At 33.2% G+C, this 104203-nt stretch overlaps 3 protein-coding genes across 30 annotated transcripts; all 3 read left to right on the top strand.

The window, feature by feature from the left end:
* Positions 1–5922: 5922 nt before the first annotated feature.
* LOC113510752 (tropomyosin-2) lies at positions 5923–48898 on the top strand. Of its 26 annotated transcripts, none has more exons than XM_052902538.1 (10): positions 5923–6072; positions 12051–12201; positions 13548–13673; positions 26659–26792; positions 27956–28073; positions 31300–31370; positions 33008–33083; positions 33953–34015; positions 36212–36281; positions 45282–48898. In XM_052902538.1, exons 2-10 carry the CDS (start codon positions 12088–12090, stop codon positions 45362–45364), a joined length of 855 nt encoding a protein of 284 aa, XP_052758498.1. In that variant the 5' UTR covers positions 5923–6072; positions 12051–12087; the 3' UTR covers positions 45365–48898. The 26 variants fall into 26 exon arrangements, with proteins under 26 accessions (XP_052758498.1, XP_026750077.2, XP_026750076.2 ...); XM_026894276.3 differs by lacking the exons at positions 33953–34015; positions 45282–48898 and adding exons at positions 33457–33519; positions 42093–42393; XM_026894275.3 differs by lacking the exons at positions 31300–31370; positions 33953–34015; positions 45282–48898 and adding exons at positions 29848–29918; positions 33457–33519; positions 42093–42393.
* A 4963-nt stretch (positions 48899–53861) lies between these two features.
* On the top strand, positions 53862–65599 carry LOC113510605 (tropomyosin-1). 2 transcript variants are annotated; one of them, XM_031907169.2, is made up of 8 exons: positions 53862–53984; positions 62502–62669; positions 62815–63074; positions 63367–63484; positions 63741–63842; positions 63958–64135; positions 64449–64944; positions 65312–65599. In XM_031907169.2, the coding sequence occupies exons 2-7, from the start codon at positions 62556–62558 to the stop codon at positions 64529–64531; spliced, it is 855 nt and encodes a 284-aa protein (XP_031763029.1). In that variant the 5' UTR covers positions 53862–53984; positions 62502–62555; the 3' UTR covers positions 64532–64944; positions 65312–65599. The 2 variants fall into 2 exon arrangements, with proteins under 2 accessions (XP_031763029.1, XP_026749863.1); XM_026894062.3 differs by lacking the exon at positions 64449–64944.
* Positions 65600–66034: 435 nt separating this feature from the next.
* On the top strand, positions 66035–102113 carry LOC113515736 (synaptotagmin-4). Of its 2 annotated transcripts, none has more exons than XM_052902521.1 (10): positions 66035–66260; positions 84618–84743; positions 85433–85602; positions 85746–85900; positions 97375–97509; positions 98330–98443; positions 98788–98899; positions 99979–100106; positions 100877–101069; positions 101824–102113. In XM_052902521.1, the coding sequence occupies exons 1-10, from the start codon at positions 66209–66211 to the stop codon at positions 101938–101940; spliced, it is 1302 nt and encodes a 433-aa protein (XP_052758481.1). In that variant the 5' UTR covers positions 66035–66208; the 3' UTR covers positions 101941–102113. The 2 variants fall into 2 exon arrangements, with proteins under 2 accessions (XP_052758481.1, XP_052758480.1); XM_052902520.1 differs by having other exon boundaries at positions 66036–66260; positions 85430–85602.
* The last annotated feature ends 2090 nt before the right edge of the window (positions 102114–104203 follow it).

Genomic DNA, 104203 nt, shown 5'->3' with positions numbered 1-104203 from the left:
CGGGTTTAACCTAGTTGTAATTAAACAAATGTGTTCACAATGTAATATTCTTAAGTTATTTATGGTGATAAAATAATGAATTACAGATGTCACAATTATAACTAGGTAACATTATGCACAATGTTCAAGAGGGGAGATCTAGATATGTTTTTCTACTGTTATAAATAGATAGATACAGTGGCTATATAGGCACATACCAACAATAATTGGCGAGATAAGACCTAGTATCTAATGACGATTTTCTTTATAAGGATACAGGTGATTCAGAATGCAATTTGTGATAAGATTTTTTGCATGGTCAAACTTTTCTACTAGGTATAAATATCGCTAATAGATGTACTTTATCTACTGGGTTTTTTTTATGGGTGAAAATGGTATGGTAACCCCAGCCTGCGCTAACGGGATACGCCGGCGGAGCACCAGTGAAGGGTGATAGTTGAGAATGAAAACAGGCCAGTTAGCCCATCATGATGAATTCATCAGGAATTAACCATGATAGTTTCCAGGGGGAACCGCGAGGAGGTCGACCTGGTTGGGTATATTGTTAGCAATGGGATTCTGTCTTTATCACTAACAATCCCTTTCCTCCCTATCTACTGGGTAGGTCCCATACTAAATGATACAAAATTGGAAATATATAATCTAGTATTTTGTGAGGTCCCCTGTTCTTATAACAGTAGTCATATCGTGATGTTGAATATTTTATTTAAATAATGAGCTATCAAATGCTAAAAGAAATTTTTAAATTCGACTAGTAGTGGCAGAGACTAGCGCATTGTAATAAACAAACTCTTCCGCTTTGTAGATCATTAGTATAAATATACTTTTAAATTCGACTCTTTTCTAGATTTTTAAGCGTCCTCAATAAGTGGTACTTAATTCTTTTGCATTTATTTTTTGTATATTTTACGTATCTTGATAATTATTTTTGGAATCCATAGGATCTCCTTCATATAGATTGAGTAGATGACCAGATAGAGAGAGTCTGCATCGTCATATACTATTTATATACTCGTAGGGAAAGAGTTGCCGCACATACCAAGAAGTGAAGTTCTTGCCTATGTTTTTCAAATAATTTACAGCAATTGATGGCAAACGTGGATAGGCTATTCGTGGGTTCGCGAGCTTGATTTAAATCCACATCATGACTTTCCATCAGGTGAGACTTATGAATCGCGGGAATCTTGTGTAAAAAAAGTGTCTATTTTTGTTAGGTCTAGTCATAATTATGTACAGAATCTTTATAATTACTCTGTTAATAAATAGTGCACACTATAAAATATCTATATATATGTAACAATATACGAATATACGTATATTGTTAGTGTGATGAAACATTAAAAGAAAGTTATTTTGGACACGCGAGAATGCCGTTGCGTCGTACTGAAATAGTTCGTAAGTCCGCCACGTGCGGTTAACGAAGTTTATTCGTACAGTGTGGTATGGATAATGTTTAAAGTAACCATCTCTATACATAAATAATATAATTGGAGAAAGGATGAGTTTAGCAATAATTAAAGATTGTGTCCCATAAAAAAAATTACTTCAATTGTGACAAAATTAGTTATTCTGATCTAAGAACTAATGGGACCAATCTGTAAGTTCCAGATAAAAAAGGAATTTTCCAAATCGGTTTAGTAAACATTAAAAAAAAAACAAAACAAACAAACAAAAAAAAAAACAACACAAACACAACCGAATTGAGAACCATCTTTATTTTGAAATAAGTTGGAAAAAGGTGAGTTATGATACAGATAATATAATACTACACTAGTTATGGTTACAAAAACAGCAGGTGGTAAACTGACGGATTTGGTTTTTAAGGCAAGCAGTTAGATTTTGTTCCACAAATAAAATCATCAATTTTAATCGTGGCAAAACCAGTTATTTTTATTTAAAAACTAAACCACTGATCCGATTTTGATAAAATTTCTATGGAACCAATCTGAATGTAAATTAAAAGATATTCTGATCTGAAGATATCCTTTCAGATAAAAAAGAATTTTCCAAGTTGATATAGAAATGATGGAGTTTTTATGCTTATCATAGGCGTATTTAAAAGTTCAAGTAAAACTTCTCGAAGGCATGTCTGAGAGGTACAGATGCGTCTTTTTTAAGAGGCCAGTCAACCCTTGGGAAATAATCTTAAATACGTCAATAGATTAGAAGTAACAAACAAACAAATTACAGCTGAATTGACCTCTTCCTTTTTTTAAATTGCTTGAAAAAAAAAAACAATAATTATTTGAAATTTTTAATTTTTATTTATTTTTGTACTCGCACACATGTTTTTTTATGTGAAAATGAATGTGTACATTGATTATTCGTTTTCATAATTATTGCCTAACTGAATGACATAGAAATCATATTTTTTGTTGTAATATTTTTCTTTTATATAATATAAGCATATTTTGAATCATAATTAATATAATACTTTTCTTTTATATAAACATATTTTAAAAAAGACATTTTTTGTTGTATAAAATCACTGAACCGATTATGTTGACACTTTACACATATATTTAGCTATAGCTCGGAATGGATAATAAACATCACTTCAAAAATATCTATACGCCTCGTATTTTAAGACTTCTCGTAGATAGATAGATAGATAAACACTTTATTGGAGCCATTTATGACACACGTAAATAAACAAATGAGTTCATTAATAAGGTATTCAATAAATTAAATACTTTTTTATATCTACAATTAAAAAAAAAGCATTCTTTATGTATTATTTAGTATTCTTATTATGTGTTAATTATTACCATTCATTAGTTAATAAGTAAAACTTTATAAAGTAATATCACGTACGCAATTTGATTGAGTTCAAGTCACGTTACTCATGTATTTTTATACTTAAACATGTTACGTTCCAGTCATGGTCATGCAATGTTCAGCTGTTCAAATAATGAATATTAATCATCACCAAAACAGTTTTGTTGTAGAATTAATAGAGAAATGGTAATGGAAACATTAACATTTCGTTTAGTCCTTTAAATGCACGAAAGTAATATATTCAACATAGAGAATGTTAATTTATAACAGGACTAGCTGTAACATGTGATTTTTTCGCATGATTTAGGATATAATAATTTTGTGCTACAAAAATTATACCAAATTTAATCATCAAAACCGGTTATTTTGATTTAAAAACAAAACTACTGAATCGATTTTAATAAAATTTCTGTGGGACCAGTTCATAAGTATATATATTCTTTCAGATAAAAAATTACAAATCGGTTTAAAATTGACGGAGTTATAAGACTTAAAAATATGCAGCCGAATTGAGAACTTCCTCTTTTTTTTAAAGTCGGTTGAAAAAGTGTATGTAATACCCTAGTAATTAATAATTCTTAATTCGTCTATCTGTTTACTAAATATCGTTCAAATCCGTTTAGCCAAGCGAGATTGTGCAACAAACATCTATTCATCCAATGATTTAAACTTACTAAAAAGCTATATGAGTAACTTAGAACAATATGTATATTTTATTCTGTCATTAAACCATGATACTGGATAAAGGTCCCCCGTTTCTTTCTAAAACATCCTGTTCAACACCACCTCAAACCGTTATACAGAGATGTAGATAAATTTTATACACAAAAAAATTTCAATTAATAACTTGAGAATCTTTGTTCTCAATTGGTTTTCCTTTATTAGAGTTATAATGGCCGGCTCTTTACCACTTCAAGTATTTACATACTTCTCAAGAAAGTTCCGTAAACACTTACATATGTACCCACAAAATATTTTTTTTATTAAATATTTCGAACGAGGTTCGAAATTCAACTGCCTTTGTGTGTGTACATTACGCAATATCTTCGCCAATTCTAATCTGATTTCGACATTTCTTTTTTCAATCTATTTTTTTTTTTATTTTTTTACAACACAGGGGGCAAAAATCATATTGTTCCTATTCAGTTTGTGGTAATTCCGCAAAAACTATGTAAACTCCGCAAGGAACAATGACTACCATTGTTCCTTGCGGAGTTAGATAAATTACTTTTTAGTCGTTTAAAAAAGGATTTGTACCGGGTATTTTATGTTGGGCAAGGTATGACTGAGACCTTAAGAGCAAAATCTGGGTTAATGTGTCACTTGACTCATCTCTGTACAAGTGAAACGTTTAATTTCGATATTGACAGTGGATATTTATTATATAGTCATTCTCCTTAAAAAACCGTAAAAATTGTCTTCAATCGTGAACATCTATACCTACACCGATAAACGATAATATGTCTCTATTCGTTCTTTAATAAAAAAAAAAATTGCCTAACATTGTTTTATTTTTTTTTATAATTAAAGAAATAGGTATAACCTATTTTAATGTAAATTTTGCTTCGATTTTTAACAAACATTTTTCCGCTCCACAAAGTAAAACAACTATTTGAATAGTTATAAAATTAATATAGGACTTACACGAGAGCAAATCCTATACATTGCGAAGACAATTATGATAATCAGTTTAAAAATAGTGACGTAATCAAATTACATATTTATAAATGTATAATATCGAATTTTATAATCTTAGATATAGATGGCGCTTATAAAAAAGAAAAAATAATAAATATTGCATACCACTAGTTTCGAATCACAATGCCGACGTTTCGTTTCACTTTTCACTTCTCCCGAATAAAATATTAATAAAAAAATATATTTAAAATAAGACGAATTGAGAAAAAAATTTATTTATTTTAGAAAATGGATCTTTCATAGCTACATGAAGAAGTGCTTTTAATTAAGTTTCGGTGCTTACGATTGTTTCCTACTAAGAAAAAAAAATACTTCTAAAATAAACTAAAATACTTCGGTTTGATTTTTAACAAAATTCGTGGCATAATTCAGTCTTTTTTTATTATTTAATTATATTTGTAATATAAAAATGTTACCATTCCCAAGGACTAAGGTATTATGCCTGTGTATCCTGTAATTTTACAGTCATATCCTACCCTCTATTTTTCAAATAAAAACACATCTTTATCCTTGTCTCAATGCAAGAATATTTTTTCTTAATTTGCACATCTAAATATAGGTACGAATTTCACTACAACGCAGGGACAGTTAGTAATAAAAAAAGCTATTATGTGTTGTTCCAATTATAAAATTGTTAATAAGCAGTTTACCAAAGCCAAGACCACTTTACATTCACCAATTGTTTTCTGGCGCCGCGAGGGTCATGGTTATTTTTAGGGTGCACGCAGATATTATTCTAGCAGTTCAGAACAGACTTCTGCATAAAATATTATATGTTTTTGTAATTTTTTTTACTGTTGAAAGGTTTAAAAGTGTGGCTCACGAATAGCCTATTCTTATAAGCTTAAATTGGTCTAGATTATATGTGGTAGAAAAAACATAAGCAGGGAAAGAGTTCCCGTTCCTTGGCCGTACACATGATGGAGATAGTCCTAAAGCGCTTCGTGCGCATAAATGGAATGTCTACAATATAATACACATATTAAATAATAGGTACTATAATATTGTTTCGGAGATAAAAATACAGGTGAAATATTCACCGTTAACATGCTTTTGAGGGAGTATTCTACTTGTAAAACTTAACATTTGTCACTAAAGAAATATAGGTGGTAAATTAAAATATTTTAAGCCTCCAATACTAACATGGTGCGTCTAGCCATTCAGATAGTTAATTGTTCATAAAAAATTTATCGTAACATATGGCAACGGCTACCGCTTTTCATTGGTGGGCCATCAGCTTGTTTGCCATTTTAAGGTACATAAAAAAGTTCTATAGCATGAGTATGTTCTAGTTTTACGGTTAACAACTTCAATTTACCCTGTATTAAGAAAATAGAACCAACTGCATGCCTCTGTACTTGTGCTTCTTTTATATATATCCTACATAAAACAAGTAACAGTCATGCAGATGTTATGAGGTCTGTCTCATCCTAAAGTTTGCACTCCGAAGGCTTTCCCCATGAACTGGTGAGCTATAATATTCTCGGAGCGGGGTGCGATGACGACGGCCTCATCTCCTTTCGCGGCGGTAAGGCGACACCGTAGTAACTTGCGCGCCGACTGCCAGTCGCACCACAGCACGCGTCGACTCGACATGTAAGTACGACTTGCTCTGTCAGTGCCTCAGTGTGTAACAGTGAAAAATAGTGTTTTTTTTTTTTTTAAATAAGGCAAGGTGCATTGATCATAAGTCCCAAATCCTTTATTGATAGATCGACCCGGTAAGTAGGTTACAGTGCAGTGATCGCTTCCGTCACGGTGGATTATGCTGGAAGAAAATGTATTTTCTAGGACTTAGTAAAACCTCGACATTAATTGACGGTTTCTGTTAAATACTGAAAATTAATTAGCTGTCCATTATTGCTTAACGTCATCATTTTTGACAGTAATTAATGTATTTATTCTCGTATGTTATTTTATCAAAAGATGTATTTTATAGATATGCCCAAGTAAATGGAGACAATTTTTCTTAAAATTATGTAAAATTCGTTCATTCCTTATTATTTTCTAGATATTATATTTAAGTCTTTCATTACTGTTTCTGTACCAATTAGTTCGGGAGAGATGCCAGCAATTTGTAATAGACAAGTATGCCCTATTTCTATTTTTGAATAACGCGGTGCTCGGTTACGTTTCCCCCCGACCAATAGAGACAGCTGATGTCAAAGTTTTCCCGCGCTTTTGGCAACTTGCCAGCCCATAACCAATGGCGTTAGAGTTCGAAAGCGGGGGCGGGACGCACGCATGCGCAACACGAAAGCTACTGTCAAACAACTTTTTCAGGCCTTTTTATATTTAGACGAGAATGTGGCATGAATTTCAGGCCATCTGGTGTTTCACGTTACATTTTAGATTTTAATAGTTAATATTAAGTTATAGTTAAAAGTAATAAATTATTAGTATATTATAATATCTTTTTTTTAAGATATTACTATCTTGTCATGTAGAAAACAGAAATATGATTTTCTTTCTTAAAATATCATTTACTAGCTTTCACCCGCCATTTTGTCTGCGTAACTACGATATATTTACTGACTAATATAAAAAAATAGTCTATATTCATCTTTATCCCATATAGTACGTATATTCTGAATTTTATGATTGGTTAAACCTTAAATGTGCTGTAAAGTAACAAACAGACATAAAAAATAACTAACATTCACATTTATAATATTAGTATGGATTTCTATTAAGGATAAGCTCTAAACTAGACTTTTGTATTGCTACTTATCTTTAAGTATTTATCTTTTCTTACAAATCCATGTATCGATGGTAGTATAAAGTCATATAAATAAATAAAAATATAATGGCATTTTTGCAACGAGTTGTTTTGATTTAACAACTAAGCTATTGAATCGATTTTGATAAAATTTCTCCTATAAAAAAGTTTGTGTCATAATACCAATTTATAAGTATATCTTTGCAGATAAAAAAGAATTTTCCAAATCGATTTACAACTGATAAAGTTATGGGGTAATAAACATAAAATTAATGTACAACCGAATTGAAAAAAATCTTCTTTTAAAGTCGGTTGAAAATACTATATTTTTTCTTCTTTATTCATTGGGGAAAGTTGTTCAGTTTTATAATATATTTACTATAGTTTCATTTCATATTGTTACACCTTTTCAATCTAAATTTAAGTACAAAGTACAAATTATAGCTATTTAGCACATATTGGTATAGTGCCAAGAAGTAAACAAGCGTTCTACGTCACACATGCCTGTACCTGAAAACAATAACATATTACAATGATGTGCATCTACTGTTTAAATAAAATAACGTATAAAGAAAGCAAGCAATGCACTCTATAATGATAATATAAATAAACAAATAATTGGCAGTATGCTAATGTCCAAATATCGGCGTATTTAAGGTTAGTTTCCGGGGGCTGGTTGGCAAGAAAATGCGTATCTCTTAGAGATGTCTTTGTCTATAGCCAAAAGCTCAGCTCCTTATTTACCAGATAATTATGTGGTGAGCACGGCCAACCCGGCCCCCCCTTTAATATGTGTATGATTACAAAACAAAAATCAGTTGCTTAAACGTTTCGATTTGGTACTATTTAATTTAAATACTGTTTTTGTAATAATTTCAACAACATTCGATTACCATTTCTTTATTATACCATATCAATCGTTAATTGTCGACTGCTGAAGATAGGCCTCCCTTTATTGGGGGGTTTTGCCAGTACTTGCCACGTTTGACAGGCGAGTTGGCAATCGCAGTTAAGCCTTGGAGATGTTTTAAGAGGGACGCTGCTGCACATCCCTCGACCAAGTTTCTTTAATCGCCTCTTTTGACACCTACGGGAAAAGAAGAGATGGCCGGACAAACGCCAGGACTATACGTCAAAATACTATTTCTTTAAATTAAATTAAAATTGACTATTGTATAGGTAACCTACCTAGTTTTACCTTTATAAAGCTGTGGTAGATAACAATGCGTGGTATGCAGTTAGCTCAGTTTTAATTCCGCGAACACCTAATATTATTCATCAACACGTATAGTGTACGTGCTTGCTTTTAATTTTACAATACGGAAAAATCTCTAAAGAAATTATAGAATAGTAACTTTATTTATTTATTTACTACTCTTAATGTGGTCATTATAAAAACATATTTAATACAAAAGGCGTACTATATAACAGGGATTCCTAAACTTTTAAGATAACGGAACGCCCACTAAACACTTTTTATTTGAGGGAACCCAATATCAAATGATTACAAATCAAAAACACTGTAATTTAAACAAGAACAAAAGTTTTTATAAAAAATATTTTAAAAGTATAACACTTTATAATTTCCTTTAATTTTTAATGTGTGAATAATGAAATTGTTTCACGGTATAAATAATTTCGCGGAACCCTGGTGACTTTTTTACGAAACCTCTAGGTTTAGCGGAACCCACTTTAGGAATCGCTGGTATATAGCATAGCTTTATATATAGCTTTTACCCGCGACTTCGTCGTATCTTTCTGTATCCTTCATCTTACATGGTACGTGTAAATCAAATTTCATAATGGTTAAACTGTTAAAGTGCATGAAAGGTACCAAATAATCAAAAACTCACTTTCACATTTATAATATTAAAAAGGATTAGTTTTACCCACGACTTCGTCTAGAATTCAATCGGTATAGTTATTAATGTTTGCATTGTACGATGACGTTACTTATTTACTTCGAAATAATGAACCCTAATTCCATAACATTACACAGAGGATGTAGTCGCGAACATGCACTTCACTGGAATCCTGTCCGATGACCATAACCCTTCAGGTTATCGCGCTTGCTGACTCACACAAAGGAATGCCTTTATTTTGAATCATTCGCGACTTGGTATTATATTTACCTAAAGACGAGAAAGGCAATTAAATGAACAATAAGTCGCTGTGCGCGAAAGCGTTTAAAAATGAAAATCCTATCAATATTATTTGTAAATGCGAAAGATTGTAATGATGGATGGATTAATGAATGTTTGTTATTCTTTCATGCAAAACTATAAGATGGGTTTCAATGAAATTTGGTATACGGGTAGGTTACATCTTATGATATTTTACGTACTGATTCACGCCATTCATGGGTTAAGTCGCGGGATATGGCTAGTATTGTAATATTTTATTTGCACAAATAGATTTGTATCATAATTTGGGACCCATATGTCAATAAATCCTAAGATTTTACAATACAATTACAGTTGTGTTACTTATATGTATAATAGTTATTATATTTATTATTTATCATATTATTTTTGCACCATATATATTATGTTTTATATACAAACCTATAGATATTTTCTTCTTTCGGATTCTCAAGGTTGACTGGAAGAAATCCCTTTAAGGGATTAGTTCGCCTGTGTGCATTATTGTCATAACTTAATGTAATATTATAAGTGAAAGTAAATAAATAAATAAATAAAACCTATAATTGTAAAAAGTTAATAATATTGTTTTATAATTTATCGTGTATTTTACATACTTTATATAATTTTATATTTAAAAACAAATGAATTGAGAACTAAATAGGAGGCAGGAAGGTACTAAGTCGTTTAAAAAAATAGTAATTATTATTGTATTTGACACAGAATTACATTGTTGTATTATAATTAGTATTCCTAAACAGGATCTTGTTTATTTCTAATTTTATGTAAAATAATAACATTAATTCACAATGAATTGGCACGTTAATAAAATGATAATTACAATACATCATTGAGGTTGACTGGTTCTTTATGGCTTATAAAACACAATATGCATTTAAATTACTGCAGTAATAATAGCGGATAAATACAAATATCGTATGCATTTTTTGTGATTCAGAAGAGTCTGCAATAGACGGATATAGGTAATAATTAAAACTGCGTTATTTCTAAATGAATGCACAGAAATAAACGTCAAGTAATTAAATGTTGGCACCCATGAATTACGAATGTAAAACACAATTGATTACGGTATTTTGCCAGTCAGTAGACCACACGAAGTTAGGTTTATAGCATTTAAATTGTCCCTTTTATGTAGGTATATGGTGAATGCTTAGTGTATGGTAAACAGTAATACCAGTTACAAATCTGTATGCAGAGACGATATTATGGGACTAAAATTAACTGTTCATGGAGGTGAACAGAAATTGTTTACCTTTGCATGCGATTTGAATATTGAATAGATTTGTAAAAGACTTGTCGAGATTTTCTTTTCGTGTTTACTTGTCTTTTTTATGTTTATCGATATTTTTGATAATTTTCTCTCAATAAAATATTTTGTATTAATTGTATTAATTATTGATTAATGTCGCTTTTTTGTGGAGATAATCGTTATTAAATTGCACATGACTTTTTTGGGTTCGCAATACATATGTGTACGGATAGAGCGTAATCCTTGTCCTCAGGGTAATGTTGTTTTAAGTACAATGTTGCTTCTTATCCATGTTCTATTCTCGTTGCAATTTCCGGGTTTCTTTTCTTATTGGATGCCCATGTATTATAAAATCGATTGCAAATTTGAAATTTAATCAATAAAATTATAAGTACGTTGATGTTTTATAAATTTAGAATAATAAATACTCAACTGAACTCAATGCTACGACTGTGACTTAATATCTACCCATTCATCCTTTAAAATTGGCGTGAAGCATTATACCGTTTCGATTACTTTATAAAAATTGTTAGTTACGGCTGTCGAGGTCTTTAACCTTGTATATGGTGAAGCGATTACTTTATAAGTTGACATTGTTAGCTTTTCTTTTTGGATTACAATAGGGGGGATTAGTTTTGCCCCTTTTTTAATACTTATGGCGCAACATCCTTATTTATCCTATCAATTAGTATTATAATAGTGAAAATAAGTCCTGTTATTCAAACATATAAGTAGTTTATTCTATTTATTTAGTTCTTTATTATCCTTATGCACTTTAACAATCTGTTATAAAATTTGGTATACACTTAGTACTTATTTCATAGATTAATAAATTATATTCTGCTTAGGTAAACAAAGTTATTGTCTTTTTAAAGATTTACTTGTTTCTTTAAATGCAAATTTTTTTAAAGTTTTAACGTAAAAGAATAAAATACGCAGTATGTAACAATGAAGTTCCGTTTGTTTAAGATATTTAGCTTGCGCCCGTGACTGGAACCCAGAAATTCTTCTGCATGCAAGATCAATGCACCTTTAGTTCTATAAATAGCACGACGTTGCACGATGTTTTGAACTTTTTGGAGTGAGGGTTCTACTAGACAAATTAAAAATCAATGTTCTACAATAAAATTAAATTTATAATATTATGTTTGCTATGCTAACAATTTATATAAATAGGTAGGCTATTTTAAAAATGGAATTTAAAAATGCATCAGTTTTAGGCAAGAAATATATAGTCATCTTTTCTCGTTTTGTTATAAAATTTTTATTATTATTTTTATTGTTTCATAAGTGAAAAAAAAATAAGTTTTAGCGTAAAGCATTAATTTATTATAAACTGTATTATGAATAAGTTCGTTGAGATTCGCTTTTAGAAAAAAAAAAAAATCATAAAAAATATATTTTAAGAAATGAACACTTTTTTAAACTTTGAATGTTGTTCCAGCTTTTTACTAGGGGAGTAGCAACAAAAACCTGCCAAAATGGACGCCATCAAGAAGAAAATGCAGGCGATGAAGCTGGAGAAGGATAACGCCATGGATCGCGCCGATATGTGCGAGCAACAGGCCAAGGACGCCAACCTTCGTGCCGAGAAGGTATGTTATTATAAATTAATTGATAATGAATGTATCTAATGTAATTTGTATTAAAAAAAATACGACTTCAATTTTGATATAATTAGGTAATATATGTAACCAACATAGTAAACAATATCGATGAATCTAATCATCGAAATAGATTAATATAAAAAATAAACAGTCCAATTGAGAGACATCTCAGACGACGTCAAAATAAGAAGGATTTTAATTTGACTGCATTTTTATGTTTTATTTTGCAAGTAGATACATTGTAGTATTTAAATAATAACGGGTTCACATTTAATATAAAATATTTTCACAATCGTGTAATAACAGCTGTGGTAAGGTTACCATATTTCATTGTAACTTTATTGATTTATCTTTACTTTACTGGTTAGTAAATTAAATACATATAGATGAAATTCATCGATATCATAGTAATGCATCAACCAAAAAGAGCATATTTTTTTTAAAGGCGCGTAATTACTTTTATTATTTACGAGTTGACATTTCTCTTATTTTGATGATACTGTAAAATGGTTTATGCAACCATTTAGAAGTATCAACACTTTAAAATAAATTAATATTATAGTACTATACAATTATTTATGATATTCCTCTTTCGAAGATATCGATATGTATCATAAAATAATTAGCTACTTTATAGTGTAAAATTTTAAAATGGGTTTATATGTTAAAAACTTTAAAAAATATATGTGTAAAAATGTTTTTATTTTCGAAGTTACAAGACCATGCTAAACTTGTAATTAAATATCATAATTAACTTTATTTATTTATATTCTCAATATAATAATTTAAACTATGTTATTGCATGAAAAAATTATGCCAACAGTTTTTGAAGCGTTTTTGACATTTGACTCTCTATCCATCCGGATAGGTATATTATCTAACCTAAACAGATATCTTGAGGTCAAAATCAATGTATGTAGGTGCATTATTATTGCATTTTATCTATAGATGTGTAAATATATATATTGCATACATAAATATAGGGTTACCAAGTTCACGGATATACTCATATAATACTTTATACTTTGCACCCGATACAAAATAACACGAATGAAATGTTTTTTTCTATTTTATTAGAATTTCGGAATTGTCTACATAATAATAACGTTATATGTACGTGATGACTGTGTGAGGCAGAAGACGGGTGTATACTGAAGATGAGTAAATATGTATGAAATAAAAATAAAATGTTTTACAGTGTCAGTCTCGTTATTTAGGAGCCACACGTATTACGATTTGAAGGGTGGGCTGTGACACTACAATATACAGAATACTAAGGGAAAACACCATATGGCCCTTTTTTGTAATGCTTATACATTTTTGTGTTCTCCAAGGCGGAAGAGGAGGCCAGACAGCTCCAGAAGAAAATCCAGACCATTGAGAATGATCTGGACCAGACACAAGAGTCTCTAATGCAGGTCAACGGTAAACTTGAGGAGAAGGAGAAGGCTCTTCAGAACGTAAGTACTTATGTTACTTCGCTTTATTTCTTTGAGATCATTTATTTAGTAAATATTTACACGTTGTCTAGTCTAATTCTAAACACTAATTTCAAATGAAAAGTTCGAAAAAATTGATTTACTGTTAGGAATCTTATAAAAACTATGAATCAATGGAAAATTTAAAGTATTTATAGCTGCTTTATGTCTTTTTAGATTTAATTCAGGAGAGGTGTTGAAAGGTTTGAGTTAAAAGTATGTCGAGGTGTGTCTTGTTCATTTTCATAGATATAATTTTATAAAATTCAAGTCGGTAGATCTTATCGTAGTGCATGGTCGGTTTCAGTAGAACTTAAAGACTAGATAATTGATATGTTAATAATCCCGATTGTCGGCACTTGGTGAAACTTTGTAAAACTTTGTATGGCGAAACTAGTTAGATATTATTATATTACTATTTTTGTGAAAGAGTACAAGAGTTTTCTAATAATATCAATAGGTAATCAACTTTTGTTAAAATCGAAGCATTTAATAGATTTATTTATTTTTCAATTGTACTATTATTAAATACCGCAGACTATAGACTAAACTGTACTGTAGACTAGACTGTATCGAAAGTATAGGAATATTTTTATTAAGTATAAGGATATTTTTTAAAAATCGAATGATGTAGTATTTTTCGTTATTCCTTACAGTTAATAAAAAAATTCGCTCTATAGGTATCGCAGTATAAACGAACGAACTTTCTAGAGAGGTAACCAGTTTGCCAGTGCTCAGTATCACCTTTGCCTCCCCTCGACTACATCCATTTATGTACAAAGTTTTAACACCCTACAGTGACGACGACGCGTTGATGACGACCATTTTTTCCAATAGTTCGTTTTCCATTACAAGTGATAAAAAAATCATTAAAATTATACATAACTGAAAACTACCATAAAAGTGTTATTTTACAATATTTTTCTGATGAATAGAACAAAACATGAGTTGTATGAAGGTTAACATGTCATGTCTCAGCTAACAGAGGCCGTTTTATTATTTTATACCTACAGATGACTATCTGTATAATGTATTTCGTAGTTGCCAACAGAATAAGTAATGCGAATTAAAAATCGCGGTTTCTCATGACAAAATTGCAAATTATTAACTAAGCTATGTAACATAAAATCACATGGAAAAAAATCTCGCTTGCTTGATATCACACAGGATTATACTTTTCCTTTGGTAGATGAAAGAATCCTGTTTTCTACTAATATTATAAATGTGAAAATTTGTAAAGATATTTGTTACACAGTCACGCTCAAACAGCTAAACGGATTTGAATACAATTTGGTACACAGATGGACCGTACCCTGAATTAAAATATAGTGTCGTTTTAATCCTAATTTATGTGGGCAAATCCACGAGATGCAGTTAGAAAATTATGTATGGAGACTTTGTTATACGGACCAAATTTTTAGAAATGATATATGTAAACAAAAAATAAAAAATAATAAACAAATTTAAATAGTTTTTATAGGAGACTATAACGTTTTTTGATCGCTTTGTGATAAAGTTAAAGTTTTACTAGTTGAAAATTAGTAAAAATATCTCTATTTTGAAATTATATTTTTTGTTGTTTTTGTTCATCGCGATTTGCTATTTTCTTATAGTCTTTTGTCGTAATTAATTATTAAGATAATTTGACTGTCATTAAAATTGTCAGGAAAATTTTATTTTAGTTATTATCGTAAGTAAAATTATGACAAAAAAGAAGCAGTAAATTCCACATTTTTTTTTATTTATTAATTAAATTATTTAGGTCTCCATTTTGGCCGACGATATAATACTTGTCTACGTTTTTTACTTCTTTATTAAAAATAAGTACTTGTTGAAATAAAGTACAATATGGATATTTCAAGTACATGAAATATATACTTAAAAAAAAATTACGTGAACACGTACAAGCAGTCGCATTATTGTGATATTTGTTTTACGTCATGATCACATGACGACATAATGTTTTAAAGAGTAGTTAGGTAGGTATGTGAGTAAACCTCTATGTGAAATGCATCAGTTCTACAGGTTAGTTAGTTCGGAATCTTGCGTTCAGGGGGCTGCGGTGTTTAGCTTGCGCCACTGTTGGGTTATTTTCGGCGCTCGGCACCTAATATGGGCGCGATGCCTGGTGTTTCGGTAAAAATAGACAGAGCACGCGTCCGCCTCACAATGTACCGACGCTTTACATACGTTTACACGATAATTATACAAAAGTGAAACATTTATTTATTATTTATAAAAGTAACTTTAATTATTAATTAAAAGTAACATTAACTTTAATTATTTGATAATATAATCCTTTTTTAATTATTCCCAAATTTATATTATTACGTACGAAATGTATTGCACTTTTGAAAGTTTTGAATTTTCCCGCGTTACTTATATTCAAGTGATTGGTTGGCTCACTGTCGGTAAAGTAGTTCGATGAAAACAAAAGATGGCAGACGTAAGGTGCGATCACAGCGCCCTCCTTTTGTTTTTCCAAATCGACAGTCAGTCAACATGGCGGCCGCCGCTGCGCGGCCGGACGGACCGCGCCGCGTGTAGTAATGTCCGCGTCCGCGCCCCACGCCCACGGGCGCACCCCCGTGCGGCGCAGGGGGCACCAACACCACCCGCGACTGCGGGGCGACCGCGTGCCTGCCCCCGGCACCACATCAAACACTGATCCGTCCAAACAAGTGACCTTAGTCAATCAAACAGACGATGTTGTGCCTTGTGTCAATAGTGTTAGTGAATCTCGAGAAGTGACAAGGACGAATAGTGACGATGCACTTTCGAATCGAAATACAGTGGAGGACTATACGAATATCGATGATGAAATCGATTTTGATGATAATATTAGAATCACGGGAACGGAATCTCGAGGTAGCTCAGATGATGATTTCTCGTTTAGAGAAGAACGCTCCGCTGGAGACGGAGCGGAGGCTGCTCCAGTAGCTTCTGATATTTCTGATGACGATCCCGAGACTGTAGAACTTGCAAAATTAAGATGTACTAGCGAATGTACAGAGGTTTTAGCTGAAAGAGAAAGCAGAAGGAGAAGAAGATGTGCGGATTATCCTGGTTTAGCATTTGGCAGTTCTATTTTCTCTTCAGATACTATGATGAAATTTTCTATAATCAAGAATGAGTTGCAGAATATCAAGAACACTGCATTGAAAAGGGTAATGTCCGATGTTATTTGAATGATCTTTCAAACGCGCGAGTCTGACGCTCAACTAGTGTAGGCCAAATGCGCACAGAACTATTTTTAACGCGTTTAGGTTGAGAAAATGTATGTTGTAGGTTCATAGAAAGAGGCAAAGGCGCACTGCTCGCGTGGTGATCAGCTGAGCCATTGACATTTAGTTTGGCATGTTTACTTGCACGATTGCATCCCTTGTCGCTAGATGTCGTTATGATCACTAACCTCACATGGATGGCCTTGCTAATTATTTCTTTAAATAAAATAAAATAAATTATTTCACTTTAGTATATATTCTTGTTATTTTTCTAGATAAGTAGTTTGCAGACATGAATTATCATTAAATCTTAAATTTGCTAGATTATCTGTATTTCTCGTACGAATCGACAGTATACAAATAGCTAATTCTAGGTCACATGCATAGAGTAATAATAATAAAGTTACATTTTATACTGCATTAGTGTTCACTGTATACAATACATGCATAGATAGGTATAATTTAGATGAAAATGTATAACTTTCTAAAATATTCATGAACTAAGTAAATAGTACCGTACAATCGAAAGCTAACGTGAAGATATTTAAATAATTTTGGTTGCAGATGCTTAATTTTCATTACAAAAATTACTATAGGATTAGCTGTCCCTTATTATTTATTTACGCTTTAATAATAAAAAATAGGAAAGTTTACTGAATAAAACAAAAGGCGGCTTTATCGCTAAACAATCTCTTCCAGACATCTTTTGGGTAGGGCACATTGCGAATAAGGACTAGCTGTCCCTTTTGCTTTGTAGTAACTATAGCCTTATGTTTTCAGTAAGTAAATAGGTAATATTTACGTTATAATTTTTTTTAAATGTAACCAAAGTTTTCATGTCAGAGCTGTAACGTATTATTATCGGGTACCTTATCGGTTGACTTACGTAAGCTATGACATTAAGTAGACACAAAAAGTTATTTTCAGAATGGAGATGAGATTATTGTTACAAAAAAAAGTTTGCATTGCATTCTCATACTCGTGCACAATAGAGTGCGTTACCTTGTTAATATTTCCACGGCCTAGAATTTTGACACTGAATATATTTAGCAAGCATCTTGCTTGCTTCAGCAATTAATGAAATCTAATTTTACTTTTAATAACAAAGCTAAATTAGTATTCTGACCAGACGTCTGACTCGATAAATAAAATTTTGAAATATCTAAGACATAGAATTTTGAACAACGATTTAAAATACGTGATGTAGAGAAATACAGAAATGAAACGTGCACCGAATTCAAGAAAGTAAACGATTACGCAATAGAAACATAGCTATTAACAATTATAACGCTGCACTTATGAATTCTGTGCATAGCTACATTACTTGCATGCCCCAGTTCAATAATAGACATGTTGCATAAAGAACTTACTTGAAAAATAAAATAACAAAAATGTAGTACATATGTAAAGATTAACACAAAATATTCTCGTACGCATGTAGAACTTTAAGTTTTTTAATAAATTATAAACACACTAAAGCTTGTAGAATTTATTGTAGCATAATAATGATACTTAAACGTAAAAAATTAAAAGCGTAACTAGGACTAAATATGTTCTTGACAGGAAATTTATGAGAATTTGAATAATAAAATATAATAAATGAAAGTGTAAATTACATTTGACTTCTGATTCTTTGTACATAATAAACTGTAAAAAAAAAAAAAAAAAAACATGATGCTGAATATTACCAGTAATTTTTTAATCATTTATTTGATAGATATGTCGTCTTTATTTAATCTTGTTTATATGCTGAATTTTATTTTTTGTGATGTTTCATTTGATAACAAGATTTGAACTAATGGCATAGATAGCTATTATTGTTTTTTTGTCTATTCACCATGTGTTTACCTACTTTTTCCTTCTCATTTATTCCTTTATTTTTTCAGTCGAACATCGATGTTTTAAAATTGCTGGAATAATATCATTGTATTTACTGCTCTTATTAAATTTTCATAAAAAATAGTTTTGAAGCATTTAATAATTGGCTAATATGTGTTGGTAGGAAAATATCTTCATAAATCTATTGCGCGAGCATATTTTTTTCATACTTTAACTTTTGTTTTTTTTTTTTTTGGTAGATTATTATTCCATTGTATAAGAATTATTTTTACATTCCGTGTTTATGTTGTGTACCTACATCCATTAAAACTATGCTGAAGTTAGTATGTAGTAGGTATCTACAATCGTAATTTAACAAACAAGTATTTTTTTTATTCTGAAATTTCTTCGTATTCATGCATATTTAGGATTATAAAGCATAATTTTACAAAGTTTAAGTTAAATTTAAAAAAAAAAAAAACTATAGCTGATTCTGTTTTGTATTTTGATTTGTTGTAAAAGTTATTATAATATATTATTTTTCGTGAACAACAGTATTGTTGGTATATTTACAAACATCACTTATATGCTAATATTTGTATTAAGATAATATTGTATTGTTGTTTGTCGTTCTAATAAATAAATAATAAAACAAATGGAAAAGTTCAATCTATCTATCTAGTATCTACATTTTTAAGAATATTACCAAAGTTTGTTTGTTAGTACTTTTTGCTACTTATAAAACAATTCCTCAATGTAATCTTTTAGGCACTTATATTTTTTACGTTTTACATTTATTGTTGTTGACTGACATGACCTAATGTCCCTTTAGAAAAGATACGATTTCTGTCTCATTTATTGAATTCTTTATCGCATTGAAATGCATTTAATGAATATTCTTTTCATACATCTCAGGTTATTCTTGGTTTTGATTAATGATCGTTGACCATATGGCTTCTAAATAATATATAACTGTCAAAGTGATCCGAAGTTATGATGTTATACTTATTTGGATGTAATACAAATTTTGTACTCGTAAAGCACAAATCATGTATGAGTAAGTGAGAATGCCATTATGTACACTAGTTGGATAATAAGTGTTGTTCTGTCATTTGGTCATTGAAGGTCAACAAAATTAGAGCCGTGCAGTCATTACATGTTTGTATATAGATATTTTTAAATGCAGTAAATGATTTAGATAAGTATATCAGTTAATACCAAATACTGAAATAAATTGAGATAAGGTCATAAAGATGTTATTTCAATTGTTACATTTCTTAGATCTATTTGTTTTTTGAATCTTTATATATCAATGATATTTATGTAACATATTGTAAAGAAGATAACGTGCTGGAAATACTGGTATAGCCGGTTGTGTGTAGTCAGATGGCTAGCATTTGTTTCTGCTGTTTGCAAATCTGTTTGAATACTGACATAATATCAGTCACAGTTTAAATACTTATTATCGTCGTAACTATTATATATATGTGTTATCTATTTAAGTATTTAAAAACTTTATAAAAGTATGCAACAATATTCTTGTGAAGTTTGAACATTACAATCTTAATATTTATTTAAATAAGATCTTACCCATAAACAACTAGAGTTACTTCTGTCCTGATTCTACAGGTCATATTCTGTTTTACCGCCTTCATTTCTTTTACTTGTGTATGTGCTTCGTCATTTAACGGAATTTTAAACAGACAAATACTTTCCAAATGACGTCACACGAATTTCGGTTCACCGCACCGCCCGCACATCGTTTCCTTTCGTAGCTGACACAAAACTTATGAGACATATATTTCATGTTTTTCTTAGAATCCACACTAGATGGTGCTGTTAGTAATAATGATCTGGTGTAAGTTCCAAATAATTTAAGGTTATTAGGTTTCATTGCTAAAATAAAAAAAGCTATTTTTGTATTAAATTATAAACGAATATATGATTTTTATTATAAAAAGTTTATTTTAAAAGATTAGATGTTGTTATTGTAGTCATTTTCGTAGTTTTGAAGTTATTAATAATAATTTTCCATGAATTAAATACATTTCATTTTTTCTATAGCCCTTCATTGTAATGTAGTTATGTATACTTCCGTAATTATTGTTAACTAAAGTTGGTCAGGCGTTGCGCCTATCCCTTATTTTGGTTTTTTGTGCCTCGGTTTCGCTTGGTTTCGTAGGGCTTTATTCTTTTGTCAAACGCTAACAGGTGGAGCTACTTGTCGTACCAGTCTCGGTCGATCAAGGTGTGCTACAGTAAAGTGACGTCCAGTCATCGTACTGTCAAACTCATTTCAAGAATGTGTAGTTGCATTAGTCATTGCTCTTATTTCAATTAGTTCATCGGAACAGAATTGTGATTATTACAAATTCTACATAATTATTAATTCCTATCAAAGCACGCTATTAGTAAAGTGACAATAACGTTGCAGTGTATAGGTTGGTGGCGGCCATTTTATTCGCCGGCTGTGTTCATTCGTGCCGAGCCCATCTCAGCGATACGGGGCCTAACGAACGAGGCAGTTGGTTGGCATTTTCGCGAGTAGAGCGGAGGTGTTTTTAGTTTTTTTAGCATTTAAGCATTTAATTAAAACATAAAAGTGCATAAAAATGACGACGAACATGCAGCAAGGAACGATTCTGGACGTTTTGAAGAAGAAAATGCGCCAGACAAAAGAGGAAATGGAAAAATTTAAGGACGAATGTGAAGAGTACCACAAAAGATTTCAAGTGGAAATAATGCGGAGAGAAGAAGTAAGCAAATGTGATATTATATTGTGCGGTGTGTTATGTGTAAATTTCAGTGTGATTCGTGTCAAGAGAAATGCTAAAAGAAAATATGGGAGTTATCAGTAGTCTTGTACTATCTACCTCTAGTGAGTAATGTCCGGCCATACTTAGGTGTACAGGCGACGTACGCATATTCGCTTCTCTTTCAGATTCATCTCAATTTTATCATTTAGAAAGAGATAGCATACAAGAATTCTTTTTCATCGAATATTTCTTTCGATAGGTGAACTGGTGAATTTAGGGCTATACTGTAGTGTCGAATCATTTTGAATTCCAGGAATTTTTATAATTACAAAAATTGTACCACGTAATTTCATCGGTACGTGGTTGGGTGCCGCCGGTTTCTGTTACACGTAACAGGTTTGGTTGCGTTGGAGGTCGTATACCGGTCTATTGTAACACATGTAGAGTGAGCCGGCTGGATTAGTGATGGCTTAGCACCCTGTGAAGCATTCCTGTTGTTCGGACGTCCTCGAAGGACCGCTGGCACCGTAAAGGCGTGTCCGAGCTCCTCGCTGTTATCGCTGTTATGACGTAACTCGTTATGATTACGATGTTCATAGTCATACACACGCTTATTAGATCTGTATGTAGGCACAAAGTGTATTAAGAAACAATTGTCACGATCTTTCGACTTCATTGCAATTCTATAATTTTTAAAATAAAATTTTCTGTTTTCACGCTATGTGCCTAATCTGTACTTATGGCAATAAGACGAGAAGAAATATACGAAATTAAGTTACTTTGTATTTTTGCTGTCGGAAAAGAGAATAAATTAACTGGGGAAATTAAATTTTTTGATAAATTCAGTTATTGTTGATTAGTTTTACAAGTAATTGTAGAAATTTTTAAAGATTTTTCTTATTTTTTGGTACTGTAGGCGTGCATTTAAAAGATCGTTTAAATACTAAGGATTGAGGCCTCAACACTTATTTAAGATGAACGGTTAGAAGAATGCACCAATAATTTTATAATTAATAACAAAGGTACAATATAATTCTCTTTGTATTTTACCAAATTGAAGTTATAAATGCAATAATAATAAAAGTAGAGCTCGTAGTCACCTAGTAATTAGAGAGAAAGAGATAAAATTCCGAGATAAAACAAAACGAGTTCTAGGTATACCTAATTGTAACAACATTTATCTATTTAACGACTTAATGACATATTAAACACTTGTCGTTTAAATATATGAGATATTTATTGCAGTATGTAAAGAGTCTATTAAAAAACCTAATAAATTTATTGTAATCGCATTTGATACGGATAATTTTTATTTGCATCTAATTCATCTTTTTAATCCAATTCTTATAAATAAACTAAAAATTTGTGCTTAGAAATTGTATTCCTATGCTAACATCAACTATTTTCAAATTTTAGAAGAAATATTTACTGCCTAACAAGTTATCGGGTCTATGCGGTCGGAATCCCATTGGATTGGTTTTTTTTTTTACTGTCCGTTTACGTGACCGTGTTGCATTACAATTTATTGGTGTGGCTATTGTAGGTGGTCATTACAATGGACGCACCGTTGGCTATCCTAACCGATCCCACATTTTAAACAATGTGATTTTACTACTTTTGAGTATTCATGAAATGTTTACAAAATTACGCAACTGAGTGTGACCTATAGGGTCTTTCATTGATTGTTCACAAGCAGTGCACATAAATTGTGGAATATTTTCGGTTTTTGTTTGAATTTCAATTATATTTCATCAACTATTCTATTAGTCATCAACTAAAGGTCTTTGGCCTTTGATATGGGATGAGAGGCTACTAGTTAGGTAGGTAGGTATTACGCAAATAGCTTTAGACGTTGAAATGAATTAAGTATGATTTTCAAGCTCAAGGTAACCAAACCGAATCACTAATAGGTAAAATGCTTAATCTACCATAGCATAAACTAACAGTTGAATTTGATATACCCACAATATCCTACACAAATAATAAAAATATAATTTTGAATAAATTAATAGGTGTTCCTATGAATAAGTAAATAATTAGGTAATAACAAGTAACTCGATAATTACACGTAGAACCTATAACACGAGTAACTATTTATAATGTGCAAAAACTTACACGCACCGGTAATGTTAAATAAGGAATGCATCAATGCGATACAATTGCAATTGTAAATCGAGTCCCGTCACTACTATTAATAGCACCGGTGACGACACAGGATAATAGGAGGAGAAACTGGGACTCGTTCTAGCTTCCTCGCGACAAGGACACTTGCCGTGATGTCATGAACATGTGGAACTCGTTGAATATAAATAAAGTAATGCGAAATGTCGAGTCGCTTTAATGCTCGGCACGTACTTTTTGTTGTTTTATACGTTGAACAATGTCACTTACCTATAATAAGTGCTCTTACATCAATTATAATTGGAATGCGTAGGTAATTATAAACATTAAATATGTTGAAACCAATTTTAAGGCTTCATTGATCTGATCAATAAATATCTTGGACATATGTCACTGTTGTGTGTAATTTATTTATCCTCGTTAAGTATAACATTCTATTAAAACAGATTTTTTTATTTCAGTAGCTAACATTTGAAGCAAATCCTCTGATAGTAATTAATTTTCAGTATTCAGTCGGGATGACTTTGTATATGATGGTAAAACTGTTATAGCTTTATATTGTGCAGTTACTTGCCGTGTATTGTCATGTATTCATCTATCATACAAATACGAATACATTCATTCATAGAAACCACTAATATCGCTTAGATCGTGGTCGTTGGCGGCTCTGCTCTTGTTATTTATTTACGGTATGCTACTATTTTTGGAAGAGCATTTAGATCACAGTCACAGTTTTCGTTTATGTCGAAATAGATCCAAGCAACTACCTACTATAGTACGATTATTCTAGTTTCTAAACAAATTTGCTGATCCGAAGTTATTTGGGACAACAAAATCGTATACGTAAATAATATTTCCTCTCTTTTTTATAGTTGATTATGCTAGAAAATATTTGTTCGCTTTATCTGATAACGGTAATTGCTTTAGCCGTAGTTATCGTCTTCTAAGGTTATAATTTCCAAGTGAAATGCTCTTTGGTCCGATAAACAACAGAATGCATATTAATCATCATTTTTGTGAACATTTATAAAAAAAATGTTTTATTAATAAGGTAAAACAGTATGAATATGCTTGCTGATAAATGCTTAATTCAATATATAGTATATATTGAATTAAGCAAATACATAGTAACAACTTTAGGTACATTTTAATAACATTAATTATTCAAGCAGAAAAGTAGTTTTCATATGTCATGCCTTTGGTTAATCTCATTTACTTCTTAAATGGTTCTTCCATTATCGTCGATAGATTCACCCATTGTTAAAATAGAGATTGTATTTTTGGTAAATCATTTTGAAAAGTTTTTTTTTTTTTTTTTTTTTTTTTTTTAATATTTTAAGGGCTTTTACCTTCTTCAGGTATATCAGTCCTATTGTACCCTGAACTGATTTCTCCAACAAAACTTTATCTACCTTCCCTAGACGCGGAAAGAGAAGAATGGTAGTTTATCCTGACTGTGTTTGTATACGGTACCTAGATTGCTGAATAATGTAATGAAAAGTCGACTTTTATATAATTTTTCGGGCCTATCCGGTTTTGTTTAGATTTATTGCTTATAACAGGAGTGCTCAAATTTGAACTGCTAGCGTCTACCTCAATATTGTTAGACTACGATCGAACGACTCTGAAAGGCTACAAGAATGTATGATGTAGGTTCTCCTCTAGGTTGAGTGACCATAGATATTAGTTTTTTGCACAATATTCAAGGTCAAGTGGTCGATCGTAGTCGACAAGTCAAGCACCTTTGAGTTTTATAAGATTATCTAAAATGGGCAGGTCATTCCTGGTTTAGACCAGGAATGTAGTTGGTATCTTTAGACTTCAGATTTGGAGCATGTAATAGCTGTTTTTTTACGTTTTAGGAATAAATTGTCATATTATTTAACATGTCATTAAGTAACAGTCACGAAAAGCAAGTTAACAGTGTGTAGTACTGTTGGATGTGGATGTTTGATTTGCTCAGGTGTTATGTTTCTGTTTCTTCTTTCCGAGTGTAGTACTTAATCAAATGATTTCTGGGAATTTATATGGCTTCAATTATTTTAAGTCTTAAAAGTCCAAGGAACTTTGAATTGTATAGAGCATATGGTACTTATTGGTTTAAATAATTTATATTCTGATTTAAACACGACTTGCTGAGCTCACGCTTAGATTGATTTGTCATAATTGGAACTGAATTAGGTAGTACTTATGAGTGAAGTAACCATGAATTAGTCGATCGTTTGCTATAGATATTTGGATCTGCTATTTGCGTTGATTTTATGGATTATATTCATTAATAGTTTTTGCAAAACCAACATTTAAACACAAAAAAGATTGTAGTAATAGTGATATTTGTTAATATTTCTCGATGGTAACTCTTATGAACAAAAGGACACTAATGGGTTAATAAATAATATAAAATAGATCGACATTATACTTAGTAAGTTTTGCAGTAATAGTAGTTGTGCCTTTTTTATGCGACGACGAGACAGTTGTAAAGTTAGCACCTGTGTGTCTCACCTTTCTTTGCCTTTATTGCCGCTAGAGTTCAAATCTCTGTAATTTTATGTTATGCCAAGGTCTTTAATCACCTTCCTATAACAATTTTGGTCGACGCCTCGTTAAAATTTATGTTTATAGAATTGAAAAAGATCATATAATTGCTTGTAGACCGATGATTTGTTATAATATTTATGGAGATATTTACAAATGGGTGAACGGTATTTATGTAAAGAATTGCAAAATTAGTGAGCAATATACTACTTTAATATAATAAGGTTTAAGTTACGTCCAAATTTGGTCGACAAAGCTCGACTAGTTTCGAGGCCAGTCGGGACCATTCGGGACCCTTAATCATTAGGTACATTAAAATACATTGTGTACTTACGAAAATGAACAATAAAACAATATATACTATTAGTTTAATGTTAGAATTAAAAATAAAATATCTTTGTTTGATTATATTTCTTCACTAACTATAAATTTTACCTTGAAACAAAATATTAGAAACTAAAAGTTGTATTCAAAATAGTACATAGGCATTAATTGGATACATCTTTAATACAGGCGGAGTCCGAAGTGGCTGCACTCAACCGACGTATTCAACTGTTGGAGGAAGATCTGGAGAGATCCGAGGAGCGTCTTGCTACTGCCACAGCCAAACTGTCTGAGGCCAGCCAGGCAGCTGATGAGTCTGAACGGTGAGTTCTAACCAGTGCTGCACAGTACTCTGTCTAGTTTAAGTCTAGATAATGTACTTTTATAATTGTAAATAAAGTCAAAATAGTAACTGTATTATACTTTGTTAAAATATAGCAAAGTAATATAAGAAAAAAAAAATAATGTCGAATACTTAACTTTTCTAAATATATCAACATTTTATACATTTTATAGTAAGGTATACATGATTAGGATTCATTGATTTAATAATGTATGGCATTTTTAGTTATTGAGGATGTCTTGTCTTGAATCGTCCACAAGATATTACAGTAGTTTTCAGTAAATATGCCATTATCATCAGATTTCAAGATACTGTGTTGAGTGATGACGTGTGAGCCTGATTGTTTGACTAGAACTGTGATTTTTATCTTTGAATAGACTCAGAAATTATCTAATGATGTCTAAATTAGATTTAGAATACCTTTTTAGGTATCTTGAAAATAAAGTAGTTGAAAATAATATATGTATATGTACTTACTCAGTGATTTAATTCGGACATGATTACGTTATCATTGAGGCAGAATTAAAAAGTAAGGCTTCACAATCTCGTTTATGGGATTATGAAAAGTAATATTATGAAGTTCGAATTATTACTATAATTATATACTTTAGATATATAAGTTGTTTTTTCTCGTGTGCATGAGTGTTCTTTTTATTTTTGCCCTTAACCACACCATTCTTATTTCCATGAGCGTATCTCAAACTGTACTGCTACCTAAATATTATGTTTTTGAATTGTAATTTTTTGTCGACTCTTTAAACACTGTAACTACTTATCAAAAGATGTGAACACTTATAAACCGTTATTAATGGCATACAATAATTATAAGTATTTTAGAATTATTGTAGTATTTAATTAGTACATTGTACTGATTATTTTATTAAATTTTAAGTGATCACATTTTTACTGATATCTGTTCCTTTTTACGGGAGATCGCTGAACAAGATTTGGATTTTTTTTCACATTATTATTATAATTGTAATTGAACAAAATCTGTTAAGAGCTATCCCGTTTTCAATTTAGACTTTAGTAACAACAATAATTTCTCGTCTCATCCCTATCACTGAATTCAAAACAAATACCATAATCTATTTAACAATGATCCATGTTGTAACATGCATGTGTTTGGCCCGCACTAACTAGAATACGCAAGGCGCTAGAGAACCGAACCAACATGGAGGACGACCGCGTCGCAATCCTGGAGGCGCAGCTCTCACAAGCCAAGCTCATCGCCGAGGAGTCCGACAAGAAATACGAAGAGGTGAACGCTTCACTGTGATTTTTGTCATTATCATTATCACGTGTATCTAAAACTGTTCAACGGCTAATGTGACAACCTGTTACACCTCTAATGTTTTTTTATAAATTATTCAAATTTAATATTGGCAGTAGGAAAAAAACTTTATCGACCGTTGAAAGTTTTAGTGCACAACGTCTGAACCGTTCGGCTTGTAACATTCGGAACTTGATAATCCAGTTTGTTTGTTTTTGCAGATTTAACATCGTCAATAATGTAATTTTATACATCATCGTTAATTCATTCTTAACTGGATTATCACATATCCGATGTAACATTTAATTCGAAGTGTTGCACATAAATTACATTATAAACGAATAAGCACTTGATTTTTATATATCAATGATTATAATTAGAATCAAATGTGTATTTCTATGCTGAATATTGAACTATTCCCAGTTATTATTTGTTTTATCACAATAGAATGTAATAGTGTGTAACATTCATTTGTTATAATTATGGTCATTAGCTAAGAATAATATTTGACTGCAAATTGGAATGCTATTGTAGTAGCATTTTATTTTGCAATCATAATATCTAATTTACATTCAAAACGAGACTAAGTATAAGTTATACATCATTTTTTCATTGTATATATAAAATACTTTTGAATAATATACAATGCGTTATGACAATATTTGTTTGTATTGTCCAAATTTCTCGTTTTGAATACATTCTCTCCACAGTGTTCCAGAGTAGCAGATTGTCTTGCTTTGTATGTTCCTCTTCAAATGCTATTGTGATCGTTCTTGCATGATTTCTAACTTTTGGGTTACCCTTGATAATCTAGTCATACGCAGTAGGTAGTTAACCTGTGCTATATTCATGTTGACGGTTTTGTTATGGGATCCAGTGCCCGTAAGGTGCTCGAGAACAGGTCGTTGGCCGATGAAGAGCGCATGGACGCCCTGGAGAACCAGCTGAAGGAAGCCAGGTTCCTCGCTGAGGAAGCCGACAAGAAATACGATGAGGTCTTTACATAGGAGTTTCGATGTCGTTTGGTTTGGCTTGTCTTGTTTGCTGCAGTGCAATTGTATAACATAATTTGATGAGACTATCAAAGATTTTATTCCTGTCCCATCTAATTGAATGCATTCAATATGCACATTCCATCCAGTATGTATAATTTTAATTCTAAATAAGCTAGTGTGTTTCTTATATCGATAAAAATATTTCCAGTCTAAAGTTTTTTGTTGTGTTACCCTTACTGATGAAATAAAAATAGTCACATTCTTAAAATATCATTATTACGTTATGATGTGGCACTAATTCTATTGAGTGAAGATGTTTTTCAACTAACATTTCGTCTTTGCATTAACCCATCTGAGCTTCAATAGCGACATTTATAAATGTCAAATTAGATATATTATTTTGCTGCAAAGTTTTTTTAAAATTTATCAGTAAAACATTTCAACTTGTAAAAATCTAAACATCTGCTGCCGCCAGATGGCGGGGTATATTAATGTCCTAATTCCCCTGACATATGACCCTGCACGGTGAAGGCAGCCGTAAAAGTCAGCGCCCAACATGGAGCCGTGCCTGATCTTGGTTTGTTTACCTTATAAGGGCAGGACAAGTCTCCAACGTTGTACCTATATGTCGTTACATAAGCATTACTTCCATATACGAAGGGTGAGCTTACTCAATACACGCGCCACCTTAATAATACGTTGATTTTATCCTCTGACATTTATATGACAGTGAAATGGTATTTGTTAATGTGGTATGGTGTGTTCAGGTGGCTCGTAAGCTGGCCATGGTCGAGGCTGACTTGGAGCGCGCGGAGGAACGTGCCGAATCCGGTGAATCGTAGGTTTCATTCACTATCGTTGGATGGCCACTGCTCCTCTCAAAATTGCCTCTAACTTGTTTTAAATCAGAATATAAATAATAATAATATTTGATACACAAAACAGCGCGCGAAAAGCTGAATTATCTCCACTCTGTCGTGTCAGGCAATTTTGAGCGATAACGCAGTGGTCCTACGGCCTTGTTTTGTAACTTTCGCCACCGTTTTGCATGGTTGTTCATTTGCATTCGTAACATAGCTGCACCGTAACCCGATTTACCTACATTGGTATTTTTAACATTGGTTCGCGCTGTTATTTTTTATTGCATGTCCGATTCTAGGTCGTCCGCTCGACGCAAGCTGAGAAGGAGATAACATATTTTAATTACTTATAATTTTGCATCAGCCATAACATTAATATAGTCAGTGTTATCGGTTCTCGAAACTCTTGAAACGGTAACACTACCTAATTTTAAGGACATATCGGTTGGCGGCGCTTATACACCGCTGCACGGATAGTAAGCGCCGCTCCATCCATTTAGTATCAGACTAAAACAAGGGTTGCCCCATTTCATGGAAATTTCTTATGCAAATGTGTAACTATCACGTCCATGTGTCGACTAAACTTCTGTCTTCAGTGTGTGTATCACTTAAACGTGGCTATAGGTTAGGCTCTCAGGAAATGTGTGTGGTATAGGGCAATTTTCGTTTTCAGATATGCACCGCATTACACCAGAATTACTGGCCGTATGCGTGCCGCACATATGCAAGCGCACACATCACATAACGATTACAATAATGCACTAGATAGCACTTAGATAATTAAATGTTTTCAAAAGTAAATATAAGAACTAAAATGTTTTGGGACAACCCTCGTTTATTATTTTAATTAATGTGAGTACTGACGCCGCTCTCGACTCCCCGCTTTGATCTCCTTATTTCTTCTAATTTGTGTTTGTGGATTTTAAATTCTTCGCTTTCGCTTTTATGAATTTTATTTTTCTACAGAAAAACGCCTGGTAAGGATTAAACAATTGTATTTTTTGAATTTAATTTTTTGCTTCTAATTTATTTTAATTTAAACCAGGCAGAGGATTATTTTTATATTTAACACAATTTCCTCTTCGAATATTGTAATGATGTACATATTTTTTAGCTTTAAAAAGATATATCCTAAACCTTTTCGCCTTCCTTACTCGAGCACTGCATATCACTTTCCACAACTTAACCGGGTGAATGAAGTCACCCGGTATATCCGGATGACAATGGCAAATATTAGAGCAAGTTGCACCGCAGCAGCGAAGCGGCAGTCGAGAGCGGCGCCCGACTCGGTAGCGTAGTGTGTGTTGTGTGTGTGTGCGTGTGGCGTGTGGGCGTGTACTAACGCTCGGCCGGCGGTAGGTGGCGCGCAAGCTCGTGCTGATGGAGCACGACCTGGAGCGCGCCGAGGAGCGCGCCGAGCAGAGCGACTGGTGAGTGCCGCCCTCCCTACCGTAGCCTGCTCTCGTTGTACACTTGCACTAGTTGCACAGCTGCTATATGCCATAAATGTACATACAAAAAAAGGTAGACAGCCAAATCGAAGTAACAGTTAGACTTTCTACTGATTCAGCGCGAAGCGAGATATAAACGAATATTGATCTACATAGATCGCAGATATCGATATATATTAAATAATGAATCTAATATGTACTACGACTTACGACACGAAGATAAATTTACTGAATCCTATTAATATAATAAATGCGAAAGTGTGTAACGGTGGATGGACGGATGTTTGTTACTGTTTCACGCAAAAACCGGATCTGTATGAAATTTGGTACCTACACGGGGTAGATTACGTTCAAATTTAGCTATAGGCTTCTTTATGTATACAGATGAATCCGCGGAATATTTGATCTATATGTTTGATTGCCACCTCAGTGGTATAAAAAAAAATACAGCTAGTTTTATATAATGTTGCATTGATATAATCCGTTTTAGAGGATGAAATTGAAGTAGTTAGTGTGTTTTTAAAAGCCTAATATCCTCTTTTTGCCCTGTAAGGAGGTTGATAGATCTTGATGATTATTTTGCATTTTGCAAATAGTAATATATTTGAAATTTACCAACGTATAAGTTTTTTACCGTTGTCCATTTTGTACTCTGAACTACGTTTCAAACGTGCAAAAGTTGTTTCTTATAGAAAGGAATCATAGGTTTCAATATAGGTTAGCGCATTAGGAACAACTGAACAACAAACGACACTGTTCACCACAGCCACTCGTGTTGAATACAAATTAATCCCAGATTCACAGACAGTCTTTGTTCACAGTTGGAATATTTTAGCAACAAATTTACAATAGCAACTCTCCGACCGGCGCCAGTAGGACTATTAAAATCGGTGTTGGAAATCCGCATTTTACAATAATTAACGAGTAAATTCATGAAATCAAATTAGTCGGTTTCACTGAAGCACAACGTGTGTTTAGTTTCTGCAAGTGAAAACGAGGACCGATATGCAATGAATAACTCTTATCAGCTCGACTCACGCTCACTTGCAGATATTAAGCACATTATTCGTCATTGTGTCGAAAATATTCTATCAGTATAATAGCTCTATTGAATTTAAATTGTGTGAATCATATCACCATACGATTATTTTCGTCACTATCATTATTTACCCTAAGATTAAAAAGTTAATTATTTGCATGACTGTTGATAGTTGCTCAATATATATCTTTTAAATTTAATACCTCATTATTTAAATTTACGATATTATTCACTTTCTATAATGAATTGATGCAACCATCGACTCAATGATTTAACATTTACTCGCTGTGAAGGCACGCGCTTCTTTTTTATTAATACCGCTTGATGAATAGTTCAAATGTATATGATTGGTTAAATTAACAAATATGCAGGTCACAAATCAAAATTTATTACTTGAAAGATGAAACTTTAATTGTAGAACAGTGTTCATGTCACCAAATTAAAATTAGTTTGACCTATAAATTCATTAAATATATCCTGCAATATCATGTACCTTCAGTACTTTCGATTAGTGAACGAACATATTTATTAAAAATAATTTACAGTGGGAATTGATTGTCGTAATATTATTTTTCAGTAAAATCGTCGAGCTTGAGGAAGAACTCCGCGTAGTTGGTAACAACTTGAAGTCCCTCGAGGTCTCCGAGGAGAAGGTATGTTACCCTATAAATTACTAATCTGATAACAATTCTTTGAGCTAGATTAACTTAAGCTAAGAATTCTGTAGAATTCTCAGGATTCAGTTCAGAAAGAACATTACAAATTATAATTATTTTTTTAAATAAGACAACAATCGTCCCTGAGTATGATGCACCAACCAAATATATAAATTGTTAGACTAGACTACATTTCCTTCTATTTGTGAAAAAAAGCCTTGAAAAATTGATATCGCAATTCAATAAGGCTAGCGAGTCATTGTTCCCAGTATATATGCTAATTAGGAATTCACTTATGGTATACGTTTGTAGTTTATAAAGACCAACGATGTAAACTGAAGAGTAATGAAGTGTGTACCGTTTTATACAGGCCAACCAACGTGAGGAGGAGTACAAAAATCAGATCAAAACACTCACCACCCGTCTAAAGGAGGTGTGAATGCGAGAGAGATCGGTTTAATATGCGGGTGTTTTAGTACGCTTGCCTAACTGTATACTTACTGATGCACACACCCTCTAGTGTACTGTTCTATGTATGACTTACCATTATTAATTTTTTTCATATTTATCTACAAAGTAAAAATAAAAAAAAAAAACAATTAATTATTGGTGATGATTACATAGAAGTAGTGCGTCTATTTGCGTGTTGCGTTTTTCTCTACTTTTAATACTCGCTCTCTCTTTATTTTGGCTGCTGTATGAATATATTCCTTTAACAGTTACTACCAGTGTACTCTAGTAAATTAGCCGTTTGGTGTATCATAGCGTTGCTGATGTATGTATATTGATAAAGTAACGCTATGAGATACTGCATGGATGTTCGTTTTCGTTGTTTTGTGGTTTTATTTAACATACAATAATCGCAGGCGACGCAAAGGGAAGAATCATACGAGGGCCAAGTCAAACTGCTGGATGCACAACTGAAAGAGGTAACATGAGCAGTTGGAGCGGAGGGATAGACAGTGTTCGTTACGGCAGTAGATCGGTTCATGCTCATCGCCTTATATGTACCTTTATAAACTGTATCGTTGGCTATATAAACGGTTGCTACATATATTGTCCATAATACTCCATTATATGTTTATCTTCACTTCTTATAAGCAGTTACGGCTATTTCGGTGTAGGTATATGTAGTCGACTGGCAGAGGTTGGTGCTTCATCTATGTATCTACTTATAAGGTTTGTCTTCTCTCTCAATACCTGTCCTACCTATTATTGTTTCCATATCTATGTATGTACTTTGCGCCTCTATTGTGATTGTATTTTGCTGTTTAAAGATCATAAATATTTTAATCGGTTCAACAACAAAGTTAGTTCTAAATAGTTCATGCTACTGCTTTACAACCTATTTCATGTACGAATGTATTTGGGAAAATAGTAAACCAAGTTCCAAGACACGATAAATAATGACTCTTTAAGTTAAACAGTTATAGTTTTTGTTTATATACTCACTCAAACAACACTAAGTACATCTTTTGTTGCTTTTTCCTGCTTCTAAATATAAAATGTTTTACTAAATATGATCCATGCAATGATCTAATTTGAAACAGGATCTAATTTTATTCAATATTAGATTTGATAAAACCAGTTCCTTTACCAGATATTTTTTACGTGAATCTTGCTCCCGGTATAAAACGATTACCATTAATAGGAAATCCAAGTAGGATGGCTCAATTTCTTATCCAATTCACTCCTTGTGTAGTTCCATATCTTTTATTAGTCATGTAGTATTAGCATTTTTACAATTTATCTCTAGTTTATTAGAACTTCCTGTCTGCCGTGATTAAGGTGTACAGTTTAAAAAACAAAAAGCAGTAGTTCATGTTCAGTTCGATAAATTATAAAGATCCGAGGTGATCAAGTCGTACAATCACAACGGAGGTGGCGGCATGTCGGTGGTTTGCCGTCAGTAATAAGTCCTGTGTGGCTAGGCGATGGCGTCCCGCGAACACGTCGAGGATAAGATCCACAGCCTCTCGCAGAAACTGACGCAAGTAAGTTGTGCTCACATCGTGCTACTCTGGTTGCTTTGGGAAGTTTTCTTTTAGTAAAGGGAATCATAGCTCTGCCTGCACTATTTGTATATGCTGGCAGCGTATTAATGAGAGATGATAGGTGAGGATGAAGTCCAATCAGTAGACCTATCGTGACGATTTTGCAAAGAATTAACTATCATGAGGTGACTTATATTATGCGCAATGAGTATTAACGTCCCCTGTAAAAACGTTACAATAATAAAGGGCGTTTAAGTCTATCAGCAATAAAAGCAACATGAATAATTTCAACCTGACCTCTTCCGCGTTAGACAAAATTTTAGAGTTTGTAATGAGATCATATCTTGTTACTGTAAATTTAAATAGATATGTAGATAATGTACAATATCGACGCTAATTACAATTTAATGAAGTTTTTGTAATACATTTAAACAGCATTTTATCAAATGATCGATTGACATATTCCCTGCTCAATTCGATTAAAATTATCCATTGTGTCTATAGCAAAACAATGAATTATAAATGCAATTATTTGTCCAAACAAAGCAACCAGAGTGACCAATGCTTACTGTCCTATATATTCATATTCATGATGTAGATATAAAATGGGTAATGGTATAAATTATGTTAGTGTTGTAGCGGCTGCATTCGCTACATATCAGCTTTTGGTGAAGGTAATTTGCATGATTTTGGAGAGAGCTTTTGTTGTCTAACAGAATGGTTTCATTTCCTACATTAAGAATTTGAAAATTCTAATCAAAAGTTTTTTTTCCTTTTATACAAAATGATAACAGAATTTTAATAGATTTGTATTTCTAAAAAATTTGCTCAATCTTGTTTTTTAATAAAAATCGAAAAAAAAATTGTTACATTCAATGCATGTTTCTGTTTTACAGACTATATTCTGACATAGTAATAAAAAAATTAATGGCAGGTAAGCAGAAAATAGACTGTTTGATAAAGCATCTCGAAGTAAATCTATTTTAACTATTGGGTATTTTAGTATATTATTGTAATACAGAATTTAGCTCAATAAAAAAGATATAAAATTAAATAGCTAAAATAGATTTAGATGTTGACGTTTTTATGAATGATGGAGTATATATTAAAACAATGGTGTTAAAATTGCAGGCTGAGGCGCGCGCCGAGTTCGCCGAGCGTTCGGTGCAGAAACTGCAGAAGGAGGTCGACAGGCTTGAAGGTAATATACCAAAAATAATTCAATATTATATTAGGGTATTACTTTATTTTTTTTTTTGGAATTTAGATGAAAATATCTTAACGATAGAAATATTCATAAATAGTTTTATTTATTAAGAGATATTGGACAATCGTTTGTCATGAGAGCGATAATTGTAACCAATATTATATAATTAAATTTTTGATACTAGTTTTCAAGGTTCTTCAGATATATTACCACCATATTCTACGTACAGCAGAGTTCGGTTAAGTCGTAAATTTGATATATCTCTGAAGTCAAGTTAATAATAACATTGTTTGAGTAATAACCAAAGCTTTCAACATTAAAATTGCACTTAATACAATCACAGCCGTCATTAGAGCTGGCTTCTTCAGTTTTGATGCTGTACAATAGATTTGAAAGCTTATTTTTACTATCATACTCGCTCTAGTTACTAGCTTATTATTTTATTTTTTTCATCATAACTGTAACAGATTTATAATTTTTACTTGATCAAGTGCACAGAATTGTTACGTGTGTTGTATTGACTGTTGCATGTGTTGCAATCATCAATTCTAAATGATATCAAGTGTCTACACGCATGACAAATCTGTGCATTCCTTCTTTTTTTTTGAGCATGTACGTGTCCTACTAGATGCTCGTAATTCCCAATTGTTTTTTTTATTTTCTGTGATTTTCGCATGGTTTTTATTTGATGTTGTCTTTGCCTGTATTCCTTGGTTCAAATTATCATCAGACAAATTAAACATGACTATTTTAATTGTTGATTAAAAACTTGTTTATCAATTACATTGTAATCATATTTTTGTATAAATTTCACAATAAATATCAAATTATACATTAGTTATCGATTAGTGAGACAATAGTTCTCTTACGAAAAAATCTTACAACGTAGTACTCAATGTGTCATTTGATATTTAATGTCGAATTCTTGAAACAGAAATGATTACATATTAATTACAAACTAAATTTGACTTTTTCTTGTATTTACGAGTAATTGAAAATAATGGTAATTTGAGCCAAGTGTGAACATGTGATGTTGTGCGCGCGACTGACCGTGGCCACGTGTCCGCCCTTGCAGACGACCTGGTAGCCGAGCGCGAAAAGAGCAAAATCCTTCAGGAGGAGATGGAGGCCACGCTCCACGACATCCAGAACATGTGAACACCTCCTCTCCCCGCCCCCCCCCCCCCGCCCACTCCACGCGCCCGCGCCCCTCGCTACACTACGTCACTTGTCATTTTTAATATTGATATTGACGCAGCAGCGTCATCTGGTTTCAAATGTATTGACATGAATATTAGAATAGAGAATTATTTTAAAATATATTTATATCTCTGACAACCGTCTAGCGAGGAGAGCGGGCGACTAGATGTTACTAGATATAGTGTAATTGCCAGCCGCTTTTTTTATAATGTAACGACAACTTCGGTTCGCCACAACACTGCCATGTGCAATTTTTTTTTTTATTCGATACACAAATTACTAATATTATCCCGTTTAAATGTTGAAGGTGTATTATGTTTTTTAGTCATTACTTTACGAGAGTGTCTGTTATTGTACGGTTTTTGCAATGTATGGCCGCTGAAGTAACGCTTCCTTTGGGGCTTTCTATAATTTATTTCTAAGACAAAACGACGACATTCCAAAATGGGGACCAAAATTACCATTTTTATAAAATTGCACATTATTTGTACATTTGCCTGTTTAGAAAAAATGACACCCGAATTTGTCATTATCTCTATTCACAATATTTTTATGACAATAATACATTATTCACAAAACGATTTGCAATTTGCACTATTTACACAATCTACCTTATGAACTCTTTATTTACTTAATATTAAAAAGAGATTAGATATTTTTATTTAATGAGTGATGGTAACACGTAAATATGATATTTAATTTTATAAGTATATAATAAGTATACTTTGCTTGAAGTATTCGATATTCTATTTGTTTCGAGTATGATTTTTCTTGTGTCATAAAGAGTTTGTTGTTATTTATTTAAATTAATTGATGAATAAGTGTCAATATTATTTCTTTATGGAATTTAATTTCATTGATAGCAGTTTATTTGAGAAAGCTGGCAATTTGTATGTCGAGTATACAGCGGCTCGAGATATCGAGTCCGTCCAACAAACGTAACTGCGAAACGCGTTGGATTATCGAGAACAATCCGTCTTTTTAATGTTATCGATTAATGAATGAATTGATAGATAAATAAGGTCGTGAAAAATAAATTAATGATTTTTAAGATTATTCTAACACAAGTGTTTATAAATATATATTATTATTTTTAGCTTGTGTTTTTTTTTACTAATGTGTGTGTCCTATCATCTTCTTCCCGATTAACCTCACATCGATTCTATCAGCTATATAAATACAAACTCATGAAATGCGACTTATCAACACCATCGTCATTGAATCCGCTCGCGCATCACTGTCATCTTCATTGTGCATTTTTGAGAGACTGCGAGAGAAACCATAATAATAGAAACGGGAAATGATATCGAGCCACAGCGATCGCCCAACATTGTACATTAAATCATCGTTCGAAGCACGGGGCATGAAGAAACCCCGAACCACTTCCTGTAGTGTAGCGAAGCATGGAGCGGCCCCGGTGTTAACGCATGCGTCCTGAGCGGCGGCGAGCCAGCCCGGCCCCGCCGCGCCGCACCGCTCACCGCCGCCGCCTGCCGCAGATGACCTGATCAACGAGACGGAGAAGTTCAACGACATCGGGGACGACATCGACGACTCCTTCGTGGAGCTCATCCCCGGCGTGGATCCCACCGCTCGCCAGATCGAGGAGGCTCGTCGCGAGTACGAACGACTCCACCCACCCAAGGCGCCCACACCACCACCGAAGGAGCCCACACCGCCACCCAAGGAGCCCACGCCTCCTCCGGCGCCCGTGGCTGCAGATGGCGCTGTACCTCCGGCTGACGGAGCCGCACCTCCGGCTGACGGAGCTGCGCCTCCGGCTGAGGGAGCCGCTCCCCCCGCAGAAGGAGCTGCTCCTCCTCCAGCAGACGCTGCAGCTCCGCCAGTAGAAGGTGCAGCTCCTCCAGCTGACGGTGCAGCTCCTCCGACCGATGGTGCTGCTCCTCCAGCTGCAGGTGTTACACCACCGGCTGAAGGAGCCGCTGTTCCGGCTGATGGAGCTGCTCCGCCGGCTGCAGGCACAGCTCCACCGGCTGAAGGGGCTGCTCCCCCAGCGGAAGGGGCTGCACCTCCGGCTGTAGCTGCCGCGCCTGCACCCGAAGGTGTTGCACCCCCGGCGGAAGGGGCTGTTCCTCCGGCTGACGGTGCCGCTCCACCGGCAGTAGCAGCAGTCCCCGCGGCTGAGACCGCTGTACCTCCAGTTGAAGGAGCGGCTCCTCCGGCTGCAGCGCCTGCGGCCGAAACTCCCGCGCCACCAGCGGAAGGAGCTGCGCCCCCGGCTCAAGCGCCGCCAGCGCAGCCCGCGCCTGCTGCACCTGCCGCCGCTGCCCCGGCCCCGGCTGCAGCCCCGGCCCCGGCCGCGGCCCCATCCCCGGCTGAAGCACCCGTTGAAACGGCGCCCGCCCCTTAATGTTTTTTCTAATAAGAATCTATTTGTTATAAGAAACCGGGTCCTCTGTCCATAAGGCCCATCCGACCACGTTTAAATGAGATTATATTTTTTATCGTCAAATTAAAACACATAAATATAGCTGATGGAATAGTTTTGATTTAATACGTCGCTGAAAGGAAAATATTACGGCACACTGTTAACTAAATACGCCCTGGATACCTACGACACGATGCATGCGTGTGTTATAAATAACAAAAGGCGTATCGTTTCGTTACCACTGACTGTGGACTGTGGTGATGTCTGCAGACGATCTGATCGCCGGCAAAGAGCTGTTCCACGAGATCGGTGGCGAGTTGGACTGCGCGTTCAAGGACCTCGGACTGCAGTCGTCACAGTCCGCGCCCTCTATGCGCACCTGCGACAGATGCACATGCTGTCATTGAACAATCATCATCTCGACGATTTAACATCTTTGCTTTTCATGTGCATTTAACTGATAATAAAGTTTTAACCCTAATTAGATATATTATAGTAATTTCTTATAAAAAATACTGCTTAAAAAGAATTTTGTACTGAGACAAAAACCTAACCAAATTTGCATGACGAAGTTTCTTCGATGTAATAAAAGAAAAGCTTCAGGTAACCACGAAACAAGCATGGCTTCGGAATAACAGGACTACGCACATGTAAGCATTTTCATTTATATTAATTTTATAATATTGAGTAAGTAGCGTGTAGACGAGGTATTTTCTCGATTCAGCATTACGTCATTAAGTTTAGGGCTCTAATAGTCATATTTTTCTAAAAAAAATAACAGTTTTTTTATAACGAAAATAAAGAGATTTAGATAACCTGGGAGGCCTAGATAGACTCTATTATAACCAGATATGTCCAAAGAATCAAGAGCTTCCAAAACCACGCATAAGACGAGTATAAGACTAGAAATTTTTTAGTTTCAGCCTCATTTTCCTGCGTATCTTGTAAAAAAATGGCGTTAAAATATATTGAAACAGAATTGTAAATTTTTCTGAAATGTCATTCTCAAAAATTAATTTGCTCATTCTTCGTCCAGTAGAACAATGCATGAGTTTTGAGATGCTATCATTATATTCATCTATACTCAGTTTCCGCAATAATTTTAGCGTCTAAACTTGAAGAGTGATATAAAATGTTACAATTTAAGATATCAAAAGTAAAGGATTTTAAAAAGGAAGGGGTTCTTAAATTGGCCTTTATTTTTAACTTGTTTATGTTCTAAATCTTTGACAATTTTGATTTTGATATTTTTTTTTGTATTCAACAGAGTATGTAGGTAACACCATTATGCACCATTATTTTTGAGCCGATCTTTACTCGTTATCTCGTCTACAAGCATGCACTCTTTAAATAAAATTTTACAAGCTTCGTACTAAGTATTTACTCACTTGTACCTATTCGAGTTTTAAATCTCGCTAAGCAACGCAAATGTTACCTTTATTTAAGTATAAACCTTGTTGAGTTAGCAGTTAGTACGAAGTGAATTAGCGCTGACACTAATTTGACGCAAAACTTGACTTGTCGGAGTTTAATATCATCAATATTAGAGATAATGTAAGACCACATGTTCATGTGAAATTAAATTGTAGATTAATGGAGAAATTTAGATGATAGAATAAATACAATTTTATATTGATTGCAGAGCACATATTGAAACATATAAATAGGAGGAGTTTTTAATAAAAATTTTTAATCACGTATTTTTTTTTGTATTTGATTCCAATGACATGAAAACAAGATTCATTTCTTATCGTATTAATGGAAAATTTTAGAAGGACCACGAGAAAACATTCAAATATTATTAAGTGGTACCTTTCTATCAGTAACGTCTTCTCTTATAATGACTTTGCACGGGTACACTATTTTCTTTGTTTTATGATAGTCGAATGTATCTTTATCAATTTTTGAAATCAGTTCTCCAGTAAATCTATGAAAATATAACAAATACCCTATAATCTATATTTTATGATATTCCAATGTATTTTTATTAATTTTTGAAATCGGCTCTTCAATAAACTTTTGAATATGTAACAAACACTTGTTTTGTTAAAGATGTAAGAATTCGGAATGATTGGCTGTAAATAATTTATATTATTAGTGTCCAGATAGATATTGCACATCAAAGTTGTCAATACATTTTTGCCTCCTCTTTGTATTTTTCATCCCATTTATAAAATGAACATATAATAATATTGTGATATTTGACTAATGCGCAGACGAACTTGTGGCCGAGAAGGAGAAATACAAAGATATCGGCGACGACCTCGACACCGCCTTCGTGGAGCTCATCCTTAAGGAATAAACGCTCTCCCGGTGACTGGCTTACCAGCTGGTGTCACCACGTGACTCATTCCAACGTCACCCCGCAGCATGTGACCAGCCCACCAGCTGCGATTCTATAATATTTATATGTATAGACGTATTCTATATTTTATACTCTTGATTTAAAGTATTACAATCCATAGTTGTATGGCGGTATTTATTTTTGAGTAATATAATAAATAATTTATTACTTTCCATCTATGTTTATTTTTACCTTCATAGAACCTTGTCCCTGTAGAATCACATGTAAGGAAGCCATGACTTTGGTTGCATGATTTGGAACTAAAATACATATATACCAAATGTAATTCGAATCCGTTTAATAAATAATAACTGAATATCTTTACTAAGCTTTCATATTTAAATTATTACAAAGGATAGAATAGTAGTAGTAGACAGTATAATCTATAGTGCTATAGATATTTGACAATATTGCATAGTTACCAATGTTTAGAAGTTTTGCAGGTGTAACTGTGTTTGCTTTTAATGGTATAATTTTTGAGCTTTGCTTTACTTATTTTAGCACTGCTTAATTACATGCTTGACGCTTTTAGTATTATTTTATATCCTTTAAGAAATTATCTAATTATAATTTACTACGATTTGAATATTTAAGTCTATAAAATACTACTATAAAAACTGGAACTATACCGATCTTAAAATACGTTATACTACGTCTACAATTCCAATGAAAAGATTGATGACGAAAACTAGCACTTAAGTGTAATTTGCGAAAATGACGTAAATGCAACAAGAGTGCCGCATAAGCCGCATTGCTGTTCTAAATAACTTGTTGCAATTATGCATGTAGGTTTATTTTTTATGTAAGGAATATAAAATAGATTTTGCTACGTTAAAAAGAAAGCTAAGACCGAATTTCATTAATTCATTGACCTCATTTGTAATCTACCACCCATATCTTAAGATATTTTATACTACAGTTTACTCAGGTCCAATCTGTTATAATTTATTTCTAAATAAATAAGATGATAACACTGATCTGGAACTAAGTATTATGAACATTCCATCATCATCATCATCAATACATTGTCCCATGGTGAACAATACTGAAACATTATATTTCTTCCCCTGTAAGCTACGATCCTAAGTGCTAAGTGACCTGCATACGTTGCCTCTCTACAGCACATGAGGTCATTGCTCTATCTAATAGGGGGGCGTCATCCTTCATTGATTTTTGCTGTTCATGTTCATCAATTTATTTACTTATTCTTTATTCATCATATTACAAAAAAAAAAAAATGTTTGGTAAAGGCCGATTTAATGTTGTATAGTATTTTCTCCTAGTCCATCTTTGGAAAAACAATGTATTTATGCGGTGAAAAATATAGAAAATTGATTTGGCCAAATAGTTACAGACGTATGTATGTTGACTCACAAATTATATATTATATACAATGGAGGACTTTGAACACATTATGATCAAATAAATATACTTACATGAATACGTTAAACAAATATTATCCTACAAATATATATCGAAAAAATATATACGCGTATAAATATACATAAATACGCGATAATACGTTGTAATACCAATATATTAACGATAGAGATCAAAGAACTATTCTCACAGCTTCTTCATAAGAGATTCATGGACTTTTTAATAGCAAATTCGTCAGACATTTGTCTTATGACAATGGGTAACGCATCCCAGAGTTCATTCATTATACCATGATATTCCATATTCATAACACCAGTCACATAAATTATTTAATAATATGATTTTTTCCTAATTTTTATAATTGCAATAAGAAGAGTAATTATTTAATATATTATTTTATTTAAGGAATGGAATGGTTAATAATGTAGGCGCTGCATGAATTTTGTATTGCAATGTAGGTAGATACTATAAGGTAAATATATACATATCATCAAGGTGCATATTAGTTAAATAGTGATCAGATATTAAATTTTGCATGCGCTGTATATACTAGTTAAGTTATATAGGTATATTATCAGTTCGTTTCTTTCATTTGTCTAGAAAAAAGAGACTTAAACACCGCCGGAATAAGAATACATATACTATATATAAAATAAGCACATATTTGCTTTAATATTTATTTATTCTTTATTTCACAATAAAATTTGTACAAATGACGATGGCATTCTTTACCAGATAATCACTAGAAAAACAGAAAGCTTATAAGGACACGGACATAATATGATTTTTTATTTTACAATACGTTGTTAATTTTCTTATAACTTTAAATCTGCTGAAAGTTGTCTAATTTGGTACTCTATTTATGTAAAATTTATGGATTTATAAGATTTATGGGAATATAAAACTGTTGTAAATAACGTCCCTCACAGACACGGCAAAATCTTTAATTGATGTATTTTTGTATCAATGATTCCTTTTATTTTTGTATGTGAAATAACTAATTAAAATTAAGGTATGATAGGGATCACATATTCTTATAGGATAAAAGGCTTAAGATAAAAAAATCTCCCTCCCCTCTCCTTTTCAAAACAACATGTGCTGGGCTCAAACACCATCCACACGCAGTAAAAGCGTTGCTTGCGAGCAACAAAAGATTCGCGGGTTCATAACTTGAGACATTAAAGTTTAGAATTATCTTCCTGGTCCTCCTTTCTTCTACTTTTAATCCTGCGGTATTTAAAAGGGGCGTGAAGATATGCGTTTATAGGCTCTCAAGATGACGACCGCCATTGTGACCCTCACGTTTGAACCTCATTATTTGTAGGCGTTGCTATCTATAAAAAAAACGAGTTAATAAGCTGTGCTGACACGCATCAAACTGAAATTTGATATTTAATTTGTTAGGGGGAAAAATACATCTTCTGAGTATATGGAATTTGCATTTAGCTTGTATAAGAGAGAGAGAGAGAGAATAAAGAGAGAGATAAGAGATCTGTATAAAATAAGAAAAAATCCAACCAATCATCCAAATAATAAACAACGTAATGGAACTCTGATATTTAATATATGAGTACTATATTGTTACTATATTAATTTGTGTGTAATATTAACTCTAACTGTAATATTTCTAACTCCTAAATAAAAGTCTAACACACTAACAATAATCTAACATTCCTAATAGACGAGGTGATAGAAGAGCGCAGTAAGTACAAGGCGATTGCGGAAGAAGTGGACCAAACGTTCGCTGACCTCTCCGGGTATTAAGAGGCAGGAGACCACTGCCACGCTGGTCGAAGAGGCTGGCGGCTGCTGGTGGTATTGGCAGCGTTGATTTGAGGACTGTACGCCGCTTCCTGAGTATACTTTGCACCGTGCACCGTGAGAACGAGCGCTTTGTAACGTCTTGATTGATGAGACTATCAGGTTGTAACTCACAATCTTAGATTATTTAGATAGAGTGTCTCCATATAAAAGCTTCGAGAAAAACGGTTCAACTTTTTTATACAACTTTGCGTGATAAATAGTTATGAGTGTTTCCTTTATAACTTCTATATTTATTTTGTTTTATAATTATTACATCTTTTTAATGCGTAAAAACTCATTTTATTTATTTAATATTTAAATATATATACTTCAAGATATATTTTGTGCGTAAGTATATAGAACACTGGAAAAAAAACGAGACAGCTAATTTGACAAGTTGCTGACAAAAAGTTGACTCGTTTTTAAGACTCGATGTTCTATGTGTATAATCTAAGCTTACAGTCTATTTCAATAGAATTTAATGAAAAGGTAAATGTTTTATCGAAATTATCAGCGATACACAATAAATGAAATGATTAACAAATAGAAACATTGAATTAATTAATTGATTTTCCTATTGGACATTAACAGACTCTAGTCGAGTTAGTTATATGTTACTTTACATTTTAATTATGTTTTATTCAAAGAAACTATATGCACATACATTTTATTCCGTCAAAGTCCAAGATGACGTAAAGGATAAAAATATCAAATTGCTATTCAAAAATTTAATTAACAATTAAATTATTAGAGTCACAGACAGCTGCGTCGGTTCTTTGGGGAAATCCCATGGTTTTCGAGGACTAATATGTTTATTAAAAATAAAGATGTAAATGAAAAAGCAGTAAGTATAACATTTATTTTCATTATAACATAACGTAAAGCGTGCAAATAAAAACTGTTTGAGTTTGGATTAATTAAAGTTTGCCACGTAAATTTTCACATGCGCATAAAATATAATTTTGCAATAAAATTTTTGTAGTTTATTACAGAACAGTAATATTACATTTATAGCTTTTTTATTATACAATTTGCTCGCAAGAACTGAGATTAAAAATATGCCAAAATTTTTATTACAGAGTAAGATAGGTAATCTAGTTATCTCAAGTTTTAAGGACATTACAGATACATCTTTTACAATTATAAAGTTTAAAATTACATCCTTTTATTGATATGGCAACATTATTTGTCTGATAGTCTTGTCTAGGTATTGAACTGATTTTGAGAAAGTACGCTGCCATCTGGATGATCTTATGAAGTGCCTACTTTAATCGCTGTTCTAAAATCACATTCCAACCTTTTAGTTCCATGCTTTATATATTTTTTATTTGCATCAATATTGCAATATTTATAAGATTTTTTTGTCACAATGTAATCTAATTAGCTATATTATGAGTTACTGCATCTTCAAACAATTCCTACAAGGAACTAATTAACTCCTATATATTACGTGTAAAAAAATTAATGGGAACATGTATTGTTTTGGATTGTTGAGTGATATGAAAAGCAAGTTATGTCCAAACTTGTTGTCTGTACGTTCATAAAATTATCCTTGTTAGAGTTCAAAAAAATCATAGATCGTAAATGTAATTTTTGAAATTTGTACAAACTATTTAGCTATATATCATAATGTGACATTAATAACTAAATGATATAGTATGTCGGTTACAGATTATTAGGCTTGTTAAATTGAAATATATTTAAAATTTTATTTTTATTAAAACAAAAAATAAAAACTTTTGATCATGTGAGCGAAATTCGATGACAGTGTTCTATAAGTAGTTATAAGCATAAAAAAATTCAGACTTTTTCTTCTTGATCCTTCTTCTTAATTTTTTTTAAATATCTAATGTAAAGCATTATCTGTGATAGACGGACAGAAAGGTCTTTCCATAGGTGTGCCCATTTTCAATTACACTACAATATACAACAATAAGGTGTGAGAAATTTTTCAACCACGTAAAATATATGAAAATTATTTCGTACCAAGTTTTTCAATCTGTGACCGACCTAACGTTATTTCAAAGTGAATCCTGCATATTATTGGCTCAAAATATCTAATGTATGTAAATACAATTGAACAATTAGATATCGTTGGTAAATAGCTAATTACTGTAATTTAATTTTACACAGCTTACATTTGTCCGTCAGTTAGGTAAATATACCTACTGATAGCTATGCCAATATGCTGTGTCATTTAAATATAAAATTCATACATACACCGTACGCAAACAAGGAGACAAAAGTATTTCCGCTAGTTTACAAAAATGTGGTACATTGTATATACATATAATTTTATATAACAATGAGATCCATGCCTCCATACTACATACGTGTTAATCAAACAGCTTTGAGCTTTATATTTATATAAATATACCCAATAAAAGTAGTAATATGTTTTCTTACATATGATTTCAATATAATAAATAAAAGTTTTTTTTTAATACAACAATATTTATTATGGTCTAATAAAATAAAACTTGTATAATTAACAATAATAATAACAATACTCACTGCCGATTGTTTGTCGCATTATTCATAAAAACGTATAATAACTTCCATTAACTTTTTGCTTTAATTCAGAAATACTGAAAATGAAAATATTTTTTTTTCTGGAGTCTTAAGAATTGAGTTCCAAAGAGACGATTTTTTTTAATAACTTATGGGTAGGTAATACAGGATTTTATTCCGACCAACGTGAAGCCCAATGATACTATTACAAAAAATGCATAGTTTTTCCTTGTGAAAATATTTAAAATATAATTTAATGGAAAAGGTTTCTTAGAAGTATACTCAGATATGGGTTTAATTTAGATATCACAACTGTATGAAATTTCTTTGTTACTTTTTAATACATAATGATCAAAGCTGACTGAGTGTAGCTAAAATTTGATTCAGAATTTCTACGTAAAATTTATCTTAAAAAATGTTGTAATAATAACACTGGAGATGTTATTTTTTAAAAGAAGCGGTCAATCAGTAATTTGCGATCATATTGTAACACAATTTTCTATAGATATCTGGAATAAGTCACTGGCCTTTGGTAATCTTTTTAGGTACGAGTATATGACGTTTTTATGAATAAAGTGACACCTTATTTCACCATTTTAATATATTAAATTTAGATAAACTATTAATTGCATTACTTGTAAACAATCTTATGAAGTTATGTAACGATTTGTGTTTCTATAAGGCACTACAAGTATTATAATAGGTTTTATACTTGTTTAGCAATAGATTTTGTATGTGATTTTCATTGTACGTACTTAAGCTAATTCATTCTCCATGTCCCGAATTAGGTACCTATACCTTATTAACTAATGAGCGCTTACTACTTACATAGTTACTGTTTAGCTTAGATATCCCAATGAAGTACGGTCAGTGAAACTGATTTCTGAATCTATAAAACCTTGAGCTGTCAGGAATCAATTTCCATTCTCCAATTTTCAATGCTTTAATGACTGTCATTCTATAATAAAACACATTTTGTATTAACATTGTTTTATTTTGTAAAAAGAGTTTCCTTTCTTTTACAAAAAATAAATTAATTTAATTTAAATTAAAAAAATAAATTTAGTCGGCAACGCGCGCGTAATGCCTCTGGTATTGCAGGCGTTCATAGGCTACGGTAACCACTTACCATCAGGTGGGCCGTATGCTTGCTTGCCACCTCAGTGGTATAAAAAAAATTACATGGACAGACACTAAGTATATATATTATGAATATAATTTTGAAGTAGGTAGATACTAATATGATCCGCAAATTGTGGGCATATCTGTGAATAATATTCACAGATATGCCCACAATTTGCGGATCATATTAGTATCCAACATGACAGGGGACGACAGCCTACCATTATCATTTGGATAAATTCGGTTTTTTATTGGTGTTTTCCGTCACCAGAAAGTTAAACAAAAATTTTCTTAGACAATATAATAATATAGTAAATTCGAATCTGACTCTTTCCTTGAAGGTTTCAATGTCGTATCTGTTCGAGAATACTGCTGCTGGAAGTTGGTTACATACTCTGAGTGTGCATAGACGAAAATGTTTATAGAAACCTACGGTACAGAATAACCACTCATTCATATTGTCAGGATAAAATTAGGTATGTAGTTTGGCGGGTTGTATGGTAATGAAATTCGGCAGTTGGTATTAATCTGAATAACTCCTCTGAACACTCTTCTTGATATATGCGATAAAAGACACAAAAAGGACTAATTTTAGACATACATTTAAATTTAACAGATTTAGATGTATGTCTAAAATTAGAATTTAAAAGAAATGATGGAATAAAGAAACTTGTATGTATGTAGTAATATCTACATATGTTAGTGCGTGCAGTGCAGTGCAGAAAATAGTTTGTTTATTAAGAGGTTTATTAATTGCCAAATTTTGAATTTACTTAATTTGTGAAGGCGTGAATTTACTGGGTACAGAGGAATAATACCTGAGTTCTCAGGAATGGCAACGCATGGGGGGTATCATGGGCGAAACAGTATACTCTGTTATGTCCATGGTACTGCTCATGTCTATAGGCGACGGTTACCACTTTCCATCAGGTGGGCCGTCAGCTTGTTTGCCATTCTAAGTTGTATAGAAAAAAAGAACCTTGAAAACATTTCACTTTTTTTATGCAAAATACAAGTTGATTTTACATAAATATTATCGTCCTTGTAATATACATAGACACACAATTTTTAAAGGCGTAATTTATATAGGGTACCAAGTTTTTTTAGACTACTATGTTTTTTTTAATGATTAAAATAGAATAGGAAGTCCTGTGCTATCGGTATACGTTGACAGGGCACCAGTGAGCGGTGATAGCTGAGAATGAAAGCAGGTCAGTTAGCCAATCGTGAAGAATTCCACGAGAATTAACCACGATGGTTTCCAGTGGGAACCGCTATTTGTTTTATAGGGCGCTCTGGCCATTTCAAAAATGTACATTGTATTCTTAGACTGGCACACATTTAAAAATTCCGTTTTCATTCTAGTTTGGGGACCTAATAATTCTAGCGTGAGCACAGAACCCCTTTATACCAATGTTGTCAGAACCCTATATTGTGTATTAAATTCTATTTATATAGCTACCTATATATTAGAACTGTTATTGGTTCAAGGGTTTATGAGTTCGTTTATTAAGTTGAGCAATATATATTATTGGATATTGTCCAATGCAACTCAGGTTTATGACTTACTCGTCTGATATTCTATCAAATATGAGACGCGTAAGTATTATTTGCATTTTATTATGATTTGAGATTCATTAAGTGTTTATTTTTATTTCATTGAGCCATTATAAATAAAAAGAGGTGTTCTATTCGCATTATTTTGTTTATAATATATATTAATTGATATCTTCATTAATTCTGAATCAATTTTAATAATTATTCTCACAAAAGATATAGCTTATTCTCGTGTTTGTCACGATTGAATAGATTGAATAGATAGCAATTTATGAGCATCAGCAATTCTCAAATTATTTAATTTTCACAATCTACTACTAAACAACAATATAAGGAACATTTTAAAAAGTTGTAGTTTAAAGTTGTAGTGTAAATACTAGCTAACATTATAATATGTGAACCTCATGGGAAGTGGTCAGTGTTGCCTATAGATATAAATAGTATCATGAACATTACAGGCATTATCATTCCATGACAAAAATGTTTTTAATGGGATAAAAATGGAGGTAAACCATGAGGAAGGTTTACCTCATGGTAAGAATCACGTGGAAGTTGATCTAGTAGGCTATTTCGCTAGCAATAGAGCTGTTACTTCGCGTAGGAGATCCTATTACTAAAAATGCTTTTCCCCTCTATAATACGCCTCGGTACGTTGACAGCCATATCAAACTTCAAGCTGAAACATAGCCATGTGAACACAACTGAGTTTTGTGTAAAGTTTCCTTCTGAAAGTAATAATATATACCTATTATCATTTGTATTTAATTTGTTTTTATGTATTTATTTACAAGAAACAAGCGGTCTTGCCGATACAACTTTAATACATTTAGACGTTTAGTTCCCTATACAACAAGCATAAAGATGCATAATCACCCACCCGTTTTTTAATAATACCCTTACGATAAATTAAGTTTTATAATAATACTCTTTGGATATTTATTGTAGACATAATAGATTTCTCTATTTATGTTTATATTATATCACTGCTACCTTCCTCCCACATATGAAAGCGTTTCTATGCGCAACTTCGGACCACGCATCGCTCAGCATGAAAATATTTACTGTATTTCTACGTCAGAACTAATATTTTAGAAGCTTACATAATACTACGTCATTTATATTTACCAGAGGGAGACTTTGTACAAAAGTCGTTTGCTTGGGCACCTCTGTCTCATTCGTGTTTCTACCGTGAAGCAATTATGTTTGCATGGCTGTGTTTCGGTTTGAAGGGTGAGATATGGTAGTGAATTTACAAGGTACAAGGTACAGAGGAATAACACCTGAATCTTTAAGAATGGCAATATATTAGCGGTATCATGGGCGAAATAGTATACTCTGTTTATCCTTGGTACGGCTCATGTCTATTGGCACCGGTTACCACTTTCCATCAGGTGGGCCATCAGCTTGTTTGCCATTTTAAGTTACGTAAAAAAAATATTCGGGGACCGTCGTGGTAGATAAGTCTAGTTCAACTAAGTTCCTTTTTACTACCTTCTATAATTATATCTTATTTTTTTATTATTCCACACATAGTAAATACACATTTTGTGCTCCAACGGTGCCTGTGGTAGTAATGTTATCTGTGCCTGAGAAATACACCGAGTCAATTTATGTTTATAGTATTAGTTTTTTTTTCCGCTACTTTCATCATCCTAATCTGATGATTCTCAGCCATTATCTGTCCACTATACGCGTGATTTTCAGACGTAGGAAAACCAACGAAGTACACCACTTACAAATGGACTAACAAATTAAAACATACATCAAATTTTAAGTTCAACTTTCAAGAATACGTCTGTGAAAACTATATTCAATTTGGTGCAGTCATTTATGCGTGCTACCCGAATTTACAGTAAGACAAAATTTCATAAAATGATTGTTTTGACATCTTTTAGTCTCATTTATTATTTTTATTGAGATTATTTCTCATGTGTAGTTTTATATTATATTAAAGAGAGTAAGATTTAATTATATTAGTAAGAGACAGATAATTTTAACTACAATGACAGGATTCAAACGATAAAACATAGAGGCAAATAATACCTTTACTTATATGTTCACTTCGTAATGAAAACGAGTGGCTAAATGACTACCACGTTTCCGCCTAAATTTTCACATATAGATTGGTATTATTTATTTTAACCATAAATATATTTATTTTTATTAAAATTAAACCAATATCATTGCAAAATATTTTAATATCATGTAGAGTAGTTTCACTTATACCTGCGATATTTTTTTACAATGGAAATTTTCAAGAAGGCTTTTTTTTTATAATTTACATCAAATATGAACTGCAATTAGGATATTGTTCTATAAATAACAGCGCTTCAAACATGACAAAATTACTGTACGTAATATGTTACTAACACAAGAGTAAACTTTGTCGATTGTAAACGGAGTTATCAAAATAAATAAAGTATCTAATTTCAGAATTGGTGTAGATATTACATAACATACGCACAAAAAATATAAGCGAATTGTAAAACCCTGTTTTTAAAGTCGCTTTGTTTTAAAAGGAATATGTCTATCAAATATCATGTTTCCCTGCACAATGGCGGTCTTGATCAGTCGGTGTGAGTCAGTCAGGATATGTTTTTTTTTGTAATTTTATTTAATTGCCATTTAATATTATAATTACAGTCAATATTATGATTTCAATAATTTCATTATGAAATATACTTAGAAATATAATTATTTTAATGTATCAAAATAAACAATTACGGTACATATTATTGGGTAATTAGATTATATGTTAGTTTTAAACAAAAAAAAAATTATAAGTGACATATCTAAGGTATACAAACTAAAGTTATTTAAAAATTACAAGTTTATACATTTTTATACATATATACATATATGTATGTATGACATCTATTACGCTTGTCTCCCATTAGGCTAGGCAGAAACAATGGACATTGCATTACATTTTTATAATGTTGAGTTAATCTAAACAAAGTATCTATCTAGATTGAAAGAGTTTCAATATCTATGATGTTAATTATAGACGGTATCGGGTTGTATCTAACCGGGATTTTAGAAGAATCCCTGAAATTTGCAACGCTTGTGAATCAAGGTGATGCGCGAGAGCAAGACAGTGGCACGCGTTTGATATATCCGGCATTGACAGCGAGAGAGCATCGATCCATCCATCAGGAGATATCTCCTGTCGTTATCGTCCGAGGATCACTCGTAGCGGTCTTGTATAAACAGTGGGCAAGCAATGTGTGAGAGCGTGACGGGTGGCGGTCCCGATATCCGTCGCGATTACGATGGCCGATCGGAATCCTGGATTTTTGGCACCGAAAATAGTCGGGCGGGCGCGCGGTGGAACCGCTAGGGCGGCAGCGCAGTGCGTGTCGCTCCGCCGTGTGAACAGCCCGCTCGTGAGGTGAGTGCAGCACCCGCGCACCCCCGCGCACCCTCGCACCAGCAGTTTGGATACTCGACCGGACCTCGCCACCATTGGACCCCAAACTTTCCGACGTTAATTAGCCGGACGCTGTTTGTGACGGTGACAGTTTGTGATAGTGGCGTGATGTGTGGAGTATCCAAGCTTCTGGATGTTCACCTTCGGTTACATATTTGGTGATATCGTTCTGTGGTTTTACTTTGATTAATTTTGTTAAAACCCCTTTATTGAAAGTCAGCTACATATTTCACTTGATTCTCAGCGCAATTCTTAAAGTGAATCGTATTACTGAGGTCCGTCAAGGGCGGTAGAAAATGAAAATTGCAGTCTGTTCTCGGCCGCGTTTTTCACAGTTGTGACTCGAATTTCAACGCGAGCGCGGCCTCGCTGAAAATAGTGATCCCCGCGCGTAGCCGTCTGCGCCCACGCACGCCCGCCTGCGCCCGCGCCGGCTTGCGTGTAACCTATTTGCGGCATGCGCGCTCCAACATCAGTATTTATTTAGCAAGATGAGGAAACTGGTTTCAATTTTTATTTAGACACAGACATGTCCCATATATCAAGTAATTAGGACGCCGATAGTAATACCACACCGGATACTTATACCTTGTATTGTATTATTATAGATAGGTAGATTGGTAGATTTTTGACATGAATAACCTTCTGAATATTTTGTTAAATTATATCAATTAATTAAAAATAATTACTGTAATATGAAGAATCTAAAATTGTCGTATATTATTAGCTAATATACTATAGATATATTTTGAATTTACTGTAAAATATTTTTCAAATTCATATATACAATTTTTGTAATATTATTATTTAAAAAAATGCACACACTTATTTATCTGATAGAAAAAAATATCTATAAATATTGTAGGTATCTACAGAATATTAATTTAATTCAACTACTAAGAATATTTAAAGGTGATAATTATTAAAATTCACATTTTGTTAAATCATTAATTATATATATAGGTATCGACTAAAATTAATATATTGACGTCTAATTGAAAATAATAATTTCTAAATAGAAATATTACTTGGAAAATTATAGTGCTTTGACCAGTACGATAAAATTCTTCTGCGAATAAAGCTAATTGCAGTACATTGATCCCTCAAAAGTAGGTTGAACCTTCTAAATATTATCCGATTCTCGAACTCTCTAGAAATTAAATTTAATTATTGATAATATAAAAGATAAGCATCAATACAAGTGTTTAAGTTATGAAAAGTAACCGAATGCTTGGGTGACACGTTCGGTTCGAGTTTGGAATGTTGGCAACGGTTCAAAGGCGTAGTTTGCGCGGTAAAATGTCTATCTAAGAAATATATGGGTTAACCAGGTTTCTCAGTGTAGTATAAGCTAAATTCAATTTAAGATCTTAGTGTTTATGTTTATAATACGTAGATTGTTAAAATTATAAAAAATGCCACTTTGCTAATTTTTATTCAGTGATTGAAAAATAAATCTGATGGATTTCAATTTCTAATTTTTTTACTTTTTTTTCAATAATGTGGGATGCTAGTAACATCGGGATGTACTAACCTGATGGGAAGTGGCATCCATTTTTCATCAGGTAGCAGTGTTCATAATCTCGTCTCTAGACATGGATATCACAGTATATACTGCGATACTGATGATACTGCCTATGCGTTGCCATTTTTAAGGATTAATATGTTATGCTTTTATGTCCATTATGTAATTTAATAATCGAGAGTAGAGTAGGCATATGTGTATCCGTACAAAGTAATTTAATAGAAAATCTCTGTCTGGAAAAATAAAGTTATAGGTTAAATATCTTGAATTTCTCAGGTTTGTATATATTTACTTGAAACTTCAGTAACATACTAGCCTTTAAGCTATTTTTGGTAACAGACTTTCAAGCATACTCGAATACCGAACACATAGGTATAATACTTACTCCCTTAAAGAGTGCTTTTGAATAACAAATAGCATATTAAAAATAGCACTTATACGAAAGTAGCTAAATAACATTTCTTCGTACTGGTATAATAAATAGAAATTCCACAAAACCCGACTGTCAAATTTCAAGTTTTTGATAATTATAAAAGTTATAATTATATCATTGTTTTTGCTTGTCAAGTTGCATTAAGCATTTCGGCAGAAGAATTAAGACATTATATTTATGAAAATATGCAATATTTTTATAAATGGAATGTCTTAGTTTGATAAAATAGGATAATGACCCTTTATAGTATATGTTTACGTACTTAGATTACATATATTGGTTCTTTTTAGGGTTCCGTATTTATAAGTTGTTGACAAAATTGAAGCGTAGGCTATAATTGTAAAATGGAATTTTTATGTGTAGTATTTCAAGTCTACCACACCCAGTATAGTTTTATAATACGTTGACAGTTTAGGCAGGAACTCGTATTTTTTGTATATTAGATATTAAAAAGGAAATTGTAGGGTACAAGTGGGAATTCCTAATTTTAAAAAATTCCTTATAGCTCTTCAAAATTTTAGAATCTTTTCTATTTTAATTAGGCGATAGTTTAGGTTTTTTTTTATACTAAATAGAAAAATAATAGCAACAAAAAATATTAGGAGCGTTTCAAACTTGAACAAAGGATTTAAAGTTGCCATATGTAAAAAATTTTGGTGAGTTTAATGTATGCCCCTCTAGATGTCCACACGACACATCTTTTGTTACAGAGGCTGATGTAAGTGTTTAACAGATTTAAATGAAAGTTGATACAAAGGAAGGTTATATTACTTTAGCACGGATACTTGTGTATTGTTTATGTACTGATTCACACGGGCAGAGCCGCGAATTACAGCTACTAAATAAAATATTATGAAAACGAGTTGGATTGTTACTTCTTGGCACCAATGGCTCGATCAATTATCATACACGTAAAATATCAGATGCAAAAGGGTATAAGATATTTATTATTCTGATCAGTCATTAAAACTTTAAGATCCATCTTCTACTTAAACTTTTACTTAACGAGTACTGATTATTAAGATAAACTATACTTACAAAGCTATTATAAGTTAAGAACTTAGATAACAAGGCATCAATTTCTTCTGTAAGGAATATTAACTTAGTAGTAGTCAGTAGGAATATAATGTCGTGTTGCTTTAGTTACAAAGCATTCTCTCCCAGTCAACCCTAGGTAGTAGTCGATTGCTTGGATACCTCTGTCCCATTTGTGTTTCAACCGTAAATTAGTTGTGTTTGCACGGCTGTGTTTCGGTTTGAAGGGTGGGATATGGCGTGAATTTACTGGGTACAGAGGAATAACACCTGAGTCCTCAGGAATGGCAACGTATGGGGGGTACCATGGGCGAAACAGTATACTCTGTTATGTCCATGGTACTGCTCATGTCTATAGGCGACGGTTACCACTTTCCATCAGGTGGGCCGTCAGCTTGTTTGCCATTCTAAGTTGTAATAAAAAAAAGTAATAGAGAGGTAAACGAGTACGGTAGATGAATAAAAAAGGTATATACTATTATATACACATATATATATAAAATTTATATTTGTATAGACATACTATGTTCAGTTGATATTATAAAGACACCTATATATATGTATAGTAATTATACACAATATATAAAGTATATGAAGGTAAGAAAAATAGAGATAGGCATCGATCGAACGTATTTTGATGAAATTTGGTACTCAAGATATATTTACGATACGTTTTATAGCGGGGATATACCAACGGGGACTGATTCGAGCAAAAATTGCGCAGAAAATATATGTATATTTACACACAGTTATATATTTTAGAGATTGTAATAAAACTTAGAAGTAAGTAGCAACGTTGTCGGATTGGGTATTTGTTTTTTTTTTTCGTAATTTTAAGTAAAAATTTCAATAAGTGAAATTCTTAAAGAAATTTGGCTGTCACGCCTGTAGATGGATGGCATAGACAGACAATCTGTGTACATACGAACTTGATTTTTAAAATCGAAGTATTGTTATTTCTATACCTATCTAATTATATTATTTTTATTTATTAGAATTGAAATTAATTAAGTCTAAAGAATTAGACTTATTTACTAACGATCCGAATAGGTTTAGCACGGTTCTTTTTTAAATAAAATATAGCCCATCTTACTCGTTGGTAACAAAGCTGTCTATGGGTGAAAGAATTTTTAAAATCGAATAATTCTTTGAGTTTAGTTATCACAGTGGCGTATAGTCTCGGCATAAAATGGGCCACCCCTTCCTTTCTCATGGGTGTCGTAAGAGGCGGATAAGAAAACTTAATGGTCGAGGGATCGGCAGCAGTGCCCTCTTAAATTATCACCAAAGCCTAAATGCCATTGCCAACCCCCCTGCCAAGCGTGGCAACTACTGACAAAACCCCTTTTAGGCCTATGTTCAGCAGTGGATAATTAACAACTAATATTGGAATATGGTTTGGTATTCATTACAAACAAAAATCTCATTTTTCTCTTCTTTTCTTCTATTATGTCGCTATTGCTGCAATTCGATTTGCAAAACTCAATTTCAATATCGATTTATTGGGATTTATTTCAAGAGTAACCCACCTGCGCTGATGATGGATAGTCCTTGGTATTAGTATTTGTCAAATTAGAACATACATATCCTATTAATATAATAAACCTGAAAGTTTGATCGGAGTTTGTTACGCTTTCACGCAAAAACTATTGGACGCATTTGAATGAAATTTGATACGCGGAAATTTGGTGGCGGAGCTGCTACATAAGATACTGTATATACTTTATGTAGTCAGCAATTTTCGCGGGTAAAGGCGCAGGATAAAACTAACACATAATATATTATATATAGTTAGTAATAAAATTGCATTTTATAATGTACATCAATTTGTGGTTAACCATTGTGAACATTGTAGGAAATTCCGCGTGATTAACTTTTTTCAATCCTTTATTTTTCCAGAATGACATGACATGAATAAAAAAAATTAAGTATTTTTTCTAACGTCTTTGATACAGTTAAAGTAATCTCTTCAACTTATTTCAGTACAACATAGAACAGCTGTTCGCAGTTTTTTAAACTGTGCATGTGTGAAACCCTGTTTATTTCTGCTTACAATATCTGTCTTGACAGCACTCCAAGAATAGTCCACCGACGTCATACACGTTCGTTATTTTTGCAATAGTTTGAAGCACCAGCTAGTTTTAAACGTTCCTATATCGCCACTATATCCGTTTATTTTAACGTGTAAACGTTTACCTAACCGTGGAAGAAAAGTTTTTAAATTATTTCTTTTAGGTAATGTTAAATAATGTTTACTTTTAAAATTTATAGGTATCAAGGAAATACTTGTTGGTGTTCATACATACATACTTCCATTTCAATACGTTTGGTCAATGCCATATTGTATGCAATGCAGGAACGAGTAAACATTGAAAGTATGTAATCAACGGGACCGCGTGGAGAAGACCTGATCTGATTATAGGGTACATTTCGTGTGGTCAACGGTGTGGGTAACAGCGTCCCTCTTAATACATTATTAAAGGCTGACTACGGTTGACAACTCGCCTGTCAAGCATGGTAACTATTGGCGAATCTCCCCTTATAGAGGAGGCCTATGTCCAGCAGTGGGCAATTAACGGCTAATATAATAATAGTATTTCTATTTAAAATTTTTGTTAAGAAAATAAATATTAGAATAAACGAAGTATGAATTGTGAATTAATTATTTATAGGTAAAACAACGATCTACTCATAGTAATTGTAGTTTAATGCCTATGTTCAGATAAATACCCTTCAAACGCCATCGGCGAACAATAACATTGTATACTTTCCTTATAAATGCGTATACAAAATGAATATATTGTGTTACTTTTGTGTGGGTACATCGCTGACAGGCCCTTCGTTACAGACGTGTAATTTGGAGATGTAAACAAATATCATATAGGTATATTGAACGTAAACAAAATTATATTAAATACAAAAGAAAAGAGAGTACGTACGTATAATGCTGTAGAATAAATATTGTTTGTTCGTGACATAATATTAAATGTTCCAAATTTCAGTAATTGAACCAGAAGCTTTTTTTAAATAATGTGATCTTCAATTTGTTTTTTTTTTATATGATCAACCTGATTGAAATTCAGGAATAAAAATATTGTTAAATAATATAATATATATATGTTAAATAATTATTATATATATATATATCTAATAATCTAAATAATAATAAATGATATAAATCTTCAAGTAATGAATTTACTAAGAAACAGTACATACATAAATATTTATAATATTTCATAAATCAATCTTATTTTTCATCGTCGTTAGTTTTATAGGTACTGTAAAATGAAAATACCTACTTAAAATAATATTTAATTAAACAAATCAATTGATCAAACGTAACTATCAAAGTCCGTTAAAATTCGAAGATAGAAGAAATATTTTTGTTTCTGTATGTTACGCGACGTGCCTAATAACATTTACAAACAAAAATACATATGAATTGAGAATCTCTTTTATGTAACAACAATAAAAACAAATGATTGTTAGAAAATAATTTACAATTTTGTACCAAAAAAAAAATACACACAACAAAAATCGTGCATAATTAGTGAAATTACTTATATATGTACTCATACACACACAAAAAAAAGTTGAATTGGGAACTTCTTCCTTTTTAGAGTAATTTAAGAAAGTAGAAATTTAACATGGTTACAAACATTATAATTGTAAAAATTTTTTTCATTGTTATCTCTTGCTTAATTTCATCACCAAGCACCCTGAAATTAGGTATATGGTACGCGTATTATATGGGATGGTAATAGACAGCAATGTTTTTTTTTTTTTTGGTTAAGGAAGAAATCCTGTTTATGCATATAAACTGTAAGTAATAGACAAAGTGTAAACAGGGACAATAGATGTAAGCATATGCCATACTTGTTTAGTCCCTTACGGACGCAACTTAATAAATTATCCTAAATTATTAAATAACAAGGCCCATAACTTATTGACATAATAAACAAAACGCACTCCCCGAAACTGGTGTGTTTGGTACAGCACATTTAAGACCAAATATAATTTAGCACCGATAATTATTATGCTGGGCCGCATCTGCCACGATTGGCTGCTTGCCAACGCATATTGCTATATGATATTTTGTACCTAATAAATGATCTAAATTAGAAATGTAAATGAATCTGTATGGTAACTAACGTGAATTTGTTTCTGTAACCCTTGTAACTCTTAATTAATTCTATCTAACACTTAGCGCTTTGTTCATTTGAGTTCAGATGTCTTTTGGAGAAAGAATATCGACATACTTTGCATGTATTTAAAAAAAAATCATATTTTCAATTTCCATATTTAATACTAAGAAAAATATATAATATTTTTTAAAACTGTTATATATAGGAGAAGTAAAAGTTACATTTCTTTGGTATACAACGTGCTTTCGGCGAACAGTCCCAGTTTCTGAGAGACGTCCATAGTGATACCATAACTTCGACGCATAGTTTAAAAAAAGAATTATTAATATGTTGAAAGAATGTGTTGTTCTTCATCACATTCTTTCAACACATTCAGTGATGTTTTTTCCACGATCAATTTAAATTAATTGAAAAAACTCAAGAGGCATAAAACTTAAAACACTTTTTTAACTCTTATATATGTATATAAGACAATTATGTATTAAATATGAAATAGATTTTAAATAAAACTAAGTACAATAGCAAAAGTTTATTTAAACACTGAGAGAAGCAATAAAAATATCTTTTTTTTTATCTCAACATGTTACCTAATTAAATACTAATTACCGTAACAGGAACGTAGATGTATTTATAAAAGTGTTGAGAGATTTGTTTTGAATTGTATGGGAGCGTAATACACGAATATTTGTATGGGTGCCAATACTTACAGCAATAAATAGTAAAACACTAGGGCGACGTTGATATTTCGGCGACAAAGATTTCTGTAGAAAAATAGACCTTTTTCTCCTTCAGGAAGCCTAGAAACTTCAATCAGATCACGGTACATTATTGAAATATTACTAAATAATACAAAACATGAATTTATTGTCTTTGGAGCATAAATATAGTTTTATACATGCAATCACAACTTTATGTTTTATGTACTCTATAAACAGTGTTGATGATGAAAGAGATTAGTTTTCAACGCAGACAAACAATCTATATATGTATAAAGGAAATAAAGACAGAAATAACATTATGGTAGATAGAATTACGAGACAAGTATGTGCCGCGCCATTTCCAATAATGGGATAGGGCTGAAGCTTACACTTAAATCTTTAAAAATCATGTTCTATTCACAGATGAAAAGAATCGATCAAGTTATTAGGGAAGCAAAACCCTGTTTGAGTTTTGTCGTTAACTCGAATCCACATCTGTACAAAAAAAATTGTACAAATATTTTTATTACCCCAATACCTATTGTGATCTATAACATCAACATCAGACCATATAGATTTAAAGTAATTTGCATTGTATATACAAGTATAACCCATAATTGTTTATTTTCTTCACATTTACAGGCCAGTAACTGGCGTATTTTTTCGACCGGACCGTAAAGTCACAAAGCCGCCACCATGGACGCCATCAAGAAGAAAATGCAGGCGATGAAGCTGGAGAAGGATAACGCCATGGACAAGGCAGACACCTGCGAACAGCAGGCCAGGGATGCCAACCTCCGTGCTGAGAAGGTAAGCTTGTAAATATAATTGTACATAATGCAACGCCATTATCTTGATTGTCATGTTTTGTTTCTATTTATTTTTTAAGTATAATTATTATTAAAAAAATTGTAAGCCAGTTATGTGTATTAATAAAGCACATACTTTCTTCTAGGTCAATGAGGAAGTCCGTGAACTCCAGAAAAAACTCGCACAAGTGGAAGAGGATCTCACTCTTAACAAAAACAAACTGGACCAGGCCAACAAAGACTTGGAGGAGAGGGAAAAGCAGCTCGCCGCCACCGAGGCTGAAGTCGCCTCCCTCAACAGGAAAGTCCAACAGATTGAGGAGGATTTGGAGAAATCTGAGGAAAGGTCTGGCACAGCCCAGCAAAAACTTCTTGAAGCCCAGCAGTCGGCTGATGAGAACAACCGGTAAGCCTAATTTAAAAATTATATTCCAGATCTTAAGTTATTTTCTATTAAACTAACAAAAATTTCGTTAGGGTCCCTCTTTTGTGCAGAATGATGATAAGAAATGATTCTATTTATATTTATTATATGTATATATATGTTCGTCCATTTGTTTCATCTTTCTCAATTAACATAATATATATTAACAATTTCTCAATTGGTGTTTACACCATATAAATATAAGATGGAGTTCTTGCAAAATAAATAATTTAATTTGCTTAAAGAATTAAATTTTATGTTTTGTATTTTCTAGTATGTGCAAAGTATTGGAGAACAGAGCCCAGCAGGACGAGGAGCGCATGGACCAGCTCACAAACCAGCTGAAGGAGGCCCGTCTCCTGGCTGAGGACGCTGACGGCAAATCTGATGAGGTTATTAAAATAGTACTACTATAAGGAACCATTAATTGGCGACTGCTTGATAAGACTCACTATTAAATAGTAGAGTCCAGTAGAATTCTAGAGTTTTTTAGTTTCTTTGTTGGCGATGTTAGCCATTTCCCGTCAGGTGGACCATTAACTCGTTTGCTTACTTAACGATAAAAAAATCCATTTTTAAACTTAAATTTATTTACACCTTTAGATGTTAACAATGTTATGGCTTCAAGTAAACTGTTGTTATGTACAGGTTTCACGTAAGCTGGCCTTCGTTGAAGACGAGCTCGAAGTCGCTGAGGATCGTGTCAAGTCTGGTGACGCTAAGATCTCAGAACTTGAGGAGGAATTAAAGGTGAAGATTTGTTAGGATTTTGAATATGCTTAGCATGTGAATGCGGACTACAGTCCAATAACTATTGTAAAAATAGTACAAGAAGACAAATTTTATATATTTCTATATTTAACAGGTAGTAGGTAACTCCTTAAAATCTCTGGAAGTCTCAGAAGAGAAGGCCAATCAACGTGTTGAAGAATTCAAGAAACAGCTGAAGACTCTGACTAGCAAATTGAAGGAAGCTGAAGCTCGTGCTGAGTACGCTGAGAAGACAGTCAAGAAACTGCAGAAGGAAGTCGACAGGCTCGAAGGTATGACTTGAATAACTAATCATTTGACATAACAATTTATTAAAAACAAATTCTAAAATATTAAATCTAGAAGAACGAAAGGGAAAATAATTCTTCAAATCGGTTTTCAATTTCTGAAAAAAAAACTTATTGATATTACAAAAATGTTTTTAATGATTAATAACCAGCTAACCGTCAAAGAGAATGTTATGACTTCTCATTAATATGGCAAAGCTTTTTAATAAACTATCTAATTAAACACTCCTCGTTCATTTAGCGTGGAAAGATATCGAAGGTCTTTCGTAAGTTATTATCAAATGACAAAATTTTGCAGACGCATTGTTCAACGAGAAGGAGAAATACAAGGCGATATGCGATGACTTGGACGGCACATTCGCCGAGCTCACAGGATACTAACTAACCCAATATAATGCACTTAGTTTAAGACATTACCGTCCAATTCACATGATCCATACAGTCCAATTAAATCAAAACCTAGCGACCCGATACGTTTCTCGAAAAGTCCTCAATGGAAAATGCGTACATCCATGCATTAGATAATTGCTATGCACAGGCACAGGGGCATTAGCGATTTCGTTATCGGTTACATCGAGACCTTTATAAATTTCTATATCTTGCTAACTTACCCTAACCATTTCAAGGATATTTAGGGGATTGTCGCTACCCGAACTAGAGTTGTAGACACTCTAACTCCTAGAGCATTTGCTGACAATCCTTTAGAAATCCCTATAGTTATAAGCCCTGCTTTACGTGTTGTAATTAACCTGTCTTATGCTTTGCTGCTACCGTCGAGGACCAATGCTTCAAAGGTATTCTATGTTTTTAATATTTAAATTACATTTTCAATTAAAGCAATCCTGCTTATGCAATAAAGTGAATAATTAATTTTGTAAATCATTATTAACGCAACAGTTTAGAGAATAAGTAGTTTTTATCCGCGACATCGACCATGTGATCCGAAAGTGTTTATTGACCGGGATAAAAATAGCCTATTTCCTTCTTCATTCCATTTAGTACGTGTATACTAAATTTCATAGTGATTGGTTAAGCTTTTAAGACGCTATAAGGTAACGAACAAACAAACAAACTCACTTTCGTATTTATAATCTTAGTAAGGATAGTAAAAATAATACGAGAACGATGCGATGAAGCTAATATTAATATTGATGTATTCAGATGAGCTGGGAATTAACAAGGACCGATACAAGAGCTTGGCCGACGAGATGGACTCCACATTCGCTGAGCTGGCTGGATACTAAACATCCGCACTCCGTAGCAAACATACAACATTCACAAACATTCTCTACAACACATACAAGAGTCATACAACGGCGCGGCGTCGTGGCTGCCCGCTACAGTTACACTACACATACAACACGAACGTTCATATACGTGATGTAATGATATTTATTAATATTTTATGTAAATTTATTTACGATTTTCAATAAAATAATTTATAACATCCATCGTTTTATTATTTCAAATTGTTATTTCCAATTTATTACGAATACAGATTTCGGTGAATTTATTACATAAATAACTTCACCGAAATCTCTATCTGTATTCTTTATTAGTATATATTGTAACAGATTTAAGTAACTAATTCCATGGAAAGCAGTTAGTTAAAAAGAAAATGCTTCTAGCTTATACATCCAATAAATATTTATTAAGTATTTATTTTTTACAATATTAGACAATTTTTATTTGGAAAAGCTATCTATATAATGGGGTTTACCCTAGCTTTCATTTCATTTCGGTAATTATCAATTTAAATATTGCTATCGACAATAAAACTGTAAATCGTTAACCTGTCAACTGTCAAATGACGTCTTTCCTGTTGCAAATGGCGGCGATTGTAAACGCATGCGAGAGGCGAAGATACACCGCGCACGCGTGGTGGTCCGACTCCAATCGATAGTGCAATCGTCAGTTCAGACAACAGCCTGTTGGGCCCTCCTGGGTTCCCGATTATAATCGCCAAATAGAATTTAGAAGAAGGTTTTTTGCGTGTCGTTGTGAAGTAAAACATTCAAGGTGTCGGTGTCCAGCAGCGTACTGCCTGGTGCGATCACGATGAAGATGCTGGCTCCACAGGACGGGCCTGACATCACTCCCGTTGACTCCTGTGAGTATAACAACATCGCATTTATATTAATACTGAACGACAATGCCGTTATTAGCAAACATATTATTATATAAATTAAGGTCTTAATAGCTAGATAAGCATATAATAAGTATAGAAAGTAATATGTACTTCATTTAGTTAGTTACACGATTAATTTCTTATTTGATAAAACTATTTAATTGATGCGCAATATCAACGCTGTCTTTTATTTAATTAAACAGAGATTTATAATATAAATATCGACCTTAAATTAGTTTTAATGAAATGATTAAACTCGTATAAAAAATTGGTTATTAATCAATATTTTTTTAGTAGTGCAAGTATACTTACTAACTGTACTCATGGGTTGGTAATCCAACACCATAAAGCATCAATTAAATTTAGAAAGACTACAAATAGTGAATGTAGCAAATTACATTACACAGTTTGTCACAAATAATTGACTAGGTATACAAAAAGAATACACTTGACGGGTAAGTTGTATGATCCGAATATATAAGATGATAGAATAGACATAGATGGCCTTCTCAATCCGTTGATTGAAATATAAGGCATTTTATAATAGAAAAGAAGACTTATCCGTCAATTGCAAATTCTGGTCATCAAAGTAAAAAATGACTCACCGTGTCGTATCAGGAAAAATAAATATTTCATCGCATCCTGATTTATGAGCGATATTTATATAAATTTTCTATACATATATTGGTATATAACTAAGACAAACCATGTTCTTATTAAAATAAAAATATTTTTAAAAAAGAAGACAAAATAAATACGAAGTAACATGAAAGGTTTAACGGTGTTCCAAGAAATTCAATGCTGATTGATAAGTAGGTGCTCTACTCGGTACTTCTAAAACAGCGTAATTGGAAAAGTAAACAATTTGGAATCTGAGGGTTTACTTTCCTATGAAATTATAAATATGAAAATTCGGCAAAAAGGTTGAGCGTTTTCTGCTATAAACTTCAATGGATCCGGTCGTTTTGGTACAGAATTTACATTTTATCGGAATTAATTATATTTGAAATTTAATGCGTAAGCAAGCTCTATTTCAAACAAATTTAATTGAATGGATAATTTGAGATTATTGAAAAAAAAAGATAATGAAATGGAATATCCCGTTTACAATATTGGTGTACATCGGCGGGGTAACAGTGAGGGATTATCGGTGTACATAGAATCATGTCAAACCCATCTTTTGTCCCAGATAATTCAAATTATAGCTAGTTCGATCTTGCATTTTAAAACTCGAATCTAACATACTCCGAAATTCAAGTCCAAAATTCGGAATTGTAATATCAGAGTAGATAAAAGACAAAGATTTCTCATCGGAAGGCTAAATTTCTCGAAGGAATGTTTAAAAATCTTAAATGCATGATTAAAAATCTCAAATAAATGATATTTTGGAAGAAGGAACAGAAGGTTTACATACCCAGTTATTTAAATGAATTGTAAATTTATCTACTGATAGACAGATATTTTGAAAAAATAAATTGAAAAGACTGAAGTCTATCCTTTTGTTTTAAGATAGTTGTTATAAGTGAAGAGCTTCGTAGGTTGATTTATTATTTTCTCAGTGCTCGTAGGTTGTCGTGGGCGGCTGGCTGAGAGGTCGAAGTCAAATAATCTAGTATACAAAATATATACAGTTGACTGTACGTCAGACAGATGGGATGGAAGTATAATGGAAGTGTTCGTGTTTGGAGAGGTTTGTGGTTTGACATGACAAAGGATAGAAGAGGGTTTGCTATGCGGACATTTAGCAATACATTATTTAGTTTCATTGTATTCTTGCCAAGCAATTTCTAGTCTAAAATTAGTTTTACTATCAAGAATGATACGAATTAATAGAAAGGGAACGTTAGTCGTATATTTTGTAATTACAGACGTTGCTGCGCTTATGCATTACCACATGAAATGTAGGACTTGACCGTAAAATTCCTGGGAACACTAGCCCTATAGAATATTCCATGAAACCTATTCAATGATTCTATGTAGCGAGAAATGTAACTTCCGTCTACTAAGTTAAAGATGACATTCCATTAAATGGATCATTTTACTTATGCCAAGTTATATAAAAATCTTGCTAAGATGATAGTAAATGAGGTATATTTTTTGTTGGTTTAAATCACGAATCACTGCTTTATCCATTTAGTAGAATAATCTAGTTATCAATATATTTTTCATCCGTACCTACCGAATCAGTACAGATGACAATTATTATAGTTAGTTCGGACATAAAATTTGTCCCGAATCGGTGACTTTGTGTGAATCTTTTTTGCAGTAAGCAAGTAATGCGTGTATGTTGTATTTCGGTTACCCAAAGCAATATTTGTTACAAAAGACAAGTATTCATCGCTTGAGATGATGTGTATCTGTGGGCCACAGTTCTAATATAAACTTTTAATAGGTGGGCTGAAAGTTATTTGACAAATCCCTGCCTTAGTCGATAGAACCTATAAAAAAAGTCCTCACGTCTGAACTCCCTAAACACAAAAGAAAGAATATTAATAATTCGCCAAAAGTTCAGAGTATTCTAATACAAGGATTTTGTGTTTAGAAGGAAATTTCAAGTTATGCCTTGAATAATAATATGCATTAAAGATATTGAATAAAGTATCTTTAAAACATTTTGTACACGTCGGTCTTAATCTCTGAAAAATGTAATGTTTATTAAACTTCCAATATGTATACATCGTAAATAATTAAACTACATAACTACTTTATATCTTTTTTGTGTAATCCGAGAAGTACATAGCTGTTTATTCTAATACATAATGGTTGTCATTTTCAATCTGTTGGACAGGTACAAGGTACAGGTAAATATTTCATCCAAAATAATGTAATATTTTTTCGAGTAAAGTATTCTAGCTTATATCATGCTATGGACATTGTTTCTTGCAATTGCATCATATGTAAAATTTTTTGATTCTATGTAAGTGTTTACAATACTCAGGGAAAAAGGGCACTTTTTCGGTAGGAATGAACTTTGTTATGTACTTACATAATTATTTTAATAAATTTTATTTTAATTAATAAAAATTCCTCTTAGTATATAGTTGTGAAATATATGAAATATAAAATAAATATATGAAAAATAAAATACTGTGATTAGAGAAAAAAGTGAACTATAAGACGGTATACTGTCATTGGAGAGGATTGATGAAAGAAGAAATTACGAAAATGATTTATCGAGCACGAATGAATAGAGATGTTGGTAGGAACTGCCCTAGACGAGCGTATGTCGCCCAAATAAGTGACGTGCTGAAGAAGGGCCAAATTAAAAGTATTCGTAACCGGCGAGCATGTATGAAAAAATTTAAAAATGTGAAGAAAGCGAAAGAGGTCTGTTTGAATCTAAGCATTCAGTGTTCCATTGTTTCTGCCTACAATAGTAGGAAACAAGCGTGACGGATTTGTATATACGTATATATGAAAAATAGACATTTATAGTGGTACTCCTTACCCCTCCTTAAAGGCACCTATATATCTAGTGAGATATAATACATAGGTGGGCTTAAGGTGTGACCGCGTGGACTGTGCCTATCCCAAAATTATCTGCTACGCTCTCTAAGATGCGAACAGAGGTTGCAAATAAGCGCTAAAACATGTCATATGCAGCTTTGTTAAGGGGCCAGACCATTGATTGGAAAATACTTTTAAATACCCTAATAGCTAGATGTAGCTTAGAGTAAAAATCAGCGTAATTTTCATATAACAATTCTATAGATATAGGTACATATTACGGCTTATCTTTAAATAGCGGATAAACGAATGCTCGAGATAACGTGCAAACAGCCCAGTTACATTGTCATTTATTGGCCGTTCGCTCTCCATTTGGAGTACTTTCCGATACCTACTTTGAATGAAACCGTTTCATTACTGCCTTGAGAGCAGCCGATGCCGCCCACATTCACAATTGCTTCATTAATTGGAAAGATTTAAGAATATTGCAGAGGGTTATCCTCCCGGATTCCAATGCTTTTAATATTTTCCAATGAAAATTTTAATAATAGGTACCTTGTCATTTGCAAAGAATTTAATTTTAGATAATTTCATAGAACTTGGAAGTTCTTTTTAAAGGATCCAGATATTTAAAAAACTTCATGATTAAAAGACAAATTAAGTCGCATTTGGAAGATAAATTGTTATTTATTGATTTTGCACTTTACAATTATAATATTTTTTTTAAACAAAGATATTGAAAAAAGTATTGTAATATATTATAATAAGTCTCATTTTGTTATGCTCTGCTGTTATATTTGAACTGATCATCAAAAACAGAAAATTATTATTAGTTGAAAGCGAGTCAGCTAGAGGAATTATAGATCGAACAGTAAAAAGGCGTTATGGAGAGATGAACTTTTAAAATAGATTGGTTCTAATATCACCGCAGTGCAGTGATGGGCTAAAACCATAAATAAATTTTTAATATTTTTCCCATAAGTGAACATTACTGGATATGTTATTTTGTTAGATCGTTGCGAGGAAGTGTAAAAAATAAGACGGCTCTAATACATTTTTAATGCCTTCCATACTATATCAGGCATTAATTCTCCACTGCTGAACATAGACTTTCTATTAGGGGTTTAATGCCTACACTTGTTTGACTAATTTAAAAATTGCTTAAATCTGTAATCAACATTATTGTTGTTGCATTCACGTAGCCATTCTTATTAGTTTGTTTATTCGTAAACATATTTCATATATTCATAAGCATATGCACAAAATGTTCAAGAGATCGTATCAATATATGAAATAATATATTTATATCAAAAATATAACTTTACCATCGGTTTTGAGACAACAACACGAAAGTTAGCGAACAACTAATCAAAGTAAAGCTAAGATGTCTCGTTGATTCATAAATAAATGTCACATTTCTAATAAAAAAAAAAGATAAGTTGTTAACCTTTAACGAGCGGACAGGCTACGTCTTTTGCGAGATGTTATGCTGATATGCCGTCTTTTGAGAGTGAAGAAGTTAATAAAAAAACCAAGGTACTAATGAAAGGATAACGTTTTATTTATGTATTATATACTGGCTTATTTTTAAGATAAAAGTTACAAATACTATATTCGTACGCTTACTTATTTCATAATATTAATAAGGGTTTCTAAAAACTTTTTTTATAATGCTTACCCAAAATATATCTTATTCTTAATAAAAAAGATACTTTTTGCTTTAAAGGTAAATGTTTAAGCAAGTTTTAGAAATAAAACTTTAGTTATCCACACGGGAGCTGAAGAGAATGTGTTTTCCAGATAAACATAATTTTTTTTTAAGTTTTCTTCTTACAGTAAGGAATAAAAAGCGACACTGCATCAAATTCCTACAGTCAGTTATATACAATTAAGTAAAGATAATAAATTACAAATTTATTGAAATATATTATATAAAATATTAACGATTTGCGAACATATTGGTATGATTGTATTATTGTTTAATGAGGTGAACCTTTAGGCAAAATAAAACAAGAAAATGAACTATTTATGTTGCATGAAAGAAAGTAATTTATGCAGTGCTGCACTTCCTGCATAAACAAGTAAATAATATTTTTCTTATTAAGTAATTATAAAAGTTCTATATTGAGGTACTAATTTTTACCCGCCGCTTCGTCCGTGACCAAAACTGACTAGGATAAAAAGCAGCCTATATCCTTCGCGATTTCAAACATACGTGCATACTTAATTTCAAAGATGTCGGTTAAGCCACTAAGGCACTAAGTGGTAACAAACAAACTTACTATTAATTAAAGTAAGAATTAATTATACTTCTTATTAATGGAATATTAATTGGAACAGGAATCCTAATCATATTTTAAATGCGAAAGTTTATAACGATGGATACTTGTTACCCTTTCACGCAAAAGCTATTGAACGAATTTGAATCAAATATCAAATTTCAAAACTCATTGTAAAGGTTGCTGGTAGAGAATGCCTATAACATTAAGTCCGCTTTTTGTACCATATTTTATTGATCAAATAAAGTTTAAATAAATAAATAAATTTCATATATGAGTAGGTTATGTCCTAACTTAGTACGTAAAATACCTTGTATACTCATTCACACGGGTGGTGCCACGGGACACAGTTAGTATGTTATAATTTTAATCTTGTGTAATATTATATCGGTAATCTTCCTAGAAATAAATAAATAGTAAACAGAGTGTAACAGAAATGTCATTTGTATCCTTATCAAGCCGAAACCCAGCGAAGCGTTAAACTGAACTTTCGTTAAGGAATAAGGAAAAATGCAACGATTTTGTTGAGATGACGCGTTCGGGGTACGTGTTATGAAAGCCTATAACTCTGGTAACTATACATATATCGCCTCTGCCATAAATTCGATAAGTAAAACTTTTATATAAGGAAAATAACAAAACATAATTATTATTATACCAGAGGGAGACTGTACAAAAGTCGCTTGCTTGGACACCTCTGTTCCACTCGTATTTCTACCGTAAAGCAGGTGTGTATGCATGGCTGTGTTTCGGTTTGAAGGGTGGGTATTTGGCAGTGAATTTACAGGGTACAGAGGAACACCTGAGTCCTCAGGAATGGCAACGCATGTGGGATATCATGGGCGAAACAGTATATTCAGTACTGCTCATGTCTATAGGCGACGGTTACCACTTTCCATCAGGTGGGCAGTCAGTTTGTTTGCCATTCTATATGGCGTAAAAAAATATTATTCATATTAAAGCTAGTTAATTTGAGCTATGTCTTACTAATATTATAAATGTGAAAGTCTGTGTGTATGTTTGTTACCTCTTAGCGCTTTAACGCTTCTACCAATCGTCATGATATTCTTTAATGGATAAGAATGGAATGGTAAACCGGCCTGTGCTGTCAGTATATCCTGGCGGAGTACCAGTGAGGGATGATAGGTGAGAATGAAAGCAGGCCAGGAAGTCCATTTAACGAATTTAAGAAATAACCACGATGGTTTCCAGGAGAAACCGTATGGAGGTCGACCAAAAGTTGTTAGATCCTATTTCTAATAATCCCATTCACCACTTTAGAGAAACGTTTAGGGAATTGTACTTCATAATCGACTGTATGGATTTCAAATCTATATGTAGATATTTTTTTCATATGCTAGAACATTTTCATATATAGCAATTCTCTAAAATATAACCGGGGTCAAAGTAACTGCTAATTAATTTAGTCGAAACAGGACCAGCTCAGGAGATCATGTCCTCCAAATTATATAATGTGATTACCGAAGGTCCTCTACTGGTAATTGAATTAGTGGGTACATACAACTATATACGAGTTTGGAGCCGCAAGGCTGACTGTACAATAATCAAATTTGCTGTAGGTATATTTTTGGGACTGTCTCCGTTTCATTTTTATATCAAATTTATTTATAGATTTCCCCTGACATTAGCATCAAAATAATATTATAATATGCCATTGAATTGAATAATACGGTATGATATTTCTGTTATTCAAATTCAACGCGTATGCTAATCGGATTTTTTACGTATATTAGCTGCCTCAAATCATTCAAAAACATGTTAATACAACATGATCAAGTATATTATACGAATATGCATATATATATATATATATATATATATATATATATATATATATATATATATATATATATATATATATATATATATATATATATATATATATATATATATATATATATGTATCTGCTGTATCCGCTGACATTGATGCTCCTTTCCACTTTGGGTTTGCTGGAAGAAAACTCTATCAGAGTTAAGCTCGCCTTTGTACTTTTGTTTACCTCTGTCATATTTTTATAACTAATGTGTACAATAAAGTATTAAATAAATAAATAAATTAACACTACCATTAACCTGTAACTTTGTCTCATCAATTAGGATAAAGTTACCTTACGTATTGATTTAAAATATGGCTTCTATCGAAGTTCTATCGAATTTCAACATCTTTACAGGATTTAAATAATCATGTTTATTACTTTTTAATATTACTCTATTAATTTCATAATTAAATTGATATTTTTGTTTTGCTGTTGTGTATACACATCGACGCTGTAACAGCAAAGTCTATTTAATAATAAAAATGTATATAACAAAAATGTAAAGTGTGAAACAAAGCATCGTTTGGAAATTTTATGACTTTACTAAATGGCCACTAACTTGTTATGATTAATACATTAAACATACTATTCGATGCAGAAAAAAATATGAATTTAATGATATATATAACTTATATTGGCTAAAGTGGCCCTAAACACATTTCGCTTTTCCAGCGTCAAATGTTAAGTTCACATATATTATTACATGTTATTTCTTTTGCCTACTTTAAAATTTAATACATTTGGTGACCTTTTCCACCTTAGGAAACGGAGACTGCTCACAATTTGCCGGCAGAATTTTCTACATTCAAGCTGTGAATTACACAAATCTTTAAATATTCCATTGTACTTACCTTGGTAACCTTTACTTCAAATTTTTCGGTTATCTAATTTGACGTTGACATATTAGTGTGGGTAGAAAATAAATTACAGTAAATACATGGATTAAAAATAGTATCTATTTACGATCTCGATATGTACACTTATACCTAAGATATAGCTTGATATCACTTCGTATGTATATATTTCATGTATAAGGACATTTTCTTGATATTTTTAAAACCTATTACAATCATGTAATCCATTACTCCCTCGCTTTCGATCCATTCATCACATAAATTGCTTTCTATATTGAAGATACCATAACAAAAGTATATAAGTTTTATTTTATTATATATTATACTAAATCACAATATACATATATAAATATTACATCCACTTATAATAAAGATTATATATTATTAAAAAATATTTGAATATATATTTAAATAAAAAATCTATTATATACACACCTTACATCTACTTGCTACAAATAACGCTTTACTTCAGAACAGCGACTGTTTAGCTAATTCTTTTACGTTATATTCATAACTAGCTTTCGACCGCGACTTCGTCCGCATGGCTGGGACGTATTTACTGATCGCGGTAAAAAGTAGTCTCCATCCCATGTAGTACGGATTGTGGTCACCCATCCTAGTTGGAACTATGGCCGGGGTTGCTTAACTTGCATTAGCGCTACGACCTCTAAGCAATCACTCACTCCTCATTGTATTATAGACTTAAATAATAATTACGTACCTAATACCCTCATAAAGTTTCAGCCAATTCAACTAATTGGTTATTTTATAGCATTTTATATGTGATTCTTTAGACTGATATAACTTTTTTATTTATCAATCGATTGAAATAAAACAAACACTAAATGTTAAGTGGAGTAAACTGCAACGCATTAGGGAAAACTGCATTCAAATCGATTAAGCCATTTCTAAGATTAGCGTACATAAACGTACAGATAAACTGACAAACAGACTAAAAATAAAAAAAATCGTTGTTTTGGGTTCTATTGTGTTCATAAGACCCCCTATAATAGTTTTTCTTATATATCTTCCATGTAGAGACAGCGATCAGTTACGATTTTATTATATGTATTGATATATCTTTATAAAGATATGTTTAAGACATAACAAATACTATTCTAAATATGTGTAACAATGATTCTACCCGCGTTGCAGTGATATTTCTGACAACACAACAGCCCGTGTTACCATTAGCTGTCTATCGAGTTCCATGATTGCGTGAGTGAGGTGGAGTATGGTTTACAATATATACAGGTTGCTGTTTTTAATTTTATAATGTATTATGAAAGATGTGATTTTAGACACTGTGGTAGATTAAAACTAAATATAAAATCTTACTATTAAGGGGTGGGGGAAGGGGGAGATTGCACCATAGACTTAATAACAGAATAATTCGTTAGCATCCACGAGTATGTTTTTCGAAAAATCATTTTAAATAAGCTTGTAAAGGTTGCGTCTCCTGATATCAAATCTGATATCGTTGTATATTTGCTTTTGACGTGGTTTACCGAATGACGACTATATGCTCTCCGAAATGCTAAGCAAGTGACAATCAAGATTATCAGTAATATATACAACATAATATTGTAAATTATACCGGGTTGAATAAGATATAAAATTTACAATTAGTAAATTTGTAAATGTCTTCAGATATTTTCTACAACCTATTATCCTATTAATATAATAAATGCGAAAGTTTATGAAGATGAATGAACGAATATTTGTTACTCTTTCACGCAAATTGTACTGTACGGATTTAAATGAAATTTGGTATACGGGTTGGTTATACTTTAACTTATATAGTTATACTAACTAGCACATAGGACACTTTATGTATTAACGCAAGAGAAGCCGCAGGATACGACTATTAAAATTTAATTGTCGAAGTTTGTCATTACGAATAATTTGTTTGTAACGATAAACCTATGCATAAATTTATTTATTTATGCAAACGTTTTTGCGTAGAGGTCGTAGCTTGGGCTACGGTCGTGTTGTTACGATGTAGCTGCCGATATTCTACGCCGAGTCGAAGCTACGATTTGGTGATCCCAAGTCGCAGATTTATATTTATATTACGAGTATAAATGTAAAACTGAGTTTATTTTTCTTATTTGTTTGTTACCAAATAATTATCATAAATTTTGATGTACACGTAATATTTTGAATGGGCAAAGATATAGGCATTTAATTTCGATCAATTTATTAATTGATCGAAAAAATCAAGTAACCAGGATAAATACATCCTGGACGAAGACATGAATAAAAACTTATATATTATATATTTCTTTTTACTTTTCTCCCCACCTTCATTCTTTATCTGCTTTACAGTTCGTGTAATGAGTTCCGCAGAATTGTTTGATAAGCATATTGTAATACTCAAGATTACTCCGTAGTCATCACTTATAGTCATAACTTAGATTTAATTTATCATCATCATCATCTAAGCCATTAATTGTCCAATGCTGAACATAGGATTAACTTTATGTAAATTATAAAATTCGACGAAAAAACTTTACAACTATAATCTCGTAACATTAATATAATGTTACGACTATTATAAATTAGATTGAATAATTTAGTAGGTACATAAATGAAATGGTTTATTAAGGTAGATGGATCAAAATAATTACTTCAACATATAGTCTAGTATGTGATGTACAGCAAGGATCGTTTATCTTCGTTTCACTCTGCGTACATCCCAAGAGACATAGGTATAAAAATAGACTATTATTTATACAATAATTTTATTATATGGAGTATATATCTTGTAAAATACCCAGTGGTGGTGGTTGTGTGAATAGCAATATCTACATGTATATATTGTAATTACAATACGCACCAGAGGGAGACTTTGTTTCAAAAGTCGTTTGCTTAGGCACCTCTGTCCCATTCGTGTTTCAACCGTGAAGCAGTTGTGTTTGCATGGCTGTTTCAGTTTGAAGGGTGGAATATGGCAGTGAATTTACAGAGTATAGAGGAATAACACCTAAGTTTTCAGGAATGGTAACTCATGGGAGGTATCATGAGCGACATTAACAGTATACTCTGTTATATCCATGGTACTGCTCGTGTCTATGGCGACGATTACTATTTTCCATCAGTTGGGCCGTTAGCTTGTTTGCTATTCTAAGTAGCATAAAAAAAACAGTATCTATTATTCAATATATATAATATTGAAATGAAGAAACCGATCAAAATAAACATAGATATCCGATTCATATGAGCAATATTAAAATAAGTAACTATCTTTATATTATAGGAACTCAATAAATAGATAAATCTATTTATTGAGATCTCTTTTAGAGATAAGTTCGCCCTTGCTGACATTGTTGTTACTGTATGTTTTAGTGCAATAAAGAATATATATATATATATATATATATATATATATATATATATATATATATATATATATATATATAATATATATATATATATAAAGATTTTACAATACAATATAATAGATATCAGAGTAATGTGTTGCTGTTATTCATCCCCAGTTGTTATTGTTTCTTACCAATAAGTACAAAATATATTAATGCGTTAGCCCTAACTTAAAACGAGTCTCAAGACACGAATAAATGTAAATATAAGTCAGAAAAGAACCTAAAGAAGATATATAGTTAATAAAGTTTGCCTACTCAAGAAACAAATTTGATGAATTTTATAAAGGAGGTCCTCGTAAATAGAAGTCGGCCCTCGTAATTTATCCCTTCATCTTTGTTTATGGTTTCTAAATGTAGGGCAATTTATTTTGGCCAGTGAACTGAACATTTTTTGCAATATTAAATGATTTCAACTGGGAAGTTTTAAGTATACGGCTGGAGTTAGAATAGTATGATAGAGATATTTTAGTATTATTTTTCCATATTAAAAAGGCAACCATTCAATATGAATACGTCTGTCTGTCTGTAACTGTGACACTATTACACAGACACAGTATTTAAAACTATGTACATTTATATATGGCCATAATTATATTGCGCCATAGGTATTCTTTATTGCATATTAAAATTTGTACAAATGGCGAGCTTAATGTATTGTATGGTATTTTCTACTCGCTGATCATTAGGTAAAATCAGAAAGCGTTTGAGGGCAGTGGTGGCGAACATACATTACACAAAATAAAAATACTAAAAATAGTAATAATTAAAGTACTTAATATCAAACTCATATTTTTTTATATGTTGCACAAGTTTTTAATTATAACCGATAAAAAAAAATGTTACTGTTAATAAAGATGTAAATATTATAGGAAATATAAATGGTTCTGATTTTTTTGGATACAGGTTTATATGTGTGTGTCGTCAGAGACGACTAAGAGAACTTAATGGTCAAAGGATGGGGAGCAATACTCTCTTAAAACACCACCAAAGCTTAACTGCGGCAACCGCAGCGTGCCAAGCGTGGCAACTACTGGCCAAAACTCCTCATATGAGGAAGGTCGATGTCTAGCACAGTTAATGGCTGACATAATATTATTATATCATATATTTAAGTACTAAATCTGTACTGTTCTAGATATTTTATTTGACAGTACTTGTTATGTTTGCATTATATAATATATATTTACTTTGTATTATACAACGGTCTCCTAATAAGGGTTGCTTAGTGGTGGTCGTGTAGGCGGATTATGGAGCTACCGTCTGGTTGTTTATGCCCGGGACAAATTATCGTAGTCAACGTGCGTGACCCCGGTATGCATAATCCAGTTTTGTTTACTCCAAGTACAAATTTTTTAGTTATACTTTAGTTTTTCCTGTGGTTTTTGCCGCATGGCTGGGATTGAATTGTCTAATCGCTTTCTCTATCTCAAGTTTTTTTTTTATACAACTCATAATGGCAAACAAACTGACGGCCCACCTGATGGAAAGTGGTAACCGTCACCTATAGACATGGCCAGTACCATGGACATAACAGAGTATACTGTTTCGCCCATGATACCCCCCTTGCCATTCTTGTATATATATGCCAAATGTCATGACGATTGATTAATAGTTATACGCCAAAAGGTAATAAACAAACTCACTCTCACATCTATAGTTCAGTAAAGACTATATTTGGCTTACTTTACCGTCAGTCAATAATATAATTTTAAGCGATTTTAATATATACATATATATAGGCATTCTCAGTTCGCCTGTATTCGTATGCTTACGCAATATCTTCGCCAATTTTGTGCCGATTTTGATAATTCATTTTCCAATCGATAGCGTCGATCATTCTCAAGTGATGCTTTTACCTAAAAATAATATTTAAAATTCGTTTTTACTTGATTGTATACAAAAATTATATTATTGTCTTTTTTGTTTATGCAATTTAAAATGCCATAAAGCTTAAGGCCCACCTGATGGAAAACGTATATCTATACTAATAATATTATTTATCCTGACTGACTTATCAACGCACAGCTAAAACTACTAAATCCAAAAAGCTGAGACTTGGAACATGGGTTTATTTTATAAAGTAATCATCCACTAAGAAAGGATTTTTTAAAAATTTCAACTTAAAAGGTAAACGTCACCACGCGTGCAAAGCCGTGGGCGACAGCTAGTAAATTAATATAAATAAAGATATATTAGGCGATTCTGCAAGATTTCCAGCAAATCCAATTCATTATTCCTCCAATCTAATGTCATTTATGTTTATGGTGGAAAATGGACAACAGTGTTCCTTTTAAAATATCAAAAGCCAAACTGCGATTGCCAAACCGCCTGCCAAGGGAGGAAGGGATTGTTAGTAATGCGGATTGTCAGTCCCATTGCTAACAATATACCCTAACAGGTCGACCTCCCCGTGGTCCCCCCTGGAAACCATCGTGCTGAATTCCAAATGTAATCATCACGATGGGCTAACTGACCTGCTTTTTCATTCTCATCTATCATCCCTCACTGGTGCCCCGTCAGCGTATACCGTCAGCGCAGGCGGGGTTACCACTCCATTGTCATTCATTAAAAAAAAACCGCCTGCCAAGCGTGGCAACTTCTAGCAAAACCCCCCTTATGGGGGAGGCTATATTTAGTAGTGGATAGTTAGTTAATGACTGATATAACAATGTCATTTATATTAATAGATGACTTGAATAATATTTTTAAGATATTAAATTGATAAAGAAACTTAATATATATTGTCATAGTGAACTCGCATTAACCAACTCCGTTGTGTAGGCGGGAAGCCCATCCCTCCGTATGCGTATACCACAAACTACAATGTGATAAAGGAATGACGCAAAATGCTTCTCGTTTATATTAATTTTAACAGCCCCCGAATGAATACGTATCCGCTTTCTATGACATAACTCCCGCTTCGAACGTTACCTTGAATATAATATAATATATCAAGATATGTGATTTCCATGTGACTATAATGGACTGTAACGATTTGTTATTGTTTACTCGTGACTTTTTTAGCAGTTCATTTTTTAATACAGACCTATCCCTTAAGGGGAGTTTTGCCAATAGTTGCCACGCTTAGCAGGCAGGTTAGCAACTGCAGTTAGTCTTTGGTGATATTTTAAGTGGGACGTTGTTGCTCTTGTGGCTTTATTTACCAGTTTTCAACCAAAGAAGTAAGTTCTCAATTTGGTTGTTTGTTTATGTTTTTTGCCTTATAAACTCTTTCCGAAATATAATTTGTAAACCAAATTATTTTTCAATTATTTAAGCCTACGAGTATAAGGTGCCAAAAGGTAACAAACACACAAACTCACTCTCACGTTATAATACTAGTTGCACCTCGTGGCTTCGCTCGCGTGAATTAGTATATAAAGTATCATACTCGTATAAGTTAGGTTAGGTATCTTACCCATGTACTAAATTTCATTCAAATACGCTCAATATGTTTTACAGTTTTATTAATCCATCCATTATTATAAATGTTACTAAACGCATTTGAATTAAATTAGATACAAAGGTAGGTTATAATTCAGAACATATGATACTTTATTACTGTTTTTATCCCACTTATGTTTCTGCTATAAAGCAGTGGCGATTACAAGGCTGTGTTTCGGTTTAAAGGTAATGGAATGGCAGTGAAATAGTCCTCAGGAATGGTATCGTATTGCATCCTATATGTTTATAGTGTCGTTCGTGTCTTAAGAGGAAGGTCACCATTTTCCATTAGGTAGACCGTCTACTTGTTTTCTAAATAACATAAAAGAAATACCTAATTACATTGAAAATTGAATTTACCGTATTGTTTGGAATCGATATCTATCCTCAATATTCTTCTCTTTGAAGTTTGAACCTATCATATTAAAGTACATATACCTATTTATATTTGCATCCAGCAGTTATCAAGTTTCATCAGTCAACTATTTTAATTTTGGTAATTTAATAAAAAAAATCCGTTGATTGGGAGCTTTTCTCTTATACAGCTTCTTTAACAAAAAATATTTTATTTCTTTGATGTGTTTTAGGAGTAGGTAATAGCGTAATTATAATTATTTTCCTTTGCTGGCCCCTTAAAAAGGCGCACATTATGTATTCTCAGAAAAGTCTTTGTGCTTAGTTGAAAACTCCGCCTCTGTTCCTGGAGCGGTAATGTATGTTTCCATCATACTGTGAACTATTAAATATATATGGGATATTAAATTATCTAAGGTATGAGTAATTTGCATCACGTATAGGTCTTTTGATGTGTTCAAAGTTCCATATGCTGATGGAACTTCGAACCCGTCAAAAGATCTAGCTTGCAAGAGCTAGCAAGAGCAGCAGCTCTTGAAGTTGTATAAGCCATTTTTAGCACACAGTTTTAGAATTATGAGTGCTGTCATTGAAGTGTTCGTGTAGCGAGTCTGCGAGTGGTTTCTAAGGGCAAGGGCGCACTTAAATGTACCCGCGAGATTTATTGGTCGCCTCACCAACTCTGTCCCGTGATACAAACGTTTGTTTATCGCCTCGACTTTGCAAAAAGCTGCAGAGATTTATATACGTCTATATTTTCTTTATATATTTTATTTTTTCCTTAGATCCTTAATGTCTTTCAGGGTATATACCGTAAGAAATTGGTATCCAAACTTTAAGGGAAAGGTATTAGCCATTATTCTCGTCCTATGCTAGCGGATTGGGTTCATTTCGAGTTTTACTTTTCTTGTAAAAGTAAAACTTTTGTTATTGTATAATTTTCCTTATTGCGTCTTACAATATCCCCGGGGATAGAAAGCAGTAGTGAAACATCGCATTCTTAGTCCGTTACGACGCGGACTTCATTATTTTTTTGGAATTTTTTCCATAAAAATCTCTTTTTTTGTCTTTATATTTAGTGTTTTTTTTTAATACACCACTATTGCAAGATATGTTGCACCGCTACCACTAACATTTTGGTTGTAATTTTGGACAAAATACTTCTATCACTTCAGAAACTAATATTCCTGATTTTTCTTCTTTATAATAAAAGTGAGTCCAGAGTACGTCATTCATCATAATCACGTGCTTAGCTTGGCAGTGTGGGTGGACATCATTTCAAATGGATGTTCTATTAATATAGACTGCCATTGATTTATTCCTGAAGGAGGACTCTGTAATGGTCGACGGGGATTCTATAATTTACAAACAACTTCAACCCTCTCCGTCTTGATTACTGTTTACCCAAATAAGTGTTTAGTAAGTACTAAACGTTGTTTTGTCTAATTCAATTATTATTTATTGTTGTTGTTACTGATTTTATTGTTCGACTTTAAAAAGAAAAAGATTCTTAATTTGTCTGAACTTTTTTATGATTATAAAAAAAATTAAGTACTTTCATTATAATACTTAAGTAGAGAAATAAAATCCAAGGAAATATCGATAAATTTTCTCTGCAGTCGATAATGCTTACTTCCACGTGTTGGTCCCATAAATCATTGTCAGAGTTGAAGTTATTTTTATTTCGGAGCAAAATGTACTTATGTACTTATATTTAAGTGTTCGCTGATATATTTTTCAAATGTATGTGTTACGATGGTACCTATATAATAAACCGCTACATTGCAAAGATCGCTAAAATTTTAAGTTACAAATCCCTCCGCTCTTATCTATTTACTTGCTTACTTAGTCGATTGACTTCGTTGACCATAAATAATATTAATAAATACCACAGATTTTTTTTAATGCATGATGATATACGCTGGCGGGGCACTAGTAAGGAATGAAAAGGCAGGTCAATTAGCTCATCGTGCTGAATACACCTGGGATTCAGCACGCTGGTTTTCAGCGGAGACCACATGGAGGCCAGCCTGACAGGGTATATTGCTAGCAATGGGACTGGTAGTCCGCATTACTAACAATCCCTTCCACCCAATGTCATACATTAGCACCAACTGTATTATAAAGAATTAGACCACTAACATCTGAAGACACAACCCAGAACACCCAGACACGAGCCATTTCGGACAAGTTCATTTTCAAAGAACAAATGACAAAAGAAAAGAACACAGGATCTCATTTTCACAAAGCCACGTGTCTTGCCCTACAAAGGTCGACCATGAAATCTTTTATATTAAAACATTTATACTAGTGTCTTAATATAAAAGATTTCATGGCCGATATTATACGAAACAATATATGAGTATATCTAGAACAGAACTTGTGTTCTTACTATTGTGTGTACGTAACAATGTCACTGCCTGACCTTATTGTAGCAATTTGGTACATGGATTTATTTACTGGGGACTCCAATGTTCGCATCACTGAAGAATAAAATATTTTCTATACTCCGGGTGACAACAGGGGAAAATAAAATATGTAGATATACGATATACGTACGTAGGTTTAGTATTTTTTTCAGAATTATATTTTTTAACTAAAACATACGCAAACCTATTTGAAGCAGACTGCTACGTTATTGCATTATAACTGTCGTTAAACACTTAATATCGTCCAAATTTATTTGTTTTTATAAAATATGTTCTTATTATAATATATATTTTTTTTATTTTGACAGCTGGCGAATGGCATGGAGCCACGTTTTGGGTGGTGGTGTGCGGAGCTGCAGCACTTGTGTTGACAGCGCTGGCCGCGCTTGCTTGCTGGATTGCTCGTCGCAGAAATTCGCTCGCCCACAAACTTGGTGAGTTTGTTTGTTTGTCACATTTTATTGTACAGTAAGAATACAGAGTTCTTAAGAAAAGATCGAGTGCAATGGCGGATTTATCCCATAAAAGGATCTCTTCCAGTCAATCTTTGAATGTCTGATAGAAGTTTTAAATTTGTAGAGATAAAAAAAAAACAGCAAATTTTTATGTTTATCATTTGATAAAAAAATACAGTAAATTAGTTTCCGAATGTAGTATGGTAGTTCCATAGTGGTGTTTTATAGTTTTAAATGGTACAGTAAATTATGTTCGGCATCCAGATTTACTTTCTTTTTTTAAATATAAACGACAAGTACCTCTAGTCCTTGAAATTGTATTCCATAATGCTATTCATATCATTGCTTATCATATAATCGCTTATAGATTTTGGTCACCACTATCTGTCACTTGACCATCAAATTCATTGCCATTTCCAGTTGCGTATTCATGGATGTGCCATACATACGGTGCAAACGAATCTATCGATCGAATAGTTTGTGTTAGCACTTTCATTAAATAGAACAAGACAGTGCATATCGCCATCTCATTCTGTCTCATGCACTGGCTAGCAACAATGAACAATAGATTCGTTTGCACCTTATCTAGTGGGATCGATAATAAATATAGGTTTATATTTACACGAGTCTCTACAGATGTTTATAGTAATTACAATTCGATCCAGGAGGCAAGCGCGGTCCGGACAAGGCGCTGGTGTTTCAACCGCCGCGACGAGCCACCGCGGTCCGGTCGCCCGGCTCCGCCACGCATTATTTGCGTAAATCACCGTCACCGACCGCGCCTGTACCTCCTGCCGCCACTTCACCGCCGCAACCACAACCCCCGCCGCAAAATCCGGTAATATAAGCAAGAATTATCTATTTTTATTATTATATTATATATATATATATATATATATATATATATATATATATACATATAATATGTAGATAAATAACTAAATGTAGTAATTTGATCATTTTTTATTCTGCTGAATATAGAGTTCCGGTAACAACAGTCCACACACACCCACCGCACCTACGGAGCCCACACCCCTCAGCAAGGAGCTAGCTGATGCCAACGCTACAGAGAAAACCAAGCCAATTGAACCCGAGAACAATGACGGCAAACTTGGGGATCTGCACTTCAAATTGAGGTAACACTTATAAACGGCTCCAAAAATAAGAAGACTATTTGTTGTATCAGCCGTTAAGCCACTGCTGAACATAGCCTCTTCCATGAGGGAGGTTTTGCCAGTAGTTGCCACGTTTAGTTACCACGGGTTGGCAATCGCTGTTTGGCTTTTAATGATGTTTTAAGAGACACGCTGCTACCTATCCCTCCCTCATAAGGTCTCTTAGTAATCTCTTACGATACCCACGGGAAAAGAAGGAATAGCCTATTCTACGTCAAAACTACACGGCTAAAGGCTAAGAAGGTTGTAATAATGAGAAACTCTGTCCCAATGGTGTTTCTGCAGTAAGGAAGCTGTGATTGTATGACTATTCCGATTTAAAGGATGGATTATAGCAGTGAAATTACAGTATACAAAGGAATGATAATATTGTCGTCATGAATGATTCATCAACGTATAAGAGGACCATGAGGTGTTGGTTCATGGTATATGGTGGTGAAATTACAGGGTACGAAGGCTTATCACCCTAATTCTTAGGAATGGCAATGTATGAAATATAATATCAAGCCCATAGAGCTGTTCATGTCTATTGACGATGGTTATTCCATTCCATCGTCGAGTCGTCAGTTATTTTACCATTCCAAGCATGATAAAAAAATAGAAGGCTGAAAGCCTATATTATTCAACAATATTTCATTAAATTCTAATTCAAATTATATTCATGACTAATGGTTGAGTCGTTAAGGCGTTGTGAGGTTATGTACATACAAATTTATTTTCACATTTTCACATACAAATAAGAATTATTCAAATATTATATTATATTTCTAATCTTATATTACCATACATAATAAGCTTTTGTAAACATCAAGATATAAGCAAAAATATCAAGACAAATATTAGTTTAATCCGACAACTAATTAAAACGATATAAATGTTGAAATAATATCGTCTAGTGACAAAAAATTAGGTCCGAAAATTAACTATGCCAATGTAGCGTCAAATGTTACGACCAATCCGGTTATCTGGGGATTAACCTCATTACCTCACCTCGTTGTAACAGTCGTTTCCCAAAGGTTAACCTAATACGCACTAAATATTTATCTAAATGGCACTACTTGCTTGTTCCGAAATCACTTGATATCTACTAACATAACGCGTAAATAGATGCAAACAGGTGTTTGATATTGTATCTTTGAAAACTAACTATAAAAAATGGTTGGGTATTTCTTAAAATAACAAATTAATATTAAATTTGATAAACAAACTTTCCAAGTGTATTTCTAAAAATTTTTATCTATCTGTATTTTTTAAATTTACCTGTGTTGAATATAAATATCGAATAATCCCTTTGCCTCCATTTCAGTTGACTTATAGTGCTCTAGCAAAGATTTTCTTTTTTAAATAATTTATAAATACATGTTTAAAATCGTAGTTCCAGATAAATAGGTAGATTAGTAGGCACTGTCAGTTTTAAGACATACTTTTAAAATATTGAATTCTTACACAAAATGTTTTGTGGGTAGTTCAATGTGACTAAAATTTCGACGTATTCTCATACAAATTTTATTCTTTGCTTTTATTTGAATTTAAGATTAATTGATTAACAGTTTTAACTTTGCAAAAATCGTTATTTATCAATTATGATGCCCAAAAACTTTGTGCTTGCAATATGTTTGTTAAGTTTTCGAGCTTTGACAATTTGCATAATGTTATAAGGCCGATAACATTGTAAAGATAGTTATCGACAAATCGGATACATTTGACCTCGAATTTCCGATTATGGGGCAATAATATTTAATAACAAGCGACTGTTACTGAAATATCCTTGGTAAAACAATTTATAATTTTATATGACAAGAAACAGGCTTTAATCTTGATATCTAGATAGATATGAGACAGAAATAAATATGAAACTTTTCAAATAAAAAATAATAATTTAATTAAATAGCAAATTTTTTTAAAAAATAAATCTAATTGAGAATCGTATTTAAGTTTTAAGGGTAAATACCGATTTTGATAAACTACGAGAATACTTTTTGTAACAGACAGGATTCATTGCGATGTTGGCCGCAAACATATTATATTTTTTTTTAAACTAGTCTTTAGTTAATAGCTGTTAATGTATTGAAATAGTGCATAGGTACGAGTATTATTGTTAGGTGTTAATCTGACTAACATACATATAATATTATATGTCAATATTTTTTTAAACAACTTAGAATGGCAATTAAATAGACAGCCCACTCGATAGAAACTGGTAACCGTCATCTACAGCCTGGACATGAACAGTATCATGAACTTTACAGAATATACTGTCATGCCCTTCATGCGTTGCTATTTCTGAGGACTAATATCTGTTATGGATATTTGCTAGCTCCGGAATAAGACGATCTCTACGGGTGGGCATCCAATAATTTAGCTGATCCTATACGCGAATATAAGATAAACACTAGCTGTTTTCCGCAATTCCGTCCGTTAAAATAGGTATATAGGATATTGTGTGCTTATGTTAAGTTAGAACTATTATATTATCTGTGGTCAATAAATCACCTATTCGTGTACTAAATTTCATTCAAAACCAATAGCTTTTGTGTGAAAGGAGAACAAATATCCATCCAGAGGGAGACTTTGTACAAAAATCGTTTGCTTCTGTACCTCTGTCCCATTCGTTTTTCAACCGTGAAGCAGTTATGTTTGCATGGCTGTGTTTCGGTATGAAAGGTGGGATATGGCGTAAATTTACAGGGTACAGAGGAATAACACCTGTCCTCAGGAATGGCAACGCTTTAAGTGTATCATGGGCGAAACAGTATACTCTGTCATGTCCGTGGTATTGCTTATGTCTATAGGCGGTTACTACTTTCCATCAGGTGAACCATCAACTTGTTTGCCATTCTAAATTGTATAAAAAAATCCATACAAACTTTCGCATTTATAATATTAATAGGATTTAATTGTATAACACTCTATTTATAAAATAAACAGTGTATCACATCTATTATTCAATAGTCCGCGTATAAAGTTCCTTTCAGCGTGTCAGCGGCAAACCCTTGTAAAATCAATACACCTACGCTGGGAGGTATTGTGTTCGAACCTCCGCAAATTACCTGACATCACGTGCAGTGTAGTTACTTGACGTACTACAGTGGAAGTACTTGTTCAACACTAGCTCGCTTATTTATAAGGACGTTAAGACTATTATAAACCTATTTTAGATATTGTTTTGACCTATTATTTTTCGCTAATTGCTCAATTTGACAAACAGAGACAACACACTCTAATAAATAAAATAGGTTCGTAGGACGTTTTAGTTTGTATACATAAGAAGGTTTTATTATGGTCTGTCTTAATGAAACATAACGCAAATGTAAACAAACGAAAAGTTGCTTTGATTACGTCCATTAGTAATATAAATCACAAATCGATTAATCGATTAAATCTTTCGACTTCATTTAGAGACATAAACAATGTAATAATTACAGCAAAACTCGGTTACAATTTTATTAATATCTATTGAAAGGGAGTAAGTAATATAGTACAAGTATAATATTGTAACATCTGTGTTGCCTAATAAAATCCTTATTAATATTGTCATAAATATGAACTGAGTTTGTTCATTTGTCACCTCTCATGGCGCCTTAATGACTTAACTATATTCATGAAATTTGATATATAATATTTGGAATGAAGAACGTTATAAGCTTCTATTTATCCCGGTCAATCAACATATCCCAATCACGTGGACGAAATAGAGATTAAAAGCAAATGATTTATAAATTAAGCGATAATGTTCATAAATATTTTAAACAATCAATTCGTTTATTAATACGAGTCCTATCGATTATATATAATTTAACCGATTATAAGCTAATAAGTCGTTGCATGCAATATAATAATATTGATAGTCAGTTTAATTTTACCAGAGGGAGACTTTGTACAAAAGTCGACTGCTTGGGTACCTCTGTCCCATTTGTGTTTCTACCGTGAAGCAGTTGTGTTTGCATGGCTGTGTTTCGGTTTGAAGGGTAGGATATGGTGTGAATTTACAGGGTACAGAGGATTAACATCAGAGTCCTCAGGAATGGTAACGCATGGGGGGTATCATGGGCGAAACAGTATACCCTGTTATGTCCATGGTACTGCTCATTTCTATGGACGACGGTTACCACTTTCCATCAAGTGGATCGTCAGCTTGTTTGCCATTCTAAGTTGTATAAAAAAAATGTTTCAACCCGTGACTTCTTCTGTGTGACCGGGATATGTTTACTAACTGGGATAAAAAGTAACCTAAATACTTCTCCATCACATATAGTACACCAAATTTCATAATGACTAGTTAAATTGTTAAGGTGCTAAGAGGTAATAAATAAAAAGGAAAACCACTTCATCTTTTATAATAGAAAGGATAATCACGAGCAACTACAGAATACGAAACCGTAAAACTTTTCAAAGTTGAACCAAAGCGGATTAGTTGGATAATAAGTTTGAATTTATGTAAAGCTACATATTGCAGTGCCTTTTTATTACTCATTCAGAAATATTTAATGGATTCCAGTATTTAGAGTGATAAAAGATAAAACAAGATGAGTTTAATATGTAAATTTACATAATTACGAATATGGGCATGAATGTCAAGGACTTTCATTAATTTTCGTAAACCTTTATAAACCCTCGCCGGCGTAATTGCACGAGATGAATTATGAAAATGTATGAAGCACGGGGATCAATCAATCACGCGGAGCTGCCTGCCTGGACTTGTCTAATCAATTGACAATTCGTCAATCGAAAATATGTTTTCACTATAATAAGATAGAAAGAGACATCATCGTTTAGCGTTTTGTTCTTTTTTAGGCGTGTGATATCGAACACGTATCCACCGATACATACGTTTGTCATTTAACTATAAGAACTGGACTCTATTTCGTGAATAAATAATACATAGATACATAAATAGTTACTATTCTTGCTTATCTATTATCTATACCTATATATACAGTAATGTATTAAAAATGTGTTAAGAAAAACTGACTTCAATTGTAAGAAAATCAGTAATTTTGATTTAAAAAAAAAAAAACTAAACTACTGTATCGATTTTATAAAATTTCTCTGAGACCAATTATTTCTACCTCCTACATCTAGGTTGTGTAATGAGTTCCCGTCTTAAATGTTCCCTTTACAATATATTATTGAGAAATTAAAAAACGTGCCCACAAACATTTAAAAGTACAGCAACGTACAAGCAACTCCTCTCGTGTTGCAGACATTCATGGGCGACAGTAGCCGCTTGCCATCAGGTTAACCGCTTGTTCGTTTGTCTTCCTAACAATAAAAAAAAATCTGTAAATATATCCTTTTAAATAAAAAAAAAATCCAAATCATAAATATGAAAAAATATAACAAATTTGAGAATAACTAACTTTAAAAAGGAGTTATAAAGTCGGCTAAAAATATGAGTACATAGAGTTGTTTTGTATTAAATAATTTAATATTTGTAATTGTTATTATTTCACCAATTTATATTATTTCACCAATTTGTAATAAAATTGGTGAATGATGTAAAAGAAATATTTTTTATCTACGTGTACGCATAGTCTTTTATTTAGTAAAAAAAAAGTTATAGCTTTGTCTTTTACAGCGTTTGTACAGCCAAAAGTAACTACCTCACTCAACATATTTTTATGAATCTCGAGACTATTATTGTTATGTCTGCTACTTGTTTCTTTTTATTAATGAAATTATATAAAAAAAGACATGAGAATATTACTAATATTAACTAAATCTCGCTATCCGTAGGAGAACAGATTTTTATTAAGATGGATTAGCAGCTTCGTTGCTTATAAAATTACTCGGTCAGACAGTCGTAGCTCGATTTCCACCTAGAAACTATAGTGATTAATTTCTAGTAAATTCGTCACGATAGACTGACCAAACAGTCTTCATCTTCACTTATCATCCTTCATTGATACCCCGTCAGCGTATACCGATAGCATGGGCAAGATATCCGTTCCATTTACATCCTAATAAAAAACATTGCTAACCTTTCTCCATAAATATTTATTTATTTATTCTAGAAAGTATAAATGGCAGATTTAACACCATATGACGTTATCTACCAGTCGACCATAGACAGGAATAAAAAATTGTATGTAATTGATAGTGCAATGTAATGAACAATATTAAATTAAAACAGTAATTCAAAAATATTTTTTTATGCAACTTAGAATGACAAACAAGCTGACGCCCCCCCCCCCCCTGATGGAAAGTGGTAACCGTCGCCGATAGACATTAGCTGTACCATGGACATAACAGAGTACATTGTTTTGCCCATTATATCCCCCATGCGTTTCCATTCCTAAGGACTCAGGTGTTATTCCTCTGTACTATGTAAATTCATTGCCATATCCCACCCTTCAAACCAAAACACAGCCATGCAAACACAACTGATTCACGGTAGAAACACGAATGGGACAGAGGTGGCCAAAAAAACGACTTTTGTACAAAGTCTCCCTCTGGTAAATACCTACATATAATACTCATATTATCTACATTATACACATATATTTTACATTATAGATACATACACATAAATACATACTATACATACATGCATAATATTGTGTCAAGATTAGCGTTTTATTTAATACAATTACATTGTTATACAGTATTTTCATACCTCCATAATATTGTACATTGATTAATTTACTTTGTAAAGCTTGTAACGATTTAATTGCGAAGTTTCATTAACTATCTTGGAACATAGTGAATAGTAAGCTATATTTTGATAATTAATTTAACAGACGTATTATTCACAAACTCAAATGTTTACGTTAAATTTACGTTCTACTAATTAATTACTTGTGAAATTGTCCAAAATAATGTCTCAATTGTTACATCAATTACAATTTTGTTGTTATATAATTTTTGCATAGTAAGGTTTCACCTGCCAGTTAACCGGTAAACCGTCAGCTGGTTTGCCATTCAAAGTTGCATAAAACATATCTGAAAATGATTTCACAAATAATTTAAACGTTCTATTAATCATTGTATTGGTCACTTTTAATGAATAAACTAGGGTTCTCCGTTAGGATTCCTTTATCGTCTTTTTAAACCCTACCTGTCGCGTCACTATGGTTATAAAGACGGGTTATGTGGCGTTTTATTGCCGAGACATTGGGCTGGCAATAAACCCAAGGCTTTCCAGGTACACGTCTGCTCACTTGTCAATAAAAACCTAATATACGCGTAAATAGTCAACGAATTGCTCTCAAACAGTAATTTATTTCTTTGCCCGTGAAGGGCGTTAAGCATCAATGATACCTACTGGGCTGAACTATGGGTGATATGGCGTGAAATTGTTATGAAGGTCATTCTAATGTATTTGCTTTAACTCTCTAATTGAAGCCTTTGGACATTTAACTACACATATATATTGTATTGCGCTATGATACTATTTAGCTACGTAGTTGACCTGATATTCCTGTTAACGATAAAGTGACCACATAATATCCTATATTGCGCGGTTGTCGACTAAGCGGCCATAATATTACATGATCACTGCGCTCATGTAACGGGCGCTTCATTCTGAATACTAAGTCATATTATATAAGCTAAGACCATTACATTCCAAATCTCGTAATCTTTCCGAAAGAATAATTTAATATTACATATAAAGTACTAACAAGTAGAATAGAAAGTTATTAAAATGATTAATTTAATTAAAAAAAAAACTTTATCTAATCTTCGATTCTCTTATACGCTATGTAATGAATTAAGTAGTTTTATCTCCACTGTACGTTTACGTGAAAAGTTCAAAAAATGTTTTCGTTTTCATCGTTTTTAAAGAAAATTACAGAACTTTTTAAAAGAAATCTTTTTGGTTTCTTTAATCCGACAGCGGTTTGAAGAATTTTTTATATAAGTTTTAAATATATATAAGGGGGTTCTGCCAGTAGTTGCCAAGTTTGGAAGGTGGATAGGTAACAGAAGTTAAACTTTTGATGACGTTTTAAGAGGGACGCTGTTGCCCATCTTTCGACAATTAAGTTCCTTAAACGCCTTCTACGACACCCGAGAAAAGAAGGTGTAACTCATTCTATACGGGAACCACACGGCACATTAGTGAACAATGGCCAGTCAAAAAGCATACAAATTTCATGATAATCGATTCAAAGTAGGTTGCATGAGACCTTGAACTAACGGTGTATTTCTTTAGTATATGTTTTATTCGCCATCACAGAATGACTCGACATACACCATAATACATTTCATCCCTAGCAGTGATCAGTGTCCTACATATTAACGTGTAAAGATGCTTAGTCATGACTGTAATCAAAGACAGAATAATTATAGGTATTTATTTGAATGTTTGCTGTTACTCTGTAACTCTACGCCTACTAATGTTTGTCTCAAAACGTAGCGTAGACGTAAATTAACTGTTTAAATTATATCTAATAAATGTTATGTGAGATTTACACGCTTGGTAGACCATGAAAGCAATCATAAGTACAAGCACTTGGACATGACCTTTGAATTTGTCTGCTATCCTTATCATTTATCCTGAAATTCTATATATCGTCATAGTCGTAGAATACTGTCGGATCTATATATGTAATATTTGTCAGATCCGTCAGTATTCTATGTTTATGACGATATTTGTACTCGATTAGCTATAAAGCAGCCTTAGCGAGCTTAGCCTTACCTTTTGTATATGCACATTTTGTATAAATATTCCTTTTATATATCTCTTTTGTGCGCAATAGTTTCTTATTATTGGTTATGTATTTGAAAATTTGTGTAAACGCCTGGCACTTGAGGCAAATGATGATGTCCACATCTTGAGTTAGACTTAAATATGAAGATATACTTAGTACATTCAACGAACTACATTAGTTATATCACGGTATAAATTCGTCTACATGAGAACTCACGTCTTTGTGATTAAACAGAGGTTATGAAGGTATAGTAACTTAGTCTTCAGAAATGAAGCAACGTTTGAGAAGTATTGGTATAACAATTTATTTTTTTATAGAATTTAGAATGGCAATGAAGCAGACGGCTAACCTGATGGAAAGTGGTAACTTTCGCCTATAGAAATGAACAGTATTATGGACATACAGAGTATACTGTTTCGCTCATGATACCCCCCATGTGTTGCCATTCTTAATGACTAAAGTGTTATGCCTCTGTACCCTGTAAATTCACTGCCATATCCCACCAAATATATATATAATCATCAGATTAAAATGCTACGCAACAGTTTATCAATTTCGTTAAATATCAATGTTTTCTGTAGAACAACCATTCCATTATTAAAATTAACTACTATAGGTGTCAAATAGGGCGAACGATGTTGTGGATAAAAGCTAATACATACATATATTGTGTAGGTAGGTGTATAATGTCTATGCTGTCGCGTGAAATTAATGTGTGTAGCATCATATATGGGCCAGTTACCAGCGGGTGGCGTGTTTGAATAGAGCTCCTAATCACGGTAATGATGTTAGGAATAGACGCCTTAATGCGCCTTACAGAGAGAAATCGAAGTTGTTAGCTGTACTTAAAACTAAGAATGCTATAACATATATTGAAATAGAAATTTTGTTAGAATGATCAAAATTTAGAGCCTCTTATAAGTACTAAGATAACAGTTGAACAGCGGCGTGTTAGTATGGGAAACTCTAAATTTTTTCGTACTCTAACGAATCATGATCTTTTAGAAAAACAATTCAGTTCTGAACCACCTTATTGCGCTGACTCCCTGCAATACATTTGCAATACTCCTTCAAGTGGGGGGTCACCTTACGCTACGTTTGCTCATACGGGATCGCCACCCAAGAGCCTTTCTACCCCATCGGTTGTCGGTTCTTTGAGCTGTGTTATCAGCCCATTGCCACTTCAGCTTGCTTCAGCTTCTCTTTAATTCTTTTATGGATATCCGCATTTCGGATTCGGTCTCGCAAAGAAAGATTTGTACCTTGCTTATTTAGAATTATTCATGCAATCACAAAAGAAAAAATATCGAAAAATTATCATTGTACGTGACTGCAAGTCAATTTATAATAAAGTCGCATCTCCCTACTCCATGGTAGATAATTTATTCAATGAGTTTTTCGGTGTATTTTTTCTGAAATATTGTCAACTTACATTTTCTTTTACGCTGACTGCTATCAGATTCACACTCATCATATTAAGCAGACTTTGATACCTATAGGTATATATAATATTATTAAATATAAAAATTCAATAATTTTGAAATGGGTGCAGTTTAAACCTGTACATTTGTATCACATACTGCGTGTCGGAGCCAATACCATTTTACCAATTAGTTAATTACTTAAGCCTCTTCTTCACATGTCGCTCGTCACAAAAACAATTACGTTTGTAATATATTTTAACATAGTTTATTAACGATTTAATCAATATATCTACTTACACGTTTTGAAAGCACTGGACCATTTTGCTGACTTTGTCCGACCATATTTCAAATCAGCATATCATTACATACAATGTACATTAATTCTTCGTTAAACATTTAGTGAAGCCCACACAACCTCGGGAATATGTAAACACTCCACAAATCTAATAACAGAAAATTATACTGGTAAAGTAATTTCACTGTTTATTTGAGCTTTAGTAAATTTAAATGAAGGCTATGATTGGATATATTTCACTCCGCTCATCGATTTTCTGCTTTGCGCAAAATAGAGGAGCATTCATCCCTAAGGTTATTTTGAATTAAGAATGTCTTCGAATTTCGAAGGGATTCCTTGAGGAATTACAAGTGACGAAATATCTCTTGCAGAACTGAGATTGGGCACGTTTATTTGTATTATGTAACAAGTTGGATTATTGATTTGGTCAATTTATAAAGTCCTTTTTTTCCAAAATCGAGGTAAGTCACATATTACAATCATGTATCTTCTAGACTTCATTTTCATTAAATTCGTCTTGGGTCATTGAGACAGCAGTAAATTTCCCTCGGGTCTTTCTTTTACGAAAGGCAGACAAGCTAATGGCCGATATAAAGTAGGCAGTAACCGTTGCCTGTAGACACGTAAAGCACCATGAATATAACCTCTTACGTTATCATAATAAAAAAGTTAGGTATGTCTTTAATTCTGATAGAAAACAGTAGCAGTTGTAAGGTAGGGATGTTTCCTTTATATGAGTATGTAACCGTCTTAGAATATGTAGAGTGCCTCCATGCAAATGCTTCGAGAAAACCAAGTCAAGTTTTTCATACAATTTAGCGTAATAAATAGTTATGACTGTTTCCTTTATAACTTTATTATGTTTATAAATTTTTGCATCTTTTTAATGCGTAAAAACTAATTTTATTTATTAAATAACTAAATATAAATACGTCAAGATACATTATGTCCGTAAGTATACAGAACACTGAAAACAAAGAGTCAGGTAATTTGACAATTAGTTGACCCGTTTTTGAGACTCGATGCTCAATCATCTAGATAACTGTATTCTTTTGTTATCAGGTACGAAAACGAGAAGAATGCGCTGGTGGTTTCGGTGGTGTCATGCCAGGGTCTACCTGGTCGCGAGCCCGCCGGTCCAGATCCGTACGTCAAGCTCCAGCTCTTGCCGGATAAGCAGCATAAAGTCAAGACCAGGTACATTTTATGAATATATGGCTTCATCTTAAAAACTCATTCTCGTTCCACTGTTGGACATGGATTTTTTTCTCATATTGGGCGGACATTATTTTATTTTATTTTATTAGCCTTCCATTATTATTTTGGGTGGTTTGATGGGTTTTATTTCGAGCTATTTTTTTATTACACCAGTTTTTTGGGATTTGTTTTCTAAGTTGCCTCTATAAGGAGTTTCAAAATTAAGTTATTGTATTAACCGTTAACTGTCCACTGCTGTACATAGCCTCCCCCATAAGTGAGGGTTTGCCAGTAGTTATCACGTTTGGCAGGCGGGTTGGCAACTGTGGTTTGGCTTTTAGTGATGTTTTAAGAGGGACGCTCCTGCCCATCCCTTAACCGTAAGCCCTTCAACAAAGTTACTCGTATCTTATGAAAATGGAGTATTATAGTATCGGCATAGTATAGTATCATGTAGATTGCATATATTAATAATGATCAACTGACCGCTGATTGCTGTTCATGCAATACCATCTGCGCCGTGTGGGAGGATATTACCATTTCACCCACAACACTGACTATAGCAAAGTAAACAAAAATCTATAATGGATTTGAATAAAAAATACTATGAGATTAAGTATAGATATTTTTAGTAAAAGGATATGGGTGTAGAGTGATTTATTTCCAAATTTCCTTTTCTGACATTGATTTATTGTGCTTTGATTTTTAATTCATCTTTTATAAAGTCTGGCGAATAATAAGGAGTAACACATTTGGTTCTTACTTAATCACCATATGAAACGGATTCATTAATTAAACATTTGATAAAATTTCATTGCAGAGTGGTGCGCAAAACTCGCTGCCCTGTGTACGACGAGGATTTCACGTTTTATGGACTGGCTCCTTACCAACTCACCGCGATCACACTCCATTTCGTGGTCCTCAGCTTTGACAGGTGAATTTTTTTTTTATACTTACAATGGCTAATAAGTTTACGGCTCATGATACTCGTAAAATATAGCAACCGTCGCCAAAACACAGAATGTCTTGGGCTTGTCGTGTCATTGGAAATGTATAATGGAACTTGGATTATGTGTCGATTACGATGATGAGTCTGTTGATGAACCTGTCGGAGTGTAAATATTGAAATACTACAATGTGGTTCTAGCACACAGTAGGACAGGCTTTGGGATCTGTTACATTATAACAAACACTTAAAGTTAATTCATTTAATCGAATCATCGTCTGGTTTAGTATTTTCTTTAGTAATGATGGATTTTCATGTTTTTTTTTCCTTAGATATTCCCGAGATGAGATAATCGGCGAGGTGGTGGCGCCACTGTCCAGTTTGCAACTGCAGAGCGGAGAAGCAATGGCGCTGTGTCGCGAGATACAACCACGCAGTCTGAAGGTACTATATTATTATTTTTAAATTTTACCAAAATTCTCATCTCCCCTCTTAAGGAGAGGAGATGGCAACTAACCCCCGGCAGAAGCACAGTCGGCCGGGGTTCAGGGCCCCAGGGAGAGAAACCGGCGTACAATGCGGGCAGAATCTAAGAGCACCGCTTTCTGCATCTTTCCCGGGAGTGAGCCGCCCCGGAATCCTTCTGTCCCTGTAGCCCTGAAGAACGCACGCATGAGGTCCTCATTCATGGCTCTTGTCCACCTCATGCGACGTGTACCACCAGTGGCGGGCACCGATTGCTGGGCCTGTGACGGCCCTGCCGGCGCCAAGCCAGCTGATGTCGAATATTATTATTATTATTATTATTATTATAGTTACATAAATAAAAATATCAGTAGACATATTACTTGTGCTATGTACTAGCAATTAATAGATAAACTTTTTTTTTTTTTGTGAATACATACTGTAGAATCTCGATTATCCGAACATCGATTATCCAAATATTCGATTATACGGATAAGACAGGACGAATCGGATCCCATATAGTTGTTACAACTAAAGCATATCAGGGTCTTGGCCGCAATGAAAAGATGTGATTAATTACGTCAAAGATTAATATTTCCAAACAAAATTTTAAATTATATAGGTTATTATATATTACATTTTCTTATATCGTATTGTCTAAATGACGTATGTAAAACCCTTTACATAATATAAAAAAATATATAATAGTTTGATTTGACTTTGATATCGATTCTCCGGATTTTCGATTATACGATAATCGAGATTCTACTGTACATATTATACACAGAAAACACCCAGACCAACACAAACAGATATATCGTGACTATCGGAAGATGAGGCAGTGTGTTTTTTTTTATGAAAATGCAATAGTAAATTTGCCTGTATTATTAATTAGACGCGGTCGTAGAATTAGAGATGATAGAGGAAGATGAAGTCAGTTGGTGCACCGTGATGTATTTCCCAGGAATTAACCATGATGGTTTCCGGGAAATCCTCGACTTATGCCTAACAATGAGATGTTAATGGGTTGACATGACAGTGTGTTGTGTGTTGTGCAGATGCGCAGTGTGGGCCGCGGCGAGGTGCTGGTGTCGCTGTGCTGGCAGCCGGCAGCCGCGCGTCTCACCGTCGTGCTGCTGAAAGCACGCAACCTGCCCAAGATGGACGTCACCGGACTCGCTGACCCGTCAGTTGCTTCTACTTTTTTTATACTACTAGAAATGACGGTCCACTTGATGGAAAGTGATAACCGATTATAGATATGAATTACATCATAACTTTACAGAATACTACTGACACGGAGAAAATACGTGATAAATAACTAAGAATAAGTTATTTATTAAAGACATATTAGACCTAGTATCATACCAGAGAGATACTTTGTACAAATGTCGTCTGCTTCCTCTGTTCCACTTTTTTTCCTTCCACTATCTCTCAATCTACAAGAATGACAACACATAAATGGTATCATAGTGTATACTACGATATCCGTGATACCGTTGATACCTATAATAGGTTGAAAGCAATGATGGCTGGCTCATCCGTCATACTCGTGAACGGGTGCTCCCTGTAAAGACTGGTCTGCTCTAGTCACTGCAACTGAGTTATTTTATTGATTTGTTTTAATTATGTACTATATATTTTGAATTTTATGATCTAATACTGTTTAGTAGTTTGTATTGGCACAAATTCATTACTTATATAATTAAATTTTTTGGAAAAAGCAACAGCTGAGTTTCTTGTCCGTTCTTCTTGGCTGAACTTGCGTTCGGAATGGGCGATAATGAAAAAAATACTATTTAATAATGCTAAAATCTAAGTTTACTTAAATAAAAATATTTCATTCTTTCTTTTTATAAACGACGGATACAACTCTCCGACAAGTTGGCTGTCAACTTGTTTGCACTTTCATTAATATAGTAAGACACAGAAATAATTATTCTGAAAACTTTACAGATACGTAAAGATGTACTTGCTGTACAACGGGCAGCGCATAGCCAAGAAGAAGACCCACGTGAAGAAGCGGACGCTGAACCCGGTGTTCAACGAGTCGTTCGTGTTCGAGGTGCCCGCCGCGCCCAACGCCACCCTCGACCATGTCTCCCTGGAACTGCTTGTGCTCGACTGGGACAGAGTCACTAAGAACGAGGTAACGTTATGATTATTATGTGAATGTTTCACGTTACTCGTACCTCTTAAAGAGGTTTCTTCAGGGTCGGCAACGCGCGCATAATTTTTTCTTGAAAAATGGAAAATCAATCGGACCAAAAAAATGGGCCCATGTACCTGAAGGGGTAAAATCATATTTGCTTGGTTAGCTAGTAATTATATAATGGATGCGAGAAATGAATTTGTACTTATACATTAAAAAAAACAGTGTTTATAAAATCGATTAATTGTAATAATTACTCCCCTCCATCCAAAGGTTGCTTGGAAAAGGTCATTTTTAGCGAGGCCGCCTATTGTTTTTTCGCTGATATTATTGTAATCGTTTGTATTTATAATAAGTTTCTAGTCTATAATAAGTTTCATCAGAGGGAGACTTTGTATAAAAGTCGTTTGCCTGGGCACCTCTGTCTCATTCGTGTTTCAACCGTAAAACAGTTGTGTTTGTGTGCGTGCATGGCTCTGTTTCGGTTTGAAGGGTGGGATATGGCAGTGATTTACAGGGTACAGAGCAACGCATGGGAGGGTATCATGGGCGAAACAGTATACTCTGTTATGTCCATGATACTGCTTATGCCTATAGGCGACGGTTACCACTTTCCATCAGGGGAGCCGTCAGCTTTGCCATTCTAAGTTGTATAAAAAGTTTACTCTTGTAATCCCTTGGAGGATTAGAAATAAAGAGTATCTACCTAAAGATGCGAAATTGTAATGTGAATGTGGCGTGTGGTGTACAGGTGATCGGGCGGCTGGAGCTGGGCGCGGAGGGCGCGGGCAGCGCGCGCCACCACTGGCGCGAGGTGCAGGCGGCGCCGCGCCGGCAGATCGCCGACTGGCACAAGCTCAAGGAGTGAGCCGCCCCACCCGCAACCCCTCCGCGGTCACGTGACACGCGCTCACCTACTTATGTTGCTGAATGTCCACTGCGGCCAATACTGTAACGTGATTGTCTTGTTTTTAATTTATTATTGGTTTGATACTACTTAATTTCAGATAGAGAAGTATGTTTGATTAATATTGATCAATCCAGGAATCGAAACACTGGCTAGCAAAAGAGATTTTCTTTTAATTTGAATTATTCGGGTAGATTTAAATTCACGTCGCGTTTAGTCGTAAAAATAAATTTAAATAATTGTGTAAAATAGCAAAATTGTAAAAATGATACAAATAAACTCCTTGTAACGCGAAAATTCAATTTAGATATCATACTATATAAGTTTAAGTGATAGTTTTTCTGAAAATAAAAAAGCGCAGCTAGTCCTTATGTTACCTTGCTGCTTCAATTACGTTTTAATAGACACAAAACAGTATATTAGGTTAGATTGCTATATTAGATAGGATTGGATAAATTTACCTTTACTTACATTATTTCTATTTGTTATGATTATATGTTTTAATGTAAAAAAATATTAAACACTTGTACAAATTTAATGACAAAATTAAGTAAAAATCCTTATTACAAAAATGAGGCTACTCGAATAAATCAATAACTAATTTATAAAGAATAATAATAATTACCAACCCAGTAAGTACATTTTTTTCGTGTTCATAGGATTGATGAATAGTCACATGAAAAAACATTGTAACAAACGGAGCAATATTTCTACGGCATCCCCTTCGCTCAATGTGAGCTTCTGCAACATCAGGGGATTACATTCTAACCTAAACGCTGTCCACCACCACCTAGAAACGGCGCGGCCGGCATTGCTCTTTCTAACGGAGACACAGATATCCTCTCCAAACGAAACTTCATACCTGACGTACCCGGGTTATAAACTTGAACATTGTTTTGTTTCGCGTGCCGGTGTATGCGCGTATGTCAGAGAGGATATCTGTTGTCGCCGCCTTGGAAATCTTGAAGGAACGGACCTGTCTGTTTTATGGCTGCGTGTAGACTGCAATGACCATCCTCGCGTCTATGCATGCCTATACAGGTCCCACAGCGGTAACATCGAAACCGACCAACTCATTGAGCACGTCCAAATGGCTACAGATTCCCTGCTCGAACAGATTCCTTCCGCTGAAGTCGTGATTCTTGGCGATTTTAATGCCCACCATACCGAATGGCTTGGTTCACGTACAACCGACTATGCGGGAAGATCTGTTCATGACTTTGCTTTGGCTTATGGTCTGACGCAGCTTGTTTCCTCGCCCACGCGAATACCTGATGTGTTGGACCATTCACCTTCACTGCTGGACCTTCTGCTGACCACCCACCCAGACAACTATGTGATTTCCGTCGAAGCTCCGCTTGGATCGTCGGATCACTGTCTGGTGCGGAGCGAGAAAACCTCTCATGAGTCCGATTCCACCACGTTCTACGGGTAGACGTCGTGTTTGGCACTACAGGTCGGCAGACTGGGATGAGATGCGGATTTTTTTCGCATCTTACCCATGGAGGCAGGTTTGCTTCGCACTGGGGGATCCCAACGCCATCGCCGATTCCATCGCCGATGTGGTGCTCCAGGGAATGGAATTATTTATTCCTAACTCTGTGGTACCTGTCGGTGGGAAATCCCAGCCCTGGTATGGAGCCTCTTGTAGAATAGCATCTCGCCTGAAACAGGAGTGCTTCCTAGCCTGGGCCAAAGGTGTGGCATCGCGAGATTCTAACATCAGTGCCCTTAAAAAGAAGTATAACTTTGCCTCTAGGTCCTTCAAAAGAGTTTTGGCCACAGCGAAGTCAGAGCATATTGGTAGAATTGGCAAGAGATTGGCTAGTTTACCTTCGGGATCTCGAGCTTTCTGGTCTCTTGCCAAAGCTGCACAAGGGAATTTCTGTCAGTCATCTTTTCCACCATTGCGCAGGGAGGATAACTCGTTGGCTCTGAACGCCAAAGAGAAGGCCGATCTCCTTGGATCTCTCTTTGCATCAAACTCGACGTTGGATGACGGGGAGAAACTACCGCCGACCATCCCGCGTTGTAGGAGCTCTATGCCGGATGTTAAATTCATTCGCTAAGATCAGTGCGTAGAGCACTTCTCTCCTTGAAATCCATAAGTCGAGCGGGCCCGATGGCATTCCTCCAATTGTGCTTAGGACGTGCGCACCAGAGTTGGCTCCGGTTCTTACGCGTCTTTTTCGGCTCTGTTACTCATCAGGTATAGTCCCAAAGT

Source organism: Galleria mellonella, unplaced genomic scaffold, assembly GCF_026898425.1.
Source record: "Galleria mellonella isolate WM207_F2 unplaced genomic scaffold, CSIRO_AGI_GalMel_v1 utg905, whole genome shotgun sequence".
NCBI lineage: Eukaryota > Metazoa > Arthropoda > Insecta > Lepidoptera > Pyralidae > Galleria > Galleria mellonella.
This window is presented reverse-complemented; position numbering and strand designations above follow the sequence as displayed.

Coding starts and splice junctions, on each gene's coding strand:
- LOC113510752 (XM_052902528.1), top strand. CDS start 16,241: ATGTCCGCGTCCGCGCCCCACGCCCACGGGCGCACCCCCGTGCGGCGC. Junction 28,074..31,299: donor CCGACAAGAAATACGAAGAG/GTGAACGCTTCA, acceptor GGCCGGCGGTAG/GTGGCGCGCAAGCTCGTGCT. Junction 35,081..36,211: donor TCTCGCAGAAACTGACGCAA/GTAAGTTGTGCT, acceptor TTAAAATTGCAG/GCTGAGGCGCGCGCCGAGTT.
- LOC113510605 (XM_026894062.3), top strand. CDS start 62,556: ATGGACGCCATCAAGAAGAAAATGCAGGCGATGAAGCTGGAGAAGGAT. Junction 63,485..63,740: donor CTGACGGCAAATCTGATGAG/GTTATTAAAATA, acceptor TGTTATGTACAG/GTTTCACGTAAGCTGGCCTT. Junction 64,136..65,311: donor GGAAGTCGACAGGCTCGAAG/GTATGACTTGAA, acceptor TGATGTATTCAG/ATGAGCTGGGAATTAACAAG.
- LOC113515736 (XM_052902520.1), top strand. CDS start 66,209: ATGAAGATGCTGGCTCCACAGGACGGGCCTGACATCACTCCCGTTGAC. Junction 97,510..98,329: donor CAGCATAAAGTCAAGACCAG/GTACATTTTATG, acceptor ATTTCATTGCAG/AGTGGTGCGCAAAACTCGCT. Junction 98,444..98,787: donor GTGGTCCTCAGCTTTGACAG/GTGAATTTTTTT, acceptor TTTTTTCCTTAG/ATATTCCCGAGATGAGATAA.